The sequence below is a fragment of the Eptesicus fuscus genome, chromosome 14 (genome assembly GCF_027574615.1).
Source record: "Eptesicus fuscus isolate TK198812 chromosome 14, DD_ASM_mEF_20220401, whole genome shotgun sequence".
Lineage (NCBI taxonomy): Eukaryota > Metazoa > Chordata > Mammalia > Chiroptera > Vespertilionidae > Eptesicus > Eptesicus fuscus.
Genome location: NC_072486.1, coordinates 14,578,700 through 14,722,878, shown reverse-complemented (window position 1 = coordinate 14,722,878; position 144,179 = coordinate 14,578,700). Strand labels below are relative to the sequence as shown.

Here is a 144,179-nt window from a genome sequence, read left to right as displayed (position 1 = left end):
AAGGTGATATTATTTTTAATATTTCATTTTCTATGCCTTTATTGTTGGTATATAGACATACAATTGGTTTTTGTATATTGTGGCTGAATGTTATATATTTTTTTATTCCCTTTTAGCTTTTCTGTGTCCTTCTATTTGAACTGAGTCTCTTATAAGAAAGCTATTGTTGGATTATTTTTAAATACAATCTTACAATATTTATGTGCATTTGTGTGTGTGTGTGTGTGTGTGTGTGTAATGGAGTTTTGAATCACTTATTTTTACTTGAACAACATTCCAAGACAGTACACAATTCTTTGATATGAATACATGTTAAGTGGGAATGATAATGGTACCTACTCCCACAGGGATTTTATTATAAATAAATGATTATTTTTAAGTGTTCAACAATACTTGAAATATAGTTAATACTCAATAAACTAGCAATTATAGCTTTTGTTACAGAAATTTAAGTTTTTTTCCTAATCTTTGCTATTTCAAATAGCAAGCCACAAACATCCCTGTACTATTGTGATGTATCATACTGTTATCTCCACAGTATTTCTCAGCTCTGTTTTCAGATGTGCTTATTTACATTTTTCATAGATAGTGACAAATTTCCTTCTTTCTCCTATAAAATGCATTTCTTTTATGAATCACCCTAGAAAACTTTTTTTGTAGTAATAACCTCATACATTTCTTCGTACTTATATATAACTATGATGTTTATGTTCAATAAAACTGATCTGTCCTTATGAACAGTAGCTACCATTTGTGAAGCACTTAAACATATCAAAGACCATAGAAAGGTTAGTTAAATCACTTATGTGATAATAAATTTACTATTAAATAAAAAATATTGGTTCATTAATTGAAACAAATGCGTTATGCTAATGTTAGATGGTAGTAATAATTATATGCAATATCACATAACTAGTAATTGTTGACCAAGAATCAAGTGTTCTTTGGTCTGGATACTATGCTATGAATTTTCTAAAGGCAAATCTCTTTTCTCATTTTATTTTTGCAACAAGCCAAGATTGAAAGTCAAATGCTCTGCCTGAAGTCACATGAGAGATGGCTCCCTAGTTTATAATCTAAGACTTAATTGTAAACTAGTCAGCAATAAATATGCCTCTGACTTTCTACTTCCCAAACCACAGCCATAGAAAAAACTCAATAAATACTGATTCCCTGAGTGACTGACTAATTTATCTGACCACAGGGGTTCTGCATGATTCTGGCTATAGACAGCTCAAATGTTGTCCTCAACCAAATACCCTAACATTGCTCCCGTCTTTTAGTTTCTTAACAAAAATGAACAAATCTGTGACTCTGCTTGTAAGTTAGAATGAAAAATAACATGCATTACCTATAATAAATCAGCTCATTAAATAGGAAGGCAGGTCACAGCATAACTCTCCCAATAGATGCCACTTCCTTCCATAATTGAGGGTTTGCTTTCCCCTAATCATGACCTAGGCTCTCTTGATAATCCTTCATGTTCACCTTGGCTGATTGGGTAAAAGAAAGCTGGGTTATCACCACAGGAGCCTTATCACAGTTCTTCTTTATGGGGCTTTTTATTTTCTCTCCAGGTTATCATCTCTGTTGGACATATTGGTCTTCAATAACCTGCTTAGTCAGAAGTCTGAACTAACTTAATTTGTTAACAACAACAACAAATTCTTCCCTCTATCTTTTCCCTTTGAACCAACAGGGTTTTCCCATTTTTATGACATAAACCTGTTCACTCTCACCAAATCCCATATAACATTTTGAGCTATAGCATTTGCCTCTAAATAAGCTTTTTTAATCAGGTCAGAAGATGTGCCTCTCACATGGAGTTGAAAAATAACATTCACTAGCTCTACAGAGGATTGGCTACTGCATTATAAATTTCTACAGTATAGGAGGATGGTAACGTCTAGAGAACCCTTCATGTTTCTTGCTTCTTTATAATGATGTTTTTAATCATTGTGTCACTCACATATGGCAAGTATTGATTTGGTATCTAAAATACTTCATTATTCTGGAATATTCTTTCTATTGCAGAAGCATCCACAAAGGTTGCTAATTTTAATCTTGACCAGGAATAGAACGAAATTTCAATAGAAAGGTTGATTGACACAGGTATATTACTCCTCCTTTATAGTTTTCCATAAAACGTTGGGAATCATGCCCTTTTTCATCCAACACAGCTTTGATAAGTAGAAGTAAACACATTTGCTCATCATTAAGAATCTACCACGATTTAGAAAGAAATGAATGGTTACATTTGCACAAGCTTTATTGTTAGAATAAAAACTCAGTTCAAACGCCTTTGATTTAGGAATTAGAGACATGATTTGATAAAGTGAAAGAATATTGGAATGGAAGCCAAATCACCTGAGACCAAGATTTACCTTTTACCATCAAATGGGACTTTGGGAAGTTACTCAACCTCTTTCAGTTTCTTCATCCTCACTTGTAAAACAAGAGGGTTAAATTACAGAAGTCCCTACCAGCTGTAAAACTCCATACCATTATTCAAAATGAAGAAGTAATTCCTTTAAAAAACATTAGATTTTAGATTTTCATCTTCTAAAAACTTGATTATTCTATAATGCCAGAAAATAAGTAATTTTATAACTGATATCCCACTAACTTGCCTTTACTGGAATTAGCAAGTATAACATATTGTACCAATTCTACTATGGTGCCTTTTCTTAAAACTTTGCCTTAGGCTAATAAGTTATATCTTCCAATTAAACCTTAACAATGTGCATAATTAAGAATCATTAAATATTCACTCAACAAATAGAAATTTAGGTGTTTATTTCAAAAGTACATCAATAATGCCTATTGACCTAAACTTCAGAGTCAAGCATGAGTCTGTCTATCATCTATGTATCTATCTATCCATCTATCTATTGTCTGTTGTGCTTATTTATTCAAGTTTTGTTGTATCATTTTTGGTAAAGATTACAGAGGCTTTGGGCTGGATTTACCCACCACCAGGAATAAAATGGGCTCAATTGTTATTTTCTTTTTTAATATTTTTATTGATTTCAGAGAGGAAAAGAGTGGGGAGAGTGGTGATAGAAACATCAATGATGAGATACAATCATTGATCAGCTGCCTCCTTCATGGCCCACACTGAGGATAGAGCCCGCAATCCAGGCATGTGCCCTGACAGGAAATCAAATTGTAACCTGGTCCATAGGTCGACGTTCAACTGCTGAGCCTTGCCAGCCAGCCTTAAATGTTATTTTCTTTTTAGGTCCTTCCTTTCCTCTGGGGTGGTAGAAAGAATAGGATCCTCAGGGAACCCTGAGTACCATCTCAGCTTTTCTATTCCAAAGGCAATTCACTAAGCTCCCAGAACCTTAGGTCTCATGAGGCATAATATTCATCCCCTGGCCCACCTCACAGGATTACCAGGAGAATGACTAAGATAAGTGAGTGCATTTTATAAATTATATAGTGCAAAACAAATGCAAGGTAATATACTACTAATTGTGACTTCTTCACTCAAGCTGTTACTAATTCATTCTCACACACTCAGCAAATATTTTTGAGTACCTGGTGTGTGGCAGGCACTGTTCTCAGCATGGGCAATCAGAAAGGCAGGCAATAAGTAAAGTCTGAGAAACCGTCACAGCAGAGAAATGTCTGTGTTATCATAAGGACTAACAGTAATATGCTCCCCTGGGCGGGATCCCAGAACAGAAAAGACATTCGGTAAAAAACTAAGGAAATCTGTGTAAATTACAAACTTTAGTTGATAATAATGAATCACTATTGGTTCATTACAATTTTTGCAAGAATAATCAAGTAGATATACTGATAAATTAGAAATGAGATATTCAATGTAGAAATCAAATACGGATTCTGTTTTAGGATTCTGTTTTGGATAACTTGGTGAGTACAGGCCTATTTCCTATAATGGCATCACACTGTAAGATTTCTGGGCATTGTTGAGTTTACATTTGAAGTAGGTGGTAATCGCCGAAACCGGTTTGGCTCAATGGATAGAGCGTCGGTCTGCGGACTGAGAGGTCCCAGGTTCGATTCCGGTCAAGGGCATGTACATTGGCTGCAGGCACATCCCTGGTAGGGGGTGTGCAGGAGGCAGCTGGTCGATGATTCTCTCTCATCGATGTTTCTAGCTCTCTATACCTCTCCCTTCCTCTCTGTAAAAAATCAATAAAATATATATATATAAAAAAAATGAAGTAGGTGGTAATACATTTAATGTGAAATAAAAATATTGGTTCATTAATTGCACCAAATGTGTTATGCTAAATGTAAGTCAGCAATAATACGAGAAATTACAGAGGAGGGAGGAAGGGGGAAGGCGGAGGATACATGGAAACTCTCCGAGTCTGCACTATCCCTCTAATTTTTCTGTAAATCTAAAACTGTTCTAAAAATAAAAATCTATTTTTAAAAAGGCAGGCAAGACTCTCATGGAGCAGTGGGAAGAAAAACATTAAAATGGGTAAATAAGAGATTTCAGGTACTCGTGATTGTTCCCACAGGTGTGAAATAAGATGCTGTGACAAATGAGGGACAACTGTAAGTGGCCGTCTCTCTGAGGAGTGGTTTTCCATCTGAGACCTGGTTAAAAAGACAGTGCCAGCCCCATCACCCAGGGAAAGCATTCCCCTCCATGGCAACATCAAGACCCTAAAGGCGGGGACCAATTTCACACGTGTGAGGAACAGACATAATCTGTGAGGCTGACGTATACCTAGCAAGGGCCAACGATGGGGTGAGATGAGTTCTGATCAGTAGGACTTGCGTTCTCCAGAATCCCACAGAATGTTCTGGAGTTTTGGTGGAGTGTAGATGAAGACTGTTGTTCACACAAAGTGGTGCAGCTGCTCTGTCCTAAAAAGATTGAGAGTAAGTCCTGGGGGCCAACGGCACTATCCAGGTTAATAAAAACTCCATGACACCTACCTGCTATTTCCTGGAGTCTCCCCTGGGGGAGGCTAGACTTCAAAGGAGAAATCATAACCAGCATGGTTTCATCATTGGCCAAAGGCCAGTTTCCTTTGTGGAAGGACCATAGAAGCAGCTTCAGATTTTCTGCCCACCCGGTTTCTCAGACAGCATTTCTGCTCCGGAGAAAGTGAACTACCCGGGGTGTAAAGTTACCGCCATTATGTCTACATTCCCCTGGCAGTTAGTATTTCCTTTTCAGTGATGGGTGTCACTAAGAGGTGGTTGGGGGACTCTAAGACCTACTTGCTTCAAAAGGCCCTTGGAATCATCCAGTCCGCCAACCATAATGGTATCCCACTCCCTCCTTCCCTCCCACCCTGCCCAGCCCAGACTTGAGCCAGTTTTCAAGAAAGACAATAGAACAACAGCCTTTTCGTCGCTGCCTTTGCCTCAGACTCCCTGCCCTAGCTTAGGAGAAGCAGCACCCTAGATCCTGCCTTGGCCAGCACGTGGGCACTCTGCACTGCTGGAAGTCAAACTCCGATGACTCGACCATGTGAAAACAGGCGTCCTAGAGAGAGGCAGTGTGATAAAGCAGAAAGAGCACTGATTTGGAGCCAAAGGAACTGAGTTCGAGCGTAGATACTGCCACTGTCAGAGCCTCAATCCTCCACTGTGTGCAATCAGGGGGAAAACACTTTCCCTACTGCTCTGACCAGGCTGTGGTGGGAATCAGTAGCTGCTATCTGTGGAAAGGGCTTTGTGAACCTCGGCTGCTGTATGAAAATGGAAACTCAAATTACTGATTTTCTTTCAATGATCCTCAGCTATGGGAAGAGCACAAAGGAAGCCCGGCAAGGGGGTTAGGAATGTGAAAGAATATACCCTGTGCTATTAAGGAGCTAGGAATTACGCTATGGAACAGAGATCTATGCAATCAGGGATCACTGTACTGCACAACTCTAGGGGGCACCATCTGCATTTATTCTAGTCATATAGTTGAAAAAGTTAAATAATATAGTTAAGTAACAAGCCTGCATTAAGTGAAATAATGATAAAGCCATAATAATTAAGGGATAACCACTAAGTACTACAGGAGCTCCATGGCTGGAGACATTGAAAAGGATGAGTAAAAGGGATGGGACTTATTCAGTAGAAGAGGAAGCATTTTGATGGGAAAGAGAATAGAATCCAAAAAAAAAAAAAAGCCTTTAGTAAAAGTAAGGGTATGAGATGATTGCTTGGGTATGCTTTCAGCAGGAGTAAGAGAAAATGGTGTGACTTTCTTGTTCTTTTCTTAAATTTCTTTAAAAAATACGGGAATAGTTTAGGGCCGTGGTTGGCAAACTGCGGCTCATGAGCCACATGCGGTTCTTTGGCCCCTTGAGTGTGGCTCTTCCACAAAATACCACGGCCTGGGCAAGTCTATTTTGAAGAAGTGGCATTAAAAGAAGTTTAAGTTTAAAAAATTTGGCTCTCAAAAGAAATTTCAATCGTTGTACTGTTGATATTTGGCTCTGTTGACTAATGAGTTTGCCGACCACTGGTTTAGGGACTTCAAAAGATGTGTTGTGGCATCCAACTTTTCCTTTTCAATTCAAACACAACTCCCAGCATCTGCTCTAAAAGCACTGGGCCCAGCCAGCGTGGCTCAGTGGTTGAGCATCAACCTGTGAACCAGGAGGTCACATTTCAATTCCCAGTCAGGGCACATGTCCAGGTTGCAGGCTCAATCCCCAGTGCGGGGCATGCAGGAAGCAGCTGATCAACGATTCTCTCTCATCATTGATGTTTCCATCTCTCTATCTCTCTCCTTTCCTCTCTGAAATCAATAAAAATATATTTAAAAAAATAAAAAATAAATAAAAGCATTGGGAAAGGCCAAGAGGAGAATGAAGGGCCCAACACCTAAACTCTGTATTCTCCTTGTCTTTCTATCGGCCCATAATCTGTTAATTTCTGTTCTTCATCCAAGAGGAAAGGCTGACAAAAATTTCTTTCAGAGTCTGTATATGTGTTCAAAGGCAGCGTAAACCTGTGGTTGCTGTTGGACTAAGGGATTCAATATCCCTCAGAACCAATTGCACTCACCACTCAGACTGTGTGCGCGTTTGTGTGTGTTAGTGTGCGTTTGTGGCATGAACAATTGCGCCCTACATTCCACTGTCCATGAAAAATGTTTGACTTTTTAATAAAAGACATCTAGGGCTTCCCCAAGCCCAACTTTTCTTAATATAAAAACAACAACATTAAAATAGAATTAAATAACTTAGTTAAGGTTTTAATAAAACGTGTACTCCTCAAAATTAAATTTGCTTCTAGGAGTGTGACTTGTATTCGAGTAAATAAATTGAGTGGAAAGACCCTAAGCATTTTTGTAAAACTGGGTGAGTCAAGAAAAATTTTTACTGTGGTTATTTTTGGGGCCTCTATTTTATTATATGGTCTTTGATTTGTTTATTTATTTATTTGTGGTTGGTGTTTTATTTCAATATCGGATTTGAAAATACCAGTGTCCATAGGAATTTTACTGAGAAGTCTGCTTTCTTTCATCACAGCTTCTCTGCATTGGTGGGTCAACTGGGAGTTTTTTCTTCTGATCGTTATTGTCTGACCAATAAGAGTAGAGGGAGACAATGGAAACCAATACTCTGAGGTTCTGAGTGTAAAGACTTCACAATGAAGTCATGTCATCACGTCTTCCTTCTCTTCCTTATTGGAGTTTTCTGCAAAAGCTGGAGCAGGGACTTTATTCAGCACCTGCATCTTTAGCAACCAGAGCAGTGTAATTACCTTTCCTGGATATTCTATAGAATTGTCAAACAGCGATTTCCTTTTAGAAGACAGGCTTTTAAATAATGTCGTTGACATACAGAGTTTAACATCTCTTAAGCTACAAACCTAATTACAAGAATCTGAAATGCACTGCATGTTTATAATTTGATCTTTATAAAATTGCTAAATCAGGGCACCTTTAACATACCTGATGAAGCAGGAAAAATACACTTAGTGAGGCAAAATTAAATATTTTGGAATTTCTTGAATATATGTTCATGTCTATTAATATTACTGTATTAACACTACTTGGTATTTTATAGTATTTCTCTCCCATTCAACCTGTTTGTGGAGAGAGGTGGCTCATAGTGACATGATTTATCAAGATCATCTGTCATCATTTCCTCTTTGTTAATGAGAAGTAACAATATTTTAAAAAGGACTGCCATCATACCTTATGTAGAGATGATAGATGGCATATTCAAGCAAGCTGAGCCAACTCTTGAAATAGTGGTGACACATGAAATAGTGGTGCCAATACTAAATAATATTGGAATTTAGGTAATGTACTGCCATTTGATAAAGTGGCTCAAGCCCAGATTGTATAAACACGTTATTTCTGTGATTCTGGTTTTGTAATTTTTGAAGTGCAAATGGGATTGTCAACCACTGGAAGCAGTGACATTTCAATATTCTACTGCAAGGTGAATGTTAAAGTGAAAAATTTCACATATCACCACATTATTTCATTCTGGTACAAGCTCTAAATTAATGTTATGAAATGTTATGAGCATCCCTATGGAACTACCGCTTACAAAAATTAAAGAGTATCTTTTATAATCTCCAAATTGTCACTCTGGCAATTCCTCTGTTGCCCCACATTATTCTGGGAATATCTAGTCTGCTACTTTTTCTTTCTGTGCTCTGTTCAGGATTTCTGTTCTCGGTGCCAATTTGTGTCCAGGGATTCTGCAAATCTTTTGTATCTTTTTCTAAGCATGTTCTCCTCGACAAAGCTATTCAGGCTGAAGTCTAATGTACAAGCTTCCCAGGCTCTTGCTCAAAAGCCAACTCTACCATTCTAAAAACACATTTTTAAAAAAGAATTATAAGAGTTTCAGATGGCATTGTTTTGAATTTCCATCAACTGTCACTCTAGATAACGAATATGTAGTCATGCCATTTCATTCTACAGAAATATAACTGTCATATAAAATAATTTTTATACTGTTTGTATCTTGGCCATATACAATATGATTTTTGTCCCTAGAATCTTAAATATGGTAGTAGGAGGAATCATAAAGTCAGAAATGTGAGAAATATATTCTCTATGCTATGATACTCAGTTTAAATCCTGACATTTCCTGTTAGGAAAAAACCATTTGAAAAAGGAAATAATACTTAAAATGTTCCACCTATTCATGAACAATTCTCAGGAACCATATTTTATTGTGTAAAACATGTTGCGATCCCTAGTGCTCACCTATATTTCTGGGCCTTCTATAAAATATGAACACATCTCTATGTACAAAGGTTGTGTGTATTTCACATGCAAAAACCAAAGATCATGAGTAGCATTTTCATTTAATTTCTATATGGATGTAAACTATCACTACAGTAAAAAAAAAAAAAAAAAAAAGCGATTCCCTCTTTTTGTTTTGTTTTTAACTTTGCTTTCTCTTGCCATTGCTTAATATTTTATAGAAGTTTCTCCCATACCCTCTTAACTGGATTAAAGAGTGAAGACAAGTTTTCTCCGTTACAAAATTCTCATTTAATCCTTATCCACACTTAATTTATCAAATTAAATCGGACAAGATTGATGCCGGGGCTTTTCAGGCGGGACATCGTGTGTAAAATCGGCGGACAAGGGTTTGTAAAGGGTGCCCACCGTGACTTGTCAGAGCCTCTCGCCTCAGCCTCAGCTGCCCCCGCGCCACTCCGGCGGGGTCAGGATGCGTCTTGGTGTTCCACTGTGGGCTCTGTGGGGACACAGAGCAGCTACACAGCCTCCAGCAGAGTCACTTATTACCCCCTCGGCCCCCTTCACCTGCCCCAGCCATTCAAAATAACATCACACCATCCAATATTCATGAACCACGGTGCTGCAGCCAGGGCCCGCTGCTGCAGGTGGCTGTTACATCAGTAATTGCCCAATACTTCCCTCCACAGCGTAAAATTGTTTTCATTATGTGTCATGAACACAGAGCCAAGCAAAGCCCTCTTGAGTGGTTTCCCAAGGGCTGGAGGGAGGTGGTACTTAACTTAAACAGGCGCTTTGGGCTTAGATTTTTTTTTTTTTTTTTAAAAAAAAAAAAGGAGAAGCCAGTGAAAGCTCATCATTAACTCTCCTTCTAAGTGCAACAGAAAAGCAGAAGCTCATGCAAAACTCCCGTAAAGATTATCCTAAATGTCTCAGTTACGAGGAAGAGCTTTAGGGGCTTTAGCGGGTCTTTCGATACTTGAAGCTGCCGAGCAGAGAAGAGAATCACTTTTTCCACCTGACTGGAGTTCCCATGGAGTACGGAGCTGGGGGATAAGCAGGTTTCAGCAATAAACTCCTGCATTGTGAGGCAATAATGCCCAGCCAGGTCCCCCCATTTTGATTCAAGGGTGTCTTTTTCTTGCCCCCCTGTGGAGGACTAATCACAGCTCCACTTTGTTTAATTGCAGCAAAGAGAGAAATGTGTTTAAGAAGTCATTCTGGACCCCTTTAAATGAATGCTGGGGTTCTTCAAGGACAACAAACAGGATGCATAATAAATAAGATTTCATTTCCAGATCAAAATAGGCCAAGTTAAAGATTTTTAGAGACTGATCTGGGAGAGATGCTGCTGAAAAGAGAATAAAAACGGAGGGGGGGGGGCAGGGGAGAGTAGGGGGAGCAACAAGTGGGATTAAAGTCTTGGTTTTTATATAGAAACAAGCTGTTTCTATATGGTGGGAGGATCCTTACAGGAATACAGTCTTTGCAGAATTGGGAGCTAGTAGTTTTTCCTAGCATTTTTTTTTATTGTGATTTAGAAGGGAGGGAGGGAGGGAGGGAGGGAGGGAGGGAGGGAGGGAAGGAGGGAGATTTTCTTATAAACTATGGCAGCCCTTGATAATAGACACATTTGCCTACCCTCATTTTCCAGCGCAGGCCTAGCAAATGTTGGGTGCAACGTGTGCCTTGAGATGGCCCCGGGGTCATGAACTCCAGGGGGTGGGGGAGAAGCATTTATTATCACATGTAAGTTTGACAAAACTAAGCCACAGGCCAAATGATTGGGAAGTACCCCTTTTTATTAATTTAAAATCTATTTATTTGTTCCTACTCTGGCCTTCAGAACCTCTTCTTAAAGGAAAGCTATTTCCCCCCTGTAAGATGTGTATTAGCTGACTTTTATCACTTTCTTTAGAAACTGTTTACCATGGATAATATCACATCACCCACTTGTGCAGCTGTCTTAACTGGTCTTATCAAACTTAAAAATGTGAAATACGAATCCCTCATGTTCAAAACTGTGATCTTTACTTTTCTGTCTTTTTCTTTTCCTGAAAGTTTTCATCAGCTCATCTAGAGAAAAAAATTATTAAATCTTTCTTTAAAATGTTATGGCACAATTTTGATAGTATTTTCTTTTACTACCACAGTATCCATTGATAACAAATCGACCATAGATAACTGTCAGTGCCATAAATCGAAGAAGGCGGTGGGCATAAAACCTCTCACGAGCATCTGCTGCAGGGAGTTTTCCTCTGGGTTAAGTGGAAGATGTGCAGTTATTTAGTATCCTGCAAAAACAATACAGAGTGTGTGTGTGTGTGTGTGTGTGTGTGTGTGTGTGTGTGTGTGTGTCCTTGCCATATACATATGTATCACGAATGATGGATTTCCTTTGCATCTGGTAACTATAGACTTTTTTCTCCCCCCTGAACACAGCCAACGACTGTCTCGAAATGAAAAACCACTATGTGTTTCAATGTTGTATTATGCCTAGTCCCTGTTTGAGTGAAAGGCCGCTTTAAAACGTTAGGTGTATCATTGCCAAAAAGGCGCTAAATAGTATTGTCAGCATTTTGAGAAGGAATCGGTCCTTTTCCCCTTCCTTCTCAAACTCCTTCGGGACAGCTGTTAGTGACTTAGCGAACTTTTCATATGGATATGTATGTTAATGGCAGGCAATGAACTGGAGATGAAGAGGCCCCAACACAGGCCCAGCTCTTCAGTGCACATCAAAAGCCCTTACAAAAGGAGCAGTAAAAGAGGCAGCGATGGTGGAGCCTTCACTTTTGTACCCTGAATTAGTTCTGCAAGCAATGAAACTGATCTTTTCTCCCTGCCAGAAAAGTCTGCTGATGTTCGTGAGCGCTCATTAGCACAAGGGGCATTTGTGAAGATAATTGACTGACGCTGACGCTGCTGGCTGTCACAACAGCGCCAGCCAGCAGCCTATGTGCATTTTAATCGCCGTATTTTTTCTCTCTTCCTTAGACTTCATGGTTTCTAAAAGATACCAACCTTCCAAAGGCTTACACTCTTATCTCAAGCAGAAGGTTTTCAAATCTTTCCTTGGAACACTGGCAGCTGAGCTTCCTTTAAAAGACGTTGTATCTCTGTGCCCAGTTCCTGGCGTGGACATGTGTGCGTAACTGAAAATGCCTCATCTCGTAAGTGCATGCGACTGGACAGAAACCAGGCAGAAGAAGACTCGAAATATTTTGATATCAGGTGAACATTTAGGTCATCATGTCTATCCCAGGGTTCCCAGAGTTCATGCTGTCATCCTGGAGAAATAATAAGTGCGGCAATAAGTCCATGTTCATCATAAGCAACTAGAACCATTTCCTAAATGTTCAGATTCCTCATGGTTCCATTTCTGGAAACATTCTTATAATTAGAACTTTTCCAAAGAAGATATGGGGTAGGGAAGGAGGCGGGGAGCAAAGTGTTCTTGGAAATTCTAACGTGGCAATGCTCTGGCGTGAGGCTGTCTTCTATCTGATGGTACCATCCAGAATGGACTTTAAAGGATCAAAGTGTAGATTTCAGAGGACATTCAGTCTGCGTGCTGGCATGTCAAGGGGTTCAACCCGGAATGTGATGGGCGAGCATTCCTTTCCCCTGGGTTCTTGCTGACGGTTCGCTTGTCATACAAACCCGTGCTACTTGGTTGACGTATGCCTTCTCTCCTTTCTAAAGGAACTTCTAAAAACACTTACTTTGTTTAATTATACATTTATCTATCCTTTGTCTAGAAGAACATACCTGGGAATTTATATGTCATTGCGGCAAAACACAGACTTCTCCATGTGTCTTGTCCCAAATGAATGGTGTATCATAGCAACGTGCTAAATCTTCTGTAATCTATACGTATATTAAGCTGTGTAAGGACTCTGTACATTGAATGCTCAGAATACTATCTTTCTGAAACACTTTGGAAGCCTGCCTCACTGTAACATGTCACACCGAGAGTATTATCTTGGAGGGAGAAATACGTTATTTTCTCAAGTTAAAGATGACAGAACGAGTTGAGTGAGTGTGAGAGTCACTTCTGCACTATCACCACTTTAGCATGAAAATGAGTTGTCTGTTGTGGCCTCTGTATCTGTGTTCCTGCCAGCTCAACTCACTGATAAGCTGAGTTGCTCTGAAAGGTCTCCAGGGGAGGGTAAAGAAGTTGGTCATTTCACTGAACATGCTTTCAAATCTGCTCCTTGATATGCTCTTTAGAAATAGGCTCTTGATTTCTCAAAATGTAGCCATCATGTCAACATTTTTCTAAGAAGTTAGTCATTGAGTCCTTGATATTTTGCCTTAAAGGGATTGGATATGTTCACAACACAGATAAATATAAGGTAAAACATTTCAGAAAAAGAATTGAAATTCTCTTGGCATTCTTTTTCACCACCTGGCTTTCCTTGCATGAGGTTCTGATAAGAGCCAGCATCCTTTCAAAGCTGAAGGGTGGGGTGTACTGTCAAGGGGTGTGTTTAGAGGTTAGGATTCTTCCATTCCTGTACTAATACTTGCAAAGAGGACATTTGAATGACACACAGATGTCTTCTTTCCCAAGCTATCATGTAAAATATTTGAGAAAGAGGTGCTCAGAGAATAGCAATTCACCTGTGATGCAGAAATAGGAGATAATACCCACTTTGTGCGTTATTATGCTTTTCTCTTCAGATATTCGTAAACTCATGTAGGGAAGTGTAATGGGATATGTCTTAGTGATTATTAACTGTTTCAAATGCCAAATGTTGGAACAAGAGAAAATAGAATTGCAATGATTCAGAGACATACAGGGTTATTCATTTCAAAGATATGTCCTACAATGTTCCAGGCACTGTTCAAGGCACAGGGATACAACAAGTCCCTTTCCTCGTGGGAAGTACATTTGGAAGGAGATGTGAAAGTAGAAGCAGATATTACTAAATATGGGCCAGGTAGTAATAAATGGTATTGGGGAGCATAAAGCCGGGTAAGTTGATAGCTAGTGGAGGGGGTACTATTTTATTTGGGCCCAGAAGGGTCTTTCGGAGGACAGGACATTTAAGTACTTATGCTTACTATGTGTAGAGGACTCTGATGTTTCCCAACCTGTTTTATTTCATTAAAAAAAAAAAAATACTGGTTGTGGCCTATTAAAGGTCACAAACTGTGCTTTGCAAATACTGGTCTGGGCTCTGTGGCCATGTGTCCTGGATGCTCTCAGGGGAGGAAAGGGAACCTGCAATAGAGGATCTCTAGTTTTATCTACTGGAGCTCCATGTAAGATTTCACCAGGAAAAAACCTTCCAGTATTAAAAAAGAAGAGGCCTGAAAACTACTTCTCAAGATCAACTACCAAGTTGAATGAAAGACTAAATACATATGTTGTCTTGGTTTTCACATGAGGCCAGGGAAGGGCTGAGAAGCCACGGGCATACCTGAGTTCTGGCAAATAGTGCCCGAGGCAAGGCCAGAACCCATCTTTGATTTCACGCCCTTCCATTTTTCACCCTTGAGTACGTTGAGTACGTTGAGATAGGGAAAGCCCTCAGACAGCTGTGAAATAAGCACTACACCAGCATAAAGGACAGGCATCGCCACACCACCCGCCTCTATAGTTGTCTCATATTGGAGTCTATGGTTTGCCATTGTCAGTCCATACTCTTCTTTGGTGGACAGAGTGGGGGTAGTGTTGATTAGAATTATTAATCAGTATAAGCTAAAGTTAAAACTAGAAGTATACGTTAAAGCTAGATTATGAACTTATATTTTTTGTTATCTACAGTGGCATAAAAACATTAAATATTCTCAAATTCTTATCAGTCATAGTGCTCTAGCTAGACATTTTGGATCTGAATACAAATATTAGAAAAGTTCCATATTATTAGCTCTAGTTATTTTCTCATTAAACCAGTGAGCATGTTTTTTGTGTGTGTGTCACCTGTTTAGGAAGTTACCATAATTTTTCAGAGAGAAAAACATAAACATTGATTGCTACCATCTCCTTGTTTGGTCTCTTCCTTGCTCTCTCTCTGGAAATCTCGGTCATAGAAATAATATCTGTTGACAAGGGGAAACACAGAATAACACTTTTAGCAAGAAAGCAATTAACTAAAAGTTTTGATTCTTAAAATAATTGGATATCATATGGCTTGGGCATATCTGGCTTGTTCTTCTTTGTGGGCCTAACTCTTCTGCCCAGAGCACACATTTCCCAATCTTCCTATGGCTTTTACCATTCAGGTCGTACTTCAAATGTCACCTCCTTGATGATGCCTTCCCAGAACACTTCCCCAAGGTAGCTCTTTCTCGCCATTCCCAGGTTCTGATCATTGTCTTCTCCGAACTGCTCTTCCAGGCAATGACTTGTCTCGTTTGCCTAAGTAGACTAGAAGCTTCATGAGGGCAGACCTCCTTCTCTATCCCCAGTTTCTGAAATGTGTCTGGCATATAGTGAAGATATTTGAAATGAATGAATGAATCTGCGTAAGGTTTATTGTCTCTCAGCAAATTTCAAGTATACAAGACCATATTCTTAACTATAGTCATCATGCTATACATTACATCCCCAGGAGTTCTTCATCTTATAACTGAAGGTTTGTACCTTTAGACCAGCATTTCCCCAAGTCCCTCACCTCTCAGTCCCGGGTAGCCACCACTGTACTCTCTGCTTCTGTGAGTTCTTCTTTTTAGATTCCACAGATCAGTGAGATCGTACAGTATTTGTCTTTCTGTGTCTGGCTTATTTCACTTAGCACAATGTCCTACAGGTTCATCCATGTAGTTGCTAATGGCAGGATCTCCTTTTTTATGACTAGATAACATTCCATGGTATACATATGCACCACATTTTAAAAGTCTGTTCATCCATTAAAGATGCTCATATGTGTCCATATCTTGACTATTGTGCATAATGTTGCAATGAATATGGGAATGCAGGTATCTCTGAGATACTGATTTCATTTCCTTTGAGTACATGCCCAGAGTGGAATTAATGGATCATATGACAGTTTTATTTTTAATTTTTTGAGTAAACTTCATACTGTTTTTCATAATGGAAAACAATTTCCATTCCTGCCAACAGAATATGCATGTTCTGTTTTCTCCACACTCTCACCAACACTTGTTATCACTTGTCTTTATTTTACAATAGCCTCTGGGGTACACTTTTTAAAGAAAATTTTTCCAGTTATTTTTCATTCTCTCACATATTTATTTCTTATACATTCACTCAGGTTTGAGAAACGTGGGGTGGGAATGTCAACTGCCTGGGCAGAGAGGGAAATTGGATTAGTGCTTGTCATTCCTCCTTTCCCACTGCTCCTATTGCTCCTGGCCTTGTCCTTGATGTAGATGACACCCAGAGGAATTTCCAACCACAAGATACTATGGGCCTTGTTTCAACTCAATCAATATCTCGACAGAACTCTACAAAGAACAACTGTGATGGATACAGCAGATCATGTAAAGATGAGTAGAAATAGTTCCTTCTTTCAAGAGCCTTACAATGTAGAAGAGGCAGAAATATTCACATCTGCACTACAATGAGCGTGAAAGATGGTAGAGTTCACGGGAAGGAAATTGTACTTGTTTAATTAAAAAAAGGCAATGAAAATGTGTTGTAAACATTCAAAAATCCAAAATATTTAAAAATTAAATACCACCTGACTGGTGTGGTTCATTGTTTGAGCATCGATTCATGAACCAGAAGGTTACAGTTCAATTCCCTGTCAGGGCACATGCCCAGGTTGCAGGCTCCATCCCCGGTAGGAGGCATGCAGGAGGCAGCCGATTAATGACCCTCAATCATCATTGATGTTTCTATCTCTCTCCTTTCCCTTTCTCTGAAATCAATAAAAATATATTTAAAAATAAATTTAAAAATGAAAATTAAATACCCTATTTATCCTATCCATTATCAACTTTAATGATAAATACCATTATCCAGTATAGTATCTATCCTTCCAGAACTTTTAAAAATGTATTTTCAAACATGTTCACATACAGCTTAACAGCCTTTCTTTCTTTCTTTATCTACATTCCTTCCATCATCCCTTCCTTCTTTCCATCGTTCCTTCCACGAAAATGAGATTATACTATACTCAGTATTCTGCAATTTACTTTTTACTTTTGCCATATTTATATGTTGACATTTTTTCCTTGGTAGTATATAATGTTCTAAAATAAAATATTGGCTGTAAAATATTCTAATATATAGGGCAATATAATGTTTGAACATTTCTTTATTGATGAGAATTTATGTGGTTTTTATTTTTTGTAAATACTAGCATCCACAGATATTCCTTTATGTCTAAGTGTATTTTCATGGGATAGATTTTTGAAGTGAAATTGCTATGTAATCGTGATTAAAAGGGTTTTTCTAGAGACTGACAAACTGCCCTCCACAAAAGGTCATGAAAATTTACAGAATGAGCACATCTGGTTGGGAGGAATCTAAGGAAATTTGATTTGATATAGGCCATGAGGGATGAGTGGGATTTTGATGGGCAGAGTTGGGAAAGAGAAGGGCGGGTGTAGGAACAGCATGAGGGAAAGGAATAGAGGCAGCAAAGCCTACAGCTGCTCTTACAAAGGGGTTAGGAGAGTTGACTAGGAGGTAGGGTGTAGGGAGCTGTAGAGGGAGATGAAGCTGGAAAGCATGCTTAGCTGATGAGTATGGGAAAATGTTAAGGCTTTTTCTGTTGTAGCTGGTCTTATGATTAGATTAAATCTGCTTTTATTTAAGAAGCACAAAAATATTAAGGGCATTAATCACTTTTCTGCTGACTATAACCATCATATTGTTTTTGAAATGTTGCTCTTTTGCTCCATTTTAAATTTCTGCTAGCCATCCAAAATAAAACTTGTGATTTTTTTTTTATTACCTAGAAAGTATAGTGCTAATGTGCTCTTTTGTTTCAGCAAAAGTTAAAACAACTTTACTTCTTCGTTTTGTTATATTACACATTTCTAAAGAATATGGATTTCTCCTGTGGCTATTTATTTATTTATGGAGGCAAAGAGGATTTCTGAAATAATGCCTTAATATTCTTACTATGTTCAGGATCATGTGAGTGTATTTTTACATAGTGAAGTGAACTGAATTGAAATAAATACCCTAGAGGTTGAAATCACTTGCTTGTTCTTAGCATCCTCACTGTGCAAGTCCTTTGGCATTTGCTGGACAGTAGGCATACTGAGACCCTTCAGTGATTTCTCTGCTATCAAGTCTTCCAAGTACCAATAGTCCTTCTCCAAATACTTCAAAAAATAAGAAAGTTTGGAAACAAAGTTTATATCCAGATAGCTGAGGTAAATTGGAGAAATCCTAAGAATACTTTGTTTAAGTCACACTTGACTACAGTTAGGTTCTTTTGCCTCTGTGAACTTTTGATGTAAACAGGGGTGGGGTAGAGCTGGAAAATTATCACTTTAATAACCATGAGTCAGTGGGAGGGTAGGATTTGACTTTTTGCAATGACTTCACTGAACTCTTAATAGACAGCACTATTATGTTTCTATTTAATGATATAGTTATATGTACTAATATATATATATATATATATATATATCCTATCTAATAAAAGAGTAATATGCAAATTGACCATCACTCCAACACACAAGATGGCTGCCCCCATGTGGTCAAAGACGGCTGCCCTTATGTGGACACAAGATGGCCACCACAAGATGGCCGGCAGGGGAGGGCAGTTGTGGGCGATCAGGCCAGCAGGGGAGGGCAGTTGGGAGGGACCAGGCCTGCAAGGGAGGGCAGTTGGGGGCAACCAGGCCTGCAGGGGAGGGCAGTTGGGGAGGACCAGGCCAGCAGGGGAGAGCAGTAAGAGGTGACCAGGCCCGCAGGGGAGGGCAGTTAGGGGTGACCAGGCCTGCAGGGGAGGGCAGTTGGGGGTGACCAGACCTGCAGGAGAAGACAGGGGTGACCAGGCCTGCAGGGGAGGGCAGTTGGGGGCAACCAGGCCTGCAGGGGAGGACAGTTAGGGGAAATCGGGCCAGCAGGGGAGCAGTTAGGTGTCGATCAAGCTGGCAGGGGAGTGGTTAGGGGGTGATCAGGCTGGCAGGCAGAAGCGGTTAGGGGCAATCAGGCAGGCAGGCAGGCAAGCAGTTGGGAGCCAGCAGTCCTGGATTGTGAGAGGGATGTCCCAAATTGGAGAGGGTGCAGGCTGGGCTGAGGGACATCCCCCCCCCCATGCACGAATTTCATGCACTGAGCCTCTAGTATATATATATAATAGGCACTGTGTCTTGCATATTGGAGAAACCCCCAAAATATTTGTTGAATAGATGATTGACTGATGAAGCCAATGAATGGGATCAAAACTACATTATTGTTCTCATCTATGTCTTTAATCCATATGCTGTCACATTCATTTCCTCTCTGGGATACTTCCCGTCTTAGGGAATAGACGAGTCTAAGAAGTGACTAAGAGACAGGTACAGGGTTTGAAGAGATGGGCCTCTCTGTGCGGTTGCTGCTGTGGCTGTTGTTTTGGTTTGCCAATCATACTACCCCTTCAGGAGAAGAATGCCAGGGTATTTACTTCTAATGTTTTGAAAAACTGTGTACCTGACACTGCTCTCACCATTTATGTAAATGTATGCATACAAATTTAGAAAAGTATAACTTCATTAAATTAAATCTATTTTATCACAATCAAATGATGGAGGTAATAAAGGAGCAAAGGAAGATAATGCTCAGTTTTAATGGCTGCAACCTGTGAGCAGAGCATTATCTTGCTGCTGCTGTTGTAAGGACCAGTAATTGGAGCAGTCTAGACATCGGAACAGATGCAAAGGAGAGCCTCATTATATCAGACATTTGCCCTACTACGATACAGTCTAATTGTCCAGAAAATACATTTCTACATGAATTATTCTTAATTTGATTTGAGATAGGCCAACTGTTGTATTTTACAGAACTTTATCAAGTGATAACATGGAGTATTCTATTTAAGAATAGTTTCTTTTTGATGCCAGTGCTTTTGAAAAGGCAAATGAAATCCTCAAAGATCAAAATTCTGTAAACTTTTCAAACAGGCAGGATATTTGCTTGGCCACCTTATTAGAAGTGTGGTCGTCATTGTCACCTGCCTGGCTAAGCTTGCAAAGTGACTATCTCAGGTAGTCACTTTTGCTATGTCTGAATATGTATTCTTTAAAATTAAAGAGAAAATCATGTTCCTTTATTGAACTTTAAGGTTCATTGAAAGCAAAAATTGTTTTTTAAAAAACATACTAACTCTTTGTCAATTAATTACTCTAAAAGTGGTCAATAAAGTTAAATCCTTTCCCATTTCAATTCTAAAAGATTTTTTAAAACTTTCCTGAGCATTAAATGTGAATGGTTTTTCTGAAGGAAATGTGACCCGTATAACCAGTTCTCTTTCTCTTATTTTTTTAAAGTCCATTAGAAGTGAGCAATTTTGTGTGCCTGTAACTTTATGCCAGGATTTTGAAGAAATTCAATTCATTTTTTTTTCCTGCTGGCAGTGAATTTTAAAAGTCTTCAACATGCCCAAACATCTCAGAGGATTTAAAGAAAATTATAATAGTAACTAGTTTCTCCCCTTCCCTTAAAAAAAAAAAAATAGAGCACACTACTGAAATTATTTAAATTGACGGAGCCTTTTAAGCAAGTAAACACATTTTAACTAGTTTTTTTCCCCCAAGCCCTCCATTCATGCCAACTATAGAAATTAGCCTTCACTCTTCCTTCACTTACACATGGATACACACACTTGCATGGACACAAGAAAAATTTCTTTTCTCCTGTCAGCATTCCTCCTTAACAATGGTTAGATTAGTGGCATGAAGGCGGCCGCAGAGAAAGGACATTCAGGCCAGAAGGCTCCCCACAGGCACAGCTGGTAAGGGTTAATGGCGGCTGAACCTCCCAGCCAGGGCCTTTTCTCTATTGTGTGTTCACCTCCTGGGAAGGAGGGAGACTTGTGACAGCCTCCGGGGTGCAGCGGCTGGGAGGTATAGCAACTGGGTCACAGAAGCAGTGTTCCAGGGGAAGGAGAGTGCAGGACTGCAGGGAAAATGAACTGGGAAATACAAATGGCTGTGTCTCCCTCTCTCTGCACACAGCCGTTGCAGCGGGAAATGCAAACCATTGTTTAGTAACACGCCTTATAGCCTTTTAATTCATATCCTATCCTTCCAGGAACAATTGGGCAAGGGCGTTGAATTATTCATATTGGAAAGTGGTGGAAATCTGAGTCAAAACCGTGCACGTATGGCTAACAGTCTGTTATGAAAGTTTGTGTGTTCATGTCTGGGAGATCCTATTTTCCACATGGCATAAAGGCCTGAGAGCTCACACAATGGTCAGGAGCAAAAGCTGGGGGCCCCTTGTTAAATAGCCTTTGGAATTTAGGAGAGAGTGATTGATACGTGTGCATGTCCAGATAAAGTAGGTGGGCTTGAACATGTACCACAGACTGGGGCGTGGCATGGAAATAGACCCAGGCTTCTAGTGTATCTTTGGAATGAAGAGCAAGAAAAAGCAATAACAACCATGGCAACGTCGGAACAATTCTAGACGCCTGATCTCTTGGGTAGATTTTTATATTTAACTTGATAGAGGAGGCTTTGCAGGCAAAACGTGTCCTTTACCGAGAGGCCAAGATTTATTGCAGAAAGAGAACTTACAACTTTGAGGAACACTTATCTGTGAGTGCCACAGAGGTGGGTCTTGTCACAAAGCATGATCCTATGGCTCGGGGCCTGGTGGGCTGAGTGTCTGTGATAAATATTTGTTAAATAAGGCAGGACCTCAGGGCCCCAGAAATTGGCTCTGCTGCTCATTTTAGCTGGAGAAGGTCTACTTGTTTGTAAATCAGAACAAGGCGCAAGGAGGGTGCTTTTTATATTGGGAGAGGGAGTTTGTTTCTTTTCCAAAGAGCTGAACATCTCTACCAAAGGATGTTAAAACAGTGCACTTCCAAATTAATGTTGGCCTAATTTCTTTTCAATAAACCTGGCCTTTAGAGCTGTCTAATTGGAGACCCGGGTTTTGGCTCCATCTAGGCACTGAATGCTGGAGGCATCCTTATTCTAATGCTTTTGGCTCGGTTTATCTCATTTGAAATTTTAATTTCACTTGACTAAAATTTGCCCTCTGCTTGAGTTTGTTTTGACTTATTGTACTCTGGGAAAAGGATTCAAGGGGGCTGGAGACCCCATTAGGGCTCGCAGATTTTACCTGCAGCATCAACATTTCATATACGTCCTCCTTCAAGTCACAATAGTATTTTGGGAAACAATACAGCCCAATGAGCTCATTCAAGTGGGTCTCTTTAAGTTGTAACAGGGGAGGGAGAGCAAATGAGTCAAAGCCCTGAGCGTTACAACAGCTTTTTGAGGCAAATGGAAGAGGTTCTGCTTTGCTGAGTCTTGATGTGTCTTCTTAGAAGGGATTGGCATTCAGATTACACAAACCCCCTAGGGACTCCTAGTCCCAGACCATCAGCCGGAAGTGACCACCTATTACAAGCATCATCATTGACACCTGGAACCTGCTAGAGAATTTGTGCTAATTTGGGGTCGTTGGTGTTCAATGGACAGCCTGAAGTAACACAACTATTTTAATATGCCGAAGGGTGTGTCAGTGAGGAGACAATATGATAGGTTGGTGTGATTTACAAAATTCACAGGGGTAAAATGCCAGGTATTGTTTGATTTACAAATATTCATTTATCCGCATTATTTCATTATAAGTGTTGAGGATTATTCTAGCATATGATTTCCCAAATATACAGAAGTGAAAATGCAGAAGCTTTCCTAGTGTGCTCAGTAAGTCAGAGGGAAGGCTGAAACTGCACCCCTGACCGGTGCATGCTCCGCTAGAGAAAGCTCCTCCCTCTCTGGAAAGCACTTCATTTTCTTCTCTTTCCATCTTTTTTTTTTTGGGTGGGGGTGAAGGGTGTGGCAAACAAAAGCAGTCAGAGGATGGCTCACTTCTATTCTCACCCAAGCACCTAGGAATCCTGAGATAAAGCCCATGCTTTTTCTTTAAAACTATGTGGTTTGACCCAAAACTTGGAAGTTCTTACGTGTGTGTGTGTGTGTGTGTGTGTGTGTGTGTGTTTACACTTACAATTCTTTTTAACTTTGAAAGAAAGAAAACAATTCACATCTGGACAGAGACTTTTCTGTCTTGCTAACTTTCAACTCACGTTGCATTTTTATGACTGTGTTGTTACAAATCCCAGAAAATAAGGCTAACTCAGCCTTCTCGTAGCAGAGCTGGTAGGTGCTGGTGTAATAAGACACATTTGCATTCTGTTGTTTTTGTTTTTAAATAAAAGAGAAGGTGAGACCAGGGGAGTTTGTTGGCCTTATTGCCCTGATATATGTATTAAGCATACAAAGATACAATGAAATATTAAATTAAGAACTCGGAAAAGAATTGGTTCAAATGACAGCCTCTCACATTAAGGAGGTTTTGCATTTAAGAAACTCCTGATCTCCCTGGGTGAAGCAATGGATTCAAATAGTTTGTTGTCACATTTTTTTTAAATGTAGGTAATTCCATTTTCAAAAACAAATCTAACAGAAGATGCTGTTTAAAAAAATCATAGTGCTGTTTTTAAACCACTGGCTCCAGGATCGTATGATACAACTACAGGACGTGCTAGGGAAAGGGTTAAGCTTTCCTGACTTTCAGATACAATGAAATTATGACAGGAAGAAAATTGTGCCATTTTAGCATGAAAATGCTTGTACAAATACTGTCGTTCCTTCCTTCTTACTTTCTTTATAATGCCTCAGCGATAGCTAAGATGACAGACATTTGACAGGTATCTGTAAGCATACGGCCCAGGCAGCTCATTAAAGTTTTTCTTTCTATGCATCAGCTTTCACAAAGGCAAAAACCCATTAGCATTGACTATTTTGCAGATTAGAAGAATTAAGGGCTTCAAACGTTGGCTTATACCAAGCAATGTCATTTGTGAAGTGATGTTTGCTTTATTATTTCCCTTTCTCTCCCTCTGAAACCAGACTGACATGACTTTAGCTCAACGTAGGGCGTAATGTGCAAACCAAAGGACTGGCTCATCGAAGAAAAGAAACACACTCCCTTTTATACATGACTGGAATGGCAAAAAGGGGAGACTTTACATGGACTATTTAGGCTCATTAGAGAACTGATTATGATAGTTCTCTGGTGTAATCTTTAATCGACTTTGACACTAGATTTGCCCCGTTACAAATCCTGTCATGCAAATTAAGTCATTTGTGTTGTTTGATATGGAAAGATCTGCTATGAAATGAAAGATTAGCTCACAGATGAGGCACCGGAGACCGCTGCCCCCGTGCACTGTGCAACTGATTACAGGGATGAGAGCGTCCATTTCTACATTGCTGGTAACATTTCGGAAAGGAGATTAAATTAACGTGGCTTCAGGTCTTCCCGCATGAAGATATTCAAAGTGCGTGTTCATGTTTTCATAGCTATTATTCTTGGACCACACCAAACAGGTGCTCGGAAGGCTGTGTCCTACCATCCAGTGGTTTCAACGTGTTTTCCACAGGGTGGGATTGTGTATGTGTGTGCTCATGGATGAAGTGCCTCTTCTACACAGGTGATCAGTGTTGACTGACTAATGGGCAGCTTGACAAACCAGGTGGGAACTCCAGTGGCCCCCAGCAAACCATAATTTAATTTGGGCCTTCTATTCCCATCCCACCTTCTATACTAAATGCTGGATGGCCATCCTCTCAGGTTTTTGGCCTAATTGACTATAAAATGGAAAAGGTAGTAACTGCTAAAACTTACGCAGAGTTTTCTCAACACGGTTCATGTGGAAAACTAAATCTTGTAAATAAGATGATAATGGGAATATCAGTGCTACACAATGACTTTAGAAACTGGAATCTTGTAATCCCTATAACCGAGGTTAGCTTTGCTGGGTATTTCTGGCCCTGAAAATACAAAGTAAATGTGAACAGAACATGGGGAGGAGAAACTATATTTAATATAAAAGACTTTATTCTACAAGTATCTCCCAGAATATACTAGTTTGGGCCTTTTTATTTTCTCTTCAAAAATCTTTTCCGACTTATATAACAAGAAGTTCACCATTTTCAGACCAAATCAGACATGGCTGATAAACAAAACATCTACCTAGCAAGGAATGTTGTACAGCAAGTTGAAAGTAAGCATTAAGAATCATTGACAAGATGGATGCTAGACTTATCAGGATGATCGCTTTGTAGGTTTAATGTCTAATCACTGTGTTGTACACCTAAAATAATATAATATTGTATGTCAACTGTAATTGAAAAATTAAAAAAATTAAAAACAAAGAATGGCTACAGGAAAAATTATAATCAGTAATCCCATGGGCATAGAGAAGCTTTAAAAATAATTTGCTTTGCTGTATAGAATAGTCACTTAACACTGCTATATTAAAAGGCCACAGATAAAAGTTGAATTAATTCCTTTCTCCTGTAATACTTCAGCCAAAACTGATCAAGCTTGTTGTTTTTTGAGACTACTTTAGGGCATTTAAAGGAATTGCCCCTTTCTTATATATTCTGATAGTTTTGTGATTGTCACTTATAAGGAATTACTTTAGGTTGAACTAGATCTTTAGGGGTAAGAACATAGCTATATAAATGCAAAGTTTTTAAAACTAAATTTTAAAACATTAGCTATATTTAGTGTGTGACCTCATTAGTATAAAAAAAGTCATACATTTAAAGTAGGAATTAAGGGTTACAAAGTTACTAGGCATAATTTTGCCTCATTGAAAATTAACAAATAAATGTGACACAATCAAGAGGCCCAAACCAAATATAACCCATTTGTCCTTACCTTGGAATAGTTCTTATTTATTAATCTATGGCTTGCATCCTATTTATTTTTATAGGTAGTTTGAAAAAAGTGACAAAATATGATTATAGACTTGCCGTTAAATGAAAGGTCAAGTGCAGTACAGGCTGGGAAGTGTGTAGGAGCTCTGCATTTGAGGCACCAGATAAATATTCCATGTAATTCAGAGGCTGTCATGGAAGCTATCTTTGATTGAATACTAATGTAAATAGTCATTTAAAATCCCTTTCAAATGATCATAACACAAGTTAGAGTGGCCTCCAGCAGCTTCATCCATGTATCTTCTCTTGGAACATTTAAAATATGCATTTTTTAAATGAGCCACACACCTCTGTTTTGATTAATTTTGATCAAATTTGGAGATTCTGTTTTCCTGGTAGCTAGGTGGAGAATTAGGCATTTAGGTATCATTGAAAGGAATTTTAATGAATAAATAACATATAGATTTTTCTTGGCAATCCCCAGGGGGAAATTAACCCATAATAGAATTTAAAGATTTGAGACAATTTTCACAGTCTCTCATACTTACCTCACCAAGGTATAGGAAAATGTCCACAGAGATTTCATTTCCCATTTATTCATGAAATACCAAGGTGTATTTTTAGTAATATGAATTTGTATAAAATTATAAAAGTATAGAAGAGGGGATCTTAAAAAATGGATAAGGGAAAAAATATTATTTTGTTTAATTTTCACACCCACCCAGGAATGTAGGCATTGATTCCATTTCATAGTTGTATCCATTTTTCTAAACCAGTGATAATAAGGTTATCTTATACTTCACAGAAGGCTTCTGAGGGTCAAAGAAATGATTGATGGGTAAGGGCTTTGTGAACTTTAAAGTGCTATGTGAACATAAGGGATCATTGTTGACTACACATAAACATGTTTGTAAGCAGGTCTTTCTCTATGCCAGTTACCCTCAGATGTTATTAATCAGAAAAGAAAGAAAAGTAGAAGCATTTGCCTCCCTGAGGCTAGAGCTCCAAGACCCTCACATTGGTTAGTGTATCCGATGCTTTTTTAATTGAGTGTCACATAGAACAGAAAGATAGTCTATTAACTCAGCACAGATGAGATGACGTGGGCAGGGCCATGCTGGAGGTATGTACCAGCTACTGCAGAAACGTAGATGAATAGATAGTTTCCCTAAAAGTGTGATGCTTGGATCTTTTTTTTTTTTAATAGGATGTTAGTTCTTTTTTAAAATTATTTCTTTATTGATTAAGTTATTACATACATGTCCTCATCCCCTCATTAACCCCACTCATGCCCTCATTCCCCTGTTGTCTGTGTCCATTGGTTAGGGACTTATATGCATGCATACAAGTCCTTTGGTTGATCTCTCATCCTTACCCCCCACCCTACCCTACCTTCCCTCTGAGGTTTGACGGTCTGATAGATGTTTCTCTGTCTCTGGATCTGTTTTTGTTCATCAGTTTGTGTTGTTCATTATATTCCATAAACGAGTGAGATCATGTGATATTTATCTTTCTCTGACTGGCTTATTTCGCTTAGCATAATGCTCTCCAGTTCCATCCATGCTGTTGCAAATGGTAAGAACTCCTTCTTTTTTACCACAGCGTAGTATTCCTTTGTGTAGACGTATCACATTTTTTTAATCCACTCATCTACTGATGGGCACTTAGGCTGTTTCCAAATCTTAGCTATGGTGAATTGTGCTGCTACGAACATAGGGGTGCATATATCCTTTCTAATTGGTGTTTCTAGTTTCTTGGGATATATTCCTAGAAGTGGGATCACTGGGTCAAATGGGAGTTCCATTTTTAGTTTTTTGAGGAAACTCCATACTGTTCTCCACAGTGGCTGCACCAGTCTGCATTCCCACCAGCAGTGCAGGAGGGTTCCTTTTTCTCCGCATCCTGGCCAGCACTTGTCATTTGTTGATTTGTTGATGATAGCCATTCTGACAGGTGTGAGATGGTACGGCATTGTCGTTTTGATTTGCATCTCTCGGATGATTAGTGACTTTGCGATGCTTGGATCTTAAAAGACAAAGAAGGTTGGCCATTTGTAGATGCAGAGAAAGGATGTAAGAGTAAAGGAGCAGTAGAGTGCTGACATGGAGACCTAGAAGGGTTTGGAATGCTTGAGGAAACTCCAGATTGACAGATTCAGCGTCAGCATCAGGTGCAGGCGGGAGAAGCTTGAAGAAAGAAGGCAATCTGCACCTAGGAAGGTAATCAGGACTCAGATAATGGAGGTGCTTGGTGCTTTACCAAGAAGACATAGATCTGATTTGTTAGGTCAAATCACAGTTAGAAAGAACACTCTGGCATCAAGATTTGTGTCAAGGACAACATTTGTACTCATCAAACGGGAGATGTTGAGGGTCTGAACCAAGGCACAGACTGACTAGGACTCTGGGTTTTGCTCCTCTCTCTTCCCAAGCTGAATTCTATCACCAGTCATGCCAATCCTGGTTTTGCCATACCTTTTAAAAGTCTTAAAAATGTACATTTCCTTTGACTCAATAATTTCACATCTTGGAATTTAACTGAGAAGAGTTCTCAATGGTAGATGTATAAAAATTTAATATTACTATAAAATTTAGAAATAACTTAATTATCCAAAAATACAAATTAATTAAGTAAATTTTGCTATAATATTCAATGATATTTGTTAAAATGACCATACAACTGGATTTGTCTATTAAACCAAAATTCCCAAATAGTAATACTCAGTAATTTGCCAAGATTCTCAAGCCAGCTTTCTTCTCAGCAGATCCAGTACTTTTCTCTATCACAACTTGATTTTTCACCATGTTTAGCAGGTCATCCGTGTCAGGATATGGCATTGGCCTGATGACATTTGTTGCCATCTTAACTTTCCTACTGTAATGTTCCCAATAGACTGCCTTACTGGGGAGACTTTCTTTAGTACTAAACACTAATCTTCTGCCAGGCTTGGAGCATGTTGGGTCTTTTCTTCCATGTGTTAATGTACTGTAAAGGCAAGAGCTTTAATTTTGTCTCTGCAGCTGGTCACACTAGACCTATGGTTATGGTCTATAGTCTAGTAGTATTATTTTCTAATACATTTAATCAATCATTGAGTTGAGATGAAACATCAAAGCTAAGCTACAGTGCTCATTCATTATTCTTTGACTCATTCAACAAATCTCATTGAAGAATAGTCTAGGCATGGCACTGTAGGGTGGTGGGGTGGGGAAGGAACTATATAGGTATTTATGGCCTGAATGCTGTTCTTTAAGAGTTTGTATTCTTATTGTAAGGAAGTGAGAAGACACATGAGAAACCTGCCAGGAGAGAGATTTAGCTAAGCAAACAACAGCAGCAACAACAACATGAATAAGAGTAAATAACATCTGTATAGATTATTTGACAGTGTACAGTTTATATTTCACATTAGATGCTCTTGTAAGGCAGGTATCACCAAATCCAAATACATCTTGGGCGTTCGAGAGAACAGCAAAGCACCTTTGGCTGGGTGATCAGCCCAAGAAGTAGCATTTGGATAGGAATATTAAGGGATAGGATTAAAAAAGTTATGTAGGAATAAAGGCAGCTCTGTTTGGTGGGAATGATATAAGACAAAGCATGGAACAGGGGAGCAAGTACTAGTCCAATTAGAAGTGGAAGTTGGACTGGAGCTCAGTTTGTAAAGAGGAGTGGCTGAGGGTCAGGAAGTGGGGGAAACCTGCCCATATTCAAGGAGAGGGGAATTAGACCTTATTTCTCCGTGGGAGGATTGTTAAAGAATTTTTGGCCATATTTAATTTGCCACAGTAAGTGTGAAAATGGGAAACAGACAATACCTGGAAGTACTTGCTCATTAAGTGTAGGGGAGGACTTATAGAAGATAGGGACTAAGATCACTAAAAGATCTTAAGCCCGATTATCAGGGAGAAGAGGTGCTTTCTCATCACCTGCTCTTGCCTTAGTTTGGTGTCTATTCAATGTGATGTAACTGCTCCTTTTAGCTTCTATCCCCCTCTGCCCTGAGAGCAAGGATTGGAATGGAATTGTTTGCCTTGTATCCACAGCATCCAATTTAGATCCATGTAATAGGCATTAAAAAAAAATATTAGTTGAACAAATGCATGAATGAGTCATTATCAGAAATGGGTAAAGTGGGAGGAAAAGCTTATTTGGAGAGAAAAGATAATATTTGATGTTAGATATATTACATTTTAAGGGGTCAAGGATACCTGGAAATTGCCAGACAATGTTGAAAATATGAAACTGGGATTGAGAAAGGTCCAAGTAATGACACAGGTTTGCAAGTCACCTGTACAAAGCTGATTATTGGCTGATCATTGTCAAACTATGAGTTTTTCAAGGGAGAGATGTAGAAGAAGATAAATGACAGAGATGTAGCTCAGAGCTTTTATTAGAGGAATAGGAGACAGAATAGGCAGGCAGAGAATGTGGATGGTAGATTTTCACCAAGATCAGAACACTTGTGAAAAGCCGTATTTATTACCTTTGATTTTGAAATCTTGGTAGTTGATTCCTCTCCTCAAATATGTTGTATGAGTTTTCAACCAGTGACATTTCATTCAATTCCTACAATCCTTTGACGTAGGAACCAATATCCCCATTTCCAGATAAGAAAACTGAGTCTTAGACACCTGCCTCTAACCATACAACGGAAGCTGTGTTTTGAACTCCACATCTACCTGGCTCCCAAGGCTCATGATCTGAACCACCATGACCTCAAAGAGCGTGAAATAAACACCAGCAAATAGAAACCATGGAGACAGGGACCCCTAAGAGTGCGCTGCTTTTATTTGTTCAAGGGAGTTGATATGATGAAGTATAATTGAATCATCTTTCATAAAGAAATGAGCATAAGCTAGAGAAAATCAAGCACATAGTATGCCTCATTTACTACACAAAATAAGGTTTCACGGGTAGTGACTGAAGATGAATTCTCCTGGTAAAGAGCTCTGTGTGGTAACAATTTCCAGATGCAGCGTATTATATAAACTAGTTTATATAAATACAGGGCATTAAAAGTCCATATTTCTCGTGTTTTGTTACTCAGTGCTTGCAGTTATAAGTAGGTAACATTAAAAGGTGCATTTAGTGAAAAATGCAGGCTAGCAATTTAGTAGCTGCTATGCCTTTTAGGCAAATGCATTTTTTTAAAGGACCTGCAGGTTTTTAAAGTGGCTCTATCTTCTCATATTGGCACATTGCTATATGCAGTTACTTTATGCATGTAAGTCATATTGCTTCTTGCCCCCTCGGACTTTGCATCAAATCTGAATTTTCTGTCTCCCCTTTCAACCCTGGGACCCTGACTCCCTCCTTCAGGCAAGAGGTGGGGAAGAAACAGGGAGAAAGAAGATAAGAATCTTGCACCAAAGTCTGTCAAATCTCCCCTACAGAATGTAAAGTACAGCATAGGGGAAATAGTCAATAATATTGTAATAACTATGTATGGTGTCGGGGGGGCGGGTACTAGGCTTATGGGGGAATCACTTTGTACATTATATGAACATCTAGCTACTATCCTGTACTGATATAATATTGAATGCCAACTGTAATTGGAAAAAAAAATCTCCTATAAATCTGTACCTCCACTGGGAAAAAAATGCTAAAAGAATATGGGAGGAGAGAAAATGTCCAATTCCATTTATGGTGTCCCAAGAAGAGCATCCAGAATTCTAAAATCATCAAAAGAGCACCAACTTGTTTGGTTTTACAAATAAAATAACATAGAAAGGAGAATGAAGGACCGGAATCCCTACATGCCCCCTTTAAAAACCATGACTTGCATTGTGCTTGTTGACTTTACCCAGGGTATCCCTCTGCCTTGTGACTTGGCAATGATCTGTCCAGAAGCACAGACAGGGGGCTTTTCATTACAAATGAGAGCTGGTCCTGCAACTCTCAGCCTCCTTAGCGTTGCAGAGGGGGCTGCGTGTGTCTGTGGGCTCTGACGGTGAACCAACCCCCAGGCCGGCACATCCCGTGTCTCCCATCCCTGCCCTCTGATCCTCACTAGTGTTCACTTATAGGTCCTTCCCTAAGACTGGGCCAAAAGTTACTCCATTTGGAAAGCCTGATTAATCTCTGGAGAGAAACTCTCTTGCCATTTGGAAACCCCAGTCCTGTAGGTGCAGGGCTTTAGCTTTGCTGCGAGTCTCCAAGGAAACCACAGCTATTTGTGCCTCTATCTGGAGCTCAGGCAGTAATTCTCACCTGCTTAGCACGACTGACAGCCATGACAGCTTCAAGAGGCTGTCCTTTCCACCGTGAGAGATGCTGTAAATCGATTATTAATGAAGCACTGCCATATTTTAAGTGACTCTGTTCTCTGAGGGAGCGTGTTTATATTTAATTATTGAAATGTGAACTGAGCAATGGCACAGTAGCACAAAAGTCAGCTATTATTCCCCCAAAACGGTTCAAAAATCAATCTTCATTCCAAAACCCATAATAAAAAAATAAAAAATAGCAATTTATTGAGAAAAACTAAAGACATCCTGTGTCAGAAAAGCTATCATTAGTTGTGCCAAAACTAATATGTACATATTTTAAAGAGAGATGTGCATAATTATGCAAAAGAATTTTAAGTACTTAGTGAATGGAGGACCCACTGAATTGTCACTATCATTGGTGGTTTGACATTTGCCCTGCTTCTGCCTGTCACACCAACCATGGAGGCAGCTGTTATTAGAGATGTGTATGAATAGAAAAAAAAAAAATCTACCAGAGCTACCCTGCTTCGAGTGTGATCAGCTTGTGCTGAACTAGTTTTGACCTCTTCTGTCCTCAAGAATTTTTTCTATAGAGCTGCTTCTGAAATTCTGTGATGATGGAGGGGTGCTGAGTTACAGAGTAGGAGAGTGGGGTGACAGTAAAACCTTCTCTGTTGACAGTAGTGCCCCCCAAAACTTCTATATAAAGGGGATTGTGGCAGCAATCTGCCTGGAAGATGGGTGGAGGGCTTGAAGTAGCAGTCACATAACATTTTCCATAAAGGTGAAAAAAAAACACCCGTTTTCTTTATCAAAGAATGATGGGTCCTGTCGAAATGAAGTTTATCAGAAGCCCTTCAACCCACCCCCTGTCCTGGCAGAGGCTCTTCGTACTCGGTTCCTGTGTTTTAAGAGAATGGTGGGGTCATTGATGTCTCCAAAAAGGTGTGTGATGGGATCAGATCTATGTTTTCAAAATCTCTAAACTGAGCTGGAAGAGACATCACTGGTGTCCAAGGATGAGAGGATAATGGCTTGGACTCGGTTACAGTGGGAGCAAAAGAACAAAGATTATAAGAATAACCACAACTGTTGATTACTCTGAGAGGTCTTTTTGTTAATGCCTCATTTATTTACTCTAAATCTTGAGTCTAAAAAGTGTCCTGAGTGGATACTGATGAGAAGTCAAGTTTGGGAACTCCTGGGCTGGAGGATGCTGAAGTCCTCCTGGTAGGTATGAAATAACAAGATTTCCTGGAATGCATGTGTAAGATTTGATTTGGACTTCGATGTACTTCCTCAGGAGGAGACTTGTGGCTCTTGTGAGACTGGGTGTGTGCCCACTTCGTGCAGTTATTGCTCCCGAGGAACACTTGCCCTGTCACCCTTCCCTATGGTTCTTTCCTCACTTTCACCATAAGGTGTGGACTTCTGGGTGAGTCTTTGTAATTCATTAGTTTACATTGCAATCATTAAACACCTGCATTTTTATGACCTAATGTGCATTTCTCATCAGTGAAAAAATATATTCTAATTCGAGTCTACATTAATTTTACAGGTTACTCTAGCAGGTTAGGGTTTGAATCCTTTTAAATGTTAGTTGAGTAATTGTAAAGGACTCTTGAGTTGGAACTATGGGTTATTTGATTTGGAACATGGCTATTTGGATAATGACCTCACGCCAGTGGAAAGAGGCCATGACCTAGAGTACCTGTTATTGGAAGTGGGGCGATGACTCAGAGGCTTGTCCTGAGCAATTATATTTCATCACACTCTTCCTTCCTTTTTCTTTGGGAGTTTTCTGTTCCTTCTTCTTTTGCTTTTACAAGCCCAGTATTTATGCCATTTGGGCTTTCAGCTGCCTGCCAACTAAATCTTGATAAGGTTTTAACCAAAGATGATATTTGCTCATGTGGAATGCATGGCTCTATCCAGAGATATCAGTAGTTTAAAAGGATGTGGCTGTGGCCTGCTACTGGGATGCAGGAGCGGTTTGCATGAGTCTCCTTTCCCATGTTTGCTCTGCTACTGTATTTTAAAGATCAGGGATGTTTTGAGCTGCAGCGACCTTGAGGCAGTGACCTCTAACATCCTTACTCTAACCCTTTGATAAAGGTGAGTAAATTTGTAGAGGGATATTTTCTCAGAATTGTTGAGAATGACCGAACCCACAGTATGGAATAAGGATTATATTCATTTTCTGTACTGTTAACAAAACTGTAATTTTTTTCAATGAGTTGTAAAAGCTATTTGGTGGGCTTTCCTGTATCAGTGCTAAAAATTTAATAGAAACCCCTAAACAATATGAATAAATAGCCTTGGTTCTAGATCCAGTTCAGCCCAGAATCTTCCAAATCATACTGAGTCTCTTCTGTGGGTTCAATGCTACATGTTATACTATTATACATTTTATAAATGCTGAGATACCAAACATTTAAGTAATTTGCTCAAAGTAACATAGCAACTGAGCTACAATTCAAACCCTATTCTGTTATGCAATATTGTATATATTAAATATGTATTAAATATATAATGTATAAATATATATTTAAAATATGTAATATAATATATAAAGGTATTTAATATATAATATAACATATTATATGTGTACTTAATATACACAAAAGAATAAATATAATATATAAGCTTAATAATAAATTGAACATTGTAAAATCATTGTTCAACCCAGGTGCTAAACACTGAGGATGCTGATCAAAGAGTCAGTGTTCTTAAATCATTCGTCTAGGACTTGTTCAGCTTCTCTTTAAGGAAAGTTTTTAATCCATTTCCAGAGTTTTGTTATATCCAATGCCTCTGTAAAATGCCCGCCATTGTATGGTTATTAATTTATTGAAGCTTTTTCTGGCAGTGTTTGCTTGGGCCTGCAGCTCTGTCTTTCTCCTTTGCTCTGAGTTTCCATATTTTGGTCCCCACACTCCATTCTCTCCCTGACCCAGGACGGCCATTTGGCAGGAAATGTCACAGTGATTGAGTCCTGAAAACAAGGTCTCCATTGGGCTGAAGCATTGATTCCATGACACTTTGGCATGCCCCGAAGTGTCATAGCCTCTCTGCTGCTACCTGATCAACTACTCTCATGTAGATAACCAGAATTTCCCTCTTGCATTCAGAATCCCATAATCCTGTATTTTACTTTCCTGCCTATCATTGGAAATTGGCTTGTTTGGGCTTGTTTGACATGCCCAGCCATCAGTGGTCCATAGATGGTCAATGGTTCTGCCTGCTACTCTTTCCTTACGATGTTTCATTCCGTCCCAGCCATCAGGATCCAAGGCAGCAAGCTTGTTAAGTGATTAAAACTCATTTTCTTTATTTGTGTGGCGCCAGATTTCCAGCTTCTTTATAAAAACTAGCTTAGTCATGTGGCAGGTTCAACCTGAGATTCCAGATGCAGGTCATTTTCTCCACCACAAATTATCTCAGTCTTACTCAGAGTTTGAACTGTAAAGTTGGCAGAAAACAATTTTTTTTTTTTGCAACTTGCCCTATTATTGTGGCCTGTAAAATGAAAAGACTTTTTTTAAAAGCCCCGTGCTTTTTATTCTTCATAGGCAGGCAGACAATATAGCTTTCTTCATAAATTGAATATTTGCAATAACGCTAAAGAAAATTTTCTGTCAGCATTTTTCTGTACCAGTGTTCAGAGCACCGGGTCAGATTTCCAAAAAGGATAATATGTGAAACAACTACATTTTTCAGTTTTTCTGGACCTTTCCCCTCATGTTCAGATTCTGAATCCTTTCCCTCATGTTTAGATACTTATTTTTCTAATGTTAACATCCAATTCTATTTGTAATGATTGTATTTTTATACATGAAGAGAAAAACTGGTACTAAATGTATGTGTTTAAAGGAAAATGGTTAAATCATAAATAGGATAATAATTTGACATTTATAAGTGCCAGCTTTATCTATTAATATGAAAATTCTGCAATTATCACTGAACTGTTCTTTGAAATTTTAGAAAATGGCAAAAAAGTGGGGTTACTAAATTTCAAAATTAAAATTCAAGAGTGGAAAAATGCCTTTGCATAAATAATTGTTTAAATACATATTCCTCTGTATTGACAGAAGTACTGGAATTTGCCTTCACTCCAACTGAATAACCTGTTCAAATATCAAACTACCAATCAATGAGTATTTATGCTATAGACTCCTGTACACAATAGGCACTCAATTATTTATTGAATGAATAAAATTGGGTGATAAAATTGGGTGACAAGTTGGAAGATACTTTGAAAGCGACACAGAGAAATTGGGTAAACATCAAGGGGGTGGTTTTACATTATCTATTTTATGGGAAATATGAAACTACTTATCAAAGATAACAATAATGCCCTAACTGGTTTGGCTCAGTGGATAGAGCATCGGCCTGCGGATTGAATGGTCCCAGGTTCGATTCCAGTCAAGGGCGTGTACCTTGGTTGCGGGCACATCCTCAGTAGGAGGTGTGCAGGAGGCAGCTGATCGATGTTTCTCTCTCATCAATGTTTCTAACTCTCTATCCCTCTCCCTTCCTCTCTGTAAAACATCAATAAAATACATTTTAAAAAAATAACAATAATGCCTTCCCATTGTTGCATAATAAAATATCCTAAAACATAGTGGCTAAAACAACAGTCAGCATTTATTTTGCTCACAAATCTGAAATTTGGGTGAGCTCCCCTCTGCTCCACATGGTTTAAAGTAGGTGGCTCTACTAGGAGCTGGAGGATCAACTTTCCAGAGTGCTCCCTCACAAGGCTGGCATGTTTGTGCTAGCCATTGGTGTCCGTATGGGCCTCACCCTACAGAGTTCCATAAGGGCTGCTTGCTCTTCCTCACTACATGGCGTCTGGGTTTCAAGAGACACAATCTAGAAGTCAGTTTCCTAAAGCCTGAGCTCAGAAACTCGCAATGTCACTTCTCCTGTATTCTATTTTTAAGGAGTCACAGAGCTTGATTCAAGGTGGAAGAAGATGGACTCCACCTCTAGAAGGAAGGAATGCCAAGGAATTTGCAGACATGTTTGAAAACTGCCACACCATTGCATTAAAATGAAACCCAAGGCCCTTCCCTCAGCCCCCAGGCTTTAAGGGATTGGTAACCTTTCTGTAAAAATCAGATAGTATATATTTTAGCTTAGGTGGGTGAAATGACAACCTTTGTTGCAGATACTCAACTCTGTTGTTGTAGAGAGAAAACAACCATAGGCGATATATAAACAAATGGGCATGTCAGCTTCAATCAAATTTTATTTACCAAAACATGTGGCAGGCCAGTTTAGCCCACAGGCATACATGACATGCTTCCTGTTACTTCATTCTCCCCTCTCGCCTGCCTACTAAGCTCTAATCATGCAGCTGCTTCTCAGCCCCTCCAAGATTAAAAACTTGGTTTTCCCTTGGGGCCTGGGCACATCCTATTCCTAATAGCATTTTTCTTGGCCTAAATGTCCCTTCCTAACTGATTCTTCACTAACTGTACATTATAGAGCTCCCCATGCAATTCTCTATTTCTTTAATAGATCCTTGTGTCTTATAATTAACATATGTACTTGTCTTCTTCAGCACTTCATCAATATTTGAGTGTCTACTGTGATCCAGCTGTGTGTTCTAGAAATGGTTAAATTGACAAACATAGTTGATGAGGTTCAATTGACAAACATAGTTGATGAGGTTCTATCTGCATGAGGCCGACATTCTTTTAGGAACAAGAACAAGAAAATATCAAAATAGTGCTTAGTACCATCAAGAAAATAAAACAGGCCTATGAGAGACAGACCAGGGAGGCCTCAGTGAAGAGGTGACAGTTGAGCTGAACACTAAACTGTAAGGAGACAGCCAGGTAAAGATTTGGAAGAAGAGATTTTTCATCCAAGGAGAAAAGTCCATGGGGCCTGAGGAGTGGGATTGGAGAGGGTGGAGTTTGGCATAACCAAGGAAGCAGAGAGAAGCCTGTATGGCTAGACAAAGTGAGTGAGGGGAAGGATGCTACAAAGTAAGGTCAGAAAGGCATGAGCCAGATGTTGCAGGCCCCACAAGCCAACATAAGTTTAGATTTTATGCTACATGTCTGCATGCATTAAGCTTCTCTAAACACGTGTGGAACATGTACATTAGGCTGGGCCCTGTGTTAAGTCCTAAGATGTAGCAGTAAACATACTGTATATTTCCCATTAGACACCGCATGCTCCAGAGGGCAGGGATTCTTTCTGTTTTCTCATCCCAATGTTCCTGGGGCCTAGCACTTAAGAGGCACTCATTAAATATTGTTTGAATAAGTGAATCAATCAATGAATGAGAATATTATTGTCCATATGGCATCTAACTTAAGGTGAGTTCCATAGAAGCAGATCCCGAGACAATGATTCAGGTGAGAGTAATTTATTAGGAATGTGTCCAGGAAAAAACAAAAACAAACAAACAAAAAAACAGCAGGAGAAAGTGAAAGAGAAGGAAGCCAAGTAAGATCAAATATAATCCCGGAGAGGGTAACTTTGACTCAGTCCTACAGAGGATATCTGGAGGCAGCGAGATCAGAATTGTTTTTCTCTGGGGTCAGGGAGCTGGGCATTTATACTTCCCATTAAGCAGTCCCAAGAGGTCATAAAATGTCAGAAACCTCTGGTTTGCTACCAGACAGGAAGTCAGAACAGTCCTCAGACATGGCTGTGGGGAGCTGGTGCGCTCTAAATGGTGAAGGGACCAGAGGGCATGTGGGCAGAGCCTGAGACTATCTGCTATAGTAGCATAACTTTTTCCCTATCTATGTTAAATATGTCAATACAAGAAGCACATACAGAAAATGTTCTGTGTTTCCAACCTGGGCGTTAGGAGTTGGAGAATTGTTGCAAAGGGTCTACAGCCAATAAGGTTTGTCCTACATAAATGATATTCCTGAACATGTTCTTTTTTTTAAATGTTTATGTAGATGCTATTTCGGTTGATAAAGTGCAAGTCCATTTAAAAAGTGCTTTTGAATTAATAACAGCTTTTTGTATTATTTTAGTGCTAGGAATTTGAGAGACATAACTCTTATCACTTGGAAGACCTTGAAATTATTTTGGCATTGTAAATCCCTTATCGTTAAAATATAACTTTTTTTTTTCAGAACTGAGATAGGAAAATGATGTGAAAAAGCAATATAACTTTTTTTTTGCAGGAAATAGTTATTCAAGTTGGACGAAGCATAGAGGGGCATTTTCCTGGGTCTTGAGTCAAGAGCTTTCGTTCTGAACAAGTCGCACCCCCAATTTCTATGTATTTCTTGAACAACATATTATTTTCCTGCTTTGAGCCATGGATACCAAGGAAAAGGCAGGTGTAAGACATTTTAGTGACCATAATACACTGTCAGTATAAAAAGTGTTTGCTGTTACAAAACATTGTTTTTCACTTCATTTCACATAATCATAACCCATTAGGCATCTCTGTCTTTGACCTTCAAAAAATATCTGAGGACACAAAGAAAGCTACACATGTTATAACGGTTTCTCCACTTCCAATATGTTGGAGAAAAAAACTTGCCTTAGGATTTTTTAAATTCTTATTTCCATTTGTTTATTTTTAGTGAGGTTACCCTTTTCAAGTACACACTATTTTTATATCTCTATCCTAATTCTGTCAAGTTCAGCGTAAATGTGGTATTTAACACATGATTCCTTAGCAACTGGCCAAACTATTAGCATTTCGTGGGACTTTTGCTTTTCTCTGTGCATGGCACAGGGAGATGATCCCACAAATATTTTCAACCCGCTCTAAGATAAAAGCCAACGCACATTCCCAAACTCAGCATCTCTGACTTTTGAATTGACTCCTTTTACTGAAATTAAAAATACCTCTTTCATCCTCTTTAATGTCATGGTTTATTGACATATTTCTTTAGGCTTGATCAGCAGTTTTCAAAATCAGTGATGATTTTGCCCTGCAGGAGACACTTGGCAATGTCTTCAGACACTTTTTGTTATCAGAACCTAGGGGAGTGGGGAGGGGGGTATTGGTATCTAGAGGGGTAGAGACCAGGAATGCTGCTAAACACCCTGCAATGCACAGGACAGCCACCCACAACAAAGAATTATCTCCCCCCAAAAGTTAATAGTGCCAAGTACAAGAAACCCTGAGCCACATTAAGATCCTGCCCCCATCTTTTTAAAATAGGTGGGTGTTTGCAAGAGTTTATAAGCTTTAGAAACACTCAGTAATTAATACCAGTCTTTATTTTAGGCTCCCATATAGTGATGAGCAAATAAGCTCAAGGCAGATGAGTAGGGATTGGCTCTCCCAACCTTCTACCATGTGTGGAGGCCAGATACACGTCATTGAGCTTACTTCTAGGCCGCTGTTCGCTTAGCACCCTGCACTACTAGTGGGGCCACAGTCAGGTGACTGAGCCTCTCATCATTTCTTCCAAGAGATGATTAATGATGAAGAAAGGTCTCCGCATGAACTCAACGTTTCAGCTGTCTGCAGAGCAAGTTGTCCGTGTTCAGGAAACATCTCTTTTGATTTGAGCTACCAGAAACTGGTTATGCGTAACCCACATATGCTCTTTGCAGAGCAGGCCTTCCCAGGCAGATGAAAGACATGAAATTTCATAAGTACTGTAAAGTGCTAAAAATTTGGATGGCAAATGCACAAAAACTGCCATCAACAACCTCAGGCTTAGAGCTGCTATTAGGCATACATACTATGACTTTATTTCCTAAACTACATAGATAGTGCTTAAATGTATGGATTTATTATCACATTTGGCATATTTTATTTATAGCATAAGAAAGGTGAAACATTCTGCAGCATTGCATGTTAAGATTAGGATTTATTGTCCAGGAATCCTTGAACAATTTTATCAAAAGCCCATTTCTAGGTGGTGTTTTTCTGCAATAAATCATAGAGCAAGAATCTATCAGTGGACACCAGGAAGAGATAAATGAGTGCAGAGGAAAGAGGGTCATCACAGATTTTTTTTTCCTGTATCATGACCTGTCATTGGCAGAAATCTATTTATTATGGTTCACAGATGATTTTTTTACCTACTCGCTGTGTTTTCTGTTGGGGGTGTTAGCTAAGATAAAATGAAAACCTGGTAAAACGTAAGCTATCAAAATCTATGAAGACAGACATAACTTAAAGAACACAAGACACAAGAATATCAATTTTCTCTCCTCCCAGGTAGCTGCAACTTTCTCTTGAAATGTCTTTTTAAAATGTAAATATTTTAATGTTTAAAGTGACTGCTCCATTCAGATAGTAGTGCAGTTCAATGGAAAAGCAGATTCTGTTGCAGACTAGAATTCTGCCCCAGAATGTTCTCTTAACAGAAAAGCAGAGGGCTATCGAATAGTCGTTGAGTAGGTGTCAAGCACCCCCTGGGTGAGTGTTCTGCCTTTTTTGACAAACCCTATCTTATTGAATTTGTCATCAGGACACTCTAATTAGGAACAAAACCAGGTACATGAAGAAATACATGCTAAACAGGAGAATGATCATCATGAGGTTATCGCCACAACTACAGTTGAATTTACATTTGATTGCAAGGATTCAATAAAATATAGTATTTCAGGTTTCTTTTTTTTTACATATTTACTTTTGCACTGTCTTTACCCCATCAGGTTGTCTAAGCTGCAAAATGTATTTCTAGCCTCTTAAAAAGAAACACTAGTAAGTGTGCACTGAATGAATGCTATATCTCCACATCCACTTTCTCTGGGATGTCACACTACATGACACCCTAGAGAGTCCCTCCCAAATGGACTCCAGCTTTATGCATAATATAGATGATTAATAGAGAAAATATAGGTGCATGATAGCTTTTCCAGTGTATGGGCCAGACTAGGTTCCTTCTATTAGGAATTCAGTGCAACCAGGGATCCCCTCCCACCCTCTTCTTCCTGGGCAGGTGAGGACAAGCCTTCCACTGGGGCACATACCCCCGCACAACAACCCTAAAACTCACAGAAAGGAGTCAATAGCAAAACGGAGGTGACTGCTTCCTTCCTCTACTTTCTCAAATACAATCTGCCTCTCTGCAGTACTTGATTGGGAGAAATTAGATAGAATTGTTTAGTTACATGTTAAGTACCGGGGATTAGATGAGGCAAGTAAAGTGATTGCCTGGCGTGCAAAATTTAAGGGGTGGGGTGGGGGGGTGAGTTCAGTCATCAAAATAAATAATATTTTAAGGACATTTCTAAGAATTAAAATCATTTTGGCCTTGGCCATGTAGCTCAGTTAGTTAGAGCATCGTCCTGATATGCCAAGGTTGAGGGTTTGATCCCCAGTCAGGACACATATAAGAGTCAACACATAAATAAGTGGAATAAGAGTCAACACATAAATAAGTGGAACAACAAATCAATGTTTCTCTCTCTCTCTCTCTCTCTCTCTCTCTCTCTCTCTCTCTCTCTCTTCCTCCTCCTCTTTAAAATCAGTAAATATATATATATATATATATATATATATATATATATATATATATATAATTAAAGTCATTGCAAAAATTCCTGATGAGTAAAATATCAATATTTTAAATAAAGACAAACTCAGTATTATTGATTTTCTTTGGCTCCAATGTGGTCATTTTTTAACTTTTATGCTAGAATTGTAAATAAGTTATGCACCACTATTACTAATTTACAAAATCTAATTTTGCATATATTTACCATTACCAGTGAGTTTTATGCTACCTTTTTATGTTTTTATGATGTTAGAGTCCTTTCACTTCTGTTCAAAGAATTCCATTTCACATTTCTTGTAAGGCAGGACTAGAGGTACTGAACTCGCTCAGCTTTTGTTTGTTTGAGAAAGTCTTTATCTCTCCTTCATTTCTGAAGGGCAGCTTTACTGGGTATGTAGTATTTTTGATTGACAGGCTCTTTAAAAAAAATATTTTGACTATGTCATCCCATTTTCCCCTGGCCTGAAATGTTTCTGTTGAGAAGTCTATCAGTGGTCTTATGGGGATTCCCTTACATGTGACTTCTTCTCTTTTTTTCTTTTACAATTCTTCCTTTTCTCTGCATGTTGGTGCACTGGCCTGGTGAAGGGGCAGTGAGGCCAATGTGTTAGCACTTCTCTTACCCTTGTACCGTGTCTGCCTTGGTTTCTGTTGCGCAGGGGGTACTTCAGCTTCACCCCCATGTTCTAGGATTTTCTCAATTGTGTCTTGTTCTTGAATAATGGTTAGTTTCTGTTCTTATGCCAAGGAGTGAAGGCAGGAACAACCTATGTCACCATCTTGGTGACATCACTGCCTGATTATTGTCTTTGTAACTGCAATGGTTCCACTTTGACAAGCTGGACATGTTCTGGAAGCAGGAATTTATCACATGTCAGTGCTGTGAAGGTTGTGCCTGGGAGCATAACAGAGAAGTTTATGGAGGAGTTGATTCACAGGCTCTAGTTCTGATGTACCAGTCATCAACTGTGCGATTTTGAGTGAGTCACTTGACTTTCCTCATGGCAATTAACTATCTGAAAAGGATGTTGGGGAAAAAGAAAGGTTCTATGACTTATCTGGAACCTACCATATCAATGAAAGACATCTATATTAAAAGGGGTGACATATTTATTGAAATGAATTTATTTGAGGTTAATCTGAATTATTATTTTGTTTATTCTTCTAATGAAAACATTGTATTAGATCAGCTTTCTAATCCTTTAGTCTGGACACCTGAGAGGTTCTAGAATCAACTGAGGGCCAGCAGTAAATTTTGTTCCCCCCCCCCCCGCCACTATGATTTTTATATGTTTTGAAGATCCAAAAAAGATTTCCAAATGTATTGATTCTCTGCCTTGAATAAGCATTGTGCTTGTTTTGGTTCTTAAAATATGATGTGATACTAGAAGACTCATTCTGTTCCAATTAAATAGTTGCTTCCTGTGGGGATCCTGGTAGAATTAAAACTGGGGAAAGGGATCAAAGACACCAGTCATTGCCAGTCAATTTTGGAGTAAAGACCATGAAAAAAGAAGATTCATGAAGACAGCAGTTTTATATCACATATCCATCTCAGACTTCTCTAATTGGCATTGTTAATCAAGTTTTACCTGGTATTGGTAACTTGTAATTTCATTTAAATCCTTTACCCAGTAATTATCCCATGCTTCCCCCCAGCATACTATGGTAATTCACTTATAGAATCATTTTTTCTCTTTTTATTTTTAAAATATATTTTTTATTGATTTCAGAGAGGATGGGAAAGAGAGATAGAAACATCAATGATGAGAGAGAATCTGCCTCCTGCATGTCCCACATTGGGGACTGAGCCCGCAACCCGGGCATGTGCCCTCACTGGGAGTCAAACCATGACTTCCTGGTTTATGAATCGACACTTAATCACTGAGCTATGCTGGCAGGGCCACTTGTAGAATCTTGCCACTCATTTTTCTTCAAATGTTAGCCAATATCTTAAATAAAGGAGTATGCCCAATTTTTTTTTACATCAATTGGGTATTTTTTGAAAGGGGTACATAATTATGAGTGATAAACAATAGAAAGAAGAAATATTGTATTCTTTTTTGAGAAGTAAAATATCGGCCTGAATAATCACACTTAAGGCATCTGTTGTAACAATATCATCATGGAAGAAAGTCCAATTGTGTGTGTGTGTGAGTGTGTGTGTGTGTGTGTGTGAGTGAGAGAGAGAGAGAGAGAGAGAGAGAGAGAGAGAGAGAGAGAGAGAGACTATGACCATACATGGGTGTGTGAAAATCTGAACCTACTTTTCCCTTTTCCAGTGACCCTAGAACTGCGTCTGTTGTCCTTTGGATATGACCCTTGGACCCGTCTGCTCTCCTCTAAGCCATATCAGCACAGGTGCATCTGAAGCCTTTATATGCTCATTCTTAAAACTGAGTTAATCCATGGAGCCGATAATCCATGTGGTGTTTGATTGTAGGGCCAATGGGAAGAATTTAACTACTTTGCCATTTAAAATAATTTAGTTCAATTGTTGTAAAGAGAGTGACGGATAGAAACAGAGGAGAAGACTGACTGAACTCTTAACCCATTGCAGGGTGTAAATTAAAGGCTGTCTTTGGCTGTTTTAACTTAGTCCAGACATTTTACACAATTATTTTCTCAACAGGGTAGAAGAAGGAAAGGAGCTTGCTTCCTTTGGCACATATTTTTTCTTACCATCTCTGACATATGTGGAGGGAGGGAGGGAGGGAGGAAGAGAGAGAGAGAGAGAGAGAGAGGGAGGGAGATACATTTCACTTTATTAGTTTGGAAAATTAACTTAGGAATGTAGGTAATATGGTTGCTTACTTAACGTTAATTTTTTTTGCGGTGGGTTGCGTTTTGTTATGATATGTTGTAAGAGCACAGAGGAAGGGTATGTAGGGCAAGGAACACTTCCGGGAAAGGTGACAGAAGGTAGGCCACTAGGATCCCACACCAGCAGGGGATGGCTCAACCCACCCCGAGGGCCCCCTCCAACCATGACACAGAGTCCTACGGGCTTATAGGAGGCATTCCACAAATGCAAAAATGAAGGAGGCCCCAGGCCCCGGGTCTCCCTCTTCTTAGAGCTCCCGGGCTGAGGCACATGGAACATGAAGATAGAAATGAGCAAGAAACCTGACAATCCTTCCTGAACCCTCCTGGCATCACCCCACACATACAGGCCTACAACCCAGCCATTGCGAACAACAAAGGGGAAATGGATACCCCCCAAACATCAGCACAGTCAGTCCTGAGTCCAGTGGCCAGGAGGGAATGACAAGACAAGTAGGTGTGACCAGGCTTTGCTGGGGCTCAGGCAGGCAGGGCAGGGCCCACACAGGGCCTGCACACCAGACAATCCTGGTCTGCAGAACAGAGGTGGGAGCTCAGAGCTGAGTTCCACAGGCCAGGGGTCCAGGTGGGCCCTTGAAGCAGAGCAACTAGTGAGGAGAAGGTCTGTCTGGTTGGCATTACAGCAAGAGGGTTCATGAGGGAGGGTAGGAACATGGCTGAGGAAGGCTGGGGCTGCAGCTTGGAAGCCTGGTGAAAGGGGGTTGGGAGGCAGACAAGGGGCCAATGGGCATGTGGGGAAGGGGGGGTGAAAAGAAGCAGAAAGAATGCAGAACGCTCAGCTGCTCTCAAGGCCCCGGGTGCTCCTCACTCCCGTGTCCTGCACTTACAGGCACTACTTGCTGCCCCACACCGCGGCCTTGGAGAACCCGGGTGTGGGGAGGAAGCGGCTGGTCTTCATGGAGGCAGAGATCTCGTTCAGGCCCTCAAAGCGGCCCGAGAAGTCTTTCAGGTTCGGGAAGGTGTCCAGGCACCTGGGCTCAAACATGCGCAGCACATCCGGTAAATCCCAGGCCAGGAAGTCCACATAGGTGAGCTTGTCCCCTGCAAACCAAGACTTCTTCCCCAGAAACTGTGAGAAGAGCTTCGTCTTTTCAGGGAGCACCTTCAAAACCTCGGGCTTCTGTTTCTCAAAGTCAGGGGGGCTGTAGCCGGTCCTGATGCTGTACATCCTGAGGTCCATCATCTCATGCTCCAACACGCCCCCTCGGATCGTCTCCTCTTCCGTCTCCCCGCAGAGGTTGTGCTTGCGAGCAAGGCAGTGAAGGGTGGCGTTGCTCTGGGTGAGCCTGTGAGCCCCGTCAATCAAGTAGGGCAGATTGGGAAGTCCAGGCCCAGCTTGAATTTTTCACTCAACCACTGGCTTCTGTCATAGTCGGAGTGTCCCCCATCGTGTACTTCTTCTCGCAGTTGGAGTCTGTGTACTCCAGGAGCAGACGGTTGGCGTGAGCCAGCCCCCCGGGTGTCCCAGTAACACAGAGTCATGGCCAAGGTGCTGGTTTTTGTGCTCTGCGTGGAGGGCGCCTAACGTTAATTTATCCAGAAATCTCCAGTTGGCAATAAAACATTATGCATCAAGAGATCCAGAAAGTTCCCTTTGTTACCAAAGAAATGAAGTTGTGTCCTAGGAGGTGCCAGTAACAAAAGGAACGTTGTTTGAAAATAACGGTTCGATCATTCTGACCTATGAATTGTTTCTAAGGTGAACAAAATGATAAGCCGACGAGATATTGACCTGTCCTGTTCTATTTTCAGCTTCTTTGCCTGCCTTCTTGGGCTAATTGTGGTAAGGATTCGAATGAAGCTTATATAACCTTCTGTGTGTTTTTGAAACTTCCCACTGATCAGCCTCCGAGAAAAACGCACCGGTGTATCATGTTTCTAACACTTACAGATCTAATTGGGACATTGTTCTGTACATGCTGTTAGACACTAGTGACAAGAAGAGTCCTAGCCCACACTGGCAGGGAGCCAGTACATACCTTCCCGGAACAAAGTGCAGGATAATTAAAGTGCAGCCACGGAGAGAGCACCGCAGAGCGCGCACAAAAATAGCCATCCGTAAAGTGCTCCTTGGGAACCTCAGGAGCTCGTTGCTACTTTCACTTCCCTTTTCTTTTCAAATATAGTTCATCAGAGGTCTTTTCTTTTCCCCCGCCTATTGCCTATTTTGTGAGAAGTTCTAAATTATTTTTTTTAAATATTAAACTAATACTCCCCCCCCCCCCGCCCCCCCACCCCCCCAATCAGCTATGCGAAATTACCTGAAGAACACTGTTAGGAGATCAAACGTATGTGATTTCACAAAATGTCAGGGAAGCGAGGCATTTCAGAAGCTTCATTTCAATTACAAATGGAGAGCTAAGAACTAAATAAAATGCAGGGGGTATTTTTACATCAGTCACAATTCCTATTCAAGCAGCCTATTTAAATATGCACAGGCCTCTCACGCAGAGCCGCTCAAATGCCCTCGCATAGCAGGTTCTGCAAGTAAAGCAGGAAGGAGTTGGGATTGTATAGGGCTGCACAGGACCCCGGGTAAGCTCGCTTACCTTTCTAGAATAACCATTTAAAAAATAGTTTTTCCATTCATTTAAAAAAACACACACACACACAAAATAAACGCACAATTTCGTGGCAATCATCAAGCATTGGGAACCTCTTGAGTAGCTGGTTCCTACAGTGAAACCTAAAGGATTTACATTGGAACTTCCAACACCACGAAAGGGAACAATGCTTATAAATCCCTTTCTCGGTGATGGGGAAATGGGATCCTTAGAAAGCTCCTTCCCTATTCAATGAAACCTGCCAATTTTTTACTCTTAAAATATGATTCCGTCCACAGGGCAAGTTCAGAATGGTTTCTCCACGTTTCTTTAGATCGTGTGTAAATCAAGGGCTGTTCAGCAGATACCACGAATAAATCTTCCAGATTTTATTCCTTCTCTTTTTGTAGAATGCATTTGCAAGACCAATTTCTGATTCTGAGGAACCCCCTTGACCAGGTTAAACTCTAGCTGGCTGCCTTTTTTATTTTTTATTTTGGTTTGCCTTTCCCGAAGTGATCTGGCAAGGTCAAACAGAGAGTTATCACAGACAGGCGTCTCTTTATTTATACATGTTGCTGTGCTATGCTGAGTGAGGCTCAACACATTCAAGTTTTTAAATCATACAACTTGCTTTCAAATCAACTTCCTCAAGACAGCTGAAGGATTCGAGTCAATGGCTACTCTAATGTGTGTGTGTGTGTGTGTGTGTGTGTGTGTGTGTGTGTGTGTGTGTGTTTTAATTAAATCTCTTTATAGGGTCACTTAATGGTTGTTAGGATGCTTGGTGCAGCCCCCAGGTGGAAGACTGTCTGCAAAGCATAAAGAATGAGCTTCTCTCCTTCTGCCACAGCCTCTGCTGATTTACAACCACTTTGTGTTTGATGTTGGACAGGATAATTTCATCAGTCTCCAACCCTTGTGATCACGTCCCAAAATGACTCGTCAGGTGAAGCCCCTGCGGAAGATTGCTTGTCACCTGTAGGAAGTAGCTGTCTGCTGTGAGTACTCTTTCCTCATAAATGTAATCATCTGTTAGTTATTCATTGAGCTATACTTCATGGGCTTGATGGAGTGGCGAGGGCAAGGGACCAGCTCCTTGCTGGGAAGGCGCTTAGAAACAATGCTAGTGCCCATGGTACTTTTCTCTCTTCTCTTTCTGATCTCTTTCTAAAGTTGGGAGGAAGAGTGTATAACTGGGTTCATTTTTGAAGGTCGCTATGGAAAACGTCCATTTAAGTACACTGGAGAATTTTTTTTTAATTGTTAAACATTTTACAAGTGAGGAAATGGACTTAGAGTTGGTAATTTGCCAAATGTCAAACAGATTGTCATCAGGTTTGCCTGATTTTTCAGCTCTTTATTCCTAACCAATCAGCAGTATTGCAGAATAAGTCAATATTTCAATGAGGTGACACAATTGCCTCTCTTACACTGTTAAACCTAATCTAGAACAAAATAATTTGTATTTAGGCATCCTGTTTCATTTAAGCCAATTTCTAAGTAGCCACTTAACTCATTTATTCATTGACCCAACATCTAGTTAGCTTCTACTTCATGCCAGACACTGGACATGTGATGGTAAACAGGAACAGCCCCTGCCCATCTGGGACTCACCGGAGGGGTCAGGGTATACTATAAATCATAATACTATTATGATTGTATGATTACTGTCCATAAGAGCCTCAGAATTCTGAGAAGTCAAGGACAATGAGTGTGACTAGCCAGAGTGCCTGGAGAAAGTCTACAGAGGACAGGGCCATTTGAGATGGGCCATAGATGATGTCTGCATCCCCAAACAGTATAGGGCCTCCTGGGATGCATACCACCAGAGCCAGTCACACCACAGCCTGACTTGTCCCAAATCCCTGCATGATATCTCTTTGTTGTATCTTGGGAAATTTTGGCAGAAAGTCTCCTGGGACCTCTGCAGTGGTATCTTGGTAACTTGGGGTTGTCTTGGCAGTTTAGGTCTGTGCCCAACAATCCCACTCATAGATTTTGCTCTGGATCAGTCTCTTCATCTTTGGGGCCTGATTGGTGGATAGGAGACAGGTACAGGAGGTTTGAAGCAGCGGCCATGCTGAAAGTTAGGAATCTTGGTGAGTTTGAAGCAAGATCTCAAACAACCTGGCAGGTCCTCAGGGTGCTAAGAAGCATTCCAGGTCTAGGCACAGTCCCAGGAGCAGATCAGAAATGCTTTTAAGATGTACCAGAAATTTTATTGGTTGCTGTGGTGAGCTTGTGGTTGGAAGGCCTAAACATGGAAACTTCCAGAGCCCTTATTTATTCCCACGCTTAAAATGAACTTTGCCGATGCATGCAGGTTGATCCTTCTTCCCAATGAACTAGACCAGAATATTCTTTCCATTGATAGTTTTGTATTAATAGTAGAATTCCCAGTACAATCATTGTGTACTAAAGGTATGGTGTCCAAGGGTCTGAAGAGTCATTGGAGACACAGACTTGCCTCTGGAGACTGCAGAGTATGGAACTTACTAGAACTCCTTTTCCCAGATGGACCCAAATGTGCCTCTGTGTGACTTGATGTTGGCCACTTTGTGGCATGAGTAGTAAAAGTAAATTACTTTTAATTATTGGGTTCTGAGGCATTGAAAATTTGGTACTTATATTACCAAAGACAGCAGTGAAGTGGGAGAGAATAGCACAGGTGAAGTTTTCATTTATTACATTCATTAGAAATTGCCCAGTGGATTCACTTTTTATGCAAAAAAATAAAAGTGCTCCAAAGCTGGTATGTATCATATCCAATAAAAGAAACACCTTTTTATGATAAAATTAAAACACACAATGCTGGGGAAAAGGTTTATTTATAGATGTTGTGATGAGTGATTCCCAACCATGGTATTCCTAGTAGGCACAAGGGTAATGAGGGCTTACTTTTAATAGGGTTATATCTCTTCCACTAAACCATATCAAATGAAGACAGAAATAAAAAAAATAATGTCAATGGCAATGAGGTAGACTTTTGTGGCATCACTGCCATTGGCATAATAAGAAGCACTAAGTAGAATACTGGCACCAGGGATCGTCTAAATGCAGACGTGGAAGGCATAGCTTTGGCACAAACCAAATCATGCACTCTAGAATTGCCTTCTGTCGTTGTGAGACAGGTGACCTGCCTGCTTCAACTCCCTTGGTAGAGCTTGTGACTTTTCTGAAGCGTGGAAAGTGTCCCAACCTTCCCTGGAAGAAGATGGGTTGGTCGCCTGGAAAATGGTCTAGAAAACAAGTCTAATGGGTGCTAGTAAGTTAGGTGTGAAGCTTTGCAAGACAGAGGGAACACAATCTCTAAAATAAACCAAATGTCAAGAGTTCATGGGAAATCACACTTTTAAAACAAAACCATGATCCTTTTCTAAACAATTATAACATAAATGCAGAGAAGAAAGTAATTTGGACACTCCCCCACCTACTACAAAAGGAGACGTAGGGCCTTCTTTACTCTGTAACAAAGCTCCATTGTTTTCTCATGATTTTGCTTTATGGGGTTTAAATTAAAGGGAAGCTATTCGATGGCAAAGCAAATCTTTGTTTTAAAACATTTAAGTAGCACCTATACTGGTGAACTGGCTTGAGGGCCAGTGCTTGTTCTGAGATGAATCTTTTAATTGGAAATATTTTAAATCATTATCATGAAATAACAACTATAAGAAAAGAAGTAAACTACCATAATACCATATAACTTTACATTAAAAGTGTCCCTAAAGTCTAGTGAAAGTCCCTCAAATAGCCAATGTATATAATGAATTAAATTTCTTTTTTTACCACTCAGAATTTACTAGATACGTATCATCCTTGAGATAAAAAAGAAAAAATGGTCATTCACATTTTCTTGTAGCATCCCAGAAGGAACTAAATTACCCCAAAACCTTCAAGGGCTAGTTGGCCCAATTGTTCTACTGACTCGGGATAGAGAAACTTTAAGTAAAAAGTTGACTTCTTTACTAGTAGTAGGTACTTTCAAAGTAATTTCATTAAGTTTACCACATAATTATAATTGAAGAAAATACAGGGTTGATTTTTTAAACTTGTTATTACAAAATCCTTTACTTTAAAAGCTGTTATTAAAAGAGAAAAAGTAGCCTTTCAGTACAAACTAAGTTGGAAAGCATTCTAATATATAGAACAGACATTGGGCTTTTTAATTTACCCAGTTATAAGAAAAACAAATGAGACTTTTAATCTTTTAAGAAATACTGTGGGTGTCTTTATTTCCATTTCTGTAGAATTTAATGAGGACATCAATATTAATATCATGATGGCTTTGAGCCACTATTTCAGAAATCTATGGGCTATTTATCTTCTTCCTCTTTTCTTTTTTTATTTTGTAGTGAAAGTGTATTAAATGCAAAAAATTTTTTTATCCATCAATTTTTAGATGTGTAAAAATATAAGCTCATTAGAATTGGCTTATCCACAATTGTATACACTATTTGGAGTAAGATTTAATCCAAGTATGGGTGATAAGCACTAAGCTCAAGATGTAGAGAAGCATAGAGCAAAGGTTCAAGAACAGTCTCATTAAAGAGATGAATGTTAAACTAAGATTTGAACGATGAGAAGTTAGCAAAGAGAACTGGGAGACATGCTCTAGGCAAAGGGAATAGCATGTGCCAAATCCTGGAAGTGGAAGCTTGCACAGTTTACCAGGAGATTTGAACTTATAGAGTGAATGCCAAAGAAAAGTTATGAGAGAATGCCAAAGAAAAGACTGGAGGATAAGTGGTTCAGAACATGGACTTTATCTCAAGGACAACCACTAAAGGGTTTCAATCATGGGATTGGCTGGATCAGATTTGCATTTATTAAAATCAATTCTATAGTTACCCAGGGGAATTTTTAATCTGGGGAAAAAATTTTTGACAATGGAAAGCAACAAAAACAAACCAGTATAAGGAACTCAACCTGCCATCTCAGAAGCAGTGCATTAAGGGGCATTCGGGGCTGGAACAGGCAAGGCCACAACTCCTGGCCTCTAATGTGTGATTGCTATTTTCACTGCATCGGCTGAACTAAGGCTGGAGAATTTGGCTTTTCATATGAAGTTCCTTTTCCTTTGCTTGGCTGTTGTTTGCACAGTATGTTCTCAGAGCATCTATCATTTAAATGCGTGTGCTTAGGTCTTATTATCCTCTGTTTTCCCACTTTTATGATTGCTTTATTTATTTAATCTTATTACATTGTGTGGATTTCTGTGTGTCACCAGAAATCCTTTTAGAAATGAGTCAGTCTACAAATAAATAAACCAATAAAATAGAAATAATTTCAGACATTGTTATGATGCTTAGAAACAAAAAGATGGCAAGACAGAAAATTGTATTCCTATTTATTTCCTTTCTTTCAGAATTACTGGTATTAAAAACAATAATCTGAAAACCAAAATATGGAGCATAGCCCTGTTAGGGTTGCCATAGGAAACGCAGGAACTTTTAGTTGGTGGGCATGCCCTCTGCTGATCCAGTATGGTCTAGGACAGTTTGGAATCTGGTTCCCAAGTTTAGGTGGTGGCCAGAAGGGAAATAGGTCCAGAAAGAAAGCACGCTATTGACTTTTTAAACTGGTTTCCGAAGAGGCGTGGTAGTCACCAGGACAGGAGGTTTGAACCTGGGTCCCCTTAGCAGCTCACACAGCCCCTGCCAGTTCCTTCCCTGTGCAGAGCCCCACCCTCCAAGGGTGAAGGCTGGCTTCCATGCCTCAACTCTAGCTCTCTTCACTTCCGGCTCCTCTCTCGTTGCATTTACCACGTGAGTTACAGTAATTGGTTTGTGTGCCTCCTCCCTACCAGTCAGTCTCTCCTGAGTGTGCATGTTTTTTACTCGGCTCCATGTTCCCGGTGCAGTAGCTGGCACATAGTTGGTGCTCAATAAAAACAGGTTGAATAAAAACATGAGTAAAATCCATTATTTACTCTTTCTGGCCTCACTTTCATTTACAATATAAAGGAAGTAACTCAGCTGATCCCCAATGTCCTTCTTTGATTCTTGCACTCAAGGCACCAAAGGCCTTTTTAGACCGTAAAACAATCAGTCCTTAAAACATTTAGATCCAGAGATGTAGAAGCATGGAACAGACTTTGGAATCTCAGGGGGAAGGCGGGGGAGGGTGGATGGGGTGGGAAGAGACTCACCAATGAACTTGTTTGCATAGATGCATAACCCATGGACACAGACAATAGGGTGGTGAAGGCCTGGGATAGGGGGTGGGGGCGGGCTAGAAGAGGTCAATGGGGGGAGAAGGAGGATATATGTAATACTTTCAACAATATTTTTTTTTTTGTATATTTTTATTGGTTTCAGGGAGGAAGGGAGAGGGAGATAGAAACATCAATGATGAGAGAGAATCATTGATTGGCTGCCTCCTACACACCCTCTACTGGGGATCAAACCCGCAGCCCGGGCATGTGCCCTGACCGAGAATTGAACCGTGACCACCCGGTTCATAGGTCGGTGCTCAACCACTGAGGCACAGCAGCAACTTCTTGGTCTTCGAGCACTGAGACATCTAAGTAGTTAAGTGACTTTAATCTGAGAGTGAGCCCTAGGGAAGGTAAAAAAGTGGACAAAGCCCTTTAGACTCCCAGGAGAGATCAGTGCTGCTTGTATATCTTTGTATTTCACTATACCCTTGAAAAACATATTAATGATAGAAAGAAGCACATGAAGGCTAGCATTTAGAAATAAAAATGGGCCGGGATGAAGAAAAAAGGGTCAGAAGCAACTGGAAAGAAGAGTAGGTCGAAGTTATGTCTAAGAGAGGAGGATTGTGGTTGAGGCCCTGGCTCTGAAAATGGAAGGAGGCTGTGAGAGGCTCTGGGTCCATACTTTTACCCAGAGAGTAAATTCAGAAATTGTCTGAAGCGTCTGGCCTTTCTGTCAGTAATACTTTGTTGGAGCTGCTGCGAAATGAGAGTTTGAACAGAAGCACTTTTAAAAAGATTGAGACAAAAATGTAATAATTGCACACTCAGGCTTGTAATTTCAGAAATTCATGATGTTAAAGGCTCCAAACATGCTACTTCAAATTTGGATTCCTTTTCACTCTTCATGAAAGACCAGTCTTGTCAGATGGGAGCTGATCGCTATTTTTGAGTCAGACCTGTAAGTGGTTGGAGTCCATTGTCAGAGTGGGAAAACTGTACTTCTTCCATAATTCAAAACATAATTGAAAGAATGTAGCTCAACAATTTTGAAGTAATGAATTTTTTTTAGATAATGGTTAACTTCAGTCCAATCTTAGAAAATTCGAGCCCCAAAGGATTTTTTTTTGAGAAAATAAAGAGAAAGGAATCGATGAGCAAAAATGGCGTGTTAGAGCAAAAACCACCGTTTTTTAGCTGTTATCTGTCCCATTCCCTAAAAGAATACAGAATACATTTTTAAAAGGTATCTGTTGACAAAGGTCAAGAAAAAATAAAGCACTCTCAAGAGTCAGAAGGAGTCACCAATGAATTGTATTAATTGTTCAGAGGAGATGGGAAGTGCACGGTGGGGTGGGGGAGGTGGGGCTGTATTCCTCCTGAGGCACTGAGGACCTTTATTTTCCTGTATTTTACAAGTGTTTCACGCCAGCCTAAAGCATAATGTGTGCAGGCTCTTACCTTGTCTCTCTTTGAGGAAAAGAAGGAAACGGGAATGAAAAAAAATATAATCATGGATGGTAAATAGAAAAGGCACTTGTGCCGCCCTGGCCTCCTGTCATTGTCTCCATTGTAAGCCGTGTCAGAGCCATCACATTAGGTTGCCACCACAGGGTGCATGCAAATGGGAGAGCGGGGAGGCAGGCAGCGCTGAGCAGCCACCACCTGCACATTTCAGATTGTTGGCAGGTACATTGCAGTGGACTAAAACAGAATAATTACTAGAGATAGAGTTGGCAAGTGTAGTATACAGGAGAGGCATTCAATTGCACACGAATATGATAGGTGAACTATAAAAAAAAAATCATGGGAGGGAGGGGGGAAAACTCCCCATTAAACACCAGACAGCTGGCAAATTCCAATCCTCCATTTGGTTTTCTCTGCAATAAGAGAAGCTGACCTATAAAGTCAGATGCTAGCAGATTTTGGACCAGGTGGTGTAAGCAGGAGTAAAGGGTAAAATCGAGGCCTGGAGAGAGCCTCCCTGAACACTAAACGGAATAAGCCCTCAAGGGCCAGGGGCACGGAGGGAAATGTGTGATAACCTCACAGTGGATGAGTAAAGGCAGGGTAGACCATTGCTTTGTAAACACCGGGGTGCTGATTTTATCTGTCATACACACAGCATTTATGGGCCAGTCACTGATCTAAGCACTTTAATTTATTAACTCAGTAAATTCTCACAGTGACCTTAGCAATGCTCTTCTTATCACTGCCATTTTAGATGTAGAGGAGGAAGTTGAGTCACAGAAAGTTAAATGACTGACCCAAGACTATTTAGCTGTTAAATGTCAGGGTGGAGGGCTCAGCTCAGGTCACCTGCCTCCCAAGTCGACCCTATAGTCCATCATGTTGAGCTGTCTGCTAAGTAGAATGCATGGAGATGTTAAGTGGGATGCTGTCCAAGATTTACATAGAACAACAGCAACAAAGCGATCATTTTGTGCAAGTTATCTGGACTGTTCAAAGTGAATAGCATTACCCCCCTGAATGTGCAGTAATTTACACAAAAGTTATTTTTTTCTTTGTGAATACCTGACCAACATCCCCTTCGATCAGAGTTTTGCCAATGAAATGCCTGAACACTAAAATCAAATACCGACTTCTCCAGTCATTACGGTAGCTGTGTGACCTCAAGCAAGTTACTTAGCCTCACTAAACCTCTGTTTCCTCACCTGCAAAAATAGTAACTATAATCAAATCATCTCTAATCTTGTAAGGATTGCAGATAATATAGAGTCAATGAATGGGCTAAGTCCAAAAATGGTAGCCATTATGATGATTTTGGCTCTACATCACTATTGTCCAGCATTCTCATGTAGTCAATAAGTAATTATTGAGCACCTACTGCATCGCCAGGTATGGTCATAGGCACCATGCTCAATAGCACTTTTATAGCTCCTCAGTATAAGGAAAATATTCATGTATGTGTTGTGACCAGATTTATACATACCTCTATTTTTGAAATCTTTGTTTTGAAAGACTAAAACTTTTCATTTCCCAATCTTATTATAACGTACTCAAATGTGGTTTATCTCTAAAAGGTATGGAAGCCAGGACTTCTTTTTAGAAAAATCACATTGTTGTCTCCTTTCAGTCTAAACTTGGTAGTCTACCTTATTAGGGAAAAGATATTCTAAAGCTTAAAATGAATATCAATAGCTTCACATGAGAAGAATGAGGAAAAGTCTACTCCCTTCTCCCTTTAAAATTATGAGTTGAGATGATTATCCTGATTCATTATGTTGAAGTCAACTCTGATCTCAGAAGTGAAGAGCCAATTTCCCTTAATGCCAGGAGCCACGCCTTCTGTCCTTCCCGATGTTTCTGTCTCTGGACACTTCTCAGCATTCCTGGACAGCGACTATAAGGAAGTTGGTGCATTTCTTTACATGTGGTGGGACCAGAAATGACCATCAAAGAGAAGAAGAACCTCTGAGGCAAGAATTCACAGGCGTGAGTTAGTGGTTTCTGCCCACATGGAGATTCACCCTTCAGCTTTACAGAAGACTGTTTGATTGATGGAGGAAAGAGTTGTTTATCTTTGTTTGAGCTGGAGCTTTGAAGGAGGAGCAATACCCCTGAGGCCATTCATTGGTGGAAGCAATAATCATTAAAGACATTTCCCAAAGGAATGAGAGATCTCTGAGTTTTAAGACCACAGAGTTTATTTGCCCCTCCCTACTTGCCATTTCCCCCTCCACTGCCAACCCTGGAATTCTTAGTGTTACATTGTTAAGGGACTCTTTAGGTCCTGTTTATACTTCACCCACATGGATGACCTCACAGAATTTTTCTCACTTCCCTCCAACAAGTCAATTCTCCTTTGATAGCCTCAGAAAAAGTAGGAAGCTAGCCCCACTTCTGCGGTGTCTCTAATAAGGGCAATAATATGTAAATCTTGCCAGTGCCTGCCCTATGAGTTAAATAATTGACCAAGATTATCCACACCAATGACCAGCACTACTAAAAACAGCCAACTCTGACCCTCTGAGGATTGTTACTATTCCTCTTCTACTTGACTAAACATCCTTATAGTCTTTTCCTAACAATGGATCAACTAGTTCCTTTCAAAAATTATCAAGGTAAATAATTTAAAAAACACAGACTCAACAAAGCTCCTATTTTCTTGATGCATGAAGCTTAGAAAGGAGTATAATTTATGGTCGATTCCATCAGAAGCAAGACATAAACCAGATGGAGAAAGTGAAATAGACACATAAGAGATGTGAGGAGGCAGAAGAGGATGGCTTTTTACATGAGTGAGGGAGGCATGTGTACCTTGAGACCCCCATTGGCTGGAGTGATCAAGGAGGGAGTCGTGAAAAGACCTTAAAGAATGGGAAGGGTATAAAGAATGACAAAGGAGAGAAAGGGTGTTCTAGGCAGAGAAGAGTGTTGATAAAGGTTCCGTGGTGAATCCCCAGCTTCACTGGACCAAAGGGAACGGGTATGCTGAAGCCAGTTGAGCTTCGAGTGTGTAATTCAGGTGTTTACGTTGTGTCTTGCAAACCCTGAGGAGACACTGAAGACTGCACAGGTGAAAAGTATGAGGAATCTGGAATTTTATGACTATAGGTCTGGCAGGTGTGGGAGGGAGGGCTTGAAGGGGGAACACAGGAAGACTGCAGAGGCCAGAGGATTCTAAGTCAGGATAGTGGTGGGGAGAACAAGACGGGGGAGGGGGAGTAGCGAGATGCTGACAATCAAGTGTTTTTCCTCATCGAAAGTTTCGTATTTCTTTATTGCATTTCATAGGGGAAAAAATTACAGTACTGTCTTTAGCAAGTTTAAAATGCAGAATGTGATAAGGTTGTGATTAAAAAAAAAAACCTTTTGAAGAGTAGTATTAAAAGCTTATGAGTTAGATTCAGTATAAACCAGCATCCATTCTGTGCATTGCATATAGAATGAAGTAAATATACATCCTGTGTCTGATTTGTGTATATCAATAATAATATATAAAGAAATCATACCCAAAACTTAATCAGGTTTTCTGATTATAAACTGTATGAATCACTAAGACAACATACTTGGAGTAGAATCTTCCATATCCCAAATCTCAATGTACAGATATTAGCCTTGAAATTAAATTTTCATCCACAAATCAGACCATAAAACGTCATAGCCTAATTCTCTTCTCATGACTGAGAGAGAAACTAAGGAGAGAGAAATTATTTCCCACCTTCCTTGCTTCTCCCATCTCCGGATTATGCCAAAAGCCATATTGTTAGTTACATGGTAGCTGAATGAGACTCTTGATCTTTTATTTATCCTCATGCACATAAATTAGAATGAGGGGAAAGGCATTTCACAAGACAACATTACTAAATACCAATTTTGTCCATCCCACCTGTTCCATGCTGTGCTCCATGTCCTGACAAAACCCAAAGAAATTTGGGAAGAATCATCAAACTGGAAAGGGGAAGAAATTTGGGAAGAATCATCAAACTGTCCGTCCTTCCTCAACATCACTTCCAATGGGCCAGGCTTCCAGCAGCTGTAGGGAAAATTTATTCCAAACCTTTAAATAAAAAAATTTTTTTTAGCTGTGTTCCCCTGTTTCAATTTTAGGGCTCAACACTATAGTTAGGGAAATTATTAAACTATGAGCTTTTTAAGGCAGATACCATGTTCAGTTCATTTAAAAATGCTTTGTCTTTCCTGTCTCCACAATGCCTGCCTCAGACCCTGGCAAATAGGAAATACTTGATTAATATTTACTGACTTGTGTTATTGAATCATGCTTTCTTAAAGATATAGGCTGAAATTATATAAACCAGGAGGATTAATCTGGAGTCCAGATCATTTTAATCAATGATACCTTTTAGCTCTTCGGTTTAGTAAATAACCACGGTAAAGGCTTTTTGGAAGAGAGCACTGGGCCACGTGCTTTACATGGCGGCTGAGGCTAATGCGTCCTTACATCCATTACAGCACAGGTTTGTGGACCTGACAAAATGCAACAGTGGGTGAGTCCTCTATTGAATGGCCCTCAGATGGTTAATTTTGTTTGCTGATGGCAGATACTGAAGCTACAGAAAAGCTGCTCTTGTTACTCAAAGAGCCTTTTCAATTTTTAATTTGACATGGAGGGTTACATGGTCAACGATACATGCAGACCAGCAGTTATCTCTCATCATCAACCTCTTTGGTTGGTTTCAACCCATCTTGGCTGAAAGCAGCTCTATTGTAGGGACCTTTCCTGGCTCTAGCTTACATGTGTGGTTCAATGACAAGATTCCTGATAAACGGGAACACAGAATGAGGAAATGGGCTTTTAAATGATCACCTGATCATTCACTTCTCTACATTTCATTTCTGCCTGACAGGCTTATTAAAGAAAAGAGTCACACAAAGCAGACTTGGGATTTGTCTCCCAGGTCCTGGTGCAATGAGAATCACGGACTCTTAGAGCTAGAAGGCATCTGGGAGGTGGTCTCATCCAGCTTCGCCATTTTACTGTAAGGGAACTGATGCTCAGAGGATTAAATGACTCATCCAAGGTCATGTAGCTCATGTTAGAGTTGGGATTAGAATTCAGCTTGTTCAGGGCTCTTACTTTGCTGGCTTTTTTGCTGATGGTTGTTAGGGCAATCTAGGAGAGAGAAAAAGAAGACAGATTCCCTATTTTTTGTGGACTTTTTCTAAAAATACCATTTTGTGGGAGATTCATATGATTTTCTAGGTTTCCTTAGCTAGGCCACCATCTTCAATGAGTGGGGCCCTGGAAAGAGCACTGGCTGTGAATTTGGACTTGGGCTTGAATTCAGTGTATAACCATCACTATAATATATTGAGCACCTTTCATATGCTAGATATTGTGCAGATATTATTTTTACCTTCACAATGAGTCTGGAAGGAGAAGCTGAGGCTTAGAGCAGTTAAACATCTTTCCCAGTGTCATGTGGATATTCAAATCCTACACGATTAATTGATTTTCAAATCTCCATTCTTCCCTTATACCATGCTTCCCTTAATATTGTGTGTCTTCAGGCAAGTTACTTAAGATCTCAAAACCAGTTTCCTCAATTGTCAAATGGATAGATTAATATTCTTCCTACCACTGGTATAGGGTGAAATGAGAAATAGCATATCTAGAGTACCTGGCTTTGGACTTGACACAGAAGGCACGCATCAAAAGTCAGTTCCATTCTGCACCACTGTCCCTCTCCCCTTTGAATTTTTCAATGGGATTTACATCCTGAACTATATTGACTCATGTTGAAAATGGAAACACTTCCAAGGTGTCAGACAAGGTCAGCAGTGGATTAAACATTCAGATGATAATCCCAAACTGTCAAAATAACCTAATGACAAAATGGCAAATTGCTGGGAACTGGGCTCCAAGCCTGATCCCTGTGAGTTAAATAATGGGATCAACCACATTCAGACAAAGTAACCAGTTGAATTCAGCATCCTAAATTTAAAATTCAGGTACGATTTCCAGGGGGTAGGGGGGGAATGTTTCAATATTCAGGTGAAACGTTAGACAGTGGATTTGTTCTATATCCCATTTATTGATCCTACCTTGTATGTTCTATAGAAAGTAAAAAGATGCAGGCTTATTCATTTAATAATTCCAAGGAGGCATCAGAAATTATTTGAACATTTTTTGAACCAATGTACATTCTTTTGTACCACAGTTCTAAAATTATACTCTAAGTGTAAATGTGATTCAATTTACAAAAATTCGATTTGCAATGCTTCAGAGATATATCTATTGTATTTAGCCAGGAACAGTTTTTACAGTTATATCAATCAAAGAGGTTTATATTAAGAGGATAACAATGAAACAAAAATACAAATTAAAACAATATCATGCTTGATTCAGCCCTGTGAAAGATAGTGGATGGGGCTGATAAGGAAAACCACAGTGGCATAAAACAAGATCAGTGAGTTTTTAGATTTAGTAAGTGACCTACAGAAAAATCATTAACACAGATTCCTGAATGAAAAGGTGTGTATTTATGGCTGAAATATTCCATCATATCAGGCTTGAGACAAAGATGACTACCAAGCAGAAAGCTGCTCTTATCTAGAATATAAGTTGCAAGGGGTGGGTTGTGTTCATATTTATCATTTATTACTTTTTCCATTACATAACACTCAATAATTATTGAGTAAAAATAAAGAACAAGTTCTCATCTGTGCTAGAAGAAAAGTTTATTAGGGGGCTACTCAATGAAGATTTCACCTAAAACATGCAGAGAGCGAGGTTAAGAATTCCAGAGGCTGCTGGTATAAGTGAATGCCATTTCACTGTCCTATGGGTAAAAAAAAAAAAAAAAAAGATGGAGAAATCTGCTTAAACACATTTTATGCTATAACATAACCTACCTAATGCATAGCATTCTTTTCCATTGGGTATTATTTCAGAGTCTGCCTAGCACTCTCCCCTGCAGCAGGAAATGAATTATAGCTGCATTGTGTATTGCTAAATAAATTCCCTGTAAATTTTCCAATACTCTGTGTACAAGCTACCAACCATGGAGTGTATAGAAGGTGCTCTGGAAAACTAAGCGATGCTCCAATTTTTGCTTAAACCGTAAGTTTCTGACTTGAAGGACTTTCAAAACCATCAGTTGAGTTAATTAGTATATATTCCCTAACTGGTAATGCATTTTTTATTACAGTGCAATCATTGGGTTGAGTAGCTTCTATACCATGGGATTTACCATTATAAAAGTCCTCTCTGTGCAGGGAGCTGTAGTTCAGGGTAGTTGAGCTACTCCATGTGAGAAGCACATCAACACTGGGAATCAGTCTAGTCTCATAGGGCTCTGGCTTAGACTGTGATGGGAAGTCTGAGAACTTGAATGTGAACTTCTCTTTCCTTGCATGTCCCCTCTCCCTCTCGTCCACTTTGCAAGTCATGCCCATCTTTACCACTCAGAAATGTTGTAGGCACTCGGCTTGACATCTCTGAAATTCTGTCATCTTCCCTGGGCAGCAGGGAACTGTGATCCTGTCCCAAACCCTCCTCTACCAAGTGCTGCATGAAACCTCTCTAGTGACAGCTGGCTCCCCGTCCCTACTGGGGAGCAGGGAGCAGGTCCATTCCCATCCCAAAACCCTCCCCACATATGCCCCCATACCCCTGTTGTTCGTGACCACTGGTTAGGCTTATATGCATGCATACAAGTCCTTTGGTTGATCTCTCCCCCCTTCCCCCACCCTCCCCTACCTTCCCTCTGAGGTGGACTCTTTCTACCTGCACTCCACACAGTGGCTATGGAGAGGAGCAGCTGCCAACCAGAGAAGAGCGTTACCCAGCTTCCGTTGGAGTGTTCCATGGGCCTGGGCATAAGAAATAGGAAATAATAAAAATAGAATGATTTATTGCACCAGAGGAGGTAATTTGTCAAAAAATCATCTGATAGCACAAATTACTTACACTTGACCTCCAAATTGGCCCAGGGCTTTACAATCACTCCTTGGTTTATCCTTATCAGAATTGTTAAGAGAGGTAGGCTGTGGAGTATGTGTGGAAGGGGGTGGAATTCTTTCTGGAAGCCGTAGAATCATTTAGTTTTATGTCTCCATGGTTCAGAGGCATCAGTCTTATCTCCCCACCTAAAATGCAAGCTCCCTGAAGGAAGGAACCATATCTCAGATGTGGTAGAACAGTTCTAAGGAGGCCTGCTCCCTCAGTCATGCCAGTATAACCCTAACCCCCTCTACTTGAGTGGGACCTGTGACTTGCTTCTAACCGATGCAGTGTGGCAAAGGGGATGGGATTCTTCTTCGGGCCTTGAGCAAGCTCACAGCCATGTGGCGCACCAGGTAGGCAGGGGACCATCAGCAGAGAACCGCAGCTGCCTTCAGTTGCTGAGAGCAGTCCCCAGCGACTGCCAGCCAGCAAAAACAGGGGCCTCAGCCTTACAATCACAAGAGGATGAATTCTGCCCACCGCTGGAGGGATTTTGGAAACGGACCTTCCCCTAGTCAGACCTCCAGATGAGAACACAGCTTAGCCATCACCTTGACTGTGGCCTTGGGAGACCCTGAGCAGAGAACCCAAGGAAACTGTGCCCACAAAAACTGGGAGCTGATGGATGTGTGTTGTGTTAAGGTGTGGAGTTGTGATAATTCGTTATGCAGCAATAGGAAACCAGTATAGTGTATATGTCCTTACCCTTCCCCCTCTAGTCACTCCAGAGATGCTGAGTACATCATAGAGGCTCAATAATTAAACATAGCTTGATTGATCCATCTGTCACCTTCAAACTTTGTCCTTCAGGTATTGGATTTGGGCCTTTGAGATCTCACTAATTTCCTCCACATTTGTTTTAGGTAAGTAGGGGACAAGTCATATCTTGTCTTTTCCTTCAAGGAAAAAAAGTTACCAGACAATAAAACACTTTTCAGCAATACTTACTGCTCTGGAAATAAACATCAAGAGCTATACTGAGATGCAGGTGTGATGAGAGAGCCATCTGCCAGTGTTTCAGTTTGGAGGGATGTCTGGCTGTGAATGGGTCATGCTATATGGTGACTTGTTAGTTTCCATCACTCCAAAGAATGGGATGGGGTATAAGTATAAGGAGAGCTTTTTTCTTTCCACATCACCACCCCCCCACCAATCTAAAATGTGGGGCCCTGCTGGGCTGTCTTGGTGGGTGGAAGGCCATGAGGAGCAAACAGGATCTCAGGGAACTGACAAATGTCACTTGGGGTTCACTTTAATGCACCCAGATGTCAGGGGCACTGAGAGGCAAGGCTGGGTACGCAATGCGTGGGGCCCATTGGGAAACGAAAGTGCTGCCTGTGTTCAAAAGTAGGAAGAGAGTACCATGAACTTCTTCCTTTCTTCCATGATCTCTCTCTAAACCTGTCATGGAGCTTTTCCTTTGCTATTCAATGGCATGTTTCCTCGGGCTCAGGGTACTCCTGGGAGAGCTTGGGCCCCAAGGCGCCCGGGCCCTTGCCCAGACTTGGTGCACACGTGCACATGCAACCCTCCTGCTGCTGGTCCCCCCCCCCCGCCTTCCCCCAGTAACCCTCACCACAAGCCAGACTGACAGGCTGTGTTCATCCAGAGAGGGGAATTCGATCTCCCCTTCCGAAGGGCCTGCTGCTCCAGCCCATGGTGGACAGCACACCCAGGGACTGCAGCCTCCATGCCCAGATGGGCTCAGCACTGGGCTGAGGGTTAGAGGGATGTGGGTTAGAGGCTCACCAGGTCAAAGCACCTTCCAAATGCACACAGCTGGGGCCGGGACAGTCACCACCATGCCCCACCTAGAGGCTCCATGGGGCACCCACGACCTGGCCCTGACCCGGCCCACACCCACACCCACATCCAGGCCCCCACTGTGGTAGATGGCAGTAGCAGTTGCTGGGAAACTGGAAGGCAGAGGTTGGGGAGGCCAGGGCCCCAGGGACTAAAGGAATAGGTGTCTGAGCAGACATCCCAGAGAGGGTGGGAGGCAGCAGGAAGTGGGATCACTCCTTCATCAAGGCTCCAAGTTACCAGCACATGCTCCATGGTCCCATCAGCCTTCACTGGCAAAAAGGAACATCAAAGATAAGAAGAATTCTAAGAGAGCAACAGCAGAGTGTTAAACCCCAAGTGTAGGGCCTGCCTAAGCACAGAGTCCTGGGGACTGCCCCTGTCCCAAGCTCGTGCAGCCTCCCTGGCCTGAGGGGAGTACGAGGTAGGGAGACAGGGGGTACTGTCTGTACCGATCCTGCCCCAAACCCTCATTTTCCTCCTCTGTACTCCCTCTGTGCATGGACGCATTTGCCTTTGGGGGAGAGGCCTCCTGAGTCTTCTTTCTGAAGCACTTCACTGTGGTAAGGCACTCCCCGCTCCAAGGAAATGGATTCTTTATAGTTGAGGTAAAATGGGAGGAAAATCCGGGCTAAAAAGGAAATACTTATAGTGGAAAGCAAAAGTTGCTTAATATATTAAAAAAAAAAATGTTTCCACTTTCAGGATTCCTAATACTTTACCATGAAAATCACTGTGGGTGTATATATGTATGGCATGCATGTGCATGTATGCAAATGAGAAGCTTTGCTGAACACATCAAGGAATGCATGATAAACACATATTTAAATGCAGACTTTAAATGCAAGGTGTCCTTTATTAGTAGTTGCTACTGTTGGAGAAGTCCTTGAGTGAACCCGGGGAGCTGCATTCTGCCCTCTCTAATTGGCCATAATAATGTATTTCTTTAAGAAACACCTCACCTTCACAGAACTGAATTCGGGTCTCTACCCACTACCTCACTTCAAGCAAAAAGGTTTGATACATAATCATGGAACATGATTTGATTTTCAAAGGCCATTAGGGAAGACAGTCCACTGAGTAATCCTATTAATATTTCTGCTATTAAGATATCTGTTTCCTATATTTGGAATACTCAGAAAGAATGGAATCTAAATATTTAAACATCTCACAGAAAAATATCTGACAACTGGAACATGTCTTAAAAGCCTATAAAATCTGACGCTGGATAATCAGAATCAGCTAACAGAATTCATTTCTATTAAAGCATTTCAGATGATCAAGTCACTGATGCGTTTTAACACTGTAATGGCATAATACCCTTGCCTCAAATCTTCAGCGAGACAAAATGATCACAGATTAAGCAAGTTCAACTGCACACAATGTTTTCATAAGCACAGGAATATCACTCCATAAGAAACACTTCTGGTATGAATGATGAGATTTTGAGAAAGTACCATTTTGGTATAAAATGATCTGGTTGCCTGTGGTTATAAATTACTTCAGGCCCAGTTCTCTTCCCCCACTTCCCCCAGGTTCCCTTTCTGCCTGATGACAAAGGGAGTTCTGCGCATGGAAGAAATGAACCAAGTGATGAGGTGAACGAGACTCTGACCCTACCTAGTTTTTTCTCCCTCCCCACCCCCCATTTTGTTATGTGTCATAACCACGAGTGCAGCAGGAAGTAATCAAGGGAGAGGGCGCAGGTACGTGGAGCCAAGAGAGAACAACATTTGCTGCCAGGAAGCAATCTTCCTGTTCAGCTTTCATTCCAGCCCTAACACGCATCCTCCTAAGGATGAATGGAGAGGTGACCAGCCATGCTCCACTCTCCCCCTGTGAACCGAGCTGCCCAGGGGCCTGAAGCGTGGCCCTGCAGGTGTGGGGTCCGGGGGCGATGTAATCATCATTATCCAGAGGAGGCACCTGACTTTGGTGCACGTAGGGAAGGCTGTGTGATAGAACAGCGTGTGTGGACTTGGTGGGAGAGGCTCGTTTGTATGGGAAACGCCAGAGGAATGACTGTCTATGCTCCGCTGTTCTATCAGCCCCCCCCCTTTTTTTTTTAACAGAGAGGAAGGGAGAGGGATAGAGAGTTAGAAACATGGATGAGATAGAAACATTGATCAGCTGCCTCCTGCACACCCCTTACTGGGGATGTGCCCGCAACCAAGGTACATGCCCTTGACCGGAATCGAACCTGGGACCCTTTCAGTCTGCAGGCCGACGCTCTATCCACTGAGCCAAACCGGTCAGGGCAGCCCCTTGTTGTCAATTCCGAATATTGGCAGGTTCCAGGGACATGTAGGCTGGGGAGGACTGACTCAACACCATCACGTGGAAGGCAGTGCAGCAGAGGCGAGGAGCGTAGGTTATAAAACAGGACACACCCTGGATGCAAATCCCACCTCTCTCCTGGATAAGTGTGGGGTATTGAGTAAGTCACTTAACCCTTCACTCATTTGTAAAATGAGGCGGCTGAGAGCACCTTCCTGACAGGGTGTTGTAAGGTTGAAAATAGGGAATTTATATAAAAAAAGACCTCACTTGGTGCCTGGCACGTGGCAAGGACTCAATACATTGACCGTGGATGATTTTTGGAGTAGTTTATCATCTGGTGTCCACATTTTATTTTTTGCAAGCCTAAGAATCCAGTGGGACGGGACCCCAGTCTTTTTTAATGTTTTGCAAGTTGTCCTACACATCTCCGGTGATTTATAAATAATAAAAACTATGAAAATGCGGGTGTGACTCTCAAGCCAAGCGGACATCTTGAAGTTTACATAGCCTCTAAGTCATTACGGATGAATTGGGGTCTTGATATTATCGAAATGTGGTCTAGCAGCTCCTTCCAGCTGTTGTCGGAGCTCTCCTAATTTTTCTCTCTCTCATTTTTTCCCACATTATTCCACCTCTAAGAGCAGGACTCAGCAGCTGGACGCGGCACAGGCCCTGATTGATGGCTGCAGGACCCAGATGGCAGCAGCCCGGATATGTTTCTGGCAAATACCTCTACAAGCTGGAGTGTGTGTGTGTGTGTGTGTGTGTGTGTGTGTGTGTGTACTCTCCCCTTTTATTGGCACTTGAGCTAAATGCCCAGCAGCCACTTCTTGGCTGGGTTCCACTCAAACTACAGTTGGCGCCTGTGAAAATGGCTTTGGCTCCAATATCTTCTGTGTGACTGTCTATCGTGAAGAATTTTCCCACTGCTGATGATTTCTATTTTTATGAATACTTGAAAATACATGTCTCGCATAAGAGTTCTGACCTCCTTTTATCTTTCCAGTGGAAATTCTTTCATAAAGAAGTGTCATCTCTCTTATACAATTATGCTTTGTGAGGGGCTATTTATAGCACTGTGAAATTAGGGAACGTAGTACTCCTTTTGACTTTCAGAAAAATTGTTAAGCATCAAATTGCATGTCAAGGGAAAATGATCTCATGGAAAAATTAACAGGCCTCACTGTTTTCCCCTGCCCCCTACTAGCCCCCTACCTGAATTCACGGAGGTAACCTGCAATAAAATAAGACCAGCATCAAAAATAAAACCATGCCTTATCTTGTTTGATGCAATATATGTGCTGCCGAAAGAGGGACATTTTAAATTCACTGGAGGAACTGGGGAGTTTGCTTTCCAAATGGAAACCCGTGGTGAATGCGTTCTGAAAGAAATGATTATGGCAGGGACTCCCCAGAACCTGATATGCATGGTTGATTCATTGGAATTTCTTCATCCTGCCTTCCCTTAATGCTGGGATCACCTCTACAAAGGCTTGTTATATTCTGTGACTTCAAAATCTCTCAATTTCCCCATGAGCACTCTGTAGACATTTTCTCTCACTTAGCTGTCAGTTATGTGATTTTCAGAAGCAGGAAAATTTTCATCCTACCTGGAAATGGAAAGTATCCTAATCCAAAGAGAGAACTAATCTCTCTCTCTCTCTCTCTCTCTCTCTCTCTCTCTCTCTGGCCGTCTTCTTAAAGGTGAAGAACAAATTTCACGCTATACCAAATGTCAAAGGGAGGAAAGGCATGCATGCTCAAGCTGTAGGGATCCTCCACAACTAAGGAAGAGGTTTCTTTTAAAAATGTAGCTAAGCCCAGCTGGCATAGCTCAGTGGTTGAGCATGGACCTATGAACCAGGAGGTCACAGTTTGATTCCCTGTGTTGAGGGCTCCATCCCTAGTAGGGGCAGCCGATCGATGTTTCTCTCTCATTAATGTTTCTCTCTCTCTCCCTCTCCTGTCCCCTCTCTCTAAAAATCAATAAAAACATATTAAAAAATAAATAAAAATGTAGGTAAGGCAATGAGTAAATATTACAGACTTGCTTGGATTTCCTTCTTAATGAGTGTGTAGAGACCTAAGTGCTGAGAAAACAAAAGCTATCAAGACTTTCTCCATTGTGAATTTTTAAATGCTTTTTTGCAAGAAATAAAGGAAGTCTCTCCTGGAGACCTGGAGGATTCCCGAGTCCAAGGAAGGTCGAGGTCAGGGGCGGGAATGATTCATTCTGTGGGAAGAGCACCGTGAGATTGCTTAGTGCTAATCCTGGAATCTGGAAACTGAATCTCTCTGATGAATCCTGATTCAAATATGTGAATGCTTATAGTGGCTTTATTTGTAATATCCAAAAACTGCAAACAACCCAAATGTCCTTTGGTGCATAAAGGTCCTTTGGTCCATGTGGTTCAGCGATACAACAGAAGAATACCCATCAATGGAAAGAAATGGACTGATACGTACAACAGTATGGGTGAATTCCAAATGCGTTTGCCAAGTCAAAAGGCTATAATCTGTAGGATTCCATTTATCCAGCATTCTGCAAAAAGCAAAACTGCAAAGGCAGGAAACAGATCAGTGGCTGCCGGTGGCTGTGGGTGAGGGAAGCGGTTGACTACTAAGGGCCATGGGGGAACGCTTGGTGGTGACGGAACTGGTTTCTATCTAGATTGTAGTGGTATTATATAATGGTATGCATTTGTCAAATCTTGCAGAACTAGGCACCAAAAAAAGGAATTTTACTATATGTAGAGTATATCTTAATAAAAACTAGTAAGAACCCACTCCGTTAACAAAATGACATGATAAATAAGCTGATAAGTTTGAAAATATATTTATAAAGAGGCTTTATAGATACTTTCAATATATTAAAAGGGGAGAGAATGGATTAAAGACCCTGATTCAGACTGCCAGGATGTCCAAGAGTCCCCATTTAAGGCTGATTATGCATGGTGTCTTTCGGGAGAGGAAGAGGGAAGGTGGACAGTGAATTTGATTACTCAGGTTTGGGAACCACTAGTTCTTATCAATTAATTTAATACTTATGGAATATGGGATCCCTGGGGATATGCACAACAACTTTCTTTTTCTGGGTGAGATCAGGTTAAAATAAAGCAGAAGGGCACCCCTGGATAGGAAAGAATGAGACAGATAGCATAAAGCCTTCGGAATGTGTGGTATAGCGGGGTCTCTCTTTTCCGCATCCAGCATGGAAAGAGAGATGAACCGGTTCTGAGTAGAGGCTGGCTGGAGATTGAGAAATAAAAGAAAGAAAGAGACAAGACAGGAAGATAGAAGGAAAAAGCTGGGAGCCAGGTGGGACCACCGTCCTCTCTGATGGAGGGACAGGGACTCAGAGCTGACACAACATGTTTATTTATATTCCAAATACCAGGGGTTTCACCAAAAACTTAGGATCAAAGGAGCTTATTTGCATTCTTGAGTAGGCCCTAGCATTCCTGGTGCTTGACTGGATTTACATATCAAAGTCACTATAGGACACCTGGGCTGAAATGAAGGCCAAGCTAATAGTACTCTTGCCTTTTTGGAAAAGCGTGTTCCCAGGGCGTGGCTTTGCCTGTTGCCTTGGTTTCAGCTGACAATAATTTAAAGAATGCCCATATGCCTTCCCAGGGGGCCCTCTACAGTGTGGAAAGTCAGAGAGGTGTCTTCCACTCATTGATGGTGTCTGGTCAGGCCATCACGTGTATAGTGATATATGTGTGTGCGTGTGTGTGGGTGTATGTGTTTGTGCATCAACAGTCAAGGCATCTCCTGAAGCCACTGCCCTACCTGTTAACACAAACTGTCCATGGCCCTGCCTTAATGTGAAGGGTTAGAGCAATGTCCCGAGTTCTCTGAGTGTTGCAGGCATCACAGTCTGATTGGAACACTCATCTTAGGCCCTTACGTCAGAAGGGAGATGTATTCCTGTCCTGGAGTAAAACAATTACTCTTTCATCTGGGTTGGTACTTCTTGGCATCCTTTGGCCAAATACATACACATTCAAGTGAGAGAAGCCATAATGTCCAGTTTATTACTGAAGTTCCTGCAAATTGATTAAAGCAAGACTCCATTTCATATATAACTCAGCTTCAGAAATCCAACTGGCAGTGGTCATCGGGATTCCTTTTCAAGTCATCTGTCTTTCTAATGCACTTAGTTATACAGGCCCCAATGTTTTTGTAGACCTGCAAAGCCAATACAAGCAAAACAAGAACATGTAGTCTTCTGAAGACCTTGAAGAACAGTTTGTAATTAGCTGGGTAATTTGGTGGTATGCATGCACAGCGGATGCTGCTGGAAGTGATTTTTAATGTACTCAGACGACAGTTTGCCTTTCCTCTGAAGTAGGCTGAATAGTTTTCTCTTCTGTCCTATTGACACTATTAATTTGTTTTGCAATCCACTCCCCCGCCCCCTGCATCCTCAGCACACACGATGATTTCCCCATCACTACGGCAAACAAACGCGGGAAGCAAGGCTTGGAGAGCTCTTGTGGAGAGAGCCATTCGCTCCAGCTTGAGCAAACAGTAAGGTCAATCAGCCTGAAATCTGAAATTTTCACACACATAATAGACCCTTGGCTTATCAAAGCCTCTTATCTGGTAGGGAAAAAAATCAAAGGTAAACTTCAGGGCTCAAGGAATTAAAAGACAAATGAGATATCATAATTATCAAAGTGGCTAATTTAGGAAATTAAGCTGTTCGCATAGGTGACATAATTGCTTGTCACAATCACTCTTTTTCTCATTAGCTTCTTCCATTCAGCACCTACAGGCTGCACAGCAGTCTTTGGCCTTGCTCAACAATAAGGGTGTCCTTTTGTGGTTTAGTGTCACATTGTTTTTCTTATCTCCTATAAGGAATGCATATTTATTAGCAGGCTTATTCGAAGAACAGTTCTAGAAATCCCAGTCTTTCACAGTTTGGTATTTGTTCATATTTTAAATTTGTTTGTAACCAAACATTTTAAAAAAAATAATTAGTTAATTATCAAGATAGAATTTATAGAATTGATATAGCATATTAGTATTCCATGGAAAACATTAAGGGTTTCAATAAATAGTAATATTAGGAAAAAAAACTCATTGTCTTCACAAATTTTGAATAGAAGGAAAAGAAATAGATTTTTCAAGGCATCGGTTTAGTTGTGGGTTTTGGTTTTTTGGTGTGTGTTTTTTGCCTAATATCTTATTAGGCATTTGATTTCTATAGATGCAGCTTGATGTAAATAAATTCTCTATAAGAAAATTAGTATTTTTGAGTCTGAGTAATACTGTTTATGTGTCAGCAAGTTCAGAAGTTATTAAGGATAATGTATAAGAAAGGAAATGAGTCTTGTTTGAGATGTACTCCTAAAACACGCTATTGTCAATGGGCACAGTTAAACATTTTGGATTAGAAACCTGAGTATGAGGTTGACTCAGATCCTGCTTTCCTGTAAAGTTGTAGAACATGGTTGGAGTGACTCCTAGAAAGACGACATTGATGGTGTGCTCATTTGAAGATATGATTCATCCTAAAGGCATACAATGAAGCTGTCACTGTATGTCTCTGGAATATTCATGCACCTATTGTGTTTTGACTTCACTAACATTGAATCAGTGAGGAAATTGTGTTATAAGAACTATTATGATAATATACTAAAAGCCATAAATTCAGAAAGAAAAAGGAAAATACAGCCAAATTCCTAAATGTATGAGGTTCCTATAAACCTTGCCTTTACTCATAACTAAATCCAAAGTGGTAATGTATACTCTGTGGACCTTACAGAAATAGAACTTAATGGTGAGTTTATCCCCAAAAGAATGTGTTAATGTTAGTTTTTTTCCCTTGACACACACAAATACACTAGTTGGTAAGAGGAATGGCACACTGGATGCGCTTATCAGACAAGAGTGAAGACTAAGACAGGAAAGAGACAGAGGCTGTGCTGCTTGTCTAACCTTTCTTTGTCCACTATATCCTTCAGACTCCAATAATGCAACAGAGCTCTTGGGTAGAGTTTGTTATGGGTTTTTTAATAAGAAAGTGTGCTAGTTTATGACAGAGTAGACATTGGGGTAGAATTGACAGAGACGGGGGAAGAGACAAAAGAGAATGAGAGAAGATGGTCTTATGCAGAGCAAAATGGTAGTGGACTGCAGCGAGGCAGGATCGTGAATGGCATTGTCTTGGAGACGTCTGCACTAAGGGAACACCTACCTGCCAGTTATAGATGAGAAGGACACCTGGCTGTTCTCAGCAATTTGACCATTCATTTGGACTTCCTGTGGAATTCAGTGGAATTTTAGTGCAGAGGTTTTCATTTTCATTTTGTGCTCTTTGTGTTCTAGACATTTTGAGTTGAGAAGACAAAATAGACAAAGCTCTAATTCTTCCACCTCCTGCTTCAACCAGCACAACAGTGATTTTATCTGCTTGATACAGTGGGCTTTCACTGAAGGTTGCATTTGAAGACAGGTTTCATGGCTAAAAATATTTGGGAAACTGCTGTGAGTAGGCCAATGTGTACACGTGAAGATAGCATGCTTGAGATAGTAAAATGATAAAGGGATTGCAGAAGAAATAACATATCACCTAAGTTTCCACCCAGTGGACAAATCTGTGGTCAACTCAGAAGGCTACTCTTCCCAACATTCATTCTACAAATCTCTGTTGAGTTCTCCACTACTCATTCTTACCTGAGACATCATCTGGGAGTTTGAGTTGCTCATTTTAGCTCCTGTTGCTGTGGTGGTTAGACTGTTTTTTTTCCAATCTCCCAACCAGAAACCATTAGTGCTACCTTTTGACCTTTCCTGGGATGCATTGTTAGCAAGCCTTGCCTCATTAGCATCTGTGACAAACTAAAATGATATCTGAACAGAAATTGGGGAAACTAGAGAGGGTCTGTCTTCTGCTAACAATTTCAGGCGGCAGCAACAAATAAAGGAATTTACACTTACCAACGGATCTTAAACATGATACTGGTAAGATTAGGAAATGTGTGCTGATTCTGCATTTTATCCTCCCCCATCCTTTAACAACTTTCTCAAGTTGCACAGATAATAAGTGACAACGGGATCCAAACACTAGTCTCCCTGAAACAAAAGTCTATCCACTGCACTAGTTACAAAACCCAGTGTGGTCCAAAGATATAATTGGGAGTCAGCATTTAGACATCTTTAGAGTTAGACATTCTTAGAGTTCACTTGACAAGAGTAATTTTATATCTGTTGAATATAATAATAAATTGAGGCTTATAAATTGTACATCTGCTTTGTTGTTTCATATTTTAGTAATACTATACACTTCGGTTGTATTTTACGAAGTGACAGATTGGAAAACAAAAGCTCAGACTGAAGCTCACCTGCTCTACAGCTCATTTGAGGGGCATTGCACTGCACCAAGCGGTCCCTACATTTGTAGCTCTCCAAATAAACTGGATGCAGTGCAGGAAAGGAGTGGCCCCACTATTAGCCCACACCCTCTTATCTTCTGATGTAGCTTATTGAATCATTTTCTGTCCAAGCATGAGAACTTTCCCACAGGCTTCTCCCCACTGGACGGCTGGTAGAGAACGGTGTTTCAGTCCTTGTCTCCGAGCTCCAAGCTCTTCTTCCAGCCCAATCAACTTTATCTGGGAGCTGTTCTAATTAGTTTCCTCTCAGAATGGGTTGAATTAAAGAGGGGCTTTCTAATGGCCTGTTCAGGGGCACCCCCTGAAGAGAGAGATCAAATTTATTTATGATGCCCTTTGGCTAGGTGTTTGATTTTCTTGACAAAACATCAATTGAGTCTTTAAAGGTTTGTCTTTAGGTGTTCTTACAGCTGGCCTGAAGCCATGTTCTCTTAACTGGTGATCAAAGGCACAGACAATACAAGTCAGTTAATACAAAGTGTGTTCTATTTAAACATATTGCTGGGCAGGTCCTTTTCAGTTTTTTAGTTTTTAAAGGGCCCTGCACTGGAGACAGTTACAAAAAATTCTGCACTGTAATTATGTGCATTTTAATTAATCTGTCTGATTTTTTCTCTTGAGACCCAGAAAGGATGATCCTGACCCAAGTTTATTTGTGTGTGTGTGTGTGTGTGTGTGTGTGTGTTGTGTGTGTGTGTGTGTGTGTGTATACTGAGTGGCCAGATTATTATGCATTCAGAGATCATAATAATCAGGCCACTCAGTGTGTATATATATATATATATGTTTGTATGTATGTTTGTGTGTGTGTGTGTGTGTGTGTGTGTGTGTGTGTAGCAAGTATTACTAAGCACTTACTATAAATGTGGAAATGCAGAGGCATAAAAGATGGTCTCTGCCACTCACTGATGAGGCCTTGAACCAGGTTTCCTTCCTGAAACCTTGTATATAGCCAAGGTTCTTAAGTTTTTCTCTGCTATGTACCCTTTTCACAACTTGGTGCCGCCTATGGGCCCTTCTCAGAATGTTTTTAAGTGCATAAAGTCAAATACATAGGACTGCAAATCAATATTTAAAATACATAATTGCAATACAGAAGATACATGCCTCTTTACTAACACATTTTCTAACAAGATCTAAGGAGATTTTGATCAGTGATATCACAAATACTATTGTGATCTGTTGTCTACACTTATAATTGAATGATAGGCTTAATTTTGTTACAGGGAAAATAAAGATGTAATTCTTTTCCCACTCACATTTAAAGACTCCTAGGACCCTAATTTTAGTTAAGTATTACTGACCTAAGAACAACTTCAAAGGAAGTAGATCTTAAAATCTTATCTTAAATCAGAATACATTTGCTGTGTGTTTTTCTAATTATTAATTTTAATTTTGATGGACCACCTTATTACCGGTGGAGTGGGGGAACTCATTCCCACCTGTTGCTTGTGGGAGTGGAATTCTTGCGATATCCCAAGAAAAATATTTTTCTGAGACTTGCATGGGAGAGCGAGTGAATTTCATTTCCATGGAATTCTATGCCTGAGTTTCCAAGGTCCCCTCTCCCGTAGTCCCACCATAGAAGTGTGGCTTCGGTTGCAATAGGGCTAGACTCGGAGTCAGTGTCCAGAGTTTCTGTTCCATGTTGGAGCAGTGTTCAGTCCAGCAAAAGGCTAGCTTAGCTTGTATTCCCCACTGCAGTCCATCAGTCCATTGCATGTGTGGCTACGGGGGAAACACAGGCAAATGCAAGGAAGCAGGAACAAGAGAGCTCAGTGGGCCAACAGCCAAGAGCCACAAGAGAGAGAATTCCTTTTTGGGGGGATTATACATCCCCCATTTTTTTGTGGGCTTGAAGTGACCCTGCCCATTCTGGACATCCATCTCTGTCCCCAGGTTTGACTGACAGGGAACTACCTTCCCTGTGTCACCCCAACCTCACTGGGCATGCATCTATCCCCCCTGTGATGGACACGTTTCCCCAGTGGTTTGCAGGGAATGGGCCAGTGATGTCCTGGGGAGTGCAAAGTTGCAGCTTCCTGGTGAAACTGCCCAAATGACATGCCTATAATGCGTGGCTTTGCCTTTGCTCCTTTGCTATTATTAATAACTAGCTAATTAAAATGTTATCAACCTCAAGTATAACACATTCTTCTTTGGTAGAAAAAAAAAGAAAAAGAAATCTCTACGGGAAAGAAATCAGACAGTAAAAGGGACAATCTGCTCTTGTCTATTTATTTATGTATATCCTGCCTTGTCCCAGAAAGGATTTAAGACGGCTTGTTCCTGTCTAAATCCTTAGAACTTAGTTAATTAAATCTTCTGAAAATGTAAATTAAAATGCAGTAACATTATTTGACAAATGGGACAAAATTATTATCATCTTTTGAATAATTATGTGATTGGGAATGTCTACATCATATTTATCTAATCTGCAATTAAATCATTTATATATACAATTAAATCATTTATATCTGCAATACATAAATTTGCATCATCAATAACGGGAAATGTGGCCAATGGCCAAGTTTGTCGAAAGAACAAAATAGCCTGTGTCAGGAGGAAGGGTCACCAGTGATGTTCTAATTGAAAGGCTGACAAATTAAACAAGGGCATAACTCATCCTTTCAGCTAGCAGGTGACACAAAGATTGCTACACCGAACTGGCACAATTTTGTTTACCTTTTTATGCAGATTCTATAGCACACACTTGCCTTGTGGCAACATCACTGTTAATCACTGAAGCAATGGCTTTCTAGATAATTCCTAACCTCTATTGGGGCAAGTGTCTACTTTAGTATATAAACCTCAATTAACATTGCTACTATAAATTTCTACATGCAATTTTTCACCAATTCAAAAAAATTCATGAAACATCTAGCCTCTGCCCGGTACTGTGCTGAGGCATGTATGTCAGTAGGTCTGTTAGTCTATAAACTATAGAGTAAGCAAGACAAGTCTCTTTCTTTTGATTATCTAAATAAACTTAATTCCGACACAACTCCCCATTTTAAAATTCAGCATTAGTAATATGCTCTGTCAACTATAATTGAAAAATATTTTTTAAAGGAAAAATAGAAGCATTGGGGCTTTATCTCCATCTCTCTTTAGATCACTCAAAAATCCAGAAGACTTACATGGCGTTTAGAGTATCAGGAACCTTTGAGCCATTACGCCACCACCCATATCAAAATCAAAGCAGTCCTTGAATTCTGGTGGATCTTTATTGCCATATTTTTGTGAGACACAGGAATTTTCACAGAAGCTGGAAGCCACCTTTTAATGCCCGAGTTGATTTCCTGAAGGATACACACAGCCATTTCCTAGAGAACTGCCACCTCCCCCGGGGTGCTTACTCCAACTGGTACAGGGTCCATACTATTCCTACAATAATCTGTGGACCTCCCCACTCTTCCCAGCTTGGAGGACATCTCTTCTCCCTTTCTCTCCTTTTACAGAATTGTCATTCATGCATTTAGGCTTGTATGGAAGAACAGAGGTGCTGTTGACTGACTCCAGGTAGCAGTCAATTTTCTCTACCCATGACATAACCTTCCCCAAAACAGGTCCTTTTTCCATCCTCCAAAAAAAGGTATGCAAAACCTGCTTTAAGGGGAGGAGCATAAAAAATAGAGTCAGAACAAACACAAATCAATATCTCAATAAATTAGTCTTCCCTCGTAGAAGATGTGACTTTAAGCCATAAGGAACTAGTAAACTAGGCTTTTAAATCCAGTGATTCTGAAGTCTGATGAGGATGAAAAAAACTACATAATTAAAAGAAGGTTTTATATTCCACAGGCCACATTAATAAATTTTTCTATATGGTTCCCAGGCTTGTTAAAGTCTTAATATCTAATAAATGCTCTTCAAGGCTAATAATGAAAGGTTAATAAATTTAAAATTTATAGAACTATAATTATATTACTATTAATAATATTTAACACTTAAGACTGCATACATTGGAATGCTTAGATAATTTTTACATACCAAACTGCATTTTAAATTAATTGTTTTTTCAATTTTTAATTAGGGACATGTAACAAATGTCACTATATTATAATACCATCAAAAGCAAAGAAAGTTAATGTTTCAATCTATACAACCTTCCTAAGAATAAATCTATAATTTCCAGTGACTTTTTTGAAATATTGATGAATGTTTGCAAACCTGGAGAAGACACTTAGAGAGAAAACCAGGTTGCAGTAATGTTTCCAGAGTGCTTACTGTGAGTTAACCACTATAACAAATGATTTCCATAATGACATTATTTCATCCTTGCCAAAATTTCCACTTTTCAAATGTAGAAACTGAGGGTGAGATGGACCAGACAACCTGCCCCCATCAGTGATGAATGGGGTTGCAGAGTATTGACATGGAAGGCCTTGGTGAGATGATTTGGTTGGGAGGGATGTTGGGGATTAGTGGGAGCCAGGAGAGTCACCCACAAGCTGCATTTGCAGGCAAGCATTCTGTTTGCTGAAGAGTAGAGGTGATTCAGGGTGGCAGTGGCTAATAGACTTTTCAATGCTGTAGCCACCACTGCTGACCAAAGTGTTCATTTTGTAGCATCATGATCTTCAGTCAGAATTTAAGTCCAAGAGATTCTGATCAAGACCCCATGCACTTAATCCTGAGCTTTGCTGAGACTCATAGCCTGTCAGAAATCACAGTCCAGTCCTTGTTTTCACCACTTCAATGTCCATACCACACAGACATTGATAGTCCCAGGCCTGTGAGACAGACCTTCGGGGAGCCGCCCATCGGAACTCCTAATTCCCCGGATGGCGTTCAACGAAGTCTCCCCTTATCCTGAATTCTGAGTCATGCTGAAATGTATTATAACATAAGCCATTTACAACGGTTTCTTTTTTCTTGTTGAGGCATCATTGTATGGAGGTGAATAGAAATTCTGAAGCCAGATTGCCTGGGTTCAAATTCTAACTCAGTTCCTGTCAGTTATATGACAATGGGCAATAGACTCAACCTCCTGGTGCCCCGATTAACTAATTTGTAAATTGGGGGCTGTAGTACTATCTTGTAGGACTTTACACAGACTGATGAGTTATATTTTATGTATCTCATATAGATGCTTAATATATAGATACTAGAGTCCCGGTGCATGAAAATTCATGCACTGGAGCAGGGGTCCCTCAGCCCGGCCTGCCCCCTCTCACAGTTCGGGAGCCCTCAGGGGTGGGAGGTGACCCGGCGATCAGGGGAAGGCGATGCCCTCATCACACCTCTGCTGCTGCCACGGCCAGCAGCGCAAGCCTTGGCCAGCCCTGGTTACCTAAGCCTCAGGCAGCCCTGGGAGGCTGGGGGGCTGAGGGGACTGGGGGACTCCAGAGGCAGGCATGTGGAGCGGCCAGACCCGCCTGGGGGCTGGCCCAGCCGTGCCACGTGCCTGCCACCCTGGCAGGGCTGAGGTGACTGGGTGCCGCCATCTTGTGGCTATGGGCACCGCCATCTTTGAGGGTGTGATGGTCAATTAGCATATTCCCTCTTTATTAGATAGGATAGATGCTTAAGATAGCTGATGAACCTGATAGCTTGGGTTTACCTAAGACAGACGGCGTTAGAGTTCAGCAGAAGGACTATACATCTCAGCCTTGATTTACAGTCAACACAGTGCAGACGCTGGATTCAGCATTGTGAGACCCTGTGCTCGCCTTACTGTAGCAGCACCGAGAAGCTCTTCATACAATACCTGCTTTTATTCCTTCGAATAATAATAATTCATTGTTCTTCACAGTTACAGGAACAATCAAATAAACCTAAGTGACTTGGACAGTTACATATCTAAACTCATTTTTACAAGTAGAAAATGGCATCCTCCTCACTGGCATATGTTGAAAATGCTGGCACAAACTTAGGAGGCCTCCTGAGCCAAACCACAGGCCAGAGGAGGATGTCTCCTGGGGAAAAAGGACGCACCTTTCTGCAAGTCTAGTCCAGTGTGAACAACCATTTGCAACACTCACCACAAGCCAAAAGTGGAACTGGAACTAGAGCTAGGAGAGTGCAATATGCTAAGTCTATTCGTTCATGTGTTCATTCTAAGCTAATTTCCACAGCCCCCTTTGTTTGGGTTTAACATCCTGAATTCATTTTTAATTACTATATATTAAGGACCTATATCAGATATATAAAATATAATTCCTCAATCTGTGTAAACCCCTACAAGGTAGACAGTACTACAACCCCCATTTACAAATGGGGAAGTCGAGGCAGACCAACTTTTCTCATCTTCTTAGTAACTACATCCTATCCTGGAGCTTTCCTATTTTAAAGCAGGTGTTGGGATATGACAATACAAACAAACTTATAATTGTTGCTAGATTTATATATATATATTTAGATGTTTTAATTTTTAGAGAATGAAGTACATTTTTTTAAAAAGTAGTAATTTTCAGGCAGCTTGTTCAGAAATATTTGATCTATCCTCACAGTGGGGTAAAAGGCAGGTCAGAATTGTTTGGAGAAACAGAGTCATAGAGACATTGCTCAAAGCTACTGGGAGAATTTACAGTCAGACTATGAATGAAAAACTATGACCAATGCAGAGAAATGGAGCTCAGTACAAATGTATTGCCAGTTTGAGTATCAGACAATGGCCAGTCAGAGATGAGGAGTTGAGTCAATGGAGAAACTGACCAGGAGGCACGCAGTAAGGTTTTCTCTAAAAGGTCAGGGTTGAACTGTGCTCAGAAAGAGAAGGCACCATGTGGTCGAACCTACTGGGGCCCATCAAGTATGTCAGGTTCTGCTGCTGAACCCTATTGATGTGCTGTGATCAATGAAATGTGGTGGGAGTGAAGCCTGTTACCTCTGACAGAAGAGTCTGGAACCAATGAGACTGGCTATCCCTTCTGTTTACTCTGATAACACCTAGTAGGTACCAACATGGTGCTTCTCCTTTATCCCACCCCCCTTAATCAATAAAGAAAAAATAATAATAAAAGTTTCTCAAAGATGATCTTTAAAAAAAAGAGAGAGAAGGCTGGAAGAGAAAAATCATTCTCTGTCATTTATCAAGGAAGCATCATATGATTTCCAGTACTCAAAACCAGCCAACATGAGGTCTGGGCTGAAAGAAGGACTGGCCAGGGAACAAATATTAACCCTGAACACCAAGCCTTCTGCATATGCTAATGCCACGACCATGGAAAGGACCAGGATCAATGGGTCCATAGGGTTTCAAGTGTCTGGCATTGATTGTAAGGATGTCCTGAAGGACCTATTGGCCCAGAATCTAAGACAGAGTCAAGAAAGCTAAGAAAGGAAGGGCATTTCATGTGTTTGTTTGATGGGGTTGGTATGGGAGACCAACACAACACTCTGTCCCTGAATTAAGCAATTGATTAATTTTTAATGGGGCCAGGCATTAAAATCTTAGCTGTTGCTCCAGGAAATACCTATTCTTAGAAGACAAGATTTTGAGCTAACCAAAGCAATGTGCTAATCAAAACTTGCTTTAAGACTCTTTCCTAGCTCTTTCCATCGATCCATAGCTATTGTGTTGTAATTATTCCCGTTAGGCCCCACTTGTAAATCCCACCAGGGAATCACTCAGCTCAGGTCCTAAAATCTTCTAAGTCAGTGGTCGGCAAACCACGGCTCGCGAGCCACATGCAGCTCTTTGGCCCCTTGAGTGTGGCTCGGCGTTAGAACCACTTTTTCAAAATAGACTCTCCTGGGCCGAAAACCAACTTCTGTGCATGAGCCACGAAGTTTCAATCGCACTGTACGTGCGCGCCCGCACGTGGTATTTTGTGGAAGAGCCACACTCAAGGGGCCAAAGAGCCGCATGTGGCTCGTGAGCCGCGGTTTGCCAACCACTGCTCAAGTTTTCCTACTTTGGCTTTGCTTGATTTAAAAAAAAAAGCACAACTGTCAGGACTGGGTATGTCTGTAAGTGTGGGAGTGTTGGTCTGGGTGGAGGATCAAAAACAAGACAGAGCCATATACAATATAAACCTTCTAGGGGGAACCCTATGAGCCTCCTACTGATAAACTATGAATCAAGTTCCAGTGAGGCACTAAGGGCCTCTAGTGACCTCCAAATATACATCTCTAATGAGTCAGCTGCTTTTGGATAAACCCTTACTTAGATTTGACAAGAGTCATTTTCCTTGTGTTTCTCATTATGTTGTGTGAACTCCATTGGTTCATTCATCATGGGGCACCATATACCTTCGATAGGACATCCTCGTGGTATTATTTTTCTCTTCAGAAGTTGAAAAGAAAAGTTAATTTTCCAAGTTGAGAAGGAAAAATGGTTCAGGCAGGGAAGAAGGAAGGTGCTTTTTCAAAGTAAAATTGGGAAACTATGCAGAGGACAGCAGGAGGGGAAGCCTCGGGCAGTCAAGCAGGTGGCCGAGTCAGGCAGGCGAGCAGCAGGCTTGCCGTGCTAATTGACGGAAATGACACCTGTTGTTTCCATATTTTAGGAACAGTTTATCTTAAAGGTGTGGGAGCATGCATTCATATTAGGATAATTCACTGAGAAGCCTGGAATTGGAACTTTGGCCAGGTGATAACCATACTTTGCTGCCTTTCTCTAGACAGCCACAGACGTGTGAAGGGTGCAGACTTGGAGACATACGTGCTCTATTGTTCATAAAGAAAATACTTACATGCTGTTTTCAAAGAAATGCATCCAAGTGCAGGATAATGAGAGACTTTTTTTTTAATTTAATGATAGTCAGTAATTTGTATATTCCTGGAGCAAAAGATTATTTCTGTTCTGTTAAACAAACAAGCAACTTTCATGGCTGAAAGTCTTTTTTAGAAGAAGGGGTTATTTAGGCCATTGCTAGCAAAAAGGAAGACTGGTCTTGGGGCATGGGGTCTAAACCACCAGTGGCATGGCTGGGTAGGAAAGACGTGTCCATCGTCTCAGAGTTTGCAGAGTTTTTATACATCAAGTAGGGTGCAGGGGAGGAAATATATCAGCCATCTGAAAGAATTTGCAGTAGCTACAAGCAAAGGGGTGGGAGAAAATGAAAGGGGGCCAAATTGGGAGTAGATGCAGAGTCCACAAAATAGTAACATCCTCTCCTGTGGATTGGCTAGCTGTGGGCCAGAGTCCGGAAAGCCCATGTGTGAACAAGAAGTGAAGGCCTGGAGTTCCGTGGTGCCCAGCTGAAGTAACCTGCGGGAACAGCCACCTGGGAATGAATCCGAGGTTCCAACAGACAGAGGGATTGTGAGCAGTCTTTTGTTAGTTGGCCCACAGCCATTAACAGACCATCAGTCTCTTCTTTTTCTCACTTTCCAGGCCACTGTGACTTAATTGAGAACATCTCAGAATTTCCTCCTCACCAGTTCTAACGCCCAGCCTAATAATACATGGCCCATAGTCAGTATTCAGCAAATTCCTATTGAATAATACAGTTCGTTTTGCAGCTTGGTCTCCTTTTAGTGGATTGATAGAACCCTGGCTGTGTGTGTGTGTGTGTGTGTGTGTGTGTGTGTGTGTTGGCGGGCGGCGGGAGGAGTTACTATAAAAGAATTGCCTGTGACTCAGTAAAGGTACATCTATCGGCCCTGATTGCCTGCAGTGTATTCAAACAGGCCCGTTAAAATATAACAGCAACCAAAATATTCCAATAAGGAGCATTAATAACCTGGCACATGAACTGGTGATATCTGCCTTGACATGGGGTGGGGGGGGGGGTGGTGGTGAAGGGTTTATGGAGCTGTTGGTTCATCAGAGTCAGACTTCCCCTGTCATTCAACTTTAGGCAAGAGTTCCGTGACAGGAAGGCCATGGCACAGACGAGACGGTGGATGGTAGACAAGCACAAGGACAGAGAGCACTGTTGCCCAGGTGCCCCGGGACAAGCAGGTCCTCCCGTGCTGGGCTCAGCATCGTGAGGGGAGGCAGGAGCCACGTTTGTACAAACAGATCCACGGAATGTTGGAATGGTAAATCCAGTGAACTGAGGATGACATATACCCGTAAGCAGGACCAGTTTTCCTTTTAAGGCTTTAACTCTGTGGGATAACAATGTTAGGCTTCATTACAAAGAGTCCTCACTCTTTAGAATTTAAAATATTCAGGACAGAGGAACCAAAATAAAAAGACCCCCAAAATGTAACTATTCATACAAACATAAAAAGCGAGTAAATGTTAAGAATCACAGGTGTTTAAAGCTGGTCGCAGTCCTACGGATCCCCCTAGGTTGAGTCCCCTTGTTGGAGAGTGACCAGCAAGCACACTCAGAGCTGGCTTGTCCCAGGTCCCCCTACCTGGTGACCTGCCGTGCCAGCCGATGGCTGAGCCACAGGCTCCACAGACTACAGGATGCTGGAGGAAGGAGCGGAAGTCAAGTATTAGGATGGGAACTAGCTGTTGACATTGTATACACCATCTCGAGGTCACTTCGAGTTTAAATGCGGGAAAATTCAACTTTATAGAATAACCCCTGAGCCTCCTGCTTGTTTAAAATGTGTTTTTCTTATGTTTAGAGTTGATTCTGGTGTAACTCCCAATGGCCCATTTTTACAGGATAAACTCCTAGAAGTCAGAAGTTTGTCTATTTGGATTTCTTGGTCATAGCCTAGGAGCTCATCCTCCCCGTGCAAGGTCCGTGTTTCGGCAACAAGGGCACCCACTGAAGAAGCTAACGTGAGCGTGGTTCCAGATCTGTGGGAACATTTCGGCTGATGTTTCTACCTTAAGGCATTTCCATTGATGAGTTCGGAAGAGATATTCATCTCTCCTGAGCGCACGAGACTCAATGCCCAGCACCAGAGCCCCGCTGCACAAATCATCCTGCCATCAGCCTGAGCAGCCCCTCACGCATCTACAGCCAGCGCCAGCGCTGCTGCTTTATTTTAAGGTAGAATATTTATTTTGGGTAATGGATTATTAAATAGATATGTATCATTTATCTCTGCAAGTCGTTTTATTGAGAATGATTTATGGCGCATCAACAGCCATTGCAAATGCATTTGCTCTCTTTGGAGGGCGGCGGTTTTATTATGAATGGCTTACTGAGCAGAGAGAAGCCAATTGCCGAGAACCTGCTTTCTCAGGCGGTGATATTTTACCAGGGTTGCCTTATAAATGTTTTGTAAATTACTTATCAATCTTTTCTTGGCCAAATATCCTGAAGCTCAATTAATGTTGCAATTCCAGGGGGCCATTCGGGGAACTGGGATGCGCAGGAAAGTGACTGAAGTTTGGCATCCTTCGCATTGAACGGCGGCAGTGTGCCCTGACGTGGTTCTATCCAGGAGACTTGGATTCCTCATCTGAAATGCCAGTATCAATTAGACCATAGACTTAGGAGAATCTGGGTGACATTAGGGGAGTTTCATGGCTGAGAGTGTGAGGAAAAGAACAGCTCTAGCTAATCTCTCGCTTTTCTGTTAGTGCTGCCCGAAGAAGTCATATTGTTTGCCGTTGGAATACGTGATGGTTCGTAGTGTGTGAAATGACAGAAATGGGTGTGACATGCAACTTTGATTATAATTATTTGGATTGTTTGGTTGTTGTTGTTTTTTAAACTTGACTGTTAATTGTATCTTTAATACACTCTGGCCTGGCCAGAGAAGTGGGGTCACCAAGAGGTCACGGTTGGATCCCAGGTCAGGGCACATGCCTGGGTTTCGGGCTCCATCCCCAGCAGGGGGCATGCAGGAAGTGGCTGATCCATATACCTCTCTCTCATGGATGTGTCTATCTCTCTATCTTTCTCCCTTCCTCTCTGAAATCAATAAAAATGTATTTTAAAAAATGTACATGTAGCCGAAACCGGTTTGGCTCAGTGGATAGAGCGTCGGCCTGCAGACTGAAGGGTCCCAGGTTCGATTCCGGTCAAGGGCATGTAGCTTGGTTGCGGGCACATCCCCAGTAGGGGGTGTGCAGGAGGCAACTGATCGATGTTTCTCTCTCATCGATGTTTCTAACTCTCTATCCCTCTCAATTCCTCTCTATAAAAAATCAATAAAATATATTTTTAAAAATGTACATGTACATCTAGACAAAAATGTACATGTACATCTAGACAAAAAAATACAAATACTTAGCTACAGTATAATGTCAGATTTTTTATTTCAGAAAGGTAAACACTGCCAAGGTTTGGAGGTCTACATCAAGGATACTGACATAACTTTCAAAGTCACGAGTGATACCACAGCTCCTCCCCTCAACATAAAACCCTGGGGGTTGATACCGGTACATCTCTCCCTAACCTGTCCTGTGCATAACAGTGTTGCCACAGAGCCTTCCGGAATGTTTGCAACCCACACCGGACAGAAGTGGGTTTTGCCAATGAGATGGGGGTGATGCATTTTATTACTGATGCTGTTTCACCTGTACTTAGTACCACGGCCATGGCGAACCCCACGGCCAGTTGTCCTTCCTCTAGCCCCTGCCTGTGTCTCCCCAGCGCACTCGCACAGGGGGAAAGTGCGGGCACGGAGCGTACTTAACTGCCAAGCTGAATGGCTCTGTAATGTAGCTTCAGTGTGGCATAAATTAAGCTGTCATTTCTTTGGCAGCAAGTGCAGAGAGGCGATTTTCCTGTACTGTAACATTTGAAACAACAATTTTCTGGCTCCGGTAACTGAATGACAGTTCCGTGTGATACATTCTCAACGTGAGTGCTTCGGGGCTGCAGCTGGGAACTGCCTTCGGGGCAAGGTATTGTCTTTATTAGCAAACCCTGGCCACCGCTGCCCTCACACAGACGCCTCCTGACTGCTGCTGCTGCCACTCAGCCCGAGGAAGCCGCCACCAGGCCAGCAAAAATGGCCCTGGAGATCCATCAGCCCGAGCAAGGGGCTTCAGCATGTTTCTCGAATGCAAAATGGTCCTTTTCTCATGAACATCAGGTTGTGTGTTTGTGTGTGCTGGCTCCAACAGTGCGAAGCCTCTGTGAAGAGGGAGATTTCCTGGAGCCGGGCGTGATTTTTGTGGGCAAGAAACACCGTTGGATGCTCTGAGGGGCTTCCAGGTGTGGACTGGGAGGGCTGCTACCACGGAGTTTCCCACGCTGCAGGTTAGCTACTACAGTGCAAAAGCAGAACGTTGGTCAAGGTAATGAGGGGTGTCGGCAGGAGGGTCTCTGGAGGAACCGCAGCAAACTGCTTTTTCTTTCAATGTCCTCTATCCAGCCTCCCACCCCAACCCTCCCTCCATCCCCCCCAGGTGACTATAAAGCAATATGGGTACCACTACTTGCCAGCTCTTGTGAATACACGTAAAGGGCAGAAAAGGTTACCTTGAAAGCGGTCAAAATAAAACTGTAATCACATCGGTCAGGCTGCAGCAGGGAGAAATAAGTTATGTTAACCCTGACCTTGCAGGCTGAGCTGTTGCTGTGGAATGAGGTTGCTCCCCAGATCACAGCCAGGCTTTCGCCTGTTCTTTAGGCGAGATCGCCCCCTCAGTCTACCCCCAGAGTGGGTGGGGGTCAGATTCTGAGAGCTCTTTAAGGAAGAATCCGTGACTTCTCTGAGTTTAAGGAATCTTCCAGAAGAGTAGTCCAGCTCTTTGCCAAGTGATTGGTTTGTTCACGGTCAGTAGGTGCTTTCTTGTGAAGAACTTACCTGTTAGTTTCCCTTCTTCTACTCGGCGCTGTCATCAGGGAAAATTAGAAAGCATGTTGCAAGCATTCCTCATAAAATAATAGAGGCTGGCTGTTCTCGGGTTCAAATATCTCGGTCTCTATCATTTTTTTGTGTGGCTTTGTGCAGCACTCATTTACTTGTCCAAACAGGAAACACACTAGTTTGCAATGGGTCAAGTACTGTCCTAGGGACACAAAAATAAATTACAGCTTAAAATTCAAGCCCTCCATTTATGGCCCAAGGTGTACCACGAGCTGTTTCCCACCACCATCCAGGCTCACAAGCTTTTTCTTTTCTTTATTGTTGAAAGTATTACAGATGTCCCATTTCTTTGTTTGTTTCTTTGTTTGTTTTACCATTGACCCCTCCATCCGCACCCACCCTTCTCAGGCCTTCACCACTCTATGGTCTGTGTCCGTATATGCATATAAGTTTTCTGGTTAATCACTCCCCATCCAACCCCAACCCCTGCCTTCCCTCTGAAATTCGCCAGTCTGTTCCATGCTTCGATGTCTCTGGATCTGTATCAGGCTCACAAACATACCAGCCAGAGCTGGCCATGTTTTCTCTTAACTTTTATGTCATGGCTCAAGTGGCTTTATTTATGGGAAATGACTACTCTGCCCCCCTTCTCTTCCTCAGTCTCCCAACTCAGGCAGGAAGCCTTCCCCGACCAAACCCCGCACCCCCTCATGGTTGGACATTTCCGCTCTCTGTTACCTGAGGGCCTTGTGTATATACCTCCTTCCAATTGTAATTGCCTTGTATCTATCTCTAACACTACACTTGAGGTCTTTTATGATGGGAACTCTACTTTACTCTGTCACCTGGCCCCAATGCCTGGTACAGAATAGTTATTTAATAAATACTTCAGTAAATGAGTGCTTACTGTTCCCACAGTACATCCACACATCATACATTCCTAATAACAGAAACAAATTCTCTGATAATAGCTCATTTTTCCCTTGGAGAAGAAAATAATTACAATATAAGTAGTTCATGTTATATTTCTTTTAGGCTATTCTATCAAAATCCTTTTTTTTTTTTTAAACATTACATCCTGTTCCTACATTGCTGAGCTGTGCTTGCCTTGGTCAGCTAGCTCCTAAAGGTCTCCCTGCTGGGTATAATGTCCTGCCATTCTCTAGAGCTGATTTCCGCAATTTGCTGAGCTATGATCATCCATATTGAATTTTCATTCTGCTTCTCTAAAGCCATATTACAAGCTTGTCAAAACCATTTTAAGTTCTCAGGCTAGATTTGAAGGTCCTATGTTTGCTCTGTTCATGACAGGATAAGGCAAGGGTAACATACGTGAAAAAAAGAAATTCAAAAACCAAAAGGGGTAAAACACTCTCAGGTTCTGACGTCAGCCTGAGGCAGCATGTGTTCTGAGAACTGCCCTGGCAGCAGGGGAGAGAATGACACCCAGGTTCTGATCTTAGCGTAAGCATTTGCCAGCTGTGTGACTTTGAGTTACCATTTAATACTTACCCTACATACAGTATTTTTCTGCAGTTGTCAATGCTGACTTGATGCATATTGAAAAAGATCTGAATGTTAGAAAAGACTAATTGGGAATGTTTTTGTTATTCTTGAATCTTCACCAACCATACTAATTTGCAACCAATGGGAAAACAGTCTCTGCAAAGTCTCCACCTTTTCCTCCACATCTTGTCCTCATGATCATCTTCATAAAATGTATTAATGACATGCCTTCTCCATGAAAATCACGAAACCAATTTCTTTAGGTTAAGTAATCTTAACCAACCAACCAGATAGTGGAAAAACCTCTCATCATAGCTTGCCTTAAAATGCTGATAAAACACTCATATAAGAAAACATAAACAGAATACAAAAATCTACGTGATAAAGGCCAAGTGAGCATTCCTTAAAATATCTGGTATCAGAGTGGTCTGGAACAGCTCCAGACAAAGTTATTTCAACCAAGACCTTGAAGTTCTGATAGAAGTCACTCAGTGGAGAGGATGAGAAAGAACATTTCCACGGGAAGGAGATGGCATGTGCAAAAGCACAGAGGGAGAGTTTGTGCACCCATGGTCATAGCAGCATTATTCCCAACCGCCAACATGTGGAAATGACCCAAGTATTCATTGACAGATGAATGATTAAGCAAAATGTGGCATATCCATACAATGCAATATTACTCCGCTTTAAAAAGGAAGGAAATTCTGGCACATGCTACAATATGGATGAACTTTGAGGACAACATGCTACATTAAATAAACCAGTCACAAAAGGGCAAAGACTGTATGATTCCACTTAAATGAAGTACCTAGAGCAGTTAAATTCATAGACATAGAAAGTAGAACAGTGGCTGCCAGGGGATGGGGACAGGAGGGAATGGGGAGTTTATGTTTGAGGGTATGGAGCTTAATTTTGCAAGATGAAAAGGGATCTGGAAGTTGTTGATGGTAATGTTTTTACAACAGTGTGAATGCACTTAATACCACTGAATTATAAACTTAAAAATGGTGAAGATGGTCCATTTTATGTTATGTGTATTTCGCCACAATTTTTTTAAAGTTCAGAGTTAGAAAGTCTGATTTAGAGAAAAATGAATAATAGATGGATTTGGCTGAAGCATCTACTAAAGGGAAACATGCAAATTCACCATCACTCCACTACGTCCACCAGCCAATCAGGAGGGAATATACAAATCAGAAGGAGAAAGATGGCGGCCGCCCAGCTGCTCCAGGCACAGAGTGGCCAGGCTGGGCAGGATGCCTGCTATGAGAGGGAGGGCGGGGGGCAAAGGGATCTACAGGAGTGGCACTCTGGCCACAGTGAAGACAAAGGCAGCAGACTCTGGCTAGAGCCTGCAGCAAAGATAAAGAAGGCAGACTCTGGCCGGAGCGAAGGCCTGGGTCCCAGGTGTCGGAGGAAAACCCGTGTTGGAAGCTAAGGGAAGGAAGGCCTATTGCACGAATCTCTTCGTGCAACGGGCCTCTAGTAAGTTTATATAATAGATTAGTTGAAGGTAAACCTAGAATAAAAGGTTCAGACTGGAGCCCTGGCTGTTGTTGCCCATGGTTGACCTGAGCACCCAAAGTTCTCAGGTTCGATTCCCGGTCAAGGGCATGTACCTGGGTTGCAGGTTCGATCACCAGCACCAGTCAGGTGCATGCAGGAGGCAACCAATCGATGTGTCTCTCTCACATCAATGTTTCTCTCTTGTTCTCTCTCTCTCTCTCTCTCTGTCTCTCCCCCCTCCCTTCTACTCTCTCTAAAAATCAATGGAAAAAATATCCTCGGGTGAGGATTAACAATAATAAAAAATAATGTGACCTCTATTGATTTTTGCAGACCGCCAGTTCAGAACTTGACTAAATAATGTGACACACAGATCTCTAAGGGCAAAAGGCTTTTTCATTTCTTGAGGTGCTGACAAATGGGATATGGGGATCACTTGCCTTCAAATATCTTGACACTTTCTCATCCTTTTATTGCTGCTAAGAGAATTACTGCTGGATCCCTCTGACTGGTCCTCCGCAGACTTCTATAGCAGCTTTTACTGTATCCCAATGGTGACTGCTGGTCAGATAGCTTCACATGCTCACTCACATCAGCCTCTTGTAAAGGTGTCCACTTCCATTTGGGACCAAAGGAAGATTCACTAAGACTCACGCCACTGAGAGATGATGTCTTGTTGCTTTTCTGTAGGAATGTAAGTCCCATGTCATGGAGCCTGGGAGTCAGGGAGCAGCACTGAGTGGAATCTGTGAGACATTCTCCCTTCTCACTTGTTTTTAAAGCGGATTCAAAAGACATGGCCATTCGGTGACTATTCTTGTTATTCACAGGTTTCCAGGCTACACTGAGGTGTTTTATGAACTAGCTCAGAGCATTTATTGTATGAACATTGAGTAGCGTCATTATAATTAAGTGCCTGTCACGATTTCCATTACACACCCCTGTTTAAAGGGACATAACACACAACCATAAAATTTACTTTTGACTGAAACTTGGCATGCCTAGGTCTAATGCCTGATCACACACTCTTCATTATAAAAGCACAAAATTATATTATGCATCCCAAATTCCAGTTTACTCATAACACTTTTATGTTCAGAAGAACAAAGATGCCACTTCTCCACCTCAAAATGGTCTTCAATTGTGTGTGTTTTGTATTTTAAAGCATACATATGATAAATGGGAATAAAAGTATGCTATAGGGCATAAGAATTTTATAATGTGATTGATTTATAAACCTGATGCTATATTTTCAAGAATTAGCAGTAACAATTATAGCAAATGCTATAAATCATGTACTCATGTAATATATACTAATAAAAGGGTAACATGCTAATTAGACTGGGAGACCTTCCGGACGTCCTTCCAGACAAAGCCATGGTGGCGGGGCTGAGGCAGAGGTGGTTAGGGTGATCAGGCCAGGAGGGGAGGGCAGTTGGGGGTACTCTGGCTGGAGGGGGGTGGCGCAGTTGGGGGTGAGCAGGCCAGCAGTGGAGGGCAGTTGGGGACGATCAGGTCGGCAAGGGGGAGCAGTTGGGGGTGAGAAAGCCGGCGGGGGGAGAGCAAGCTGGCAGGCAGAGTGGTTAGGGGTGACCAGGCAGGCAGGCAGGTGAGCAGTTAGGAGCCAGGAGTCTTGGATTGCGACAGGGATCAGGCCTAAACTGGCAGTTGACATCCCCTGAGGGGTCCCAGATTGGAGAGGGTGCAGGCCGGGCTGAGGGACACCCCCGCCCCCTGTGCACGAATTTTGTGCACTGGGCCACTAGTTGTATATAAATAACCTAAAAAATGACACAATACATTTGAGGCAATTATGTCCAAGGATCTACTATATATATATGGCCTTTTCTCAGTTTGGCTTTGGTTGAGGGAATGAGTGGGTGGGGAGAGAGAGAGAGAGAGAGAGAGAGAGAGAGAGAGAGAGAGAGAGAATGAACATGCTACTTTTGTGGCTGGGTTTCTAGATGGGTAAATATAACACAACCTGAATTTTGAAGAAAAGCCAGCAAGATCCCCATATGTCCTAATCCCTGGAACCTGTGAATGTATTACCTTACCTGGCTAACGGGACTTTGCAGATGTGATTAAGTTAAGTGTCTTGAGACAGGGAGGTTATCCTGGACTATCTGATGGACCCAGTGTAATCACAAGGGTCCTTATAAGACAGAGGCAGGCCCTGTCTGGGTAGCTCAGTTGGTTAGAGCGTTGTCTCTATACACCAAGGTTGTGGGTTCAATCCCCAGTCAGGGCACATACAAGAATCAACTAATGAATCAAACAACAAATTGATGTCTCTCTCTCTTAAAAAAAAAAATACACCATTCTTCCCAGGTGAACAAGCTACATTTGAGGAAGATCTAATATACATCTATATTTAGGATTTAAAAGAGGGAGGAAGGTCAGAGTGAGAGATGAGACTGAAGCAGGGGTCCAAGTGGTGTGGGATCCTGAGCTTCTAGCAGTTGGGAAAGTCAAGCAGATGAATTCTCCCCTAGAGCCTCCAGAAGGAAGGCTGCCCTGCTGACTCCTTGATTTTAATGCTTCTGACCTCCAGAACTATCTATCTATATATCTATATCTATATCTATATCTATATCTATATCTATATCTATATCTATATCTAGATCTATATATCTATATCTATCTATATGTATGTATAGATAGATAGATATAGATATATCTATATAATTTATAGATAGATAGATATATAGAGATATATATAGATAGATAGATATCTATATAATTTGCATATTAGATATATATATATACACACACACATATATATATGCCTAATGTGCAAATTGTCCCCTCAGGAGTTCAACCTGGAGACTGGGAGTTCGATCGCTCGCTGTGACGTGCGCTGACCACCAGAGAGGCACGGAATGAAGGAAGGCTGGCAGCCAAGGAAGGGAGGCCCTGGCTGGTAGCCGGAAGCCCCTGATCAGCCCTGATTGCTAGCCAGGCCTAGGGACCCTACCCGTGCACCAATTTCGTACACCAAGCCTCTAATAATAGAATAAGTTTCGTATCTTTGCTCCACTAAGTTTGTGGTATTTGTTACAGCAGCAATAGGAAATTAATACAAATACTTCTGGAGATTAAAAGTGCAGGGAAGAAAAGCACAGATCAAGGCCATTATTTTTAAACCTTTTAGAGTTGTTAGTGTCTTCAGAAACATAAAAGGAAGTGCTTTGGGAAAGCTAGCTATTAAAAAAATTTTAAATCTATTTTTATTTCTCAATGATCAACATTTCAGATATTTCATTATCATTACTGGTAAACCTAGCTTAATTGCTCTGGTTCAGAAATAGGGTAACATGGTCCTATTAAATACCTGAGATCTTCCTCCCCAAGTAGGGATGCTGGTGTGCACATCCTGTTGCTGAGCTGATCATGTTGACTTATTGCTAAGGGGAGACTCCTTTATTGGTTGGGAGGATATTGAAAGCATTTTTAAAGTAATCAGTAGGAAGTTTGGGCTTTACATTTAGTGAAACCATGATCTTTAGCTCTCATCCACCTTGTAAGTAAGCTGCTTCCGTTAATGCATGTAGGGCTAAGCACATTTTATTCACTTCCACCTTCCTAGCAGGTGCATATCTGATCTAGAAGCCCACTCCCCATAACTACATCCTTCGGCCAAGAGAAAACCGCCAGTCCTCTGCTCACCTGTGTGATGCCCCAACTCCTGACAGAACTCTAATGCACAGGCTGTCCTGGGTGTAAAATCGTGCTCATTCACTTCCTTTATCAAGTAGTATTAACAAATAACAGGCTAGGTGTTCAGTTACAAAGATGACCAGATTATAAAGGTGATGACTGTTAATAATAATAATAAAGGTGATGAATCTCCAAATTACCCTAACTTGTCTTAGGCCCCAAAACCATTTCCCCAACTTTGTATATTGCACTGGCAATAATACCCCATAGGTAAAGTAAATTATATCCCTATTCAGCTGGAACCCTGGTGCCCCAGCTGCAGAAGGAAGGCATTCACACCAGCACGCGTGCTCCCCTGAAGGGAGCCAGAGTTTCTGGAGGCCTGGGATAAGTACACTGCACATCCATCTCTGAAGCCCTCCTCCTGAGCCATACCCGGTGATAGAGACCCAGGTAACAGGTGATGTGCAGGCAAACAAATAATTGTGTTAATCGTGTACCAAAAGCAAACAAGAACAACAAAAACACAAAAAGGCAGAAACACAAAAGGCTCAGAAAGGAGACCTGAGACTTCTATGGCTTCATTGTGTGTTTTAAAATTCTATACGTGACCAAATGGGACTCAACAACTCTTTCAAACCATAATTGGGCCATTAGATTATTTTTACCTGGTTTTATACTAAATGGATCCCTAGGTAGCTGAAAATTGACCTGAATACATATGGGGCCCTGTATTTGAAAACCCTTGGCACCAGTTGCACATTATGTGCTACTCTTATCCCCTTTGGCCTTATAACAAGCTTATTTGTGCGTGTGTCTAATCTCCACTCCTGGATGCAAGCATCCAGAATCTGGATCCGGCTAGGTGACTGGTGGTTGCACAGTTAAGCATTTATGGGAAGAGGGAGAGGGAAGGGAAAGAGAGGAAGGAGGAGAGTCGTTTAGCCGCTTCCATTTGCCTTCACATTTCCACCGTGATCAACAGCTAAAATAGGAAATACACTTGACATTTGGCTGCAGGGCCCAGCTCCCCTGGCTTTTCTGTTTCTGGCTTCACATGTTACAAAGAGTGGCCCCAGGAGTGGTCACGCTCTGTGGTGGCCATTGCTCTAGGCAAAGTTTCGGATGATTCCAGAGACTTGGTTACTGCATGCCTCTGGGTAACCAGGCTGGCAGCTGGTGTGCCAAGGCAGATCTGGGTAACCTGAGGTTGGGCAAGAGGGGCAAGCTGATGCCACAGCCCTTTCTCCAGTTGCGTCTTCATTTTCCAGTGGGCTTCGTTACTGGTCTCTGGATTGCACGTCACCCGAGGTGGGAGGCTCCCTCCCCCGTCCTTACTGTGGGAGGCAGAGTGTTGATATCAAAATCCGCATTTCATCTTAGGTGGTACGTCACGGAGGTTCCCTGGCAAAGGCGGAGCTGTCCCCACGTCCTTCTCTCTCCTCCTTTTGTTTGATGGCCACCCTGGATTTTTCCGTTTCTCCCTCAGGATTTCCCCCCCCCCCCCCCCAGATTTACAAGAGCCATTTAAGACGGAGAAAATAATCGTTTGTACCCTTCATCTCTCCCAGGAAGCCCTGAGGCTAATCCTGGCACTGCTGTGGTCCACCAGGAGACTCTTCTCAATGCAACGGAAGCAAAGTGGCACAGGCCTGGTCCACTGAGCCCCAGGTTTTTGCCTTTTGGGTCTGAGAGGGGCTTCCTCCACTCAGTTTCCTCTAATTACACTGGCCTGGGCTCCGAGGGCAGGGTAGCTGGCTGCTGTAAGCACTGAAGAACTGGCAGGAACTTCTGAGATAGGCTTGTAGTTATTTTCCAAAAATATATTTTTATTGATTTCCAAGAGGCAGGGAGAGGGAGAGAGAGAAACATCAATGATGAGAGAGAATCATTGATCAGCTGCCTCCTGCGTGCCTCACACTGGGAATCGAGCCTGCAACCCAGGCATGTGCCCTGACTGGGAATTGAATCCTGACCTCCTGGTTCATAGGTCAACTCTCAGCCACTGAGCCACACCGGCCGGGCTGTAGCTCTTCCTTAAGCCAATGACGGTGGCCTCCCGCTCCTCTAGGAACCTGGAAGCCTGTAGCGAGCAGTGTACTGAGACCGCAGTGGGACTGACTCAAGGCCGCCTCAGTCTGCACTCACCCTGCTGCAGGGCCCTGTCTGAAACAAGGTTTCCATCCACCACACCTGGGAGAGGTGTGCCCCTGCCTGCTGCTACGAGTTAGGACAACACCTGCAAGGCTGGCCATACTTCGGAACATCTGTCTGCCTGGCACACCGGCACAGGCACCAGACCTCCTACCACCTCCTCTTTCCCCTTTCTGAAGCCAGCCATGCGGGCCCCTCTGTGTGACATGTGCCAGCCAGTGTTGCCAGGGCTTCCCTCTTCCTCAGTTTGCCGAATGTTCCTCCTCTCTGTCTTGCCCCGTGAGTGGGCAGACTTGGGGTCGGGGACATGTTCAAGGGTAGGGTAGAGGGGGGCTGTCTGTCATTACAGAGGAGAGTTCCAGCCATACCTGCCACCAGCGACCAGCCACTTCATCTTTGTCCAGGAAAGAGTTCACTCTTGTAAACTCTCTATCCGATGTGGAGGAATGAAGGATCACTTTCTAGGGGTCCCTCCCCTTTCAGGAGTTAATCCCTGAAGCCGAAATGCATGATCCGGGATTCAAATAACCCCAGAGGAACCCGCAGCCTGGAGCTCAGACCACCACAGCCTCCCAGGGGGTGCTCCCAGTGTGGTCTCCTTGTGACTGAATCACAGATTCCACCAGATCTGTAGCCCACATCTAGGTTAAGATAAATCTGACCCAACCCACCCTCTGAGTTTCCTCCTCCTTCCTGCAGGTTTTTTTGGAGGTTCCAAAGAGAATTTTGCATTTATGGCCCCACTGCCATCTCTCATCACCACCAGCACTCCCATCCGACTCTGCACCATCCATCCCCGACGGAGCCATAGCTCACTATGCTACTACCGCTGCTATCGGTGTCCACCCAGGGCGGTCTTCTTCTTTGTGAATTCAAGGTAGCGCTCTGCCACCACGGCCACTGCTGTTAATACTTCAGTCCCAAGTGAAGGCAGCCTTGCCTCAATGGTGCTCAGGGCCCTGAAATGTTAGAGTGTGAGCGGGCTTCTTCCCAATTCCCTACAACCTATAACAGTAATAACTCAAGAGTAACAATAATGATCACTAACATTTTTTGAGAGCTTACCACGCTCTGTTCTGAGCACTTTTCTTGCATTCACTCATTTCATGTTCACAAAGACTCTGTGACATAGACTCTGTTACTACCACCCCATATTACAGATGAGAAAACTGAGGCATAGGCCAGTGGAGAGTAGACGGAGGTTAGCAAGGATGTGTATCCTTAACCCCCATGCAATTCTGCCACACAGGTGTGTGTGCCAGCTGGTCAGAGCATAGAAAGTTTCAGCAAAAACCATTGTGCTCCCTTCCAGAAGCTGAGGAATACAAAGGGAGGTAAGGTCCCAGTCATCATGACTGCCCCCTTTTCCTTTGTTTGTTTGCTTTTTAAGAATGATTTATTGATTTTTAGAGAGAGGGAGAGAGAGAAACATTGATGTGACAGTGCAACATCAATCAGCTGCCTCCTGCACGCCCCCTATCAAGGATGGAGCCCACAACCCGGCATGTGCTCCTGACCAGGAATCCAATCTGGTGCATGGGACAACACCCAACCAACACCAGCCAGGGCTTTCTTTGTTTTCTTAAATGCCTCAGAGCCCTCCTTTCTCCTCCCAATCCTCCACCCTAAAACATGCCTACATCCTGGAACCTCAAACATAAACATGGCTGACTTTTCAGAGAAATCCCTGGTTCTCTCAGTAGATTAGTGGATGCACATAGGTGAGGGGAGGAGAAGGTCTGCGCTGACCCCCCCACCCCACCCCATTCCAGGTGTATCTGAATCTCCACCCCAGCCAACCAGGACCTCCTTCAGAAAAACAGGGGTTTTTTCATCACTATTCACTAAGGAGCAGATGGCAACACTTTAAAGTCAAATTTCTGATAAGCCTTTGTCAAAGTGATTAGGTCTCTTCCCCCGAGAGCAGGTTTTGTTGAGAAAGCAAGTTAAAGAAGAGAAATCCAGAACATTTAGGCAAAGTTGGCCAAAGCAGCCCATATCTCCCACTTTTGCACTGTTCTCATCAAACATGACAAAAAGATCCAGTAACTAGAAAGGACTTGGCATCACCGTGGTCCAGTGCAGCTGGTTGCACAGAACTGGTCTGAAAACGAAATGATTCTTCTATTGTCTGCTTATGGCTCACTTCAGATAGAGAATACAAGAGCAAATGACATCCTTCTCAACTTCTAAGTGATTTTATCTCCATGCCTCTTCCCTGTGTAGCTTCTTCCTTCTTCCACAGCCATCCCCACTGCCATCTCCAATTGCTTTTAGCCTTATACTATTTTGCATTGAAGCCCATTAAATGCAACCCATGTTATACAAGCCATTATTTATTCTCACATCAGAACACTGTGGGTCACCCACCACATGCTAAAGCGAGAAAACCCATCAACAAATAGGCCCTGTCCATTCAGCTTAATTGACATTTCCATTGTCTTTAACTAGGGTCTCTGCATAACAGTGTCCACCAGGAGGGACACCCATTGGCTGCTGCCTGGCTTTGCATCCATAACTGAGCGCCATTTGACCAATGCTGAGGGGTTTTGTGAGCGTGTTTCCCTCCTTTGTCAATGTTAATGCAATGCCAAGTGATAAAGATGCCCTTTGGCATTCAACACTCTTAGCCTTTAATAATCAACACTTTCTGCATCTCAAATTGCTGCTATACATGAACAGGTTTTAGTCAACCCCTGAAGCGAATATGTACCTTCTCATTACAGGGCAGCAGTGGTGAGAAAGCAATTCACTAAGCCATAGGGTTGGCAATCACCCATATTTTCTGCTATGAGTAAATAACTTCAATTGATTTAATCATAAAAGAATAACAGGAAAACTACATTGATTTCCAAATCCCTAATGTGAACATCAGACTCTATTGATCAGCCTGCATGCAAGGATGTTGTAGCCATTTGTATGAACTCAAGAAACATCAATACTTGATCATTACTCCAACAAGAAAAAATGACAATTTGGGCCTATTTCAAAATGGATTGAAGTAATATTATGCAGGGTGATTGGGCAATCTAGAGTGATATAAGTGATAGTACGCTGTAGTACTCATTAGGTTAAAAAGAACAAAATCCATAAATTCTCGTGCACAGTCCTCTTGTTAATTGTAATAGGTCATTCACATTCTATAGCAACAGTAATGACACACCAGACCTCTATTTCTATTAAAGTAACCAAATGGGGTTGTCGAAAATTCATTTGTTGCTCATGTAAATTTAGTTGCTGAGAAGACCTGTCCACATAGGAAATCTCCTTATACATGGAGAAACTGCAGGTTTTGTCTCAAACAACTTTAAAAACCGTGTTTGTTTTCCTGGTGTTGACTGATTAATTGGGGTTTAGAAGCAAAGTAAAAATTCTTTAAGAGGAATATTTATAGATAAAAATGTGAAAAAAGAAATAAGTGTATTCTTTATTATAATGTAGGAGAAAGAATGATGGACTGAGGAGTTAAGTAAGATTAGTCTGGCAGTGGCAGGAAGGTAAGATTGGAGAGCAGAAAGCATGGGGTCAAGGGATCCAGATAGATGGCCAATGCTGTAATCCAAGAATGATCTGGTAAGGCCTTGGCTGGGATGAAGAGATATGAAGACATTTCAAAGAAAGATTGACAGGATATGAATACTAAATAAAGGACAGAATCATAAAGTGACTAGGGGGTTTTGAACTTGGTGATATATAAAAAAAATGGAAAGCTTTTGACAAGATACATATATTGAAAAAAAAAAGAGCTAGTTTGGTTCTGAAAATCTTGAGTTTGGGCTGATTGCAAGATAGTGATGTTAAAATGCTTTGTGGGGACAGATGAAAACACAGGAATGCACTTAGACTAAAAGGAATGATGCAAAACTATAGATTTATGGGGTCGTCTGCATTGAAATGATGAATAAGTTAATAGAATGAAACACAGGAATAGTAGAAAGCCCAGAACTGAATTTTGGAGTATAATATCTATTGTTAAGGAGCAGGAAAGACCAAGAAATAAATATAGAATGATGAGTGTGAGAGAAACCAGAATAGTGTGGGGTTCTGCAAGCCAAAAAAAAAGAGCCAATTCTCAAGACCTGAGTAGTCCAGAAGTACACACACACACACACACACACACACACACACACACACACACACACAATGCAGCAAGGAGGAGGAGCTCTGAGCAAAGACAAAGGCTTGACTGACATCATTAGTGCCCTAGGTCTGAGCAGAAAGCATCAGAGTTATAGCAGCTAATTAAGATTAAGAAGAGATTAAGAGTCAATTGGGAGGGTAAAGTAAAGGCAAAAATATAGAAATCTGGCAGGAAGTAGAAAGAAAAAATAAGATACTGGTGAGAGAAAAGCTATAGATTCAAGGAAAATTGATATTTAAAAATATATATATGGTGTTCCAAAAATGTATATACACTTGAACAGCTGATAGCCCAATTTTGAAAATGAAATGTATTTTAATAAACACTGCCTTTGTAATTATTCAAGTGTGTGTATACATTTTGGGAGGACACCCTATATATGAGGAGCCTATAATTTTGATAACAGAGGGCAATCAGAGGCTCCAGGAAAGAGAAAGATGAAAAGTTCTGGAAAGGGAAGTGAGATCAAGTGTGGAATCCACGTTGTAAGGTCCAAATTATGAACATGGTCCACCCTTGGGTCACCAGGGGTCCCTGTAGTTAACTTCAAAGAAAGAGGCGTGTTTATTTCTTCTGCCCAGCATATCTCCACCAGGTTCAAGTGCAAAAAAACACTAAAAAATAAAAAATTAGTTTCAACGTCGGTGTGTTCCACGATAGACTTTATTATAGACTAGTGGCCTGGTGCATGGATTCATGCACATTGAAAGGAAATTAATTAGAAGAAATATTTTAATATCTCTATTTGCCCTTTCTCTATAATAGAGGTGTCAACCAAATTCATGATCAACAGTGACAGATCGAAACACACGAGTGCGATTGGTGCCAGCAAGAGCTTTATGTGTATCGTGCATGTGCGAGTCAACTAAGCCTTTTATATATATAGATTCACTCCTCCAAGCATTTCCAACCCATTAGTCCCTGGGGTTGGCGTGGATGTGTGCTTTTCCTACATGGAATCTGGACCATCATGGCTTCCTTGTCCTTTGACTTAAGTGTGACATATGGGTGCTCACATGATTAAGCCATGAATTCTCTTACCACCCTGGGCAGGATTAGCTCTTTGGGCATTTCACACAGGTTCGGCAGTGACAGCAGTTGTCTTTTATTTTGTGTGTGGTCCTTTTTAGAAAGTTACAAAACATTATGATCCAGGACCGCAACTTCTGTACAAAAGAAAATCAGGGCACAAGTTTTCACCAGTTGTAAAATAATCTAAAAATATAGGGGCCAGCCCTACCAGGATGGTTAGAGTTGGTTAGAGTGTCCTCCCATATGCCAAGGTTGCGGGTTTGATCTTTGGTCTGGGCACATACAAGAATCAACCAATGAATGCATAAATAAGTGGAACAACAAATCTCTGTCTCTCTGTCTCTCTGTTTCTCTCTGTTTCTCTCTCTCTCTCTCTCTCTCTCTCTCTCTCTCTCTCTCTCTCTCTCTCTCATCAATTAATAAAAATAAAAATACAGGGGCCAGATTGCCATCCTATATAACTCTTGGGGAATTCCCTGTACCAAAACTGTAGAATTCATTTATCTGAATAAGGACTCCCAGTAGGCAAATACGCAGTTGCTCTGGAGCCCTAGGAAGGTTCTATGTTTGATTGATGTTATACCTGTAAACAAAGAGAGAATAGGAGAATCAATTGACTTTCCTGGTATCAATTAAAGTTGTAGTTTTGATTTTCTGAGAGGAGCCACCCACTCACCTCGAGCCCTGTGGCAATGAGACCCCAGTGAAGCTAGATCTTCCCACTGTGCAAGAGAATCTAGAAAGTCTGGTTTTTATATGACTCTTCCAATTTTTAAATCTTGGCAACTAATTAATCATGTTTTGAATACTGTGTTAGCCAAACAAAACATGTCAGTGAGACATAATATTTTACAAACTGGCTTCCAGCTCACAACCTTTAAACACAGGAACTCTCTGATATCTCATAACCCAGAGAAGAACTCCATTCACCCCCAATCGCTGGTCTGAAGCCCAGTCTTTCAGGTCAGCAGCTCCCCTGCTCTGGAGTCCCGTCCTCCCATCCGGAAACTCTGTCCTCCTGTTGGGGCCTCTGACATCCAAAATCGCCTTTCATTTTCCCGTCTGCAACCCATCTAACTGGTTCCATCAACAGGATAGCAGAAATGTGACCTAGCTAAAAAGTGGGCTACAGAATCAAAATGCTTTCTAGAAGCATTTGCATCTTAAAGAGGACATTTAATATAATGTTATATGTCAATTATATATCAATTTTTAATATTTTTTTTATGATTTCAGAGAGGGAGAGAGAGATAGAAACATCAATGATGAGAGAGAATCATTGATTGGCTGCCTCCTGCACAACCGCTACTTGGGATCAAGCCCACAATCCGGGATCGAGCCGGCAACTCAGAGTCGAATTCAGGACCCTTCAGTCCGCAGGCCAACACTCTATCCACTGAACCAAACTTGCCAGGGCTATATCTCAATTTAATTTTAAAAAGATAGAACTTTTAAGCACCTGGGGAGTAAAAGAGAATGTACTGCACAGCTTGCTAAGAGATATTTTGTGGAAGTTAGGAATCTCCCTATACTCTCTAAATTCCGTAGGATTGCCCAGGCTGGTTTGGCTCAGTGGATAGAGTGTTGGCCTGTGGACTGAAGGGTCCTGAGTTCGATTCTGTTCAAGCGCACATGTCCAGGTTTCGGGCTTGAGCCCCAGTAGGGAGCGTGCAGGAGGTAGCCAATCAATGATTCTCTCTCATCATTGATGTTTCTATCTCTCTCTCTCCTCTCCCTTCTTCTCTGAAATCAATAAGAATATTTTAAAAAATTTTTTTTAATTTAAATTCTTTGGGAATCTACTATACATGCTAAGGGGCAGAACTGGCTCCACCTCATGCATTCACTCTTCGTTCATTCAGGAAAGATTTGGTCAGCTTATACCACATGCTAAGCACAGAATTGCATCCTAGGGGTAAAGGGCAAATAGGACAGGCAAGGACTTTGTCCTCAATGTCATGACCAATTTGTTCATGTTATAAGCTAAGAAGATAGATGCTTAATTAGGCTATTATATCACACTGCCTCAGAGCTCCAACACTTGAGACTCTCCAAGGGGCGGGGGGGGGGGAGGGGAGGGAGAGTGGGGAGCCTGTAGACCAATGTCCTGCCCTTTCTTGTCCCTTCTTTCTTTCCCATGTCCTATATGTTCTTACTTGCTCCAAGCCCTGCTTCCCTCTGTTCTTAGTTCTGTCAGGTGACAGAGTCTACCTGACCTGTGACTGGGGTCTCTGAGCAGTCTGGGATCTACCAGGCTAGTGGATTTAGCAGCTAAATTTAGGCACTATTTGCCCCAAATAGCGCTGTGTCCCCTTTTGGCTCCAATGGCTTTGGCTTTCTCAGCTGTACACTTTTACTCATGCTGCTTCTTCTTCCAGGAGTGGTATTGGCTTGTTTCTTATGTTGTTCTGCCCTCCTGTTTAGTTAGTTGGTTTCATTTCTACATCTACCATCAACCTACAAGGTCATAGGGTCACGTCGTTTTAATCTGTGTATCCCTGTAGTGTGTTTGTGTTTTGGACATTTAATAAATGTTGATTTAAATGTGTGAAGAGCCCTTTCTTGGATTTTCTAGAAATCCTATTTATCCTTTGGGGACCCAATTAAGTGCTGCCTCTCTCAGGCAGCCTTCTCTTATTGCCTCAGCCTCAGGGACGATCTCTTCTTGCTCAGAACATCTGCAGCCTTGGTTTGCAACTGCTGTTCCGGCCATCTCACATAGGGCTTTGTACTGTAAGCACTGTGTATATGTTTCTCATCTTTACAAGACTGTAATTTTTCTGAGGCCAGAGGAAGTTTCTTCTGAATCTTTCCATCCTGCACAGTATAGCATGTGACATTACCCAGTGTTCGATTTTTATCCTTTATTGTTTGAAATAGGTACTGACTCAGGTGCTTGAACAAATGCATGAACTGACTAAATGAAGAGGGCAGGATCTGAGGATCAAAGCATAGCTGATTCCACCAACTGCTCCCTTCACTTATGCTTACATTTCAGAGTCTGATACATATTTAACATGGGCGTTTTCATGTCTCCCAGGTGCCTGTTAAAAATAATGACTGTCATTCATTTAATTTTTCAAGTAACTAAGGACCACAAAGCCTTTTGTGTTAAACCCTTATTGAGGAAAATCTTTATGATAAAAGGTGGAGGGAGTCTATTGCATGTCCAGATCATTATATATTCTATAAAACATGGACCCTTCAAGGGTTAGAAGAGTGTTTAGGATCTTATCCTTTATTGTTTAAAATAGGTAACTCTATTTTTTTTCCCTTATACCTTCTTTAGCAGTTTTTTTTCTTTTCTCTTACTTGTTACTATTACTATTACTGTTACTACTTCCAGCAGCCTTCTCCCTTCCTCTCGCCTCAATTCAGTTTATTTAATCAACAATTATTGATGGAGCACCTATTATGTGGCTTTGAATCTGCTATAGGCCTGTAAAGCTGACATCCCAGCTTGTTAGAGTAGTGTTTAAAAACAGAGATACACTTGAGTGAGGAATCATTATTCGTAAAACTATCACACTTCAGTGCCTGGATTTGGGATTCACAGTGCGAACAGCTGATTGAATAACTGAGCAGGGCCTGAGTGTGGTACAGCCAGACTTAGCGTCGCTGGCAGGGCATTGATGGCCATAGTGATGAACGGATTCACTCCCTTCTGCAGTGAAATCAAGCTGCAATTCAGCACCCTGACTTCTCCCCTCTTGATTTTGCTATGAAAGCATGTTGTCTTCTCATAATAAATCCCTGGTGAGGAAGGTCACTAAAATAATGAAGGAAAACAAGGTAAAGAAAACCATAAAATCATACTTTGTAAGGATTAATGACATAATATTACCAAGAAATTAGCCAAGTCTTTTTTCTTTTCTTTATGGCAAGGGGGGAAAAGGATGACCAGTTATACAGCCTTCCTCATGAGCATTTTCATCGCTACAGAAGAGTGATAACTTAGAGAACAACCACAGCTCACATATCAATGTTTAGGGCAATAAACAACTACATCATTAATTTCTACCTCAGAATCATGAATGATTACACTTTCTATTTCTAAAAGCCCATAGACTCTTAACTATTGGAAATGAAAAGAATGTGCCATTGATTTGAACAGTCTTATAGAATACAGGAATAATGATCTGGAAGTTATAATTATCAAAATTCTAGTAAGAGCCGCGAGCTTTAAAAAAAAAAAACCACAAAAAACCATGACTGCATATATAAAAGGTGTTCGATGAGATGTGCTTTAAGCAAATTTAGATTCTGCAGCAAAGAACCTATCATCCATGCTAAGAATTGAGTCCCTTGTGCCTCAGAGGAGTCTGGACAGAGAAACTTTCAAAGAAAGCAAGATGAACACTCCTTGGGGGAATTTTTATACACGAGTAAATAGTATCCAGCCATCTTTGTGGTTGCAATTTTATTATCTACATATGCCTCAGGCTGTTGGAAGTCATAAACTCACACACCAAATGACACCTGAGGTAAGCGTGAGAATTGTCTGCCTTTTCACCTTGCATCCATTTGTGTTAAATAGCTGATGTGATGGGCTCTTTTTTCCTCACACCTATAAGCCAAAATCATTGTCCTGTCAGTGCATAACGATTTTAGCAATTTTTGGAGCGCTGGCCGAGGGATTTTTCCATTGCATTATAGAGCAGCAGCCCTATCCATAACCAGATTAAATGTGGGGGAGGGGAGCGCGAGGGGAAGTGGGGTTGAGAAGGTCAAAGGAAAGAAAAGAGGAAATTTTCCCTTTGGAATGCTGGCCCTGAGCCCCTCTCTCAGTCAAGGCTTCTCAGCTGTCCTGGGCAAGCCATTTGATTTCTCCTCAGATGCTCTGGATGCCCCAAGGCTCATCAAAATGGCAAGTATTTTTTAGTGGGCCTCCTGCTGCCCTTCGCATTTCTGAGAGCCGAGCCCTGGAGGAAAGAGATCTGATGTCGTCCTACCTCCACGTGCAGTGTTTTGCTAAACCCACTTTTGTCTGCTTTCTAATCCATCGGGTATTAATGTTAATCTGATATTTCTAAAGTGCTTCACGGTGTTTGTCTCTGAAAGGGGCTGTGGAAAAGCAGGTGGACGGATTGGCTCTGGTTTTGACAGGAATTTAAATTTTGAAAAAACAAACCTACTTAGCCGAAAGAGCCAAATAACCATCATATGTTTTCCAAAAATAAGAGCGACCTATACAATCTTGTACGATGCTGACAATAATTTCCATGTTTGCTGTACCATTTTAGCACTCCCATAAACCTGTAGGCGCACTAACAGAAATATGGCCAGAAGAGGCATATTTTATTCCTCAGCATGCAAGCCTAATGAATAGACGCTTGGATGCATTCTTAAACAGTCCCCACATTCAAACTCAGGGAGTATTCGAACAGACTCTGTCTTTCCTATTTGGAGGAGGTAACCTAGTATCTGGTTATGTTTTACAGGATCAGGACCAGTGTGATAGACACAGTACAATTCTTAGGAAGAAGTTTTCTGCCCAGATTTTAGCCCAACCATTTGGATTTAAAAGCATAGCTCCATGTTTTCCCAAATGTGGTAATTTTGGCAAAGCAGTTCCTTATCTGGTTTCCCCTCAGTGGATTCCCAGATGGCAGTGCCCACTAGGACCGAGTCTTTAGCAAAGCTGTCCTAAGATCCCTCCAAGGGGCCACACACCTTAAAGGTGAGACTCTGAAGTTCTTATTCTTCTCAGAAATGAAGCTGGTGGATTGGGCCCAAAGATGTGCCATAGTAAGCTAAATTCTGAGTAATCAAGACAGAAGTATAAATGTTGAAGTATATGGAGGACAATGTATATTCTATCCTACTGAATTTTATAATAAAGCTGTTTCTACTATGAAAGTAACATTACCTACACAAAAGTAGAACATTCATATAAACAAAAGGATGAAATATAATCACATTTAAACTCCTGTGTCTATCTTTTGAGATTTATATTTATGCATAAAATTTATTATATCTGATATATATTGAATGTAATGAAATATGCTTGAATTTAACTAAAAATATATTTTAGATAGTGATGATGTTTGCACAACAGTATGCGAATGTACTTAATGCCACTGGAATCTTACATATATTTCACCACAATGAAACATACATATGTGTAAAAATAAAATGAGATTCTAAAGAACATGCCACTTTGTTCCTTAGTTTTAAAGCTAATATTTATAGCTATATCTCCATGTTAATCAATACAATTCAGAATCATGACCGAATTACCCCCTAAAGGCTTCATCTCTACTATTACATTGGTGGTTAGGATTTTAACATGAATTCCTGGGGGACACAAACATTCAGTCTGGAGCAGAATAGGTATGACTTCTAGCTTGACCACTTTCAACACATGTGATCTTGAACAAATTGTTTAAAATCTTTGTCTTGTTCAAGCTGTTCAATTCTCTGCACTTTAACATCTTCCCGTGCAAAGCAGAGCTAGAGCATCTGCTGTGATCAGTTAACTCTCACCCAGTGTCCATCTTAGTCTATGGAACTATCTCCCTCCCTTTCCTTCCTCAGGTAAAGGCTTAACTTACCCTGAAATTCTGGGTTTTGATCTAGTTGATGCTCTGCCTAAGCACACCTTCATAACTTCTAAAACTGCAACCCCAGGCACAGGACAACTTCTTTTAGTGAAAAATTTGGGGTGTTGCTGATATGTTTTGCAATACGAGAACCCTTGTATGACAAGATGCCGGAAGCCAGTTCCAGCATGTCATAATTGCAAGAGTTTCATCGAAATGTTGATGGAACTTGGGGACTCAACAAGGGCTGAGTCACATATGTTATCACCTGCTGGGAATGGCTAACAGCATTTCCCCAAACCTGAAAAGGATGATTGTTTGCTGCCAGACAGCTCAGGACATCTTAATCTACATGTTATTGCCTCCTGTTGGCCAAACACCTGAACAGCCAAAGGCAATTCCCCAATCTGACAATGGATTCTGTACCAAACCCTACCCTTTGATGTGTATATCTCCACCTTGCCTTAGGACAAATTGCGTTAATAAAAAGCAAGGGGTCCTGAGACAAGGAGAACTTGGTTTCTTTAGCCGAACTCCTCTGCTCCCCCAATATGCCTTTCAAAATTATGTTTCGTCTCTGGACTCTTATTTAATTTACGCACAGCCCTTCTCCAGATTCCAGAACCCTTCTAGATGCCGGATCAAGACCCATCGGAGTTAACAAGAGAGTTACCGGTGCTTACAGTACTTTACAAAGATGCCAGCAACCCACCATTATTAGACTAGATTCTTTTCATTACATTTCTGGTGTTGGTAAGGGTTGTCCTGAGCATTTCCCATGAGCTTATTCATTCCACTGCCGTTTAATAGTTAAGACATCGATTCAAGTTGCTATAACAGAGTCCCAGTCTGCAGGGACATAAACAATATAGAAATGTATCTCTCCCTTATGAAACTGTCTTGGAATTAGTATTCCAGGACTGGTATGGTGGGGGGTTCCATAGTTTCAGACCCAGGATTCCTCTATTTTGTGTATCATCCTTGGACAGTGGGCCCATCTGCACAGTACAACATGACTCATTACCATCATGAGGGCATTCCAGTTAGTGGGAAGGAGACAAAGGAAGCAGATAGCAGATCCCTCCTTTTCACGGACTCAAGCTAGAAATTGTATACATCACTCCCACTTCTATTTCATAGGCCAGAACTTAGTCACACAATCATAACACTCAGCAATTGCTATTTTAGTATATGAAAGGACAGAAGAAAGTGGGGACTACTGATAGCCTCAACCATAATTTATGATGGAACAACCCATTTTGGGGTATAATCTATAACGTGGACATACCGAAGTGTGACTATAAAGTAAGACAAACACATTTTAGAGAAATAGAACTGATTGTTTTTTACATACAAATGTGTTTACTTGTTACCCTTGAAAGTGTTTACTCTTTGAAATTATTATTGTTCCAGATATTTCAGGATCTTCTCTTTTGTCGCTGCCTCTTAGAAACAATTTATATATCACATAATAATGCCTATCTGACTTATTGTTTCATAGTTACAGCTCAATCTTTCTCCAAACACAACACCACCCAACAAAGACGTAATGCTTCTCTTATTCACCAGGCTTAGTTCCAAATTAGTTTTCACTATTTTCTAGAGTCAAAATCACTTTCAAAATAGAGATGGGTCATCATCGAGGGGGTTCTTAAACTATGTTAGGTAGCTTAAAAGCAATACCAAAGATGTTCAGAGACATTGGTGTAGATTAAAAAGCTCTCGTATACTTGCTCAAACAGTGAATGACCTTTACCTTATAATCATACTTATCCCATTTTTACAACAGCATTAGCTGGCCATTTGTGAGAATGAGTACGCCGCAGAAGTTGGCCTCACCTACAACTGCAGTATACCCGGGGGGACCTTCACCCCAGGCTCATTCTTGTGGCCTCCTCCAACATATCCTATAATGAATACACCCATACATGTTTTGGTACTTATTTTCTAAACAGTTTGAACTCTTTTGTCTTTTAGTCTTGAATTGTTCAAAAATCACTTCCTATGGGAAGTTGTCCCTACCTCCCCTATGAGAGCCAGTTACTCATCCTTCTCTGCTCCTGTAGCACTCTGTACTTTTAGTGCTTAAAACATCATATGCTAATTATTCATTTACCCATAATCCTTAATGTACACATGTGTGTGTGTCCACTTATCCTTCCCCTCCTGCTCCCTCCTCCAAAAAAACAAAAAACAAAACACCCTCTACGAGAGACAGGGCTTCTTGGGCCTCATTCTGACTGTCTTATTCACCCTTGCATGCCCCCTAGTGCCTTCTACATAGTGGCACTCAGCAATGTTGGAGGAATTTGTTGACTGGGCAAACAAATGTAAACTGCCCTGAAGAAAATGCTTTCTATATCTGGCCCCCAGCGTCTCATCCTTAATTACAGTTCCTCCATAAAAGCTGAGGAGTGGCTTACGTGTTCTCTGAAATCTTATGATTCTAGGTAACATCGGGTCAACACTGGTTTCTATGGAAGAGGAACTGGCAAATTCTAGGTACAAAATCTGCTCAGGGAGACAATGTAAATGCTGACTTTCCAAGGCAGCACCTTCGTTAGATTGGGTAAGATCTGCCCCATTTTGCCAATACTGTCTCTAAATACGGGCACTTCCGTTTCATTAGTGGGAAGCAAGGCGCAGAAAAGAAAGGTTGAATCTTAACTGGGCCGGAAGCACCGTGAAGGAAGGATTATTCTCCCCTCCCAAGAAACTGGAAAGTCTTGACTGCAATGCCTATTCTGATTATTGAAACTGGGAAAAGTTAGCATGGTAAAGCCCTTGAAACTGTTAAACAAAACTGGAAATGCTAAAAGGAAAGCAGAGAGAAAATGATCACAAACACATAGGTTAAATAAGAAGATAAAGGAAAAGTATCGTTAAATAACATAATTTGATGCAACTTTTAGATTTCCTCAGCTGCCACTTCCTAAAAGGAATGCCCTGGAATACTTTTGGAGTAAGAACATTATTGATGCACTCAGGTTGGAAGAATAGAAAAAAAAATTCTACATGACACTTTTCTGGAGAAACAGGGCTAACTGAACAATTACTATATATATATATATATATATATATATATATATATATATATATATATATATATATATATATATATACTTCTATAAATATATGCTTAAAGCATCCCCAGCAACTTTCCTAAAGCAGTCAATATCGAGAGATATTGACTATCTTAGAATGTGATACCAAAGTTTTCTCAATGGAAAAGCTCTGTCATCAGGTAGGCACAATTTCCTTATCACAATCTTTCACCTGAGGAGGGAGGAATAATGGGGACCAGGCAAGTGGGGGGGCGGGGGGGTGTCAACCTTAGAGGAAGCAAGAAGGGAAATACTGCCACGGCCTTTATTTTCCATTTCTCTTTAGCAGTCTGTGAATGTCAATGAAGTGTTACCGGCCTCAAGCCGCGAGTGCTGATTTGAAATCACCCTGCCTGAGCCCTGCTTCTTTTGAGCTGGAGGACTTCAAGGCGTTTTTGTTGTTTACTCGTTGGAGATTCGGTCCCCTACCCCACATTCGCAGGTTGTTTAAAAAAAAAGAAAAAGAAAGAAAAAGCCACTCCGCAGGGAGCCTGGAGGGTCTACCTGCCTTTAATGTAGGCAGCATTGCTCAAACCGTGCCGTCCCGGCAGGTGTGACCGCGCTTTGGCGGAGCCTCGGTGCTGGTTTACCTGCTGGAGTCTGCCACACACCCATTTGGCTAATGTGCTAGAAATGAAAGCTCCAACCTGTCAAGCAAACTCCGCACCTGTACGAAGCAGTTAAATGGTTCCCTCTGCCATTATCCCGGGAGATCAAAGGCCCTCCCCGGGAGGGCCCCCCTCTCCCCCCCCCCCCCCCAGAACCAAAGCAAAGGATGGAGCGCCCTGTCTTGGAGTTTAAAAAGAAGAGGACGGCGACGCGGAGCGAGGAGAGGAGCGGGGGCGCAGACCCGAGGAGAGCAGGACCCGAGGCGCGCGCCCCGTACCTGCAGGCGCTTTTGTCCGACCCAGGAGCACATTCTTCCACATTCAGAACCGCAGGGGAAGACATTCATATTCTCTCTCTCTCTCTCTCTCTCTCTCTCTCTCTCTCTCTCTCTCTCTCTCTCTCGTAGCTGGGGCATTCATGCGTTTTTAACCTTGAATAATTTTTGTCTCTAAGCTCCAAACAAGTTTGATCCTGTCCGCAGGTCAGTTTTGTTACAGAGGCCAATTAGCCGCGCTACCTTCGCCTGCGGCAGAAAGCCAAGCCGCGGCGAGGCCAGCCCTCCGGAGAGGTGATGAATAACTCCGGAGAGCTGTAATTTGAAAGGGGGGCCTTTGAAGCATTTACCTTACGCGGGACGCTATTGTCACTGCGGGGTGTTTGATCTTAAAATAATTTCCTTAATGATCTCACCATGGGAACAATTGGCAGAGCGAGATTAGGCTGTAAGGCCTAATGGACATGGGAAAAGTTAAAATTGCTCGGAGAAAGGTATGTACAGCGCTGCGATCCGTCCGCGTTGTATGTTCATTACTGACGGGGTTGGGGGGGGGCGGGGGAGGGCTTGGGGGGGGGGGGGGTGCGGGGAGCCCGGCTGAGCGCGGTCCGCTTTGCAGAGCTCTCCAGAGAAAAGCATCAGAGGCCCGCGGGCCGCTCCTGGGGGAGCAGGGCGCTGCGCTGAGCCTTTCCCCTCTTGCGGGCATTTCGGCCTTTGTAGCAATCAATGACCTGGTTTTGTTTTTACAGCCAATGATTTCTTTTTAATTTTTTTTTTAAATTTTTTTTTTTTTTTTACTCGTACTTGTTGGCAAGCACGGAGCCACCGTATTGGGAAGGCGCACAGGGAACAGGCCGGCGTCTCCGAGCGCAGGTTCTGAGCTGGCGCCGGCGCCAGGTGAAAAAGTGCAAGTCTGCCACGTTTGGTCCCCTCTCACCGGGCAAACAGGCCGCGAAGGCGACGCGAGGCGCTTGTTGGAGGTCCTTAGCCTAGGCCGGAATCCGGCTTCGTCCTCTAGAAAGGAAACCTTTAACATGCAGGCCCCGGTTTGGCGTATTTATAAACTCCTGCTTCCTTGTTCCTTACATCCACACCCCTTCGGTTTCTATGGTAATTGGGAACGCTACCTTGGGGTTGAGTCCTATCTGTTTTAGAGCAAGAGATGTGGCACTTCCGGTTTAAATGTCGTCGTCGTTTGGCTCATGCAGCTGTTCAGAATTTGCTTACTGCCACAGCCCTCGTGAAAGGCGCCGTATTTTCCCCCATTATGAAATAGATACCTGAAACACATGGGGGCTGGGGGGGACCAGTTCAACGTCAGAATTGCTATTGCTGTTTGTGTACTTGATGCTAAGGTGGGATGCAACAGAATATGGGTAATTAACAAATGAACTAATTTCCGCTCTGATGCAGATTATTCTAGCTAAGTGAGGCATAGCAGCAGCCTGCCCATGCAACCCAAAATCTGGATGTATGGTCTTCCTTCGGGAAAACATATCCAGGCAATGCACCTAACTAAGTCACCCGAAGATTTCAATTTGTTACTTGTGTAAAGTAGAAAAGCTCCACTTTGAGCTCAGAGCACGGGAGTGTGATTTCCCAAGATCCACAGCTTTTGCCTGTGCCTGGTAAGACGGTGCAATGAAGTATTTTTAGTTCATGCAAATCAAGTAATTATGAGCTTTATGAGTACCAGCTTTATGCCAGCAAATGCCAGTTTGCATGTGCCAATTTGGGGCAGCGCAAATGTTCCCCACGAGTCTGAAGCTGTTTTGAAGTTGAGCATTTCTGGTTAGCCTACTGAGACATTCCGAGAATCTCCATCTACCAAAATAGAGCAGACCCCTTTGGAGCACAATTATCTTTTTGTCTCTTACCTGTACTTGGAAATTAGCAACTTATTAATATGCTTCAATAATTTCTTCTCTGATGCATGGAATGCACTATCCGAGTCTGAACTAAAGGTTATGTATGTTTTGTTCCTACATTCTACCTGTTAAATTACCTGATAAACGAGCATGGAGCTCATGCTGCATTGTAGGGCAGAGACTGGCAGCAGATCAGGGAGGGCATCCGTGAGCCCTCGCCTTCTTCAATTAGCTAGGCCAGTGGTCGGCAAACTCATTAGTCAACAGAGCCAAATATCAACAGTACAACGATTGAAATTTCTTTTGAGAGCCGAAAACCGACTTCTGCACATGGGCCACGAAGTTTCAATCGTTCTGTATGTGCGCGCCCGCACGTGGTATTTTGTGGAAGAGCCACACTCAAGGGGCCAAAGAGCCACATGTGGCTCGCGAGCCGCAGTTTGCCGACCACTGAGCTAGGCACCAGGCCCACAGAGGTGATGTGGGGACTTGAGGTGACACAATGGACAGGAAGCATAGAGGACCAGTGCAGAAAATGGAAGATGCTCAATAAAAGTGTGTTCCCATCCTTGCTCTGGAAACAACTTTGAAGCTTCATAGACTAAGGTGGGGTCTTCAACCCCCTCCCTAATTTGCATTTCCCCCATTTCTACTCATGATCCTCTAGGATGTTACCAGGGAAGCGGTGTTCTCTGGGTATGTTTGAATGCTAATGTTAAGAACATCTAAACATCCCGGGAGAAGTCAGATTAGTCACCTCCAGGCCATCGCCAAGCTGTGAACACTGATGTTGGAGTCCTCCTGGCTTCCTGGGTGCTCTGTCCTTTCTTCTTTTCCCTTTTCGTTTTTCCTAATGCTACCTTAAACGTAACTTGTCCATCTTAATGGAATTCCAGTTGTGATTGCTGTCATAAGTGGTGAATATAACTTGGAAACCAAGAAAAGAATTATGCTACACTCACCAAGAGACAAGCTAATGCTGATTAGAAAAGATAACTGGGAAATTAAAGAAGTCATGAGTGTTTTAACACGAAAGTTGCCATTTGAATAACAGCACAAAGTACACCTTCACTAAGTCCTTCTTTGTCTCTCTGCTGTTTCCTCTTTATTCTGTCTCCCTCCCTCCTCTCCTCCATCTCCTTCTCTCCTCCATCTCTCTCCTTCTCTCCTCCATCTCTCTCCACTCTTCTGAAGGTGTGTCTCCATCTCACATTCTCTGACTCTCCCACTCTGCATGTTTCTCCATGTCTGTTCACTATCTGTCTCTCTCGCTCTGAAACCCCAGGATGTAAATTAAAAAATCAAAGTTGAGTATATGAATGTTAGAAAATTTTAACATTATAATCTGTAATGATTTGCTTTTCCAAGAAGTAGCTGTGAATTCATAAGCTCACTCTCAGAGTCTCCCAATCTACCAGGAACCTGGTGTCAAGAAGCACTTGGCCATCACAGACAGCAAACGCTGAGCCATCTCCTGAGCTGCTCTGCCAGTGTCAGCATTCATGCTTAGGAGGAGTCAGCAGAGAGGGGTGGAAAAGAACAAGGCCAAGGTCAAGCCACTCACCCTCCTCTTCCCGCCCAGCTCTCCTCCTACCTTGCACTGATTACTGTCCTGTGTGTCAGAGGTACTCCCAGGGGCCTAGAGCCATCATCTCATCCAGAAGACACATAAATTCCACCCAGGTAGTTCTAAAATCACCCAGCTGATCATTCAATTTATATACAGTATCAAGTGTTCATTTCACAGCCGCTATTTCAGCCCCACTGACCTACCGGTCCTTGACTCGTGCTTTGCCAGGGCCCTTCAGTGATGTAAAGGTAACTTTTTAGCACTCGCAGAAAAAGCAATTGAAGTTCATTTGTCACAGATTACCAGGCCCCATCAGAAATGAAGATGCTGGAGAGCCGGCAGCGGGCAGTTTTCAAATGTCCATTTGCTGTCAATGGAAAGAGCCAGCTGTGGCGACGAGGGGATCGGGTTAGTCACGTAGGACTCGTCCTGTTTCTCAGGACGCTCTGCTGCATGGCAGTAGGGTCCCGGAGAGCACACTGCCGCCACCAGAACCTGGAGCTCTCTGGCCGTGTCTCCAGAAGAGTTTTATTATTTTCCTCATTTCTCATCTCAGGTTTCTCATTTCATGTTCTGCACAGTCCCGTCGCAGAGGGGGAGTGCTGGTGGCCTGGCAACAGAAGCGGGGGAGCCATGTTGGAGTTGAATTTTGGTAGAAGGAAGGGACCTCCGAGCATGGGAAGTGTTGGGGTTAGGGTTGCCTGTGCCCCTAAAGGTCAAGGGTTTGGGATTAGGTTTAAGCTCATCAACCTCATCTCACCAGCCTTTATCTTCCCCAGACACCTGCTCCCTCCTCTCCCCTCCCAGGCTGGGCCCCTTGCCTCAGAGTGGGGCAACTGAAGGGCCACCCCAGGCCCCCGGCTCAGGTGGGGCTGACCGCGGCCTTTCCTGCACCTGGGTGGCAGTTCCACTCCTCCCTCCGCACAACCCTGTGCTCCTCACATCCCCAAAGGTATGGATCCCGAGAGATTTGGCAAACGTCCTGTTGGTAAACTCCCAGTCCGTTTCCCAGAATCCGACCTCAGGCACTTATATTTTCACAAAATACGTCATCATTTCCCAGCGCTGCTGCCAGTCATCGCTGCGTTCTCCACAAACGGGAGCTCGGAAAAGTGGAGACTTTCAGGGAAGGGCTGGACCCGAGGCAGAAACCCAATTCCTGACTCCTGGTCCAAGCCTCTTACGGGCGCATTAGTGAGAGTTGTAAAGGTGTTCCTACATGGCCATCCTAGGAAAGTTTCCCCTGAGACTACAACTCTTTATTGCCCCACCTTCCCCCATTCCTTTCTATTTCCTTAGTTGTTTGTCTTTGCCCCTCCCCCAAACTTGCTTTTCCCAGCCCCACCACCTCCGGTCTGCAATGCTTTCTTTACAACAGCAATGAGAGACGGGGCAGGAAACACACAGGCCCCCTGGGATATTAGTACTTTGGCCCCTTGAGACCTCCTTGCCCTCGTTTTTTGTTTCTCTGCAGAGCAGCCCAGAAGGACATGGGGACAAGGAATGTGTCTGGTGCTCTGGCGATGCGTCACTGACCCTCTGTTCTAGACCCCTCATTCTTCTCTTACAGCAGAAGTTCATCAGAGCCAGTGCCCCAATCCTTGGCTTGCAGAGGGCAAGAGTCTCTCAGGCTAATTAACTGTAAAAGCATGGGGCAGTTGGGACACCCAGTCATTCTGTACAACTGTTACAATGTTCTTGGGTCTCTCCACCACCTTCACAATGCCCCCGGGTATCCCCAGGGACCCACCGTCATTGGGGTTAGTCCAGTAGTGGCTGGAGGTGGACATGTTTTTTTACACACAGAAATGAAAAGCCTCTGGGGATCTATTCTTTGCCTCCGTGCTCTGAGGCCGCAGGGGATTTCCACGCGCCCTGCAAATCCTCTGGACTGATTGGCAAGCATGGCTCATACCAATTAGCTTTTTTGAGCAGCCTCAGGACAGGTGTTTGGGGAGCCAAAGATTTGTAGCTACTGGGTTTTGTTTTGCAGCCTTAATGTTTTCCTTTTTTCTGTTCTTTATATGCTGTTGACAAAACGCTGGAACACAGAGTTCCAGATCCACCTGCCTCCTCCTGATGGTTTCAATCCACGCATGTCTTCCTGCAAAAGGTGTTTCCCCAGAAAGTGCACGCAGGTTGGAAACGTGTGGAAAGAGCAGAGGCAGTTGTCTGTGGCCGTATGGCCCCTCATTGTTGTCCCCCTTGTCACTGAGGTAGACCAGCCAGCGAAGGCACTCACAGCTGGTCCTGTGGTCTCTCCTGGGCCCCAAGGCAGTATTATGGTCTGGGAAAATATCCTACTCTGACCTGGAGCAAGCACAGTGTACATATGTGTGGTATTTTATCAAATCTCATTGAACTCTAAATGACCTTTAATAGAAAGAAAAGAAAAGGTGCCCTGGCCAGGGGGCTCAGTTGGTTGGAGCATTATCCTGTACAGCAAAAGGTTGTGGGCTTGATTCCCAGTCAGGGCACATACCTAGGTTGTAGGTTTGATTCCTCATCTGGGAGCGTACAGGAGGCAACCAATCGATGTCTGTCTGTCTGTCTGTCTGTCTCTGTCTGTCTCTCTCTCTCTCTCTCTCCTCTCCCTCCCTCCCTCCCTCTTTCTCTCAAACCAATAAACATATCGAGTGAGGATTAAAAAAAAAAGAAAAGGCTTAGACTTCTTGTTTCTTTCCTGAATTTTTCATTTGTATATATTTTGGGAGGGTGGCTTTCCAAAAACCTATATATAGAAGTGTTTTTTTTCTGTGCCATATAAACCCCCAGGAGTCCAGGTATGGCCCTCTCAGATCATCTACCATCCTGAAAGGCAGGGGTTAAAAGTGCAGAACCCAGATTTCTTGAGTTCACATCTTCCCTCTGCCAGTCACTGGCCTTGTGCCCTTGGGCAAGTTACTCGACCTCTCTGTTCCTCAGTTTCCTCATCTACAAAATGAGGATCCTTATAGTAGGGTTATTATCAAGATTAAGTATATTCATTTATTTTGAAGACCTTGCAACAAAGCTTGGCCTAGAAATCATACTTACATGTTATATATTAGTTTCCTATTATTGTTGTTATCTGACCCCAGTCAGTTATAGCTGCAGATTTTAAAACTACTGTCTTTTGTGTTGCCTGACTACATTTGTGGCAGAGAGAGAAAAGCAAGAGACCCTTTTAAACACTGACATATCATCCATTTCACAGGCAAATCTTTTTGTATATTAAGGAAGAAAATTGGAAGGTAAGTGCCCATTGTTTTTAAACTTGGAGTGAGGTATTTTTAAACAGTTTTCAATTTACTTAAGACTTTTAACACAGCTAATATTAGTAGGGACTGAATGTCTGAGAATGAGGTTAGTGTTCTGCATAAACCCTGCTTTAAAAAGCTCACACGAAGGGTCAAAGACCAGGAAATGCTCTCACAATAATTCTCATTTTCAGCTGAATTGGACATGGCAACAAGAATGCAGGCCTGAATCACATTCTGTCCCGGGAACCTTTAACTTTGCATCATAATGACCTGAGGCCTAACAGCAGCAAATTGCAAGTGGTTTCAAAAGGAGAAACTCTAATTTATATTACACCAGTATTATAACTTAAGCAGCTCGTTTGGAAAGCAAAACGTAAAACCTCATCATTCGTGTGATGGCTCCTAAATGCATCCTTTTACATTTTACCTGTAAAACGCTCTGTGTTTGCTGACAGGTTAAATGTATACTATACACAGAGAGCCAACACTTCTCTTTGTAACACCGCAGCAATCTTATAGTTTTAGCAGCATTCTTATTATTTTAAGCTGTCTCCATTGTCTTCTAAACACCGTAATTAGAAGCCAACAGGCTTACAGCAACCAAACCCAATAAGGTCTCTTTATGAACAAAATATTCTGTGGCCCTTCCACAATGACCTGTATAGTCCAACTCGAGGGAGCCTCTGCCTTCCTGCCTAATGAGGGCTCCAGGTTTGTATGAAGTTTTCCCACTCAGTGTTATTGAGCAACTCCATTCAAGTTTTTGTTTCTTGGTCATAATTCTTTTCTGACTGTCTAAGTCTTCGTTTCATTTTGTGTAACTCTCATTTTCCTTAAAGACATGGCAAAGAAAACCCGTGTGCTAGAAAGAGTTCAGAGTATCTCTTCTTGGCAGAGTGGTGTTTTGTGAATGAGTTGAATGAGAGAGTCAGTGAGTGAGCAGAGAGCTGAAATAAACTGCTTCACTGAAGAAAGAAGAGAGGGGGTGATGCTAGGGCCTAAGAAAATATTTCCCCCACCAGGTCAATGATTTTTAATTTCATGCTTATCTTCTTTTTCCACTTGATTCAAATTGTCCTGAACTCTGTCCAAGAGTGAACTCTTGTCAGAAATTAGACATTGGCAGTCATTCACACCTGAGTATAAATTAGTACATTCCCCCCTCTCATAAAGAAAAGGAGGAAGCAGAGGGTTCTAGATTATCTAATGAGGGTTGGAGAAAAAAGTTCAAAGAAAAACTAAGTTAGAAAAATTAGAAAATAAATCTATTCTTATGTTTTACCTGGGATTGTTGCTCACCTGAATCCCTTGCTTCAGTACATTGCCATGTCTTTTTGTGTTGGCTTGGAGCCTGGAATATTAAGGGGGGGAGAAATGAAATGTGTTCTGGTATCCCATAGCTATTTCAGCAAACACTTTCCCACAGCCAGGAGACACAGAAGCTGCTTGGTTATGAAGTATTCTCATTTCAACCAAACACGTGAAATGTGAAAATAAATCTTGGATTTTTTTCTTTATTTTATATTCTGCTGACGAAACACTGAACTCTAAAATATAGGCATGTCTCGATTGCTTTAATAAATCTACTTCTCTGTCATATATTTTCAAGGTTCCTGACTATTTGCTAATTATCAAGCTGTATTTCTCTTATTTCTCTAATCTTTGGAGCACAATAAAGCATATCAATCAGCATAAACCTCGGGGAAGCTGCTTATCTCTGAAATCCCATCTCAACTGTTGGGATGCTGGGTCGCCTCACCAGGGCCGTCCAAGTGGGCAGCGCTCATTTCCCCTTCTCACTTTGGGACTGAGTCTAGATTCAGATTCTCTTTTCCCTCTTCTCGTTCCTTCTCTGACACCTCTCCCCAGAAACACACACTCACACACACCAAGCAAGGAAGGAGCCTGCTTATGAAACCAGGGGGTTGATACTCATCCAATTAAAGAGACAGTGACTTTTAGAGCTATTCTCCTCTCTAAGGCAATGTGTTCATAATTTACTTGGAGATGTGTCCTTATGTCAGGGTCCTACCAGGGAGGCGGGGAAACTGACCCACTGGTGTGAAAACCTCTGGGGACATGGCCAGGAATATCCCTTTAGGACAGGCTCCTCAAGTGCTGTGTAAGCCACTGCCCTGGGCATCCTATTCTCTAAAGAAAGGAGCACTTATCCTAAAATAACGGTATATTTAAGCCTGAACTCTCTCCCAAAAGATAGATGCATTATCACCCATGCTCCTGGGTCTGGCACAGAGAGAAGGTAAAGGAGGAGACTTTGTTTCTACTCTACTGTTTTTCTCATACCTACTTCCACTGCTCATAGTTCCTGAGGGCAGAGGTCAACATATGTGCTCTGGGGGACAAAGGATGGGGATACCCAGCACGCCCAGCTGACCCAATGGACACTGCCCTTCACCAGCTCATTGCGATGGCAGAGGGCGGGCCTCCACCTCCCTGCTGTTCTTGCTGGGCCACAGGGCTCAGCCTCGGGGATGCTCAAGATCTCCCCAGCAGTCCCCAAACATAGAGTTCTTCCTGACTTAACTAAAAAAAACAACAAGAAGAAATAGAACTGCCACATCCCACTAGCTTTATTTTACAAAATAAAATAAAATGTACGTGCTAAACGCAAAGATTTTTCCTTTGCATCTGCAGTTGTTCCTGTAGCAATTCCGTGGAAATGCTGCTATTCACCTGTGAATACTGCGTATCCCAGATGTCCCATCATGGTTGTACTATAAACACTGGACACAGAGCACGAACAGGAAACAGTGAGAGTCAAGCAGGAGCTAGAAACACCCGCTGAGACTCTGAGAAAAAGATGTCCTCCTAAACATGTGCCTCTGTGGTGGTAAAGAAGTGAGGTGCTGGTCAGTGAACCTGGATGAACTGCCCTGATGTTATTCACAGACTCACATAAGACAATATGCGATTACAGTGATTAGAGGTTTGCATAGATTTCAAAATACCTTTTCAAATGATTGAACATAGACTGGCCCGCTCCTCTCTTTCTTCCAAGGGCTTTGAGCCACTTTGAGCCAAAAGATCTATCAGATTTTTTTTTTTTTTCCAGTCCTGACATCACGCGGTTTTGAAATCTACTCTAAATCAAAGGTCCAAGGTGCATTTTAAAGATTTTAATACAGGGTTCAGCTGCCAAAGCCACCCGGCCTCCTTCTATTTTTGAGAAGATGGTGAGGATAAGGCATCTTAGGCTTTTGTTCCCTCGCTCCACCGAAGCTGCTGCTATCACGGTCACAGAGCCAAACCAGCGGCCTATTTTAACTCCTCATCTGGCCCATCAGTAGCTTTTGACAGATGACCACTCCCTCCTTGAAACCCTTTCTTAGTTTCTTTGTTTCCTCTCTTTTGATTCTTCATCACCTTCTAAACTCTTAACATCTGACTACAGCTCAGTTTTTTTATATCTTTTCCTTATCTATGCTCATTTCCTAAGTGCCATCATTCAGTCCCATGGATTTTTAACATGCTGAGAACTCTCAAATTTATGTCTGTTCCCAGAGATGTGCCTGAGGCAGTTCGCCTGGTCCCACAAGGTCCCATTTCTTCTCAACTGTGTATTCAATGACAGTGACATCACGTTGGTAACTAGAAATCAGCCACGGTGAGGTATTTACACCAAAGAAACTGGCAAATATTCGTTATTGGGCCTCTTTCCCCTCTGCTCCCCCCAGAGAGCTAGTTGTTACGCATTTATTAGCCCACCATTTTTCCTGACCTCTCCCCCTAAACTCCAGATTTGTGTGTTCAACTGCCTACTGGATATCTGTCTCCATTTGGAGCTCAAACATGTCCAAAACCGAACTCTCTCTCTCCCAACCCATTCAATTCTCCCCCAGCGTTCCCCTCTCAGTAAATAGGAACTAAGAAGGTTGTATTTTTCTAGATGCTCAGGTCAAAAATGTCTGAGTCATCTTTGACTCTGCTCTTTCCCTCATGCCATATACTCAAACTGTTAGTAAATGCTATTGATTCTTACCTTCCAAACATATCCAGGATACTCCCAATATTTACATAGGGCCCTTGCACAAGATGTGTGGATTAGATCCACGAAGGAGGAAAATGGAGTTTTGCTTCCCAATAGATCTCACTAATCTAGTCAGAATTGCTTGCAGCTCTCCTCCCCTCCTCTGTCCCTCACCCAGTGGCCTTAGCCCTTGTGGTAAACAAGAGTCTTGTCTGCTTCACTCTATAGCAGATTCCACTCACATGTCCTCTTAAGTGCTCGTCTGAAAAAGAAATCCACAGCATGGATAATCTTCATCAGTATCTCTCCCTCCCACAGACTTACAACCACATGGAAGGTGTATATGAATTCTTCATTTTTACCATTTTCCTAGTTCATGCAACACAAGGCAAAGAATCAAAGGTGGACTTCCCATGGAGCTACTGAACATTGAGCTTCAGAGTCCCTCCTTTGCTCAGGCTCAGGGAAGTCCTGGAAACGACAGGGAGTCCTAGAGGGTTCCAGATCGGGGAGCGGAGGAGGCCAGGTTGCCACTTCCAAGGTTAAGTCAAGGTGCCACTTACGAAAATTTAATTTGCTGATTATATAATCTGTAAAAAGAAAGTTGTCATATGTATTACCTAAATATTTTTGACATACTTAGGAGAGTTTTTAAAAGGCACTCAAATCATAGTCCTGATATTTGATCGAATGAGTTTAGTCCTGATTTTATTTGGACCTTCCAAATAGTTTATACCATATCATTACATGTCCTACATATGTAACTGGAACTTTGGAAACTGTCCATCAGTGTAAACTCAGGGCAATAATAAGTCAAGTATTATCCTTGATTATATTAACGGCATAAAATAGAATTTCAAAAGCATCAACCATTAACATCTGCTCAACAATACTATCTTCTACATTGCCACTTTTCCCCCCTGACATTGACCTTTTGGAAAGTTGTTCTATCTCCATCCACACACAAAAAGGACAGAGCAGGGTCCTTCAAACTGAGAATACAGGAAAACTGCACTAATAGCCTAAGAGAATAATGTCCCCCCTCCCCCAAATTCCAGTTTTCCATTTTTGTACAATTCTAGTTGGCTAGCCTTTGAATAGTTGAAGTGCAGATGGGTCAATTCCCTTAAATATCACCCACTCTCTTGTTAATAGCCAACAACAAAACAAACAGATGGCTAAAGAATGGGGTGGGGGGGGGGGTGAAAGGCAGATGGGAAGGGAAGAATACGTGCTAAAAATATCTCAGTTCTTGGGCTAGCAAGTTGTGTGTGCAGAACTCAGCTGGGGAAGTTCACAAGAGTTATACTTTTGGAAGGACAGTGAGATTGGGTTACATCTTTAAAATAATTGTTCAAATAAATGGACTAGCACCGTGAAGAAACCTATATTGACTTTCTGTTTACCCAGAAGGGAGAGAAAAAGCACAAAACAAGCTTTTCTTTAACTACAATGGCAATCTTCTAATAGCAGCACTGACTTGCACCAAAATACAGGACTCAGAGGATGATAATCATCTTTCAGCTCAGGTTATTGCATGCAATTTTTTCACATTCATTCAGCTTTCTTCCCAGAGCTCTTAGTAAAGTAACTCTCTTAACAATAAAAGCTTTTATAGAGCCCATTGCAGTGGAGAGCTAACCACTCCTGGTTTTTTTCCTTCTTCTTCATCTTCTTTTTATTGGCTCCTCGGAATATTTATAGCTGCCTTTGTTCTCACTGAGAACTTATGCCTCTTGCTGTGTGTGGCCATTTTTGTTGTTATTGGGTAAGTGTGTGTGTATATATGCTCGGGTGGCTACGTTTTTGCCTCTGGGATTCTATTTTTATCATCCTGTCACTGCGACTCTTCACATTGTTTACCGAGGGATGTTCACTCGGGGACTCTTCCACTGTGAGCTGCGTGACCTAAAAGTTCACGGGCCCCCATGCTCCTTCTTCCTGATAAACAGGTTCTCTGGTGGAGGGAGTCTTGAGTGAGCCTGGGCTTCAGGAACAAAAGCCTGGCTTCCTGAACACTGGATGAACAGATCAGATTCCCTGGTAAAGAGTTTCACAGGAACTAAGTTACATAAGCAGAACAAGCGCAGCCTTGGCTGGATCAACATAGAACAAGGGAGCTTGTTCTCTATCTTGGCCTCATCACAGCACGCATGAGAAGATGTCCATCTTACTGCTACATTAAAGGGATGCATTTAGGCATTAACCATTGGCACCGAAGTCTCCAAACTCAAATCCAACAACTCGCCTTGCCATCATAATTCCTCCTGCTATTTAAGGCCATCCTCTCATATATATATATATAAAAGCCTAAGTGACTGTTATGACCAGATGACTGGCCGGTAGCACACAATGACCACCAGAAGGTAGACACTCAACACAGGAGCTGCCCCCTGGTGGTCAGTGCACTCCCACAGCCAACTTCCCGTGGTCCCTCCCCCTGGTCAGCCAACCTTCCATGAGACAGCCCTGATCAGCCCAATCGCTGGCCAGGCAGAGGGACCCCACCCATGCATGAGTTCGTGCACCAGGCCTCTAGTCTGAACAATAAGAGAGTGAGTGGTTGGGATGGCTGACTCTAGAACTAAGGGCAAGTTATTCAATTCACTGAGCCTCAGTTTCTGCACCTACAAAATGGGGATAATTATAGTATTTACATTATACAGTTATGGTAAGGAATGAGATAATACAAGTAAAGTGCTTAAAACTTACCTGGCTCATAGTAAGATCTCAAATCATTGGATCTTATGTAGCATGTAAACCCCATGAGGATAGATTGGGTCTGTTTTGTTCAGTGCTATATTTCTAATACCTAGAACTTAATAGGTGCCAATAAATACTTGTTGAAGGAATTCCTCGCCAGGTTTACCTAAGAATTTGCTCCCATAAAGGAATCAGGGAGAGGAGTCTCCCAGATGTCAAGTATAAAAAAAGCCATGGGTTGCCATGGTATCTGGTTCTTGTTAAGAGACCATCTGAGAAGGATTTAGTTGAAAGGAGTTTGAAGGTGTTTCACTTCCCAATATTGCTCCTAGGTCAGGAACACTCAAACCCGTGCAAAAAGCAACAGAGGTGATTCCCAAACTCACAAAAATCCACCTGTTTTCTGCCTCACAGGGGTCATTTCTCATGACTCCTCTCCACTCGGAAGCCCTTTGGCATAGGAGGCCGTAAAGGATTATGACTCCCTTGTTTCTAATGCACTGTAGCCAATCTGAACATAAAACTGTTTTTTTTTTTATTACTGGAATTTGCAAAGACATTTTTATATCAACCTGGTCTTATCATATAAAGGTAGCAGAATGTTAATGTGGGACTTTGCTCTTTCTGAATCTGTTATAGCTCAGGCCCTGAAAGCATAAAACACTAAGTGGCAGGTGTGTGTGTAATTTTATTCATCTACAGCTTCATTTTCCTACGGATCCATGCTTTGCTTCATGGTTCCTTAGATAACTAGATGAGTTTAAAGACAAGCACCACCCCTTGCATTCTTCTATGCAGACAATCCACAGCAAGGGGTCCATGACAGAATAACAGGTGGCTTCGCTCATATGATGTGGGATGGAAGTGCTTCACTGTTGACTTAGCCTCCCTCAGGGCTTGCTCTGTTACCTGATGCTTTCAGGAACTCCCTGGGATATTTGCTGAGCAGAGCTGGATGCAGTGCATGCTGAGTCATGGAACAGGCCACTTGTACCCAGAAGAATGTGGGCATTATTGCAGAGGTCAAGGATTTACTGGGAGATGAGCCACTGCCTGGAAACCCCGGGGAATCCAGAAAATCATGGATTGCTTCAGCCTAGCTCAGGGCGCATACAGGAATGAACTTCTTGCTTTTGTAGGTGCTGCAAAGGAAGTGGGTCAGTACTCCCAGTGGTCAGTGTGTTATGTCAGGCTTTTCTAGTGGTACAAGCAAAGGAAATAGTAGTAACCCCTGGTTGATTCTGTCCTCACCTCAGTGACCATGCTCTCAGGAAGCAATTATGAAATGTTTATGGTGCTGAGCCCCACTTTAGCTTGGGAAGGATTTAAAAAAATACAGGTTCCTTGTATTCATGTGGCATATAGTTGAGAATGGATTTTTTAAAAAACTTTAGGAAATGTTTTTAAACTACAGAGTCACATATTTTAACCTTTTGCACTTGGATGTCGAGATTAAAATTACTCTTTGAATGTATCAATAATTTGAAATATAAAAAAATCCAAGTAAATATGTTTGTATGAAAAGAAACTCCCGTTTTTTATTCTACTGCCGCGCTTTGTAAAATCTGGGGTATTTAAAAAATTAAATCCCGAGTAGAATAAAGGAATCGAGAAAAAAGTAAGCGAGTGCAAAGGGTTAAAAGGAAGATACAGAGATGCCCTAGGTGAGGTCTTCTCTGTGAGTAAAAAGCAAAAATATAAAGAGATTGGGATGGGGCCAAAAGTAGAGGATGCCAAGTCAGAAGAGCTTAGCTGGATCCACCAAGAACACTGTCATGAAACCATGAGCAATGTGGAATTTGCCCAAGTGATATTAGGGAAAGCCTCACTCAAACAGCCCTATCCCTAAGGTCAGTCAAATGATCGGGCCTACTAGACATTTGTAAACACTGTATGACAGACAGACAGACCCTCCACCCCTCACCCCACTCAAGTCTTTATTTCAGGAGCTAGAGAAGCAATGATGATGACAATACAACTTAAATGCACGTCTCTTCTATTAGAAAAGAAGGTCAAGTCTCAGTCAAGCTCTGTGGTGGTTTCTTATGTAAGCCTGAGAGATTGAGCTCAGCTACACTGAGCTCAGTTTTGAGTCAAAATGAAGAAAGTTTAATAAAACTTTGGTTAAATATTGAACTATAAATTTCAAATAGTTCATAACTATATGATCTCCATAGTTTATAGTAATCTAGTGCAGAAAAACAGAGGTTGGAGGTGGGTGCCAGGCCCCTCAGATTTCTCTTTCTAAAATAATGGGGGGGGGGGGAATCAGTATTTTGAGTCACCTTACACTTTAATAACAAAGAAGTATATAATTTTAAAATTGATTTTAATTAATGAGGGTTTCTAAAGAAATGGTTGGAAGACTTCTTGAAAGCATCATGATACCCTAATTTAATATGAAGAATAACACAGTGAACTAGCCTCTCCAGGAACAATTCACCAGCCCATAGAGACACCTGAGGCATTTTAAAGTACTGTGTGTATGAAGAACAGCTGGCTCTCCTGTGGGCAGCTCATCATATGATCTATTACAGTGCCTACAGTAATCAAATTATCCAGTCCTGCAGCATTCTCCTTTCAGTTTGCTGAAAGTTGCTTGAGAGGCACAGAGTGCATAACAAGTACTCCACCTGTGTAGGGACAGATTTCAGAGGGATGAAATGCATTCTAACAATAATTCTCTCTTGTAGAATTTTATCCTATCTGTGCAGACGCCACCTTTCTATTCTTTCTGGAAGTTTTTTTTTTTAAAAATATTTGCCATAGGTCTTTGTTTGTTTGTGCTGCTATAACAAAACAACTCAGTCTAGGTGGCTTATAAAAGACAGACATTTATTGCTCACAGTTCTGGAAGCTGGATGTCTGAGATCAGGGTGCCAGCATGATCGGTGAGGAACCTGCGAGCTCTATGGGGCCTCTTTTATAAGAACACTAATCCTATTCGTGACCTAAGCACCTCCCAAAGCCCCCACCTCCAAAGACTATCAAATTTGGCATTAGGTTTTCAACATATGAAAGTGGGGGAGAAGCACAAACATTTAGACCGTAACACCATAATAACATCAAATTTTGCCCCTCAACTTCTCTCAGTTTGGTCGTATCTGCCTTTCTGCTCACTGCAAACATATATGATCTGGAGCATGATATTTATAAATCTCCTTTATCATTAGTCTTTTAAAATGAAGTGTATTATTTGTTCAGAAAATTATATCATATTTGTAAGGAATTCTCACTAGACTGCAATTTTAGAAGGAGGTACCCAATAAAAATAATTCCTAGGAGACAAAACATATTAACTAGAGGGTGATAATGTGGAGGCAATATTTATATCATGGGCTTCTATAATATGGAAAATTAAATATCACCCTCTAGTCCAATGACTTAGTATCTTAGAGAAACACTCATGTTGATTATGCAGGTCTACTTGAGGTATGCATATCAGACCCAATTGCCTAATAGCACTGTATTCATCCACCCACTCAAGAAATATTATTAGTGCCTTTCACTTGCAAGTATTATAGTGGACACTACATGGGATATAGTTCCTATTATTTGTTGGAAAACTTGTACTTATGACAAATCATAATTTGTGATTGTGTCAATATAGAATAAATCATAATTGTTTCACTCTTTCCAACGCCTCCATGTGCTAGACATTTCAGTAAGTGCTAGGGGGCCTTAGGGCCAATTATTAAGTAAATCATCCTAACATGAATAAAATATGGATGAAAATGTTCCAGGTTGGATAAAAACCAGCTGTGATGGGAAATGTGGGATGGCCCTGAGCGCCCTTTTTAAAAACCTTTTGCTGAACTCTCTGTATTACAAGCAGCTGGAAAGCTACACGCCTTGTTGTCCAAATCTCTTGAGAGGGAGTTCTGAATGCCAAGCAGGTGCACTCACGCGAGACTTGGGAGGCTGGCGAGACTTGGGAGGCTGGCGAGACTTGGGAGGCTGGCGAGACTTGGGAGGCTGGCGAGACTTGGGAGGCTGGCGAGACTTGGGAGGCTGGCGAGACACGCAGAAGGCGGACAGACCATAAAGCGGAAGCAACCTCCTGCGACAACCCCGTTTTCTGCGGGCGTTTGTCCAGGAGATGTTGGCTTTTCTGTAGCCGTTTCTCCTCGACCCGCCATTAGCTTCATGGGCGCTAAGAGGCAGGTGGTAGTGGCGGCAGGTCAGAGCTTCCTGGCCCTGAGGTCAAAGTTTCGGTCAGCGAAGCCCGTGCCTGTGGCGGAGCCGCGGCCTCCACGCCCCGGTTTGCCGGTGCGAGTCTCAGAGCTGCGCCTGCGGGACGGTCAGGGGCCCAAGTCTCCAGCCCTCCCAGCAATTATGTAAGTAACTTATTCTCGGAGTCCCATTCTGCTCTAAATAGGCCGTGTTTGCTCCCTGCCGCAAAACATTGACTCTAAAACGCGAATCACAGGGCACGCAACGACATGTCTGCCACGTTGGCTGCCGTGAAGGGGACAGCGGTGGTCTGCTCGTGCCTCAGGTTCTGGTGGGATCTGAGGCCTTGAGGCCGGTTCACATCAGCGGCGCCGGCGTTGCCTGGCCCTTCCGGCCCTGGAGGGGCCTCCGCGGGGGTTGTGCTGGGAGGGACATGGTGAGACGCAGACAACAGGGACTACACTTTGTTCGTCTGTGTATCTTGGGTGCCTGTCTGGCAGGGTGCTCGGGGCAGAGGAGCCCTTACTAAGGACGCTGCTCGATTAGGAGAGCGGTGCTCTGGAAGCTTTTGTCTGGTTTTGGAGGCGGGGAAGGAGGCGAGAGGGCGGGCCGGGGGGCCATTGGCCTTGTCCAGGCACAGGGGCCCTGGGGAGGATTGGAAGCGAGGCTCAGCAGGCTTTAGGGACTGGAGCGGTCAGCGTTCGAGGAGAGAAGCAGAGCCCACAGGAGAAACACAGTCAGAGATGTGTCCCAGGGGACTGGCTTTGGGATTGTGAGGCCGGCTAGGCCAGTGTGAACCCCAGAGGGGCAGGCGGTCGGGCTGGAACTCGTGGGCACAGGTGGGCGCTGCTGTCCGCAGGGCCCGTTGCTTCCGAGAAGCCTCCGTGCTGCTCTGAGGGCATTTCAGCTGGTGGAGTGATGGCCCTCCCCCAGGTTTTCTAGGATCATCTCCCCCCAAAATCAGCTGATTATGGACTTGAATCACATTTACAAATCACCTTCACTGCAGCACCTAGATTAGTGTTCCTTTGAGAAACTGAGGGCTGTAGCCCAGCCAAGTCGACACATCAAAAAAGACCGTCAGAGTGACAAACTGGAAAGTGGAAACAATAGGAAAGGGTGAGTGAGGAGTGAGGGGTGGCAGGTCCCGCTTGCACGTTTAAATACTGAAAGCTCACGCGAGTAGCAGCCCGCGCCTTTCCATCAGGTTGCTGGAGCTGCTTTTCAGCTGAGCTTACTAATGGGCAGAATCACTGCTCCCTTAAAATTAAGGTAACTCTGTAATTTCATATCCAAACAATATTGAGAATAACGGGGGGCTCTGTTAATTATGTCAGGACCACTAGCAAAAACCAGGGCAGTCCCAGGCAAACCAGAACTTGTGGTTCCCCTCCCTCAGCCAGAGATGGTTTGGGGTCTTCTTTCTCCCTCCCTCTCACTTGCTTTCAGTACATGTATCAGATACACAGAGTAACCCCTGCCCACTTTTAATGTCACAGTGGGGAGGAAATGCCATTAACACAGAGTCTGGCTAAAGTTTAAATAGAGCAATTTTATTAATACTGGGAGATACTTTTAAAAAGCAAGAATAAATTTTCCATGACTGAACCAATTTACAAGTGAAAGGATTAATTCTTAATAAACATTGAATGAATAAAAATTGTGAACAATTAAAGCTGCTCACACCATCCACACCAAGTGATGTCACACCAAGAAGTAAAAGGCAGTAAGGTGCCAAAACCGGTTTGGCTCAGTGGATAGAGCATGGGCCTGCGGACTGAAAGGTCCCAGGTTCGATTCTGGTCAAGGGCATGTACCTTGGTTGTGGGCACATCCCCAGTAGGGGGTGTGCAAGAGGCAGCTGATCGATGTTTCTCTCTCATCGATGTTTCTCTCTATCCCTCTCTCTTCCTCTCTGTAAAAAATCAATAAAATATATTTAAAAAAAAAAAAAAGGCAGTAAGGTATAACAATTAGGAGTTTGACTTTGGGGTGTGTGGGGGAGGGAGGGGGTAAGACTGCTTTGGTTCACATTCCAGCTCCTTTGTTTCTTCATCTTGCTAAGCCTCAGTTTCCCCACCTGTGAGATGAGGTTAAAAATAAAAGCCCACATCACAGGAGTACTTGAGGATCAAATGAAACAGCGCATGTTAAAATTGTTTGACGCAGTACCTGGCACATAAAATTTCCATTACCAGAAGTTGTTATATATAGCTATGCAATCTTTGCACCAAAATATCAGATAAGATATTTTCAGGCAACAAAATAAAATGCTACCCTTATATTTACTTTTATGACTGTTACTATTTGGTAGTCATTTTTAGTAGCATGTTCATTCAAATTATATTATCCTGGTGCCAACACCATACTGTATTTGGAAATATCCTACCATATGACAAACCTCTTCTGGAGTTATGTTAAGCATCATCCACATCTTCAAAACCTTCCTCATAAATGTAGCTCCTCTCTATGAAGTGTAATTATTGAATATAGCTAGGTTTTTGTGATTTGTTCTGAGGGAAAAACTAGCAAAGTCAATGACTGTTCAACCTTACTAGAAACGGTGGGGAATAAAAGAGCTTTCCTACTATGCTTTGTAGTTTATGACACCATCTCTAGACAATTCTTTAGTTCTAGAGTGACATGAAAATCAATTAATTTTAATGGTGGATAACAGATTATGGTATTTAATAGTTCATCTGATTTCATGAGGCAAAGTGAATCAGACAATGCAATGTAAATCTAATAGGAGTTGTGAGAGCTCATTTGACTGTGAAATGCAAAAATAAATGAGCTTATCAGGAACTGGATAAAAACAAAAGCATTCTATACAAACTATATTTTGTTTATATACAGAATTAACTTAGAAACCTTGTGGAACAGAAAACATGTACTATTCCCCTTCAACTTGCTCTTAAAACTTATTCATTAAACTTGCTATCTAAACTATGATGTGTCTGTTATTAAATAACATAGCACAGAATGGTACATGCATTTTTCTCTCCTGTTATGTTTTTCTTTCTAAATATAAGTAGAATGGCTTAGAAATGTTGGTGTTAAAAACTTCTTCATGAAGGCTTGTTGATAATTGAAATGATTGAGGACTAGGCTTTCACGATCTATTCATCCTGTGGTATTAAAAATAGCCTAATGAATTATCTCAAATAATTTTTACCATTCTTAAGTAAGTGCATTTTAACTCAGAAAGCCACTTCTTCATAAGATTTAGCATAGCTGAGATTTGGGCTAATCACCGCCCCTTCCCCCAAATAATTCCGATTACAGCCCAGTTTCCACTCCCCAATACAACAGAACATATAAAGGCAGCTTCACTGGAAAGTTTCTTTTGAAAATGCTGTTAAGTGGTTTCTTTGAAATAATTGCAGCTCTACAGTAAAGGAATCACGAGGTTACAGTTGCCTGGTTTCTATTGATTCTCCTAGTTAATAAAGAGTTAAACAGTGAAGTGTGGTCTTTTTTTTTTTTTTATTTTTTTTAAAAAAAGGCATTTTGAAGGTGCCAGAGAGGGAAGGCCTGGTCCTAAGTGGTCATGTGGCTACCGCCATTCATCTTGGTAGTGACTATCTGTCAAAAGTGGCAAGATTCCCTGTTAACAGCCCTGACCTGAGCAGTAATGAAGGGAGAGTGCACAGCAAAGTGTCCATTATCAGCAGGTCGGGAGCAGTAAATTGGAGCAGTTTGCTTCAATCTTGCTGCAAGTTGAAATGTAAGATAGGTGGGGATCAGCGAGAGGCAATTTTATCCTATGATCATTTTTGTCAGATCGCATCAGTGGCAACTTAGTTCGATGCATGATTTCAATTAACCAACTCTGGCCGTAATGCTTCCACTGCTGGGGAAGCTCTTTTCCAAGCCTGGTTCCTTGTTACTTATTTAAACTTACCTATGCACACACAGGTGAGCGAAACTGCAGTGTTGGGGAAAAGGAAGGGACACTTGTGGAGGGCAACGGCTGTCAACACACCTCGCATCAGTACACCAACCATCACTGTGTCCTCAGTGGCTCCGAATGCTAACTTGCTTATCTGCAAATTTCCTAACTCTTAAATCTGTTTTAATGACCTTCAACTTCAGGGCTTAAGTATGTTGAGCTTGCATATTGTTTACTCTTTGATAAAGGAAGTAGCCTTTTAGGGAGGGTCAGTTCACAAAATTCTGTACTTGTGCTAAGTGAGAGAAGCTGACACAAGCACAAGAAAATGAGTGTGAAGCTTTAATTCTTAGATCCCTGAGAACTATTTACTTGGTTCAGTGATTCTATAAAACACATGCATATGTACATAGGCAAGGCCCCTCTGCTCTCTGGGAGCTGGTAATAGTAGGGTGTGCCATAAGAGGGAAACAGTGTCCTATAGAAATTTAGAGAAAGACCACTTTTGGTTAGGGAAATCAGGACAAATGTGAAAGAGATAAACATTTAAACTGGATCTTAGTGAGCATAGAATATTTCCGGGTAAGATTGATGAGTGGCTTTTATTAGTTTTCTGTAGCTGTCTAACAAATTACCATAAACTTAGCTGCTTACATGACCACTTTATTACCTCACAGTTTCTGTGGGTCAAGAACTGGGTTAGCTAAGTCCTTTGCTCAGGATCTTACTAGGCTGGAATCAAGGTGTCAGCCAGGGCTGTGGTCACATCTGAAAGTCAGTTTCCTCATTTAAGCTCATGCAGGTTGTTGGCAGAATTCAGTTCCTTGCAGCTGTAAGACTAAGTTCCCACTCTCTCACTGGCTGCAAGCGGGGGGTCGTTCTCAGCTCCTAGAGGCCACTTACTGTTTCCTGTCATATGGCTTCCTCCACAATATGAGCTTGCTCCTTCAACACTAGCAGGATTAATCTATCTGATTTTAAGAAGGACCCAGTCCCCCTTTTGATTAACTCAAAGTCAAGAGATTAGCGACCTAAACCCAGGAGTGACATCCCTTAATATTCATAGATTTTATTCATGCTCCAAGGAAAAGGATGATACAAAGTATATATACCAGAGAGGAGAACCCTGGGGATTACAAGGCATTGCACTGTAAGAAGACTAGCTTTTGAGATAAAGGGTGGGCAGAAAACACTAGGGATATTTATGAACTGGTAATGTGTCGGAGTTCTCATCCAAATGAAAAAATGGAGGTAGTTGAGGAATATTGGCCTAGAAAGGGATTTTAGATTAAGTCTGTGTAGAATCTTAAGTTTCAGAGTACAAACTCACCAAAGAATTTTAAATGGTGACAATTACCAGCATAATTTTTAGGAAGATGTATCTGGTGTGCAGGCTGGATTAAGAGAAAAGGGGCTGTTTAGTCTATGATGAACTCTTAAGGAAAGGGTCTCCTGCTGTTCACTGCCATAGCTCCAAGTAGAACATAGTGGGCATTTATTACACACTAGAGGCCTGGTGCACGATATTCGTGCATGGGGGGAGGGGAGGGTGTCCCTCAACCCAGACTGCACCCTCTCCAATCTGAGACATCCCTCTCACAATCCAGGACTGCTGGCTCCCAACTGCTCGCCTTCCTGCCTTCCTGATTGCCCCTAACCGCTTCTGCCTGCCAGCCTGATCACCCTCTAACCACTCCCCTGCCAGCCTGATCAATGTCTAACTGCTCCCCTGCAGGCCTGATTGCCCCTAACTGCCCTCCCCTGCAGGCCTGGTCCCCCACAACTGCCCTCCCCTGCAGGCCTGGTCCCTCCCCTGCTGGCCTGATCACCCACAACTGCCCTCCCTTACAGGCCTGGTCCCTCCCAACTGCCCTTCCCTGCTGGCCATCTTGTGGTGGCCATCTTGTGTCCACATGGGGGCAGCCATCTTGTGTGTTGGAGTGGTGGTCAATTTGCATATTGCTCCTTTATTAGATAGGATAGAAGCCTGGTGCATGGGTGGGGCCAGCTGGTTTTCCCTGAAGGGTGTCCTGGATCAGGGTGGGGTTTCCCTTGGGGCGTGGGGTGGCCTGGGCAAGGGGCCTGTGGTGGTTTGCAGGCTGGCCACGCCCCCCAGCGACCCAAGCAGAGGTCCTGGTATCTGGGGTTTATTTATCTTCTATAATTGAAACATTGTAGCCTTGAGTGGAGGCCAAGGCAGGCCAGGGCTGCAGGAGTTTGGCTTCCTCCATTGCTGGGGGTAACTCAAGCCTCCTGCTCTCTCCAGCTCAGTGGCTGCCGCCATTTTTGTTGGGATTTATTTATCTTCTAGAACTGAATCTTTGTAATCTTGAGTGGAGGCCTGGGCTGGCCAGGGTGTCCTGAAAGCTTGGCTTCCTCCATTGCTGGGGAAACCCAAGCCTCCTGCTGGCTCTGTGGCCACAGCCATCTTGGTTGGGTTAATTTGCATACTTGCTCTGATTGGCTGGTGGGCGTGGCTTGTGGGTATAGCAGAGTGATGGTTAATTTGCATATTACTCTTTTATTAGATAGTATTTGTTGAGAGAATGAATGAATGTGGGCAGAACAGACAGGGAACAGTCGTCATAGTCTGGATGAGCAATATCAAGGGAGGAATTAGGGAGGCAGCAATGCAAATGGGCAAGAAGAGATGAACTGAAAATGTATTGCGGAACTGTCAGCATTGGGCTTTACAAACAGATGTGGAATAGGAAGAAAAGAGAAATCAAAAGTGATGTCCAGGTTTATATTATAGGTCCCTGGGAAACTAGAAAATAATGAAAAAGAATAACTCATTTAGTCTTATGCAGAGAAAATCAGTAATTGTTTGGCTAAATATTTTACTTTTTAGGCAGATTTTTGGTGTTTCATGGACAGACCCAAATTATATTTATTAATGGTATGTGTTTTCCCACTGGCCTGTAATTATTTTTTTTTTTCAGTTTTATTGAGCTATATATAAATTGACATACAGCACTGTGTTAGTTTAAGACATGCAACATAATGATTTAACTTAGATGTATTGTGAAATGATTACCACAATAAATTTAATTAACCTCTGTTATCTCATCCTATTAGTAAAAGGGTAATATGCAAATTAACTGTCACTCTGTCACAAAGATGGCAGCGCCCATAGCCACAAGATGGTGGTGCCCAGTCCTCTCAGCCCCGCCGGAGTCCCCCAGTCCCAGGGGCATGGCCGCTGAGAGCGGGCAGAATGAGCGGCCTGGCAGAATGCTTGCTTCATCACCGCAGTGACGAGGCAAGCATTCCACGCCCAGCTGCGGATGGGCCTCTGGGCTGCGGAGAGCCTATGGGCAGCGGGCACGGAGCGGCCAGGCCCCACAGAGAGCTACTGGCACGTGGATTCGTGCACAGGGCTACAAGTATAAATATTTAAAAAGAGAATAAGTTTTTTCTTTGTGATGAGAATTCTTAGGATTTACTCTCTCAACTTTCAAATGTACCAGATAGCAGTGTTAACTATAATTCTTATGTTGTACATTCCATCCCTAGCACTTATTTATCTTATAACTAGAAGTGTGTACCTTTGACCACCTTCATCCAATTTCCCCAACACATACCCCCTGCCATTGGTAACCAGAAATCTGATTTCTTTTTCTATGAATTCAGATGGGTTTTTTTATATTCCACATGTAAGTGAGATCATACAGTATTTGTCTTTTCTTTGTCTGATTTATTTCACATAGCATAATGCCCTCCAGATTTATCCATGTTATTGCACTGGCAGGATTTTTCTATTTTTATTATGGCTGAATAATCTTCCTTAGATATCTACATATATATCACATTTTTTATCCATTTACCCATCTGTGGACACTTAGTTTGTTTCCATGTCTTGGTTATTGTAAATAATGCCGCATTGAATGTGGGGGTGCAGATATCTCTTTGATGGAGTGTTTCTGTTTTCATTTCTTTGGATGTATTCCCAGAAGTGGAATTCCTGGACCACATGGTAATTTTATTTTTAATTTTTTGAGGAACCTTCATACTATTTTCCACAGTGGCTGTACCAATTCACAATTCCACCAACAGTGCACAAGGGTTCTTTTTTTTTTTTTATTTTTTTTTTTGCCAGTATTTGTTATCTTGTCTTTTTTATGATATTCATTCTAACAAGTGTGGGGCGATATCATGGTTTTGATTTTCATTTCCCTAATGATTAGTGATGTTGAGCACCTTTTCATGTACCTGATTATTCATACATATATCTTTTTTTCACTTTGTTGATCATTTCTTTTGTTGTAGAAGCTTTTTAGTTTGACAGCGTCCCACTTTTTTTTTAATTTTGTTGCTTGTGGTTTAGGTATCATATCCAAAAAATCATTGCCAAGAAGCATTGTTTTTTTTTTCTGTTTTCTTCCAGGAATTTTATGATTTCTAGTCTTACATTCAAGACTTTAATCAGTTTTGAGTTAATTTTTACTAGTGGCTTAAGATTGTGTAGTTTCATTATTTAACATGGGAATATCCAATTATCTGAGCACTTTTTATTGAACAGACTGTCTTTTCTCCATTGAGTATTCTTGGACCTTTGTCAAATATTTTAAGTCTTCGATTTAAAATATAGTATGCACAGATGTAGATAGATAGAGAAATTATGCTTATCAGTGCCATTTATATATTTAAAATCCATAATATATGTAAGTAATTTGGAAAAAATTACAAGTGACAACCAAGATTATTGAAGAAATATAAGATAGATAGCTCTCATCAGAAAAGATGAAAGTACTTGAGCCATTGAGTCATAACCTTAGAGTGGAAGGTACCATAAGTGGCGTCCACCCAACCTTTTAACCAGTGAGCACTCTCCCAACACCCTCAGTGCATGATCATTCTATCTTTGCATGGACAGTTCCAGAGACTGCGAAGTTGCTAGATTTTTGGACAGCCCATTTTATTTTTGAACAGCTTTAATTGTAAGTCTTTCCCCAGATAGCAAAATATGCCTTCTTATGACTTGTGTCCACGGCTCACAGCCTGGTCTGTAGAGCAATGCCCAGTAGACCTAATATTCCTCCAGTGACAGCACTTCAGACCAAGGAAAGTGCCATTTTTTTGGTAAGGAATGCATTTCTGAGGACCTTGCATATTTAAAATTCATGAAAACTAAGACTAATTCTGATAAAGGCTTGTTTACTTGCTAAAAGTGGTACTTCTGTGTGTCAATAAAGGAAGTACAATTCACTAGTACTCTAGCTTTGAACTTACACAATTCTCAATTAACTTTTAATTATGGAGAGTTGCCTTTAGAGAATAAGGAGAGCTATTTCAAATGTCTTTAAAAGGAGAGAGAAACGGTACTGAAATAAAACTGTCATGTCTCCATGACTTTTCTTCCCAAACCCCCTCAGCATACGGGAAGAGTTAGAGGTATACTATTAGTCTGCCAAAGGAGTCCTTGACATCATTCATTTATAAAGGTCTGCAAGATCAGGAAATTAACTCTTTGAGGGATTCAAGGATTTGCATATGCAGAGGCTGATCAGTAAACCAGATGACCTGAAGTACTTCAGTGTTGTGGCATTCTTACTGTTGCTCCTCAATCCCAGGTTTCTTAACTGTAACATTGTGACCACACTTAATTATTTCCAATAGTATGTATAAGACATATAGAAATTTAAAATATACATTGGCAAGTGTGAGTACCATTGCATATTTCAGTATATTTATGTGTACACATAATATCTAATAATAATAAATATCCCAAAGCCATTTATTTGCTTTGTTTAAGCCTTCAACTTCACATGGGGCCAACCACAATGGAGCCAACCTCTACCACTGTTTGACAGAGTAACTTTTATCTACATATTGCTTTAAAATATGTCACTTGTAGTGTAGATATTTTTGTGTGTACTCTATGTAACATTCTATATTCTTTCTCATGGAGCACTTGAGCCAAGGGAGATATAGCAGAAACAAAAAGAAAAAATACTTTGCATAATACTTCACATAAAGTTTTCTAGTGGTATTCTTTTTAAAAATGTGTGTTCAGATATACTTTTCAACTAACTTACTGACTCCTTGCAAGAAAGCAGTAGTTCACCATGCCACCTGTACTCCCAGTCTTCTTTAATACCCCTCTGTGTGGCATTCCCAAACTCTTCAATCCAGTAAGCAAGAGGATGGCAACTGACTCGTTAAGACCTCGGAGGAAGTGTTGCTTTGGGATCAGAAGAACTTCTGGTTGCTAGGGGAAGGCCACACACCCAGTGATTGACGCAGGGGTTGAGACAGAGCTTACCAGTTCACCCAACTTGTAGAGGCAGCTTTGCTCAGGACCAGTGACTCTTCCTGTGGAGGCACAGAGAGGAAAAGGCTGCAAGATGCCCGCACCAGATTCCTATCCCCAGAGACAGATATGAACTAATGCATCTATTCTTGTCCTCACCAGCTCCTGGGCCTGCAGGACTAACCTCCAAGACCAGCTAGTTTGTAAATATTTGAATCACCTTACAGGATTGCTAGACAGACTTTCAGGGTTGCTTGGCCTTGGGCTGGATGATAATGGCAAAACAATAATTATTAACAAACTTAAACCTTCAAATTCTCAAGCTCAGGATATAGTTCCAGAATAGGATTCAGCATAGAGAAATTCAAATCAGCCAGTTTGTCTTTTACAGTGTTTGACATGGCAAGGCAAGGAAGATACAGAAATCTCTGGGAATACATTTGAAACATTTTACAATAAAAGTTATAAAACACAGCCCTGGCTGGGTGGCTCAGTTGGAACATCATCCCATACACCAAAAAGTTGCAGGTTCGATCCCCAGTCAGGGCATGTACGGGAGACAACTGATCCATGTTTCTAGAGACACTCCAACTGAGTAGTGCGGTGTCATGGTTAGGGGCTGGAGCAAGATTAGAGCTACCTGACAGGTAATTGGTATGTGACGAAGTAGAATCTCCATGTGTAGAAAATGTTGGTAGCAAAAGAAAAGTACCAGAGACCTGGAGAGAGCTTTAGAGTCCAGTGGGTTTTCATAATTTGACCAAGAGGAGGACATGTTTGAGTGCTGATGGGAAGAGTCCTTCAATAATGGAAAGATGGGAAGCAGTGTGGGACAGAGAGATAATTGAGGGTAGGAGAGTAACCAGTGGTGTGAGGTTTCTGAGAAAGGGAAGGAGGCAGAATCAGAGCACATCTGGACTCACTGGTCTTTGAAAATAGGAGGAACAGAGGTTGGAAACAGGTAGGTTTTACATGGTGATGGGAAGGTGAAGGGAGTTCCTTTGGATGACATACGATTTTGCAAAGAGAAACTTGATACCCTCAGTCTTTTATATTAACCAAATACACAGGCTGAGGACGTACTTCCCCCTTCAAAACACACACACACCCCAACATATTTAAGGTCATAAAAAAGAAGCTAGAGGGGAAATAACTATTTCATGAGGAACCAAATAATGACAACGACAATAAGAATAGCTATGACTGCATCGGGACTGAATTCCATTCCTTAAAATCCGTGCTAAAGACTCAAAGTTTTGACCTAAAATTAGTTGCAAACAAGGCTTTGAAAGTCAACCAAAGAATTCAGGTTATTGAGTTTCTGTCCTGAGATAGGACTAGAATGGGATGAGCTGTATAGCTAATGTGAAAAGTAAAACTTTTTAATTTCTGTTTTCTTTGCATTCTTTGAAATGGTGTGTAAATCAGAACCAACTGAATTAAACAGGTGATACACAGCACTTGAATATAGTGATTAATGATACCTACTCAGTAATTTATGGGAAAATCCTATTGAGCTTGGATATTATCATGACCATTTTTACCACACACTATCATTCAATACTTGTGTAAGATATCACCTTAAAAATTTACATTATCTATTTTTCTCCACATTATAAACTTTAGTAGACAGATACTTTTGACCAGTCCTGGTAAGAGGCACTTTGTATCATCTTGTTGTGCTTTTATGGGTTTTCTTATAGTATCATGATATTTTACAGTGTCATAATGGAAAGGGGGAAAGGATGAAAAGTGTGTAAAATAAAAGAAATTTATGTACTCTTTATATAGACTCATTCTTATCTTTCACTTACCCAATTCACAATCCAAAGGCTATGTATATGTGTGTGTGTGTGTGTTGAATTATATATATAAAAAAAAGATCCCAGTGAGAGTATATAATTAAAAATAACTGAAAATAGTTTATAAACTGCTGCTTGTTTCTATACTGATTTTTAAAAATCTTTACTAGTTTTTCATATTTGCTTTATAAAAGGACTCAGATTTCATAATATACAAAGAAGCTTATGTGATATATAGAGCAGAGCCATAAACCATATTTTATGCATAACAGAGATTAAATGCACAGTTGGTATATTTCACTAAGATGGAAACCATGTCAAAAGGCTTACATTTTGATAAGTTTCCTTTTGGGGGGCATTTCTAAATTATTTAAGTTGAAGAATAAAATGACTTGTTTGTGAATTTACATGCTCTTTTTAATCATCCTTAGGTAATATTGATATGGCAAAGATGCTAAATTACAGGCAGCAGTGGGAATCTACTGTGTAAAAGGCCCAGAATAGCTTTGTATATGAGTCTATGAGGAATATTCTGTTCAAGGAGTGGAGACATAAGAAAATTACCTAACTCCTGAACCACACATTAAGAGTGTAGTCAGCTGTTGTAAATGCGTATCCAACAACAAACCATTATGTATCTTCAGCTTAATTATATGTGCTTATTGCACACCTGTACTGGAGAGTAAAGGCTGCTATTTGCATTACTGTGGTTTTTTTTCTATCAAAACAGCATTAGCATTATGGAACTTCTCAAGGTTATATATGATTTCTCTGGCTTGAGTGTGTGAGTCCCTTTATTTTGTGCACAACCCAAACAAGATTAGGGGAACAAACTAGGAAATAATTTTAATCGTGATAGCAAAGAATTTCTAAATTTAGAAGTGTGAATTTATAGACATGGACAAACAGCAAATTTACAAAGCTTTTGTAAATCAGCCTGACATTTTGGAAGAGTAAAAAGTTAGATGAAATCAGCATTTAATTTTTCCCCTAGAGTTCCATCTTAAAAGGTATTAATTATTATGATGATGATATTTACAGAGAACTTCAGAATAGGGAAAAATGTTAAGCTAACAAATAATTTATGATTTACAGTTTTTACAAGTCCCATTAAGTAAACAAAATTGTCCTCTATGTTTAAGAGTATCTAACTAACTAAAAGGAAGTATCAAAACATTTCTTATGTGCAAAGTACATTTTAAAAGTAAAAATATATATGTATGGGAAACAACTGCAAAAGATTATAAGTAGCTCTAAATAGAAGAATTTTATGGAGCAGTACATTCATATATATTACCAAAACTTGTTATTTTTACAAATCAGATTTCCCAGTGATTTTGATATATACTTACTTTAAAAGCACCTAAGAATCATTAATCAGTCATTTAACTTCACCACTGTCTATACATAATCTTTCCCTATTTTCCTTTTACTACTGTGTTCCTTGCCAA

The 144,179-nt window shown here is 41.6% G+C and overlaps 1 pseudogene; it reads right to left on the bottom strand.

Moving 5' to 3' along the window:
* Positions 1 to 46,341: 46,341 nt before the first annotated feature.
* Positions 46,342 to 131,402, bottom strand: LOC103294510 (glutathione S-transferase Mu 1-like; annotated as a pseudogene).
* Positions 131,403 to 144,179: the final 12,777 nt, after the last annotated feature.